We start from the raw sequence: 144179 nt of genomic DNA, 5'->3' as shown, positions 1-144179 counted from the left end.
AAGGCTTTCCTTTGGTGCCCACCCAAGAGGCATTCTTTACATTACAGGTTTAGCTTTTCTACTCTCTTTCACTTCCTCCATCTCCTTGCTAGCCTTTGAAACTAGCTGCTGGTATATAGGAAAAGGATAGCTCCTGTTTTTGAAACAGTCACTGGCAGGATGAATATTCTGTATTGTCTCTGAACATGCTTCACCCGTCTGAAGGAACAGGTTTCCTCCAGCTTTTCTTTTCAGATGTTGGTGATATTTTTTCTTGTGACTGTATGTATCATTTTTTACTGTTAATAAGTGACAAGCAAATGTCATTTAGCTGTACAGCAGCTTTACAGAATGTCATGTTTTTATACTAGATTGTCATATTTTTATTGGGGACAAGCAGGCTATTACTCTGCTAGAAATCTCAGTGATTTCATTTGGACCCCTTGCAGAGCGGCCACGCTGACAGCTCATTCTCCTCTTTGCTCCCACTAAGGCAGTTTTTGTCATGAATGAGGACCCTTTGATCTCCAGCATCTCACCCCTGGTAAAACAGCAAAGTCACCAAAACTAGCAGGATGAGGGTTTGAGCTTTTGTTGGAGCATTAAGCAGGCCATTGTTTCACATTTCCTACTTGGTTCCTTTAAAAAATGCATTTGATCTAACTCCATTGCTGGTAGTCCAGAAATAAAACAATTCCTTGGGGCATGAACGCTATTCAGACAAAATAATACCAATATTTGTCTGCTTTCCCTCCCTGGTATCCAGCATCTTTGCCAGCTCATTTTTACTCAAAGAGGAAATAACCCTTTTCTGGAATTCAGATTTTCCTGACTTCTTGGAAACAGGGAGTTGAAAGTGTTCCGAGTACTCTTTCCCTTTGAAACCTTCTTAAAATAGTCTTTTAAATATCAGCCACTTCTGAAAGGTTTAAGTTCCCTGGGGGTGTAATTCTGCTGACATTGATGGCATCTGCCAGCAGAAACTCCGGTTCTGCAGTTTCTTCAGTGAGTTGCACTGCCCTTTGCTTGGCAAGGAAAGCTCGTGACGTGGGTCCAAACCCAGCCACGAGTGTCTTCTGCTGTGTTTTTCTCAGGCTGTGCCCAGCATTCAGGCAGGTCCGATGCTGATCTAGCAGGGGCTGAGCACTCCACTTACCTGGGTCATCGCTCACACCGGAGGGCAAGGGCAGTCCTCACACACGTTCAGTAAGGACAAAGAGGAGTATTTGATCATTTACCTGTGGCACCAGCCCTTCCAAGAAAATGACTATAAATCAAAAAGCAAAGCTCCCGGATGTTACCAGCAGAGAGGTAAAAGGCTCATAATTCTTACGGAACAAATCACATGCAAGTGAGTCATTTGTAATTGCTTTATAAAAATAGTGAATAAACGCTGTCTTATTCTGTACTTGATTAAGCACGTGTATAACTTTAGTCAAAAGAACCTGTCTTGTGAGCATAAAGTTGCAGGAATAAGGCTCAGGGAGAAGAGCACCTTGCGGAAAATAAGAATCCTGGAGCCAAAAATGTCTTCGGGAGATGCAGTTCTCTTCTAAAGCACATCTGCCATGGAAAGATTTGCTTCTGTGCAGAGAGGAGCTTGTGCTTGTGATTTTCATCTGTCTTTGCGTAAATAAAACTGGCTCCCAAGTAAGGATGGTAAAAGCAGGGATTTCACCCATCTAAAATTGATTTTTTTTCATACCATATTTTTTTATCTACCTGGATACTAGATTAGAAAGATAGGTCAACTGTGTTTTCTCTTTGAATAGTTACATTTTTGCTCATAATCCAGTTTTCTCCCTGCAATGAAGGTATCAGCTAAACTGTGAATACAAAATAAAGCCAAGGCAAACACTTGGATGCAACACCCTAGAAGTGTAAAACTCATCCTATGATGACATTCCACAATCTTCTTTTTTTAAGCTAATAGTGTGCTAGCAGGGCAGTTCACCATCTCTAAAGCCCAATTCAGTCCAAAGAATGTTTTTCTTTTATACACATATGTATAAAAATAAACACGGATGTATGATTTTGTGCTGAAAAGTATTTTCTTCAAGGGGTGTTTCCTGAGAGCACCATGCAATCTGACGCCCACCCACCTGTGGCTCTCCTACTGATCAGTGAGAAAATTCAGCGCTCTCCCGATCAATACTTCAAGAGCCTGCACGGGAAAAGAAAGCCTCAGAAAGCACTTGTAAAGCAGAGCATGGTGTGTTAACGTGGTGGTTAACAGGTCCACCAACACAGCCCTGTTGGGGGCTGTCTCTCAACCCTGTTTTAGAAAGGCTTCATCTCATCCACTTCCCTGGCTCCCCCGCCAGTCCCCTATGGGCAGAGGTCTGCCTGCTGCATTTATGAACTCCAGCCCTGTTGGCTTTTAGTCCTCCCTGACCCTACGGACCTGCTGGGATCCAAACGTGGACATGTAAGTCTATGCGCACAAGGTGTCCCCTGCAAGAGTGGCAGCTCTGCTTGTTGTTAATACCTTGTTAGGACCTTATCAAGGCAGTCCAGGGACTGTCCAGTGCACCCTAAAAGAGATGTCTACATCTGCTCTTCAGACCTACATGAAAACACCTAAATTTAAGTGTCATCTGTGAGGTACGTCCCGGCTGTGGTGGCACTGGTAGAGGGACAGGCTGCTAGCACTGCTCCTCCTGCTCCCAGTCCAGGGACGCTGGGGCTGTCCCCTCCCAGCAGAGCTGGTGGACCTCCGAGTTCCCAGAGGGAAGGACACCTTCAGGGGGTCTGAGCTCCCCTGCTGCTGGCAATTGCAACATCAGAATGCCTCCGGGTACTTTTCCAACATATACATTTGGATGTCAAGTGTATGCTCGAAGCTGTTTCTGGCAAATAGGCACCCTAAATGGTACAGATGTCCTGTTGTTGTTTGAAGGATAAGAGCAAATGATAAGCTGATACTCAGTATACTAGGGGTTCATACATTTAAGAGTATTAAAGGTATTTTTTTATCAACCCTTTGCTGAAGAACATTGGGTCCAGGCCTATCTCAACTAACGGCAGGGGATATCCAAAAGGAATGAACCTCGTAGGCCAGGTCTGGTAAAACAAAGCAGTTTTGCAGGTTGGGTAAGTCCATTTGGGACTATGACAGCACTGGTACCAGACAGAAATTCAAGTTCCTCACCTGCTATCAGGTCTGTCAAAGCGTGTCTCACCAGTCTTCTGCGTGTGCTTCTGCAGCTATTGTAGGCTATGGCTTGCCCCAAAAAAGCACAGGTAATCCTCCTGTGCTCAGGGGCTCGAAGGAAATCCTGTACTGTGCTGGGTAACGAGCCCAAATGCACTAACGAGAGAAGACGCCTGACTGTTGACAACAGGGACAGCACGTGTATGCATTGCACACCTGTGAGTTTTACTAGAGTACTCCTCTATAAAATTGTCTTCTTTGCTGGTGCAGGAACAAAACAAAAAGAAATCCTCATAGCAGCTCAAACATGCCAATTTGATTAGAGGCAGAACGTGTTTTTGGCATAAACCACGGCCTTAAAATAAAAGAGCAATGTTTCACCACTGGATGGCAGAATCTTCCTCTGGTCTAACAATATAACAGCAGGACTATTTGCTAAAATTAGAGCAAAATTGGAACTGTCATACTCAATCCAGCGTCTGATCAAATTGGAAGGATCTACTGAAAATGTAATTGCAGGGGCAAAAATTATATTTTTTAGAAACTCCTTTCTGTCTATGACATCTGACCTTTTAATATCTGTCCTGAACACATGAACTTCAGGGCCTTTGTTCTTCTGCAGATTTGTCAGTGTCCCCAAACATTGTCCACTTTGTCAATGTGTCAATGCTCATGCCTGCACAGAGTATTTTTTCTCGAACCTCCTTTTGTGTCACAGAACTATAGAAATCAAAACACGCTTGGGAAATGTGTTTAGAAAGATGCCATAGTTGGCAATATGATATAATCCCTTAAAAATACAAATATAATACTAGTTACTGATGTTAAAGCTCAGGTAATATAGTGCTTGGGCCAGAAATGACAATATTTTTAAAGATGAGTATATATTAAATTTCTGTTAAGAGGATGTGGTGTTTTGAAATCGTTGTTGGAACTTTTCAGGAACTATTTTTAAATAGAGAAGAATTCAAGTTCAGAACCACTATATCTCTTTTTATATGAGGTATATACTGAGCAGCTTCGTTACTGTATCTGAGCAAAAGGAGAAGAAGGAAATGAGGTAAGCCTTCACCACTGCCAATCAGGAAGATGAACTTTGTTCTTAACCTCAGAGGGTTTGTTGTTAATTTCTATCAAGCAGACAGAGACTATTAGTTTTCATTAGCAGAGAACACTAACTAGTTCTGATCATTGTTAAGAACCCCAAACTCTGATTCTTTTCTGAGACATACATCCATGGGTTGTATATCCACATGAAACCTTGCTGAAAGTTTTCACGAAGGTTTGAGGAGCGTTCAAAATGAAGCAAATCAGCACATTTTTTTAAATGTTCAAAAGGAAAACTTTCTCCAAATGATTCACTTTCATGTGGAAAACAAGAAATTTGCAATTAGATCAGAAAGGACAAAAACTACGGTGGGACATAAAAAAGTTGTTTTAGTGCATGCAATGCCCATGTTATGTTTTTGACTTCTGCAGTATCCTGTGGCAATGAGTTCAATTAATTCATTATATACTTTGTTCAGAGTATGTCTTTAGAAGTCTTTGTTAATATTATTTTTACCCTCTTTCCAGGTCATTTCTGAATAGTCTAAGCTACACCTTTTTGTTGAAATGATTTTAGCCTGAAAGAACCAAAATAGCATTTAGACTGATAGGAATTGAAATATGCTTTGAATCTCGGCAACAAAACATACAGGCTATGATAGAAGAAGTAAAAGAGAAAGTGAACAGGGTATTATGAGGGAAAACAAACCAGACATTGTGCAGACATTTTCAGAAGGCTGGGGGATGCCACTTTGGTTGCGATGAGTTTAACATCTTCCCACTTCTCAGCAGGTGCTGTGCTGGAGCAAGGCTTGAGTAGGCAGAAGCAGCTCATGTGGGCAAACCCTAGCAAGAGGTGGGAGCTGCCTGCTCTCCTGCCTCTGGCAATTACCACCTGGGTCAGGACTACAGTTTATCTTGATTGAAATGACCCCCTGGTTGCCTAGGATGAGACCCCATCACTCCTCCATGTAAAGCAGCTCTCCTGGCATGGTCTCCAAAGAGCATCTTAACCCTGAAAACTGCGGAGCTGCATTTCCTCTGTGCAGTGCTCATCAAAGTGGGCCAGAGGGTAAGAGGGCCTTGAGAACATCTGGATTATAATTAAACAGGAATTTACAGTAACTAGACCTAAGTGGCTTGAACAACATATTTACTGTTGATAAAGCCAGACAATCCTCTGTGTTCCCTTCTGTCCCGAATAGAACACAACTGTATTTGTATTTGTATTTGTATTTGTATTTGTATCTGTATTTGTATTTGTTCTTGTACTGAGAGAGTGGTGGGAAATCTTCTTCACCAGAAGGCCAGTTTCAGGTCCGATAAAAGACCTCACTCAGTAGTGTTGTCATTTGCCTGTATGCTGGGCTCAGTGGAGAGATACAGGATTCAAGCTGCCAATTAAGAAATGCAACACTGGATTGGGGGAAAATAAACCATCAGACATGATGCTTGCAAATATCTTACTAAAGGCACAGTGAAAGTACACAAAGAGTTTGCTTCACCTCTAGTTTATTTTTATAAAGGCCTTTTCATTCAGCAGGGGCACATCAGGATAAATCCCTGTCACCTGGACTCAACACTTGCGCGCCACTGAGTGGCATAATCTGCTAGCAGGGTAGCATTTAGCTGTTACGCCTGAATTAAACATAAAATGTTCTGTGGTCTCATGCTAGCATGCCTGGAGTGACCCTAACTAGATTTTTCAACCTGTGAACCTAGAGAGGCTGCTGGAAGGTGGTTGCCCTGACCACAACCTGACAGACAAGGGTCAGAATAAGGGTCTTGGCTTCTTTCTCCTGAGACCCTGCAATGGGTAGGCCATGCCTCTTCTGTTCACTCTTTTCTCACGGAAGCAGCTGTCTGCTCAGTCCTTGGGCTTTTATTTTTCTTTCATTGGGTGCTCACCTCTCCCAGTAACCATCCATGGAGAGCGCCATCCACACACATGGGAATCCCATGAGACCTCCTCTTGTGACTTATACCCACAGTAGCACTAATGTTGGTGTCTCACATTTGACACACCTCTGTTTCCTTGTAGTTAGATAATCAACTACACGCAACATTTCTGCTCCTTTAATGCATGGGACACAGCTAACAGGGGCTCAGTGCACCTGCTAACAAAATGTGGGGCTTTGGAGGGCAGGTCAGGTGTTGGCACCATGCAGCTGCCATGCCCTCAGCCACCACATTGTGGATTTGCTTTGGAAGGAGCTGATGAACTAATGTGGCATACCAAATCTAATGTTTCAAACTCCTTGGGTATACCAATGCTTCAAAGCACCATAATAAATGTCAGCAACTTCAGGGATGGAATGAGTTACAGCAAAATTATGGCTTAACCTGTCACAGAGTAGGCTCTGAAAAAATAGTAATCCTGCCTGTGTTTTGCAATGTTTGTCTTTGTTTGGCCTTGATATAAAGCTGATGTCACACTGAAAAGTCATTGTTGAGTGTTTAACAGAAAAAATTGTGTACAACCTTGTGCCTATAAACTAATCCTTAATTTTTGCTTGTGCTTTGAACATTCATTTAATTCTTCTATTTGCTGTCTTTCCTTCTGCAAGGTTATCCTTGCTGAATTAGTTTCCCTGTGACATGTTGCTATCTTTCAGTGTTAATGTCAAAGATAAGGGGCTCTCTGCGTCTCTATCCCCATCTGTAAAACAACTCATCTAACCTCAGAAAAGCACATAAAAAGCCTTTGGTCCTCCCTTTATTAATATCACCCACTCTGTTAATGACTGGCTGTGGTGGTTTTACCCAGTCGAGCAGCTGAACTCTACCACAGCTACTCTCTCACTCCCCCTCCTCAAAGGGAAAGGGAGAGAAAATACAATGAAAAGGGCTCAAGGGTTGAGATAAGGACAGGGAGATCACTCAACAGTTATTGTCACAGGCAAAACAGACTCAGCATAAGGAGATTAATATAATTTATTACCTATTACTAAAAAGCTAGAGCAGTGAGAAACAAACAAACTAAAAACACCTTCGCCCCATCCACCCTCTTCTACCTCCTCCCCCTGAGTGACGCAGGTGAATGGGGAATGGGGGCTGCGGTCAGTCCCTATCACTTCACCTCCGCCACTCCTTCACGGTCACTCTGCCCCTGCTGCACAGGGGGTCCCTCCTACGGGATGCCGTCCTGCCCGAACTGAGCCTGCGGGGGCTGCCCACAGGCAGCAGCTCTTCAAGAACTGCTCCCACACGGCTCCGTACCACGGGGTCCATCCATCCCCCAGGAGCAAACTGCTCCAGCACGGGTCCCCCACGGGCGGCAGCTCCCCCCAGACCCCCTGCTCCTGCGTGGGCTCCTCTCCACGGGCTGCAGCTCCGGCCCGGGGCCTGCTCCTGCGGGGGCTCTCAGGGGGCCGCAGCCTCCTCCAGGCCACATCCACCTGCTCCACCGGGGGCTCCTCCACGGGCTGCAGCGTGGAGATCTGCTCCGTGTGGGACCCATGGGCTGCAGGGGGACAGCCTGCTCCACCAGGGGCCTCTCCACAGGCCGCAGGGGAACTGCTGCTGCCTGCCTGCAGCACCTCCTGCCCTCCTGCTGCACTCACCTTGGGGGCTGCAGGGCTGCTTCTCTCACATTTTCTCAGTCCTCTCTCCCAGCTGCTGTTGCACAGCAGGTTTTCCCTTTCCTAAATCTGCTCTCCCAGAGGCCCACCCAACATTGCTTATTGGCTTGGCTCTGGCCAGCGGCAGGAGCCTTTGGAGCTGACTGAAACTGGCCCTTACCTAACATGGGGCATCTTCTGTACTATTCTCACAGATGCCATGCCTGCAGCCTCCCGCTACCAAAACCTTGCAATGTAAACCCAATATATTGGCTAATTAAGAAGTTTTCACTTATGGCCTAACCCTGCTCTGTATGGTCAGGATGAAATGCAAGGGTTTTTTTAACCAGGATCCTGAGGGTTAATTCCTGTCCTCTGGCACAAGGACTCACGAGAGGAGAATCACAATCCGTGCCTCAGATGTGGGGAAAGAGTCCCAGTGCTCATCTCCAGCCCCAGAAATCGGTAAAATCCTGTGTATGCCTGGGTAGTCCATCTGCTGGAGGAGTCCATCTGCTCGTTTTACTGTAGAGCATCACTGCTCATCCTGCGCTCCCCCTGGCTTCAGGTCGCACTGCCTGCCTATATGATTTCTCTTGGGGAATAAACGTCACCTATCTAGAGGCCTGTGCCCAAGCAAGCAGTTTCACCCAACAGTTCAAGTCCTCACAACCCTTCTGCAGGCCTGAATGGCCCCCGAGTTCTTGTACTGGCCCTCTGCATGGTTGTAAACCATCACCTCAGGACACAGCTCTCTGATTTGCCAAGGTGGAAATCTGCTTCTGCTTCAGAAAATGGGGTATGATTTGCAGAGGAATTTGGGATGAGATGGGAGATGCCATCTTTGTGACTTACTCTTTTGGACAGAATGCAAAATAGGGTAAAGATTGTATGGCAGCAACAGGGAATCAGTAGGCATGTGCTTGACACAGTTATCCAGGCAGACCGGATGGAGCAAACATATTCGGTGATAAATCTCTGGTCTTTGTCTTATTGCTGGGTTTTAAAATCTTTGCTGTGTGCATATGTAAAGGTGCTGGGAGGGAATGCAGGCACCCTTGGGGCAGAATGGCTGGCTGCAGCCACCTCTGCCTTCTTGGCCAGAGGGCTTGCACTGAGGAGGTCTTTCCACAGCTGCTGTTATTCCTCCTTGGGTTTCCTCTGTGTTTCTGGGACGCCTAATTGGACTCAGCTGGCTACAGGGCTTTGTGTGGTGAAGAAGCAGGAAAATGGGAAAGGATGGGTCTCTCTCAGTGGGATGTGGCTGCAACACAGCCAGGCAGCTGGAACAATGAGCTCTCAGAAAGCCAAGTTGAAGCAGGTAGGATTTCACAGAATCATAAAATCATAGAATCATTAAGGTTGGAAAAGACCTCCAAGATCATCTGGTCCAACCATCCCCCTACCGCCAATGTCACCCACTAAACCATGTCCCTAAGCACCAGGTCCAACCTTTCCTTAAACATCTCCAAGGACGGGGACTCCACCACCTCCCTGGGCAACCCGTTCCAATGCCTGACTGCCCTTTCTGAGAAGAAATATCTCCTCATTTCCAACTTGAGGCCATTCCCTCCAGTCCTATCACTAGTTATCTGTGAGAAGAGGCTGACCCCCAGCTCCTCATAACTTCCTTTCAGGTAGCTGTAGAGAGCAAGAAGTCTCACCTGAGCCTTCTCTTCTCCAGACTAAACAAGCCCTGTTCCCTCAGCCGCTCCTCACAGGACTTGTGCTCCAGGCCCTTCACCAGCTTCGTAGCCCTTCTCTGGACACGCTCCAGGGCCTCAATGTCCTTCTTGTAGTGAGGGGCCCAAAGCTGAGCACAGTACTCGAGGTGCGGCCTCACCAGAGCAGAGTACATGGGGACGATCACCTCCCTGGTCCTGCTGGCTGCACTATTCCTGATACAAGCCAGGATGCCGTTGGCCTTCTTGGCCACCTGGGCACACTGCTGGCTCATGTGCAGGAGAGCATCAATCAGCACCCCCAGACCCTTTTCCTCTGCACAACTTTCCAGCCACCCTGCCCCAAGCCTGTAGCACTGCATGGGGTTATTGTGGCCAAAGTGCAGGACCTGGCACTTAGCTATGTTGAATCTCATCCCATTGACCTCTGCCCATCGATCCAATCTGTCCAGGTCCCTCTGCAGGGCCTTCCTACCCTCTGACAGACCGACACTACCCCCCAACTTGGTGTCGTCTGCAAACTTACTGAGGGTGCACTCAATTCCCTCATCCAAATCATCAATAAAGATATTAAAGAAGATGGGACCCAACACCGACCCCTGGGGAACACCACTGGTGACCCGTCACCAGCTGGATTTCACTGTGTTCACCACCACTCTCTGGGCCTGGCTGTCCAGCCAGGTTTTAACACAGCAAAGAGTGTACTTGTCCAAGCCATGGGCTGCCTGATTCTTCAGGAGAATACTGTGGGAGACTGTGTCAAAGGCTTTGCTGAAGTCTAGGTGGACCACATCAACAGCCTTTCCCTCAACCACCAGGCGGTTCACCCAGTCACAGAGGGAGATGAGGTTGGTCAGGCAGGACTTGCCTTTCACGAACCCATGCTGACTGGGCCTAAGCCCCCGGTTGTCCCACACATGCTGTGTGATTACATTCAAGATGACCTGTTCCATCACCTTTCCTGGCACCACGACCAGGCTGACAGGCCTGTAGTTTCCCGGCTCCTCCTTATGACCCTTCTTATAGGTGGGTGTCACATTAGCAAGTCTCCAGTCATTCAGGACCTCTCCGGATGACCATGAGTGCTGATAGATGAGGGAAAGTGGATTGGCAATCACATCTGCCACATTCCTCAGCACCCTCAGGTGGATCCCATCTGGCCCCATGGACTTGTGACAGTCCAGATGGAGCAGCAGGTCTCTAACTGTTTCCACCTGTATCATGGGGGGTTTCTTCTGCTCCCTGCCCCGGACTTCCAGGTCGGGAAGATGAGTACCCCGAGGATAAGTGGTCTGACAAGTAAAGACAGATGTAAAGAAGGCATTGAGAACCTCAGTCTTTTCCTTATCCTCAGTATTCTTGTTCCCCCCTGCATCCAGTAAAGAATGGAGATTCTCCTTGGCCCTCCTCTTACCATTAATATATTTATAAAAACATTTTTTATTATCCTTATCCATAGTGGCCACGTTGAGCTCGTGCTGGGCTTTAGCCTTCCTGATTTTTTTCTCTGCATATGCTGGCAACTTCCTTGTACTACCATGAGTTGCTTGCCCCTTCTTCCACTGGACATAAACTCTCTTTTTTTCCCAGACACTCAGCAAAAGTTCTCTCTTCAGCCACACCAGTCTTCTTCCCCACCGGCTCATCTTACAGCACACAGAGACAGCCTGCTCCTGCGCATTTGAGAGTTCCTTCTTGAGGAGTGTCCAGCCTTCCTGGACCCCTCATTTCACACAGCATGAAGTCTGCTTGTGGGCTTTGTCCGGGATAAATGAGGAGACATGTACACATGTATATGGACTGAAGTGGGTTTGTGCATCTACAGTTCTTGTGGAAAAAAACTGCAGGAATGTCTTTGCAAATTCAGCTCTTCATTTTTATTATTATTATTTTTCATAAGAAAATAGAAAAGCTTCATGGTGTGGAGGTGAAACTCCCCCAAGTCTCCCCAGAAATGGTGGCTCACATTCCTCCGGAGCCTCTTATTCCCTTGATGGTCTTTGGAGGGTAATGAAGTGATCTGTGGAGGACTCCTTCAGCTATTTGTCTTCCCGGGACTGATTGGTAGTGCAGAGAATTAAAGCTCCCAGAAGACAGCGGCCATTCCCACAGCCTCAATACATTTCATTTCTGTAAGTGGAAGAAAGGCTCCAAAAGAATTATTCATCCTCCCCCCACCCCCCATAACTTCCTCCATTGCTGCTCTGTAAATTAAATCTTGCAAGGATTTTTCTCCAGAGCAGACTCTTAGGGCAAGTGCAAAACTCATTAAACGAAATCAAATGTTCCACCCTTCCCTGTAATTTCCCTCTCCAGTTGCCCTCTTAAAAAAAAAAAAATCATAAAAATGAAACAGAAAAAGGTAGGAGTGTCCTGTTTTGCTAACTAAGCAGAAAGGCTGAGCTGAGCCCTGGTGCAAGCAGTGGGATCATCCCCCCCATCAGTGGGACTGACTGAGAATGGAGAAGCGGTCTTGAAAGCAGGTGCTGGGATGCTGAGCCCCAGGGACAGCTGGCAGATAGCAGGGCTGAGGCACAAGTCTTCTCTTAGGAGCCCAGCCCCAGGCCACGCCTGGGTGCAGGGCTGTGCGCAGGCAGCGTGTCCAGCAGCAGCTTGAGAAAGGGCTCGAACTGGCCATTTACTGGCTGCAGATGTGCTCAGGGTGGCTTCAGCAATGAAGAGAAGTGCTGTGGAAACGTGTCAGCTTCAAGGAAATGCAACAAGTGAGTTACACCTCTGGCTTTCAGATGGAGGCACGAGCAGCTAAACTGCACAAGGGAATAAAATGTCAAGGTGATGTCAAACAGTGCTCCCTGCAGGAGCTCTGCCACTTTGAAAATACAATGCCATTGAACAAGAACACAGTGGAAAACACAGCTTCCTAAAGGCTTGAGGGGGACTTCACTGGGATCTATGGGTGTCTGAAGCAGCGACACTTCTGAGCTGTACCTCCTGAAGGTGTTTGGTAGGAGCACCAGCACCCGCGTGGCAGCTGTCCTCTGCCCTGCTGTGAACTGACGTCTTCATAACTCTCTGTCAGCGAACCGTATGAGCTGCAGTTCAGAGTAATCAGTCTCTCTTGGGAAGTTACCATTTGACTTTCTCACTTGCCCTTACTAAGTAATTCCATAAATCTTTGAACCGTCTGGCTGCCTCTGATCTGGCTGCAAGGCTGTTGCGTACTTGGTGACTGGAGCAGAGGAGGAGGGAGGAAAGCAACTCTGCTCTGTGCTGAAGTCATTGAGAGCACTGAAAAAAAAGGGTGGGTATGGTTTGCAATCCTAATTAAATGAGTTTGCATCATTAAAGTTTGTGCTATCACACTGCAGAGCTGGGGAGGAATGTCTATTTCCGTAACTGCGTGCTCTTTGGGAAAGTGAAAAGCTATGTTTAGTTGAATCTTGAAATGACTCTTTATAATAGGATCCTGTCAATAGCAGAACTCACAGGTTATTTGTAAATGGCAGCTCTGTAAAGTACAAAACAAAGCATTTGGATGAGACAGACTGGGGGGAATACACCTCTTGCAGATGAAGAATGGGGCAAACCAGGTTTGACCCTGGCTTGCAGCACAAAACCCCAGCGTGACAAGTAAAGGCCATCCAGACAAAGCTTTGGGCTTCTCAAGGGTGGGATTCATCTCACCTGAGTTCAGAGCGTCCAGTCACCTCGAGTCCCTTTGGAGGCTAACAAACAGGCTCACTGCACGTCCACCAAAACGTGAAGCTGACCCAGCTCTTCGTTCCTGGTTATCTGGGTGCAGCTGCCTGCTTTGCCCCTTCACGCAGGCCAAGGGGAGCTTTCCAGTCCCCTCCGCATTCGTTATCTGTGTTGTTGTGAAGCACAAAGTGAGAGAACAGACCCATTTATAGGCTGGAGTTTAAACAGGTATTATCTAGTGGGCAGCTATCCTGTGGTGGATCAAGCATTATGAAGGGGTATTAGAGGCCAGACAGCAAGTCAAACCGTGGTAGGTGCTCCACGGAGAGACAGCCTGGTCTGCTGAAGCTACATCGGCCTCATTACATCACAGCAAGGAACTGGGATCTTCACAGAGACTGCTTTGCTCTCAATCTCTTTGCTCTGAGTTTGCAGAGAAATGAGAGTGATAGCTGTGCCAAGCAGTGCATTAAAAAAAAAAAAAAGAAAAAAAAAGAAAAAAGAGGAAATTGTACTCAATATTTGCAAATCTATCAGCCACATCCATCAACAATCGTATCTATTAACATGATTACTATTGATAATGCACCCTTCAGCTCTGAGCTTCCTTAATTTGAGCATTCATGGCAATCAGGTACTTGCTGAAAAGGTTCTGATTTTTTTCTCCTGAATATTATTAGACAAAATTATTGTCAATGATCAGAAATCTTTGAAAAATGCCTTCCTCTGGGAGTTCAATTTTGGCACCCTTTTTAATTTTTTTTTTTTTTTAAATTTTGTACTCTGTAAATGTCTGCAACAAGAGCAGAAATGGGAGAAAAACACATCCGTGAGCACATGTTCAGTGCTGAAACTCAGCTGCAGCACCAGATTTGAATGAGACAGCAAAGTAGGACAATAACCTTTTACTCCTGGATGCTCTTGAGGTCAAAAGGGAGAAAATGCACCATTCAGCTATCGAGATTTCCAGTTTCTGAGGCAATCACTTATTTTTGCTGTTATCAGCTACTCGTACTACTGTGCAGTATAAAAAAAAAATGACTCTCCCACCCTTCTATATCCTTGTATTGTGCTTGTTTATGCAATTTTGCAAGGCACTTAGGAAACAACCAGAGGAAGCTTGATGCTGAGCTTCCTGTAATATTATACATAGCCTACATGTGTGAGTGTATGTGTTTATGTAAGAATATATACATGTATTCCTCTGGAGGATGGCATAGTCAGGCTTCTCTGGATACATTTATGTACGCCCTAAGTAGACGAGTGTGTCTTATTATAAAAAAGGAAGCCTTGTGTTTATATAGATAGACACGCATATTATACACATAATTATGTTTCCACACACTCAGAAATAGAAATCATCTTGCACGAAAGGGACAAAAAGGGACAATCCTGGATCTAGAATAATAACGTATACTAAGGGCTCTGCTTCAGCCATGCGATGCATGGGTGGGATCCTACCAGAGGTGCCTGTACGTGGACCCAAGCCTTCTGCAACTCAAACCTGCTCAGAAGGAGACTGTGTGCCCTGTAGCCACAGACATGCCCACGAGGGTGTATTACACAGTGTAGCCTTCTGGCTACCTGCACACGAAATGTTTGTTGTGCATATGTCTGCAAACACCCCAGAAAGAGGGAGGGATGTGTGCCTTATGAGTAGCTCTCCAGTACTTATGGGAAACAGCATTTCCAGCCTAAAATATACTAGGGTTTACTAGCCTTGAATTTCTTTTGGAAAAGAGAAAAAAAATGATCTTCATAAAGGAAGGATGACTGTAAACCAAATTTTAAATATATATATATATTTTTTTTTTGGGGGGGGGGGGGAGGGGAGAAATTGGCATTGTTATGCACCAGAACAACATGAACTCCTTCCCATGTTTTGTGAGCATTAGGGAAAGCACTAGGGATCCCATTGAGCGGGATCAGCCAGGCAGCCAGCACCGGAGATAAAAGGCCAGGAGGAGGTGGCATGAGAAATCCTAATTCCCTCTAATGGTCGAGAGCGGAGGCATGAGCATCGGTTTGATCCGATGCGTTTTCTGTAGTAGCACAGCAGGTCAGCCTGGAGCCGCGCCAGCCAGCTTATTCTTGGCTTGTAATAGAGTGAATAAATATCACTGCCTGCCCGTAAGGCCAGGTCCAAGTAGGTGACTTTCCCCCGGGGAAGCTCTGTCAGCCCCTCTTAGCTATGCCATGTTCCTGTGATCAGGCTGAGTGCATTATACGCCAGTAACCCTCCCTGGTACTTTGAAAGCGCTGTGGGCTCAGAGACCAAGCTGCAGCCTCCAGCCAGGGAGCTGGGCTGCTCCTGGTGGTCACCACAATGGGATGGGACAGCATGGTGGTCATCTCACTGCCTCACAGTGATGCCTTCACAGGCATTTCTGACTGTCCTTCCCAAGCCTATCTCAGGTGCACGATACACACGTGTTCAGATGCTCCAGGACAGGCATGCTCACTTGGGCAATTTCCCCATGCAGCCACATTGCTTGTGGCTGTTGGCTTTAACATTATCGATTTTCCAAACTTTCTTCCTTCTAAAAGCCTGGTGGAGATGTCCTCTATAACTAGGGGACAAGTGTCTACCCCTACCAATCTCCACAGTGCCTGACAGCCACCAAAGACACCTCAGGAAGAAAGAGCCACCTACAGCAATCTCCTCATCCCTGTGTAGGCAGGAGCCAGCCCCTGCTGTACAGCGCCTTCCTCAAGATCTCCTGGAGGACTCTGCAGCCTGCTGGGGCATCTCATGGCCAGCCCACAGGATGTCCTCCAGCTTCAGAGCAAAGCCTCCAACCACCTCATCTCCCTTGCATGGAAACCCTCTTCAGGAAAGCCTTGGGTCATGGAGACCTGGTGTGGCTGGGCGCTTTCAGGAAGCTCCAGGACTGAGGAGCACCATACTGTCTACCCATACCTCTGCCACAATGTCGGGCTGCGTCCTCGTGTCTTTTTTTGTCCACCTTGAAGACGATGGCACAAGAAAAGCGGCAGTGAACTGAAATCTAACAGAGCGTGATCTGCAAACCAAGCTGGGGAGGCCTGGATGGTCCCCAGAGCATCACGTGGCATTCAGGCCCAGTTTTAATTATTTTTCAATCAGCAAGAGCGAGTGTCTTTAGCTTAACTATGTAAAAAGCCTCTGAATTACTTGTACGAACTGAATGGGCAGCAGAAGTAATTCCTGCTGGGCTTTTAAATACGCACTTTCTTCTGCTTACTGCTGAAGGCAATCATCTCTCCTGCCTTGTAGGACTTGTAGCCTCAAAGCTCCAAAAAACCTCCCAGTCACCTTTTTGTCCCTGCAAGAGCTTGTTACTGAAATCCAGTCTCCTGTTTTTTACCTTCTACCAGCAGAAGCCCGTGGTTTCAGACCGCAGCTGGTTGCCCGCGTGCTTCTCCGGGCTCAGCCCCTTTCTTCTCCTTTCTTTTGTGCACGTGTGGCTTCCAGTTTACCAGCTCCAACAGACAAATATGTGACTGTTACGATTATGCTCCATGCCGAGTTAAATGCTGCTAACTGTGTTAAAAGATTGCTATGGAACAAAATGACTCCTGGGCAAAAATACAGTAGTTAAATGTGGAATATGTGGGTCTATCCGTGCAGTCAAAACACAATTTTTCTGTTTTCAAAAAGTGCCTGTTTTTGAAAGTGCTTTAGTTGTGCAAACATAATGCATACCTTTGTTATCAAAATATACCCTAGATCAATATTGCTCTTTGAAATCACATGGGGGCTCTGCTGGAAGAGAGCTGTAATGAAAATTGCTCTGCCTGGGATTTCACGTTGGGCTTTGTTTGCTCACTGAGAGCAAGCAGGGAAATGTGGACGCGCAGGGTCCTGGGCTCCTCTGAGAGCCCCGCAGCCTCCCCTCGGTGTTTGCTGGCCCAGGAGTAGGAGGCAATGGGAGCAGGGCACAGCAATTTCTTCAGCTCCTGCTAAGCCTCAAGGCACTGGGTTATAAAGTCAAGACCTTATTGAGCCCTAAAAGCAGGTTTTTTTGAAAGCAACATTAATTATGGTCTTCTTCTCTCCTTGGTATAGTTACATTTGAATTTACGGTACCATGATACCAATTTTCTAGAAAGAAGGCAATGGAAAGAAATGTTAACACTGCTTTAAAACTGAAACTCTTGAGATTTTTTTATTTTTATTTTTTCCTGCAAAGGGTTATTCTGATAGATGTGTGGGGTTTGCAAAAACCCAGTAGGAACAAGCAGGTATTGTAAAAAACCAACAACACAACCATGCCATTTCCAACTGCTGATGTCCCAACTCCCTCCCTAAGGCTCCAGGCCCTCCGCGCTCCCTTGTCTGATCTCAGCCCTTTTATTCAGTTGTCCTTGCTGGGATGAAGTCCAGCCCCACTGCCCAACAGCTCCAGGGCCAGCCCTCCCCTCCTGCACCCCCGGCCAAGGGCCAGCTCCTGGGTTTGGGGCGATTCCCCCAGGGACCCCCATCGGTGGCTTTTCCACACACCTGCATGCACTCGGAGGCTTTACTCAGGATTTTGTCCTCGTGGTGCAAGTGCACACATTGTGAGATCGTTTGAGGAATGGGCAACGACTTCCTAACTGCGTTTTTTTAAGGAAACTGCATATGTTTCGCAGCGCCTGCTAACAGGGCGCACAGGAGTAGCATGGAAATCAGCATCCCCCGGCCTCCGCTGAGCCTTAAAAATGCTATTTGGAGCAGTTTGTTTTAATTTTAGTGGAGAGAATTGCTTTAAAAGCTTATGCTCTCTATGGTATTATGAAATGTATGCCCTGAAAGGCATGTTATTTAATCTGTTTTCATGTTTGTGTACAATCTAATGCCAAAGGAAAAAAAAAAAAAAAAAAAAGGAAAAAAGGCAATGCAGAGGTTTTCCGCTGTCCTCTCAGCTTACTGAGAATGGCTGAGATGCGAGGGCAGAGGACAAGGTATGTATGTTGATCCCACTGGCATATTAATCCCACTGGTAATCTTTACAACCAGATGAAGATGAATTAAATCTGGATGCTATACGTGGGGCGGGCGCTGCACAGCACCGCGGTCAGCTGCTCCTCTACAGCAAGCGCTCCTTCGTTTTGCAGGCAGGACAAACGAGCCCATCTGCACAGCTGCTTTGCTCCGGCCGCATCCTGCTCCCTGCAGGCATCCCGCCCCAGCACCCCGCCTCCCACACCATGTGGGTTGCTCTGCATCAACTGTTGAAAAAAATAAAGAAAAAAAGAAAAGAAAAGAATAGAAAAGATCAGCGTTTCCCACAGGTTTCCCCAGTCTCATGACGTATTTGTGATCAAAATACCCGAGGCCAGGTTTCCAGGGCTTCCTGTAAATGTGGGAACTAATTAAAGGATTTTTTTCTTGGCACAAGGGATCCTATTTTAGCTGTGGCTAGAGGAAATGGGACAAACCCAGGCAACAGGAGCTGCAGCGCTCCGGCTCGCGGCTCCCAAATCTGTTATCAGCCGTGAGTCAGCGGGTCGACCTGCCACAAGTGACCGTGCCCCGTGTGGGAGGTGGAAAGCCTTCCTGCCTGGGCATCAGGCAGCATCAGCCTCTGCCACGCGGCGAGGGCACCCCCAAATAGTGGCAGTGCCAAGGTGGGTGTGAGGTGCCTGACAGGGTAATGGCAGGATCCCAAATTTTGCTGAATATTTCGCCGGAGATGCAGAGTGCTGCACGGGGGTGGGCATTTCCCTCTGGAGCAAGGCTCAGGGGGTGCAGCTTCTGCTAAAAAAAGATAAATCAAAAAAGGAAAAAGAAGTGAGTGGCTAAGCTTAAAAGCAAGATTTAGGGCCAGCTGCCTCACAATCACACACAATACTTTGCTGCATTCTTGCTGTACATCCTATATGTGTTATGTGCACTAACTCTAGAAATACCTCATCTAGAAAATAACAAGAGCAACAAAAAAGCACAGAAATCTGCTAATGCCTTTCTAAATCAATACAGCTGACAGGAATCAACTTATGTGAGTGAGAATGTACTTGATTTTGCCTTAATTGCTTGTTTGATATTTTTTAAGGAAACTAACACTTTAAAAACTTGTTTTTTCTACTGAGAATGCAAATAAATAAAAAGGCAGCTAACTCGTTCCTAGATGGACAGGCTGTGTTCCTGAGTTAATCAATGCCCTCAAAGGCAAGCAAATTAAAGTGCCGATGGTTTAATAAACAAAGTCATACAATTTTTCAGTGATTTGTGAAAGAAAATTGCAGGGTGACCCCAGTGAACATAGCCTGTGGAGTGAGAGGAAAGCCAAAGGCTGAGCTTTCCTTGTCTCAGCATCATCATCTCAGCAGCAGCCAGGAGAGCTCTGCATGGCCCCATTTTCCTCCCTCCTGTGTCTCAATGCATCCTACCATGTCCTGCTGCATCCCACTGCCCTGTCCCTGATCGTGTACTCTTTCCAGTGGTGCTGATTCAGGGGAAAGATGCTGCTGTCCCAGCTACCCTCCCTGGCTCACATAAAGATGGCACCTAGATGTAAGCAGTGTGGTTTATTCAGTTTATGCCCATTGAATAAATTACATCACAGAGGTAGTTTAGGCTGGGAAGATGGCTCGCTCCCCAGTCCATAAATTAATATCCATGTTGGTTGCAGAGGACCAGAGTGGGGTGAGGATGCTGAATGTCAGGTTTTACAGAATCACACATTCCACCAAGGAGAGGAAAAGAAGGAAAACATGTTCCAAAAACCAAGCAGCAGCACGTCAGGCAGAGCAAGCTGCCGCTCTCGTCACCGGTGCCGTAATGTGGGCAGTAACAGGAGGTTTTTGGGGTGAAGCCCTGTAGGACTCAGCCTGGTGGGCACCACCTCCTCCGGCAGTACCCCTGGGGAAGCAGCGGCCGCCTCTCCTCGTTCTGCTTTTGCAAAACCTCTTCAGCAGTTTTGCTTTTTCTGCCGTGGCTTGCACCTTTGCATTGACTACAGAAACCAACTTAATGCCCCCACTGTTCTCCTTTCTCTGCTGGCTTCCTCGTTGTTTCTTTATTGTGCCCAAAGCCCAGCACCCCACCCCTGCACTGCATGTGTAGAGCTCTGGGAGGGGAAAGCCCTGCATGGAAAATTGTTAACCACAGGAGAGAGGGACGGGGCCGGATTTCCTAATGGGGGGAGGGCTTCTTTGCACTGGGGCGATGGAGAGACACAAGGGCTTTTGAACGTCAAGCAGCTGACTAAGAAAGAAAAGCCTACACTGTGGTAATATGGCCACTTAAATTTCCCCTTGACTTTTTCCTGCTCCCAACAAACTAGGAACAACTGAAAATGCAAATTGCTCCTCTCTTCAGTCAATGCCTCTGATAAATTACCTTTAAGAACTGTTCAAGAGCCTATTACTTAAACCTGAAGATGTCTGTGTGCTTCTTTCTGCTGGCTTTGAAAAATGAAAGCTTTCTCCTCCACCCCAGGGTGCTGTGGACAGAAAGTACTGGCAGTGCACCTGTGCCTGTGAAGTTATTCATCTGGTGGAGCATCCCCAGGTGCTCACAGCCCCAGGGGGACTTGTGTCCCAGATCTGATCCTTGTTCTCTGCCCTGCCTCTTGCAAAAATGTGATATTGTAGGTTTTGTTCTTATAATGGACCTCTGGGGCACGGAGCGAACCCTGGCTGCAGCACGTGAGATGACATTGCAAAGTCCTACGTGAACAAGCAAAACTGGAGGAAGAGGCTGCTGTTCCTGCCGATTGATTCATCACCTCTTTGCAAGGTTTGGCTTTGAAAGAGAGGGAGGTGGCCACAGGTCTCGCCCGTCACTGCCAGTGCTCACCCTCTGATGAGCGCCGTCAGTGAGGCTGCTGGTTTGTGGCACCCCATCCTAATTCATGAGGTTACACACCCCACCAGGACAACCCAATACAAGTGAGTTAATTCACTTAAGTCTCAAAATTCAGTGCAAATCTGAGAGATCTTCAGGCCAACTGCAGCTCCTGATACCTTCCTTCACCTGGGTCGTTTCCACTCGCACCCAGGGGAGAGGATCCCTTGCCTGTAATTCCTCCCACGGTGTGATCATTTGCCCTGTTTCCAGCATACAGATTCACAGATTCACAGATTTCTCTAGGTTGGAAGAGACCTCAAGATCATCGAGTCCAACCTCCGACCTAACACTAAGTACTCCACTAAACCATATCCCTAAGCTCTACATCTAAACGTCTTTTAAAGACCTCCAGGGATGGTGACTCCACCACCTCCCTGGGCAGCCCGTTCCAATGCTTAATAACCCTTTCGGTAAAGAAGTACTTCCTAACATCCAACCTAAAACTCCCCTGTCGCAACTTTAGCCCATTCCCCCTCGTCCTGTCACCAGGCACGTGGGAGAATAGACCAACCCCCACCTCTCTACAGCCTCCTTTCAGGTAACTGTAGAGAGCGATGAGGTCGCCCCTGAGCCTCCTCTTCTCCAGGCTGAACAAGCCCAGCTCCCTCAGCCGCTCCTCGTAAGACTTGTTCTCCAGACCCCTCACCAGCTTGGTCGCCCTTCTCTGGACTCGCTCGAGCACGTCCATGTCCTTCCTGTAGCGAGGGGCCCAAAACTGAACACAGTACTCGAGGTGCGGCCTCACCAGAGCCGAGTACAGGGGCACAATCACTTCCCTCGACCTGCTGGCCACACTGCTTCTTATGCAGGCCAGGATGCCGTTGGCCTTCTTGGCCACCTGGGCACACTGCTGGCTCATATTCAGCCGACTATCCACCAATACTCCCAGGTCCTTCTCGGCCAGGCAGCTTTCCAGCCACTCATCTCCCAGCCTGTAGCTCTGCTTGGGGTTGTTGCAGCCCAGGTGCAGGACCCGGCACTTGGCCTTGTTGAACTTCATGCAGTTGACCTCAGCCCATCGCTCCAGCCTATCCAGATCCTCCTGCAGAGCCTTCCTGCCCTCGAGCAGATCGACACACGCACTTAGCTTGGTGTCATCTGCAAACTTACTGAGGGTGCACTGGACGCCCTCATCCAGATCATCAATAAAGATATTAAAGAGGACCGGCCCCAGTACCGAGCCCTGGGGGACTCCACTAGTGACCGGCCTCCAACCAGATTTGACTCCATTCACCACAACTCTCTGGGCCCGGCCATCCAGCCAGTTTCTAACCCAGCGAAGCGTACGCCAGTCCAAGCCCCGAGCAGCCAGTTTCTTGAGGAGAATGTTGTGGGGAACGGTGTCAAAAGCCTTACTGAGGTCAAGGTAGACCACGTCCACAGCCTTTCCCTCATCCACCAAGCGCGTCACTTGGTCATAGAAGGAGATCAGGTTCGTCAAGCAGGACCTGCCTTCGCCAACCCAAACTTTCTATTTCTGTCAGCTTATTTGGAGCCGAACGCTGAACCTCCTCCAGCTATAACAGTGGCATTGAGCTCCTGGGGGGTTAGCAAAACAAACTAGCTACAAATTTAATTGTGTCTGCAAAATGACAGGGATCTTACAAACTGCAAACACCCAGCCCACTCGGCATAAATTTGGTTCGTGCAGCTACAGTAGTACACAGGGCTGTAGGAAGGGGGTTGTCAGAAATTTGGGCTTTAAATAAATATAAATACTGGCAGACAAGTAGCTTTAAAAAGGTTGTTTTCACTTGGAATCAACCCTCACATTTTCACCAGCAATTTGATGAAAGAAAAGTGCTTTGCATTTTCAGGTGTGTACAGTGAAAAGCCGAATATCCCTGGTTCCTCTCCCAAGTTTCTAAGAGTTTGCAGGGAAAGGCTTGGATGAGAGCAGCCTCAGCTGCTGCTGAATCTCCTTCAGTGGGCAGTTGTGGGGGGTATGGAGACCAAACTTAGAATTGGTTGAGAGGCCTCTCCACTGCTTTCATGAACAAAAGGGCCCTGGAGACTGCTCTCCTCTGTTGCTTGCGTTCACAGAGTCGCAGAGTGGCTGAGGCTGTCAGGGCCCTCTGGAGGCCGCCAGGCCCAAGCCCTGCCCCAGCAGGGCCACCCAGCGCAGGCTGCCCAGGCCCATCTCCAGGCGGCTTTTGGAGATCCCCAAGGAGGAGACCCCACAGCCTCTCTGGGCTCTGTCACTGGCAATGTCTCACTGCTGAAACCTTTCAGACCGAGCACTATTGACCGCAGTTTCAGCAGCACAGTGTTGGTGTCCAGGGCCCATGAGGGTCTGGAGATGGGTGTGAGGCGCCATCGCCTCAGCGCTGATGCTGGAGGCCGTTCCCTGCCCCGTGCATCTCGGAGCAGCGGCCTGGATACTGAGCAGGCTTTAAAGCACAGGGCCACACTTCTGCAAAATGAATTAAGCACTTGGTAACTTGTTTTCAACTAGTGCCAGCTGTTCATTGACACTTTTTCCAGTCTCCTCCAGTGCTGCGTGTTCACCGGCAAACTATATCCGTGCCTGTGCTGAACGCATCGCGGTAACACTGGGGAGACTGAGCTGAATGTTGAAGACTTTAATCTGCTTTTAACAAGGTTCGTGTTTAGTCAGACCCCTTAGCAGGCTAAATCGCCGCTGGGCATTAGGACAAGCTGATGAAGCAGGACTTGAAGAGCTGAGCTAGCTCAAGTCCTCAGAGCCGCAGAACTGGCTGCAGGAGCTGGCTGCCGGTGCCGAACCCTCCTTCTGGAAGGATTTATGTAGTGCTGCACTTTATATATCAAGGGAGACATTACTGCACAGAGCAAACAGCCATACCTAAAAGCATGTGGGAGCTGCTGCTTAAAATAGAGATAATTCCTCATACAGCTATATAGAAAAATCTTTAACCGTTCTTTTCCCATGTAAATAAAATGCAGTCTTTGTGGCACCATCACCGATTTGAACAGTGGCTTCTGATGCTGGATCTTGGGGTTGTGGGACCACCAGAGCCTCAGGAAAACCATTTTGAAGCAATCAAAGCACCAGAGATCCATCTGAAATGTGCGATGCACTCCAGCATTTCACAGCACAGGAACATACCCGTCTACTTCAGGGTGTCCCAAATTAGAGACATTTGTAAGTCTTTCCCTATGATGAACCTCCTAAGTCAGGGCAAAAGTATTTTGCTTCTTTTTTTTTTTTTCTTTTTTTTTCTTTAAACTGAAGACACACAGGCTGCCTCCAGCGCATCCCATAGCATCTTTGACTACACATGCGTCTTTTTGCATGGCCATACCAGGGGCATTCCGATGACCAGAATTAATACTGAGAGGTGTGGGAGAAAAAAATGAGATATTTATGCAATGGTGAAGGAGCTAAGTCCAGAAAAGGACCCTGTGGATAGGAATAAAACATGGGAGCAGGACAAGGCAGGTTTGCACTACTGTGCTGATCCTTCTGTACAGACATCTACAACAGGGCTGCCTCTCCTATAGGACACTGTGATGGTCCCTGAGAGGAAAAGTGCAGGAAACCACCCCTGCATGAGCTTCTGCACTTTGTTGGGAAGTTTATTGGCTTTATTGGCTTTATGGGCTGGAAGGAAAGAAATGTAGCAACTACTAGCTAATAGGGAATGAATGTTCGCACAAGCAATCACCTCCAGCCTCCAAGTAAGTCAGTACAGTTGCGTTGCTCAGTGTTGGCCAGGCGTCCAACCCCCTTAGCCGTGTTCAGCCAGAGACAAGGAGACAAATTCACCCGTGGTGTAGATCTAGTGAGGTCTAAGGTTTGTGCCGGGGAGCCTGCCAGCAGGAAGATGTGCAGCAACACTGTGTGAAAACAACACGGTTGGAAAGCTCTGAGGTTCCCCTCATCATTCTGCCTGCCTTGGGACTGCTGAACAGCATCCATCAACAGTTCTCCTTCCCCGCTACACTGCATCTGCAGAAACCGGTCTCTAGTGGCTTCTGCGGTGTCTTTGGCATGCATTGCAAGGCACGGGCTGTTGTATAGGTGCTGGTTTCCTGAACGTCCACACGCATTCATTACACAAGCACGCATCTAAATTTAATGCAAGACTGAATGAAGCCCGAGATGCTGAGCAGTTCAAATCATCAATTCAAAAACGTGAGGTTATTCCTGTTTTTAGTTCAGGTTTTGATGCAGATTTTAGGATTAGGATTTGGACAGGAAGTATTACCCTGAGATGATTCAACCACGTGCAATTCTGATGTAGTTTATTTTAAGCTTAATGCGTCCATATACTGCAACTGGTATTAGTGCAAAACCCTTTTGTGTAGCACCTTTAATAGATAAAACTCCTCAAATCCTCCATATCTGCTGCGCATGGATTCGGTGAACAGCCTACAACGTTTGGGCTGTATAAGCCTTGGATGGAGCCAAATACGAGCGTGACACCAGAAAGCAGGGCCAAGACGTGACAAAACAGCACTGATTAATTGAGTCGGTAGAGCCTGCAGAAGTACGGGGAGCAAGAACAGACTGCAGCCCTAGGCAGTACCGAGTACCAGTAAATTACAAGCCAAGGTTCAGTGCAAGGTAGATGGAAAAGTTGTATCATGGAAGAAAGAGCAGTCTCTGGTTGAATATTTTGAAAGGATCTAAGGAAATTTTGCTAGTCAAAGGATGAGATCTCCTCATGAAGAAAGCACTTAAATCACAGCAGAGCATCACTGGATTTGGCCACAGTGAGTAGTCAGCACTATCATCAGTTTTCTAGTTTATGAAAAGCATAAAAGATCATTTAACGACCATCAGGGGATATGGTCATGGTTCTACATCTGATGCCAGAGTATGGCAAACAGGTGCATGACTGTCAGCCCACGGAGCAGTGATCTATAGCTGGAGCATCTTGTAAAAAAATACCAGGCCCACAGAGCAGTGATCTATAGCTGGAGCATCTTGTAAAAAAATGCCAAAGTGTTGTTTTGTTTGTTTTGACATTTATAAGCTTAGTTCCACTGCTCTGGTGTGTGTGTGAGATCCTATTTCTGAGGTTAGAGTGCTAACCTGATAGAAGGGTTCTGGTTATTTCTCAAAGACCTTTACACATCCAAGAGAATTTTGTACATGGATAAATCACAAAGGAGTTGGTTCCAACAAATGAGAGCAAGAAAAATGGATCACGGTGATGCTTTAATTCACAACGCTCTTCTCAGTCATTAATTTCAGCTTGGACTGCTTCATCTGGCAAAGCCTTGCAGATGTAAAAGTGCTTGCAGGGTTCAGTGCAAATACTCGAGGCAGTGTTGGCCACAGACTGAAATTGAGTATTGTTTTAATGGTCTTGTGGATTTGTTTCATAAAAGCAGCTGTGTGCTTCTTGAGGATTGGCCTCATGAATCTAAAATTTCATAAAATATGACAACTGTTCAATTGCACAGACAGGAATAACTTTATAAGTTTATTTCTATTTTATTAAAATCAATGTATACAGCTTCAGAAAGCTATTGGTATTTGCTTTGTTAAAATGTTTCAAATATTAATAGCAGCTTCAGATTGTTGTCAGGCCCTAAGGCCCAGCAAATAATATGCTTTGATGTGTTTGTCTTCTGGCAGCTGAAGAGAGAACTTGATTTGAAATGAAAAGAATTAGTTTCCTTGGTATTTTCTTTCCAAATGTGATTTTTTCCCCTCCTCTCTGTGGTTAAAATTACATTTTCTTTGTACCGTTTTAGAATTTATCTCCCCAAAGAAAATGGAGACATCTTGCTTACTTTGACCTGGTTCTGTGCCCTAGGTATCTTGCTGTGCACTTTGGCCCACGGAGGCCCCAGTGTTACGGATCTTCCTATCTGTAAGCGTGCAAGCAATCCCGCTGAGGTCATTGTGTGCCGTTAAGGTCAGTGGGATTATTTGGTTTATTTCAGATTAAACTCATAGATGTTTGCAGGATTGCCGTCATAATGTTTTTTATCTTTTAGTGCAAAGGGAGCATTTACACTTCATATATTTCAAAATATATCTCTAAGTATCATCTTTTTTTCAAACAAAACACAGCAGTTATCAAGGCCTGATTCCCAGCTGGGGAAAAAACAAACAAACAAAACAAAACCAAAAAAAACTTGCAGAAACTGAAGCTGCTGCAATGATCTACGGGAACATTGAGTTTCCCTACATTTATGACACCGCTGTTTTGCTCACACGTTCATTTGTAGTGGCAACTAACACAACTATCTGCAGTGCACAAGCAGCTCTTGGCCCCAAAGCAACACTTTTATCCCTCACCTACACAAATAGACTTTGAAATTCTGAAAACCCAGCAACAAAAAGAGATCTTGTACCACAAGGCACTGCTAGCAAGGAAGGACATTTGTTTTGATGCAGGTATCTTCAATAGGGTGCTGGACCAAGGCCCCAGGGTACTCCAGCCCTTTGCTGCCAGCACCAGGCCTGCCCCATGAAGGCTCTGGAGTGGAGGGGAGAGCATTTTTTCTGTGTAAATGGATAAAACAATTCATGCCTCCATGGTCTGCCCTGGAGTGGCTTCATTTTTGTTATCTAAAGCTTTTCTCAGGTTCATGAGGTATTGCAATGTTTGGAGAGAGATTTCAAGCAGGCCCAGGGCCAGGAGCAGTAGCCGAGCCCTGAAAGCACCGCTTGTAGAAGGGGAACTTCCAACTGGCTGGGGGAGGCTGCAGGTAGCACAGCCACAGCCTGGTCAAATAATAAAACCAGGACTCAATTTCCATCTCTGTCACCTGCTAGCTGTGCTGGATCTTAAGCTGCTTTGTCTTATTTAGCTTGCAAATGCTAAAGGCAGTGTTCATCCCAGCATACCTCCACACTGCTGCATCTCATGGGGATCCAGCCTTGGTCAGTACCAACAAGCTAGCACCTTGCTTACTCTGATCCGGAGCCTCCCCAGCCTTTTGAAGAAAGGTATCTAGCACTGAGGTGCCATGACAGCTTTCACGCGCAACCAGATGGAAATGAGCCTAAACTTGGATTGCACGAGCAGGAAGGGTGTGTGTATTTTACATTCTTTTCATAGCAGCGCTACAGACCAGTGTTTGGCTGGTGTGAGCCACAAAACGTTGCTCTGAACACCACGGGACACCAAATGTGCTGTGGAAAGCTGTGGATGAGTCAAAGAGCCTGAGAGACCCTTGCCCACCTGCCTGGGCTGCTGCAGTAAGTGGGGAAGGGCACACACACCTGACGTCCATTGCACGCTCCTGCTATGACCCCAGGACATTCATGACTGAAGGGGGCATTTAACGTCTTGCAAGCCTGTGAACCTGGTATCTCACACCATGTCCTTCTGTGAGATCCTGTCTTACAAGCAAGGCAATGTTTCTAACCAGATGGCAATATTTAGTTTCCCCCTCTGACATTAAAAGATACTGCAGCACCACATAGGTGAATTATTTAGAATGGCAACTGCTGCACAGTTTGTGTAACATACAGATAACTAACCTTGCCAAAAAAGTACCTGCAATGTCATCCCAACAGAGTGACTATCAAGACCTAGGGGGCTGAGTCTTGATAGAGAGACAAGTAGAGATGTCTAAAATAGAAATCGCCTACCCAACTAGAGACAGCGGAGAAGGAGATTTTTCCACCTGAGCTGAGTCATGCAGGCTCCCTTTCCAGACAGCAAAGACAAAAAAGTGCTTTGAGGGGAGGACAACACCTCTGCCCTGCTTTCAAGGCCTACAGTAGCAAGCTTCTACATAGGCACTGATGGCGCCGATGCCTGCCTGCCTTTGCTGAACCCGAACGGGCTTGAAACTGTTCACAGAAGAGACTGGCAATCCCACAAATCCTTTAGCATCTTTGCTCTGTCCCTAATTCCAAAATGTTCCATCCCTAATTAATTCTAATTCCAAAACATAGTTTAGCTACATGTTGATGTGTCATGTTTAATCAGGGTAACGTTTACAGACTGATAGCTCTTATTTAGATTGCTTTCATCTCTTCCTTTCATTGGCATTTTCCAATTTCTTACTGCCGATTCTGTCTTGGGGAAGAGGCCAGTGTACATACCTTTAAAAAAAACAGATCCCAAGTGGATTAGAAAGTGACACATGGTAGACACCGTGGCTTAACAGGTTGAGGCAGTCCCTGTGGGAGCCAAGCTGCCTGGCACCGTGCTGCCAAAAAATGGAACATGACATGAACAATGTTTACCATTGATTGTGAACTTACACAATCAATGGTAAACAAGGCTGAGACAATCTGAAAACCTGTGCTGAAGAAACTAGGAACTAAGGCAGTTTATACATAACCGTGGTGACTAGGTATGAAAAAACCCAGCAGCCCTCCGAGGTGAAGCCCCCTGGGGTCCATCAGGTTGACACAATGCAGCAGCACACCACTACACCAGTGGCAGCTTGTGAGACACAATCCAAAACCATGTAAAGTTGGTTCTGGCACAATCTCAAAAGCAGTGATGCTCCATGCTTTTGGTACTGGGGCTAGCCTGTCTTACACCAGGCTCAGGTACCTTGCCATGACCCTTCTTGACCTCCAAGGCTTTATTTAACCTGGCTGAAACGACAGTGAAGATGTGTAAGAGAACCTTCCTCCTTGCCTGCCCGTTAGCAAGCAGGACTCACTTCTTCAGCCAAACCAGCCCCTTCATTGTAGGAATCCAGCACAAAAAATTACAGATCTCTCCAAGTCCAACTCCACAGTGGACACCAGCTGTTTGCCACACAGTAGTTCCACACAAATGAGAAACAGCTATTTTTCAAAAGTTTAATAGCCTGATACGAGGTCACGACCTGTATCATACTAGGTACTCCAGGTGAAGGGCTGAGATACTATTAATGCCAGACTGGGAAGTCACTTTGCAATATGGATGGTCATTTATTTATTGTTTTATCATGACACATAAAATGCTATGGCTGCAATATCAAAATATGGTGTCTCTTATAAAATACCAGTATTATTAATGCGGTGGTAAGATACTGTTAGCATTTACAGAGAGGTGTATAATAATTCCATCGTCTTGCCTAATGGTTTGCTCCTGCGACAAAGCACTCTGGCAAGGAGACAATGGATGGAATGCAGAGGCCTATTTATTATCATGGTTTTTCATCCTTGATTACTGAATGGCCTATAACGATACCAGTAATCGGTGCTGCATCTAATCCTTTTGGATATGGTAGACAGGTCCTTTGCTTTTACAGTATGTGTCAGAAGAAAAAAAGAGAAGCATCTGAAAATAAAGAGACGGCATTTCCTTACAAAATGAGATGAAAAAATAAAACAATATAAATGGAACATTCAAGTGTTTTCTTTTTATATTTAAAGCTCTTATTTCAATATACTGTATTTAAACATTCTTAAATAATCACTCTGTACCTTTGATTTTCTGTTTCATCTTTGGAAACAAATAGAGTAATCTCACTATAAATGTGTGCAAATAGAAAATATATAAATATATTTGAGGCCCATGTCATAAAAAGGTGGTCTCAGAATTGTCACTTTTACAATTGTCATATGGGGTCCCTTTCATTTTGTCCTGAAAGTTATTTGAGCTCTGTTCTTTTAAGCCTTTGAAGTCCTCATGCAAAGAAGAGCCAAGCACACACATACTGTCCTGTGTTTCGTTTTGTAAACTACTTGATGACACCTGTAAAACAGTTCCAAAGCGACTGAACAGCGGAGTTGATGTGATCCACTTCAACAAACTGAAGTCTGTTTGATCGACTGCTGGGCTCCATGGGAAAGTTGCTCCCACAGACAGTGAATCCATCTCTGACGTGCCATGAGTAACTTCATGAAATCCCACGGACGTTTCCTGACTACTTGCTTCTGAGGGGAGTCTGTTCTCACCGTAAAGCAGAGCACCCTGGGGAGAGGCTGCCACAATCCGATCTGTTGTATGTTCTGCCTTTGTGTGCTCATGGAAAAGCGACTCATCTTTTGGAGATGTTGGCAAAAGTGTGTTTTGGTTATAAACCTTACAACAATCACTGGCATTTGAGACAAGGTTTGGTGAGAAGCTGTTTGCAAAGGGTTGCATCTGATGTATTGACTCCTTTTTGACATTCAACTTGGTCAGAAGCTGGGTGCGAATCTCTGGGGGAAGTTTACTCAACTGGCGTCCAAGCTGAAGCTGCGTTGGGAATAGTGTTCCCTGAAGCGTTCTGTACAGAAATCTGCAAGAGGAGAACATGAACATGAAAAGAACTGAAATATGGGAAGTACCTAAGGTATTGTTAAGAGAAAATATCAAAGAAAAAAGTACAACATGGGAAAATAAGAGTTTTATGTGCCTTTCTTAAGTTCGTCACAAAAAAGATTACATATGAAGAGCTCTGAAAGCTGTGCTAATATTTGGATTAATAACAAGCAGTATATATAAAAAAAAGAGGTCTTCCATCTTTCCTAATGTGGACTCAAAGGCAACGGGGATCAGTCTGCAGGGCAGGCCTCCTACATCTGCAAGTAGGCAAATAAATCCACAACATACTATCAGGATTTCTGTATTATGCATGTTATCGGAGGACTGGAAGCATCACAAAAAACCTCGCAGGGTAGCAAATCTCTGCATGGCCAGGAGTTTCAACCAACAGCCTACAATTATCCCACTCCTGTGGTCTATAGCCAGGAGCTGTGGTCCATTCCTGTGGTCAGGAGCACAGAAGATGTTAGACAACCTGGCTTCACGTAACGACCCACTGAACAAAATTGAGTTGGCTGGTAAGACGAAAAGAAAGAAAGGAAGAGGAAAAAGAAATCTTTCTTGTCCTCCCAATCATATGTATGAAGTGCTTTCACATATGAGAGAAGACACAATACCTGGGCAGCAAGGCAACAACTGGTGATATAATGCAAGTGAAATAAAACATCGGGTCTCCCATCAGCCTTTCCATAGTCCAGTAGGGATTGGATGGAGGATGGCATACTGGGCAGGAAGCATTGTAAACCAGAGCCACAAAGAAAAATAAAAGGATGCTGAAGATGCAAGATGACCAGTGGAGAAAAGTCTAGAACAACAACAACAAACAAACAAACAAAATAAAACACAAAGGAACAATGATTCTTTATTTTCGAGAACATGATTCTCAATTAATAGTTATTAATTTCTGGAGCCAAATCCATGCATAGCAAAGAATTTAGAGCTATATATTTTCAAAAATTCTTATTATATACACAACACTACAAAGCAATTCGTAAGTCACTGTTTAAAATCTTTTTCATGTTCACTTACAGCACTTGATAAAAATAGAGTCTGCTGAGGGAACAAAATGAACATCTTGTGTTTTTGAAGAATGGCATTAAGAAAAGAATTACAATATGCTGGCAAGTTTCTGTGTGGACTGTGGGTACCTTACCCAAGTTTTGGTTTCAATAGCCAAATGTAGTATAATGGTGAAAAGAGCTATTGTGGTGATGGGAGTTCCCCAGGAGAAAATATCCACCTCAGAATCATAGTAAGTCTGCAAAGAAGGAGACAGAATTTAGCCCAAGCTATGTTTCCAGTTCTCCTCAAAATGTTAAAAATAGAGTATCTTAAACCAAACACTTACAAAATAAGGAATGAAGAAGCAAACCAGGCTTTGATACATAGCATCAATCATGTTCATCCAAAACATGTGTGGTTGATACTCCTGTGGCAACAAAAAAAAATACCAAAAAGAAAATCAGAGCCTAAGTAAGATGCTGTTTGTTGGGTTAGGTATTTTCAGGGAAACATTCCAATGGACATTTTAAGGGCTTGTGCGAATATCCTCAACACTTTGCCAATTAGTTAAGTACCTTCAGGGATGAAGTATGAGGAGCCTATCTGCAAGTCACTCCATTCAGGGAAAGAAACTTCTCCTTTATTTTGGTTCCTTATCAGAAGGTGTAATCTGACTCTGACACTCCTAACACACACTCAGATCAGCAAACGTTTATGAAGATGCCCAAGTTTATGCACAATAGTTAGACCACTGATTTCAGGAGTTCTCTGAGGTGTAAGCACATGACTGAATGGGTTTTCATATGCACATAAGCACAGAGTATATATTTGTAAGAGAGAAAACAGAATATGCACCATTACTTAGAAAGGAAGATCTACAATGATTTTTGTGATAATTCATGCAGGAATTTATGCTATGTTATAAATACAAATGTAAAAACGAATTAGATACATATATCTGTGTGCATAAAATTGCTTGCTAAAAAGCAAAATTAATACTTTGAGTTAAAGCACTATACAATTGTAGTGGTGTGGATGATCATAAAAAAAGACCCGGGTGTAAGGAAAAATAGTTTGTAAATGGCAAAATATGTATGTATTTATTTTGGGTTATAGGCCTCATCTCCAACCACTGAGCTCCTCAGGGATCTTCTCCTCTTTGAATACTATCATTGCAGCCTAAAAATGAGAATTGAAAGATGCTTAGAAAGAATTATGGTGTTCTTGGGTCCACTGAAATCACATGTGGTTAAGCACTGGAACAGGTTGCTCAGAGTGACGGTAGAATTCCATCCTTGGAGATATTTATAACCAGACTAGGTAAAGCCCTGAGCAACCTCACCTAGCATTGAAGTTAGGTTTGCATTGAGCAGCGGGCTGGACAAGATGGCCTTCAGGAGTCCTTTCCAACCTAAATTATTCTGTAATTCTGCAGGCATTGAATTGGTGATTTCTTTTTGAAAGACATCCTACCTCAAGCAGGACTTCTGTCAAGTTTTTAAATGCCTTCTTCGTAACTATTCAGAGAAAGCACTGACCAGATTTCAAATAAACTTAGAATGGTCCTCAGTTTGCCTATGAGAAATAATTGCACTCTGTACACAGGAGATTTGTCTCTTCAGTTTGCCAGCTGAAGACAGACAGACATAACTTCCCCACAAGCTTAAGCTGTGACAAGATTTCTTATAACAAGACAGTGCCTGTCATTGGATGTGTAGTGTACCAAAGGCAGGTGTACAGTGAGAGGCAAAACAGTCACTGTATCCCTTCAGAGGGCACAATGCCAGGTACTTTTAAGAAAGGCTTCTGCCTTGGAAGTGATGCCTAGATATGGATAGTTTTACCAAGCAGAAAGATTTTCCCAAAGTAAAATGCAGCTGTAATTACCAGAAGTGGTTTTGCTTCAATCCCTCCTTCAATTCCTTCTGTCTTCTTTGCACAATTTAAGTGGATGGGACAAGGTGTTTTCAACAAAAGCTTTCTGAATCTGTCATCTGCTGATGACTACTTCCCTCCGAGTCTATCAACCTGTGTGCTTACTCCTAAAGCCATCTTTGTCTTCTGCCTATTTGTAAAGGACTGGGGCCTGAAGTTTTGAGTAAGTATGGTGAGGTAGTTCTGTGAAAATCTTTATTAATCTATAAGGTACAATCTACCTTAGTAGCTATTTGTGAGTCTAGACCAGGAGGTAGGTGTTCAGCTCAGGCTGACCTGAAGTGTCCAGTTTCCCACCTGCTACGTATTTCAAAATATAGCTGGTCTTTTTGTTGTTGTTATTTCAAGTGTACTTTTGTCACCTAGATAATTTGACTAAGATGAGCAATATCCAGACATAGTGATAGTGGCTTCTCGGACCTTTTTGTCAGTCACCTGCCCTTCAGGAGCCAGGTTGGTTTCCAGTTGAAATTGAAAGGATCTAGGAAAAAAAAATTACTACAAAAAGCAGAAGTTTTTACCTCCATGTTCTGGCCGCTTTTATAAAGCTGAGGTACAGCTATTAACATTTCAGCTGGCACATCCTTATCCAGCACACCAGTAATCAGTTGTGGAAGGGAAGAGAAAAATAAATTAAAGAAGATGAGATACCACTGGTCAACCATCGATGAGCCAGAGAAACCACAGTAGAACTGGTACCAGAAGAGAAGGGCCACGAACATCTGAAAGAGAACCAGCAGTGCTGTAAATACGATAGGAGAAACAGGATCATCATCTCATTATGTGCTGACACCATTAAGCTTCTGGTTCTGCAAGGATTCATCTGTGAACTCTAAACAAATGAATTTTCTAATGAAAACTAGTCTTGAATTTGCTGTTCCTCATGCACATACCACTTAGCTAAACCACAGTTTGGCAAACCTTGAAGTCTTTCTGCTGCTGGAACCTCAGATCTCATGAGTCAGTGCTGGCTTCACACAAAATTAACTTTCTGTTCAAGTGAAACTCTGATAGAATGTAGTTAACCATAAAAAGCTCTCCCAACCAATGTTGACCTCTAGGTGAGTACTGATCCCATAGCACTTACATTACTGTTGTAATAATAAACATTTCCATAATAACACCTCCTGCTGGTTTGAGATGTTTTGGGAGGATCAGCTAGTCTTCAAAAGGTAAATGCAGCATTTTTCCAAGACCAACATGAAGCAAGACCATCCAGAAGCAAGGAATGTGAAACAATAGGGTCTAATACAGTTGTCTTAACTATTCTGATCTTTGTGCTTTGAAATTCAGAAAATGAGCAGCTCTGTGAGCTATGATGGAGTAACTGCATCAGCCAACTAGGGAAGACAGACCCTTGTCATCTATCTGGACTTCTTTAAGGCCTCTGACATGGTCCCACGTGACATCCTGATCTCTAAACTGGAGAGGGATGGAATTGAAGGGCGGACTATTCAGTTGGCAAGGACTTGACTGATGGCTGCAGACAGAGATTTCCAGTCAACGGCTTTATGTCCAGGTGGAGGCCAGTGATGAGTGGTGTCCCTCAGGGGTCTGTTTGGGACTGGTGCTGTTTAATATCATTATCAATGACACAGACAGTGCGATGTCACTAATGGAGTGCACCCTCAGCAAGTCTGCAGACAACACCAAGCTGAGTGGTGCAGTTGGTACAACAGAAGGAAGGGAAGCCATCCAAAAGGACCTGGGCAAGCTTGAATAGTAGGCCCACATGAACCTAATGAACTCATTTCTTCTACAATCTCTGCCTCATGAGAGGTTTTCAGGGCTCGGGAGAGGTGCTGATGTGTCCCCCCTGTGAGGGGGACACTTGAGGCCTAGAAAAAGATGGGCTGGGAAGGAAATAAACTCCCAGGCTTGGTCCTCCTAAAACTTCAATTTTAGTTAGTCTTTGTAAAGTGTTTAACCCTATATAGAAGGCAAGCAGAAAAACTATGGCAACTGTCCCTCAGGGGTTTTCCTCATTTTAACCACGAAGAAGGGAAATGACATGACCTCTCCTTTAATTTCCTCTTCTTTTAATATATTGTTCTCAACAACTTTCAACCATCTGGAATATGTTAACCCTTCATCATCTTCAGGCCTACAGAGGAAAATGTATATCTGTTCTATCTGAACCATAAAATTTGGGTGAAATTCAAACATGGGAGAAAAACAGGTATGGACTGCTTAGCCAGTGAAAACTGTTGTAAAGAGAATACGGATACCTTGTACAGGGAAATTGCCACAGAATAAGAGGCTTAGTCGTGCTGTACATGAATGAATATCTATGTATATGATATGAGAGAGATGTACAGTATGTGTATGTTCAGGTGATGTTTGCATACTACATTGAAGTAGCTTGTATATCAGTAGCAACACACCTTGCAATCTGTGAGCCCATATTATAGACTAGCCTATTAAAAGTTATATGGTCACATTTTCTTAAGGATCACTTCTAAAAGTGCTGCGTATATTTCAGGAAAAATACCTTCCTTTGCCCAAAACAAGTCTGAGTTACCAGAGCTTGCTGTTTTCCAAACAGTTGGCTGGAAGATGGCAATTTCATTTCACAACTGAACAGACTTTGAAATTTATTTCCTTTCCACACCCAAAGGACAATAAAACTTCCTGAGTCTTTTCACAAAATGGAATTGCAATAAATACATGGATTTAGATACCTTTCTCTTGCTCATTTGAAATAAACAAAATCCTGCTATTCATGGACCAAAGATATTTTCCTCTCTAGAGCCTTGCTAAAATTAACCTGTCTTGGAAGCAGTTTGGCTTTGACAAAAATGGGTAGTTTGATGAAAATACAGCCAGCTGAAAATTTTCATACCGTCTCTAATATGGGTTTTAGCAGTGCTGGCAAAGAAAGCTGTACAAATAACATTTAAATAACCAGGCTTAAATCAAATTTTTTTTTTGCCTGTGAAATTTTATTTTCGATTAAACAAGAGTTTAATTTGATCTCAAACGTAGCATGTCCTCATTTGTGTGCATTACCCCACTGAGAAACAGTCAAAACAAATTAAATTTAATGAAATTTTTGATATAATGATTATATTAGATTTTAGGTAAAAAAGGTTTCTTTTTTTTCCCCAAGATGAGATTCTGTTAGGGATTTGGCCCAAACTGGAATACCTCAGTGAAAAAAATATACGTCAAAAGATGTCCAGAGCTCTCTTGCAGACATAATGTATAAAGGAGAACAAGTAATACATGCTTATGTAGTAGAAGTTTGTTTATATGAAATCCCTTTGTATCAACTCAGATATTTTCAGTCAAGCTATGTTTCAGTCTATATTTTATTTGTATTTTTATTATCTCTACCAGGCCAAACACCCTGGATAAGCCATCTGAGTTTCCAAATGGCTTTTGTAGCAATTTGGAGTTTAAACTTTGAGTTAGGCTCTACTGGAGAATGGAAAATTTCATAATATGAGCTAATGGGAAAAACAACACGAGTAAGTAGAAAACTTGCAGAACATTTGCAGTGTAGCTGTCTTGATCTCTATGGAGAATCATCCAGAACTTTCTCTCTGCAGAAGGATCAGGTGCTCCCATCTTTCATTTTGGAATATTCCTTCCTTAAGGGCAGGCACTGTGTCAGGCATACTCACGTCTATATGCTGGATATCCCACTACAGTTTTAGAGTCAGTAGAAACAAGTATTGCTCAGAAAGCTCTGAGAGCTGTCAAGGCAGAGCCAACACAAAGACATATTCTGCAGTTATATTCTAGCCTTGAGGCAGCAGCTTCTGAAAATGTTGTACTAAAAATGGCATGAGAAATAATACTTGTAATCAAGGGAAGTTGTACCAAAGGAAATGGAAGATTTTACAAGGGCTGAACAAAAATGTAGGTATATAAACAACAGCTCTGGCTGCTGATTCCTGGAATGTCTTACGTGTATTACTTCATTATTATTATTTTATTTATTTTAACCTAAGATGGCTCTGAAAACACTTTTTGGAAGTTGATGAGATTCAATATTGTCAAACCAAAGGGTATCTTGGAAACATAGAGCACTGGGGGTGGGAGTACAGATGTTCAGCATCAGGCCTTAATACTCAGGCATTTGAACACCAGCATGTATTTCACTGCCGTGTTTCAATAGGTGGATCTCCACTCACTGCAACATTATTTAAATCTGCGTGCTATTCCATACTCAGGCAGAAATTCAAACTTTCCAAGTCCCTGATTTTGTGTCTGGAAGGGTGCTTGCATGCAGTTCCTGATCAGACCACAGAATGTATTTTATCATACTTCCGTTAACACAAAGCTAGTTTATTAATGCTTTATTCCTCTAGCATTTCCTATGACATTCAAAATTTGCAGCAAATAATGGTCTTTTCCTGATAAGAAACCTACCTTTAGACTGAGATCAAAAAGATTAGTCAGGCCAAGAGGAATTTATATAATAAAGTTACCATTGATTAAAAAATTGAGGACTAGATGGAATTTGGAATGCAACTTTTACAAAACTGAGAATTACATTTGTTCTTAGTAAGATTTGGATACTGAGGATGAAATCCACTCTCCCACTCATGGTTCACACATTACCCTCTGGAGCAAGCAGAGGTCTGAGAGCTCTGGCTCTCTTCTTTTTCCTGCTTCTTCATATCCCTTGCTCCCCGGGTGATTTGTAGGTGTTGAAAGTGAGCAGATCTGTGTGCCAGGCAGTGACTCCCACGCACCTGATGGAATTTTTGGGCAGTTTTCAATCAATCACGTTTATACTCCAAGATCAATGCAAAGGGACTTTGTTAGAGCCAAGGAGGTGAGCTGCCACTGGCTCAGTGCCCGGTACTGGACTAACTCCTGTTGAATACACCAGAGACGAAAGGCAGACCCATAGTCTGTTCTTTACCTCCGTGTGCTTCCTTTCTAATGAATTCTTTGGGTTAGTTGGGAATAAGATAAATCAATAAAAAACATCTTCCAAATCTTGGCATCTGAGACACACAGATGACTCAAATTATCACAAGTCACTAGGGAAAATGTACAGTGATTCATAAGCAATTACAAGATAGGGTCAGGAAGAGAAAACACACCCAACTGCTACTTTGGACCAGTGCTGGATGGCCGTGGCATTAAAGACTCCTGTGTCTAGCTAGCTAAAATCTGCAAAACTGCTCTATAAAGAAACTTTTCTTAAGCAGTGCTTGTTATTTCTGTTACCTAATTTGCACATTCAGCAGCACACTGTAGCTGTTATGGAGTGGGTCTTGTATTTTTGCAAATGGCAGCCAGCTGTCTTTCAACTCTGCAAGTTTCTTTGCAGCTTATTTATAAACTGTTTGAAGGCTGACCTAATGCTCACTTAGCACAGAATAAACCCTGGAAACATGTGGTGCCACAAAGCTGCCAAGTTAAACACTTACTGCATTTTTGTAGAAGAAATACAGCACCATGTTGGCAAGTCGGGAATAACACCAGTGGCCATGAACAAGCAAGAGCTTCTCCAAATGCCGGAACCTTGGGATTGCAAAGTCGCTTGCCATCACCGCCTTTAATGAGAGAAGAGTTGGAACCGTTATTGTAAAGCACCACTTTCAACCCCGACAGTGTATCTAGTCATCTTCTCTACTCATACAGACAATGGGAATTGTGGTGATGAGGCATCACATCCACTACAGTGCATGTGAAATGCAGCTATGGCCTTGAAATACCCATAAGCAAACCCCGTGGCTTTGCAGAACATGCCTGGAGACCTGGTCCTTGCACAGAGTAGATTATGGTGTACACTCCAGGTGGTGACAGGCAGCGTGAAAGTGAGAGGTGGGAGAATGGCTAGCAATTAGTTGCATGAACATGAAGACTCAGGGTAGTAACACGTGCGAAGATCTTGGTGTCTGTAATGTCTTTTTCTGTAAAACCAAAGGGTTACTTACAGGGCAAAATGAACTTCAAGAGAATAAAATAAGAAATAAACAGTTAAGAGCTTGCATCATAATCACTGGACTTTAAAAGACAAAACAATAAAAATACTATTTTAAAATAAAATTTGCAATCCTGGCTTATAATATTGACTCAAATGTCCTGAGATATCAGTATTTTGAGGGATTTTTTAAATTGCAGGCTAAAACCATCTATGAAAAATCATGCTAGATCAGACTCCTCTGGGGCTGTGCAGCCTGCCAAACACATTGACAAAATGAGTCACCCACTTCTCTCTACTTCTGACTGACTAAAATTCAAGGCACTGTACATCTAGATGAGACGGTCTTGTAAATAATGGTTATCACAGCTGTTTCACGGTTTTCCATATCCCTAGGATCACATTAAGATTTCATGTAATACTACTTTACATTTCAATTTTAATTTTTATATCAACACTCTTCTCAAAGTTCAGCAGAAGCATGAGGAAAGGTGAAAATCTCCAGAGGGCCAAAGTCTTCCTCATACTCTGTAGGGTATATTTTGGCAGTGGTTTTCAACAAAAGACTTCTTTCCATTTAATTCTTACTAATCCCCTTTCTTGTTAAATCATCAAAAGGGCTCAGTTTTACCAAGCAAGTGCTTCTAGAAGCTATTAAACTCTACAGTATGCAGGAGAAACAGTATGCAGGAGAAAGTATACATACAGTGTAATTTAAGCAGTAGATTTATATAAGCACTGGGACATTTTTTAATATTTTGACCCACGCTGGGATTTCTCAGGTACTGAGATACAGTTGTTATAACCTCACTGTACACAACAGTCTGATTTGTCTTGCAGAAAAGTCGCTCTTCACAGTTTGAGAGCAAAGCTGTGCCACACCTGTTTCCTTGTCCTCCACCCTATCTCAGCCTATTCCAGTGCTAACGCTTCTTTCCTGTTGTGTTTCTAGCATATTACTTCACAACGCATTGTGAGGTGTCAGTTTTTTTTTTTTTTAAATTCCATTTTGATTAGAGTGAGGAATATGGAAAGACAGTATTATCCAATTACATTTGCATGTTTATTTCACCTCAAAATATCCTCTTCATTTTCACATTTTTTCTTCCAGCTTTTTCACAGGAAAACATGATTCATACTCCACATGCTTCCATAGAATGTGGAAAGAAAATAAATCAGGCAGTATTGCTGTTTTAGACATCCAAATCCTCAACGCCTTTTGAGTATCTGCATGTGTAAGATTCTGACAGTTGTTTATAGTAAAAAGGCCTGCAAAGTTCTTAGGACCTTGGAGCAAAGGAAGGGATCTGCAAATATTTTCCACCCTATTGAACTTTCATTTTAAAAAAAAAAAGATAGTTTAATGGGTTAATGAGTGAACAGCTTTCAGATTTAAATACATGCAAAAACCAGGGGCATTTGAGGACTAGTTATTTTAAGTGCACGAGCTCTGTTGAAAGTAGCATGGGGAGAGGAGTTAAAAAAATGCCACAAGCATTACCTATGTCTGCATTAGGCAAAAAAGAGTGATCTGAATTAATATACAGGTGATAAGCGCTGGTAAGTTGATAAGAGATGCTAAGACCCAAGGAGCTAGGGGCAGACCTTTTTTAAATTGATGGCTTGGAGGAGACCCCACAGTCTCCTCCGGGTTCTGTGGATCTTAGCCATGCTTACAGAGTGATACTGCAGAAGCTATGCAAAGCTCTCGGGGCTTTGTTACATAGCAGTGAACGTACGTGGCATTAGCTTAATCCAAGACTTGCTTTTCTCCTGCCCTCTCCATCCACCAAAGTCAGAACCATAGGGCATATGGCTGGGATGCCATATGCACAATGAATGTCTGAATATTTTTGTGGTAGCTTCTTCCAGTCTAAGTTACAGCTGCTACCAAGTCTGGATAAGCATTTTTAATGGATTTTAAGCCTGAAATCTTTCTGTTTGAATAGCACTGATGGATGTCCACTTGCACCGGAGATGACTTCGACCAAACCCACTCAACAATTTAAACAGGAAGTAGAAAAAATGTAATAGCTCAACGGGGTCGGGTTGAAGCATATCTTCCCTAGTATTCATCTTCCAACAAGGGCCAAGAGATGATGCCTTTGGAAGAGCATATGAATAGGAAAAACATCTGACTTTTCTCCAGGGTACTGTCCCAGCTTCTGGTGATTTGCATGTCAGAAAATGCACAAAGTTGCCATCCAAGTTCATGGCTCAGTGAGATTGTTATTTCATGAGTCTGTGTTTTTAACCCAGTTAAGTTACAGTATTCATGAAACTCCATGGAATAAAAATCTATCACCAGCTTGTGCACAGTGTGAAGGAGGCCCTTCCTCCCTTTTGAACTAAACATCCAGCCAGCATTGCAAAAAACACAATGTGGGTCAGAGAACCGCCCACTGGTAACTAAGTTAAGGAGTATGCTCATCTGCTCAGGTTCTCAGGATGGAAACGCTTCCCATCTTGCCTGAAGAACTCTTTGTCATATACTGAGCTACTGTTTTCTCATGTAATTTGTCTGCACCCAGACTAAATACAACATAGGTTGTGGAAATGATGGATCTTCCTCATTCTCTGGGTCTTATTGCTACTTCTGGTTCTAGCACTGCAACTGAGCTGCATTAGCATTAGGAGGCATAGGCACTAGGTAATACAGTAGGTAAATATATCCTATAAATATACATACTCTCTTTTGGGGATGAGAGAAGTGCCTCTTATACAGTGGCAAATACAATAATAACAGGCTGAACACATCCAAAAAACTGCAGGGGAAGTCCCTTTACCTTGATGTTCCCTGTGGCAGGAAATGGGGCGAACACCAAAACTTGGAATGGTGCTGTTGGGAGCAGTGGTTCTGCAAAAAGCTGCAATTTTCTCTTTCTTCACTGATCTGCTGTCTGAATAGGGCTAAGTGAACAAGATGCGTGGGTGTTTGGACTAAGAGATACCACCACACCATGCAAATAAGCTGCTTCAGCTGAATGGGCTTGTGCAGCTATTCAGTGTCAGTCTACCAAGCAATGCAAGAGAGGAAGATAAAGCCAGAATAGGGTGAACCTTTTTTCCTGTCTAAATAATACATGGAAAAGCTTTTTTCCTCCTTGAAACCAGTATTTAATAAATGATTTCTCTAAATATATTGCTTAGAATGATCTGATAAGTTGAATTTTCTGAGATGGTTACATGTGTAAGCTCAGCACAGCTCTGAGAACAAATAAAAGCTCAAACTCAAGCTGAAAGCATTCTTATGGAGCAAAACTGGCACTCCTCAGTATAACTTGCAGCTGCTCATTTATTTGTGCTGGCTATCCACAGACAGCTTCATCGAGCTAGCACATGGGAAGTGCCTATTTCACCCTTTCATGGGAGTGCTTTTCAGTGAATGGGCAACGTTACCTGCATGCCTTCTTGACCAGAGATCCCCACACCAACATCCGCAACTTGGATCATACTGACATCATTAGCACCATCACCTAAAAATGAGAAGATACAGTTTTGTTTGTCATTACTGGACCAGGAAAAGTTGGAAACAGCAAAGGAAAAGAAAACTAGCTATTATTGAGTTTTGGCTGGGTATAGTAAGGGAGATGAGGTAGGAAAGGATCCATCTTTGGAACATAAGTTTCAAAGCTTGGCAAAGCTACCGATACGTTCTGATCTTTGTAGACTGTTTTATCATGGCAAGCAAAAATAAACCAAACACCTCTCCTTTTAGTAAGACCTAAAATGTCAGGCCTGAACTATATAAACACTAAAACACTCCAAGCAAGCGCTTCCTAACACTCTTGCTTCCTGACAACTATCTGCCTGCTGTCAGGTATGATTAAGAATGAAACGTGCAAGGATGCCAAAAGCCAATGAGGATGCCTACATACTCAACAATGCAATAAAGTTAAAAAGCAAAAGTGAATTCTTGACTTGGGTTGACCAGTCTGAGATCTCTAATACTTCATCACAGGTAGATTTATCTACAGTGGTTGCACGGTCACCATTTCTTGCTCTCTTTCTAGTCATGATATTGCAAGCGACAGGAGATAAAACTGATGTTTTTGTGACTGTGCAAAACAACCCAAGTTAGCTCATGTTGGTTAAAAGTGAAATGGGACTACTCAGCTTTTAAGCCAGAGCAGGAGCTTAAATTTAAACCACATGTTTGTGTTGCTCAGAATGAAAACAAAGCTGCCCAGTCTCCACTATTGTTTTTAAGTTTTCTGGATAATTCAAGTTAACCAGTTAGATATTTTGACCATGTATGCAAATGATTATTTCCATGGTCAGTCAGCCAAAGACATAAATTAAGTGCGAGGAAGGCACAGTTGAGTTGATGTAATTTAGTAGGCATGAGAATTATTAAAATCAGCACACATTTGGTGCTGTGGATGTCACAGGAGTCTCGCAATTATTATATGTACTTAGGATTTCTGATGGGTAGGTCCAACCCACATGTGTTGCTGTTATGATTGACCAAGATATCTAGGTGAAAGCTAGGGTGTTTTGTGACAATGTATGTTACAATTGTATCTTCTAGCGTAACGTGACCCTAAACTTGAGATAGGGAAAGAAAAGCTGGTTGATATGTCATATATAAATCATACGTAAAAATCATGGAAACATGAAAAATGCTCTAAGATTTAAACCAGGGAGTATGACAAAATCTGACCTCTGCCAATTACAATTAGCAGGGATGCATTGTAAGAGCTGGCATGATGCCCATCATAAATTCATTCTTTATACAGAGATGGTCAATTCATGCCTATGCTGTATGACGTACTTGTGATGAAAAATGCAGAACCTTGAGCTTAATCATGACAGGATGAAACAACAGTGAGCACACTTTTGTTCTGTGTAATACAGTACTGCAAAATGGTGTTCTGCACAGTATCAGCTAACCCAATTCTTCACAGCAGTGTTTGGACATGCTAAAACCTCATAGCATCCCTAGATCACCAGTATCTAACTTCTGTAGGAAGAAATCCCAAATACTACTCCAGAGTTTTATATTGTTTTTGAATAAATGTGTTAGAATGGCCTGACACATTTTCAGACATAACTAGAAGGTGAGTTGTACAGCAGCTGGAAGGATTGTGTTGCAAGTCAAAACCCAAGATTATCAAGGCACAATAAACACCAATGTGGGCATGTTTAAGATGAGATATTTACCTATTGCCAAGGTCATTGCTTTGAGTTTGTCTCTGACTAGTTTCACTACCATGCTCTTTTGGAGTGGGGTAGAGCGACAACACAGTACTGAACGGCATCGCTTGGCTAGTGCAAGAAATTTATCTTCTAGAGTAGGTTCCAGGGCATAAGCTAGAGTCCTTCCATCAATCACTAGGCCCAAGCTGGAAAGCACAGAGGAAGAGGGTGGATAGAGAGGGGTGAACCCAATAGTCATGTTTCCAGTAGCTTCGTCTATTGTGTTGTTTGAAAATTTAGACTCTACGCATTGCAGACACTGCTCCAGCAAGACAGCACATGTCTCCTGAAAAAAAATTCAAAATAAATATGCTTGAGAGAAAAGAACATGTATTCAAACATCTGTGTTTGCTGTATATTTAAGCATAAGGAATATGGAGAATGTGTAATATTTGCTGCACTGTGAAAGTTTTAATCTCTAATATTCTTTTTCTCTATTAGCTCTTAACACAATTTTGGCCTAAGATATGACAGCAATGAAGACAAGAAAAGCTTAAAAACTCACTCATCTTTAACATGCATTATTGTATGCTAAACTAATTTCTTTTAGCTCCTTCTCAGAATAACAGTGTCGGGGAATGATATAATCAGTATCAGTACCAAGTTAAGCATGGTGATGAGCACCATGTATACGCCTACAACTCATATCAAGTAGTTAAGCATTGTTAAAGGCCAATTAAAGGTTATTTAAGCTGAATTATCTGTCCTAGACATACTCAACTAAGAGATGTTATTGAGAATATATGAACATTTAAAATGAAATGCTACTGGTTGTACAGCAAAGTATGACAAAAAACGAAAGATCACGGAAAGTCAGTTTACCAGTTCAGTTGATACACTCAAGAACGGAAAATGCTGTTATCTTTTCTTCCTTTTCGAAAGGAATTGGAGCTGGATATTGCTGGCCTACCTCTCCTCTGCTGATCTGAAGTCCAATTTTATCACCCCATTAAAGGACTATAGCACTATCGGTCTGGTTCCTTGTATGTTAGACCGTATCAGTAAACTGTGACTGTCTGGTTGCGACAAGTTGAGCACAGGAAAGATCAGTAATTCAGAAGAATTAGAAAAGGTCCGTTAGGAAGCAAGTCATTAATGTAGATGTGGTTTTCTGACTCAGAGTGCTAGCACTGAAATTTAAGCACTGCTTCTATCTCCAGAGAATAAAACACCCAAGAAAACATGAGTGACTGAGTTATCTAAATATTACATTTCAGTGGTGTAAAATAAAGCAGAAATTTTCAATTCATTTTTTTCTTCCTCAACAAGCATTTAATAACAGGCTGCTTTTGGCGCCAATAAGCAAAACTAGGGATGTTTTCAGAATGCATAACAAAGGCAGGCATTTATGTTGTTATGGCATGTTTTCATTCATGGTGGATCCCAATACACACAGTTAAATGTCTTCAGTAAGTTTATGATACATGACACTACAACTTAGAAATAGAATTCACTGAAAAGTATTCAAAGACATGTCCTACCTGAAAATTACGGTTGAAGCAGGAAAAGAAGAAAAAAAAGAGGGAAAGGAAAAAAAGCCATCAAACTTTTAATTTTACAAGTTCAAAATAAAGCAAAGCTAGTTCACAAATAGACTTCAGTATAGTACTGGATCTGCTTACTGGTGACTCAGCATTCAGAGTGATGATTTCCTCATCATGATCTAGTAGCTTGCAGGCATACGCAATATTAACAGCTGTTTCTTGCTTGTCTCCAGTAAGAACCCAAATCTGCAACCCAGCTTTGCGCAAGTTTGCAATGGTTTCTGGAACACCATCCTGTAAATGGTCTTCAATGCCAGTTGCACCTAAACAGACAGAAAAAAACCAAATTATTCCATGTTAAATAAGCACTTAGAGTTCACCTCAAATTGTAAATTTGGATTTTTCAAAAAAAACACAACAGTCACTTATACTGGGAAACAGCTACACTAAACTAACAATGGCTGCAAGACTGCACAGGCAGCTTTTTAGAGGTATCTGGAAGGAGCAGAAAGCAGCTAGGGTAAACATTTGCATCAACAGTCAACAGCAAATCCAGAATTCAAAACTTCAAAAGCAACCTGATGCCACTTGTACCATCAGTGGTTCACAAGGCTGATGTGTCTTTACTTATTGTTTCTCTGCTCTGTATCTTTGCCATTTCTTCTGAATGGTGCTTGAAAAGATCCTGATTCTAGGAGATAGCTTTTTTCTAAAGGGTCTTGACTGCCTTTCCTCAACTAAAAGAGGCCTGGCCATTAGAGATTTCTCCCTTTCAAAGAGGAATGACAGCAGAACTGCAGCTTGGCAACTGCACATTGGGCTTTAGACATAAACCTCTTCCTGCATTGTTGCTGCTTTTTGTTCTTTCAGAAAGACACTGGTTGCCCAACAAGATGTAGTAGAGAATAAATTATAAATTTGTTGGCCATGATGTGGAAGTAAAACGGGGCTTTTTCATACTTTCAGTGTATCTTCCTACTTGCTTATAATAAACTGAGTATCTTTCCTATGCTTTCATAAATCCATTTTCAAATACTATAGCAAAAGCAGCTGAGGACAAAATTCAGTGTCATCACCGATATGTCAGTGCTCCACTGAGCTTCAGAGTGGTTTCAATGCAAGGACATGTAAGCCCTCACTACTAGAACGTGGAGATGACAAACATGCAAATTACCTTGAACAACAGGAAAAGGAAAGGAAACTTCTGTCAGCTATTTATTATTGCTGTGGCTGTTGTTTGAACAAAAGCATTGTAGCAGTAGAAATCCTCCCAAAGTCTGAGCACCAGTCATGGAGGTGAAAACACATTCTTAGTGCAATGTGATGAAAGCTTTTATTATCTAAACAGTGCACAAAGGAAAAGACATTCCTTTACCAGACTCACTTTTTTATTCCCAGAACTGAAGCTTAACTGACCACTGCAAGACCCAAACCACATTATGAGGTTCCTGGGTAACAATTCCTGGCTGAACAGGTAGTTTACTTCTGGCTAGAGCTCACTTACTAATCTCACAGTTCAATTTCAGTATTTTTTTACTGAGCCAACAGGGACAAACACGGTGGGATTTTCCCAATTAATGTGGTCAGAACTAGTCAACTCATGGATCCCTTTAAGTCAGAGAGAAGCCTTGCTTCTAATCCCAGAGCAGGTATCTAAATCAGATCAAATGAACTGCACTTTCTATTTTTTTCTCTCTCCTCTGGTTATACAGCGAGCCTGAGAGATCTAGAGTAGACACATCAGAAGTTGGTTGACGTGGATCTCGCCTCCCAGAGACAGGCATGCTGGCAAATACCGAAGGTTGTTAGTTCCATCAGTGTTATGACTGTCCCAGTGCCCTTGCCAGAAAAAGCAGTTGGATGTTTGGAGTAATAGTGGATATATATATACAATTCAGAATCTCAGTGCTTTCTACATCTCAGCTGAGCAGAGAAATGGGATGACTTTGTCCTCGGAATACATTTTACATACACTGATCTTATCTACACCATTACAAAGTACCGCAATCCCCTTCCACAGAGCACACAGGCCCCGAGAACACGTGCTAAACTTGATGTATATGAGAGTTGATGCCTCTCACAACTGCAGTTTATGAGCTTTGCTTTATGAGCATCTCTGGTGCCCCTGGAGTCATGGAACTCTCTGACATGGTAAAGTGGCACTAACCCAAAGAAATTCTGTAGACAGGTTTCGGCCAAGTCCTCCTCCTACTTAGAGCAGCAGTTCCCATTTATGATATTGTGTCAAATGCATCTCTTGTTTAACTCCGCTCATTTCACTAGTGATAAAATGATTGCAGGAGCAAGGAAAACGGGATATGTCTGCTACATTAATTATAATCCCATTCCTTTGTGGTGCTGCACATGACAGCTACAACAAAGTCCAAAAGAAGCTAATTTCTGTACTGTCACAAAGCATTTAAAGGAAAGAATGGATTTCACAGACAAGCTTTCAGAATTTTTAACACATTTTAACTTCATGTCCAGCTCTCATTTCATTACCTAGCAGATGCAGATTCTTCTCTATCTGCAGTGCTGACTGAAACAGGAGTTCTTCACGATTTTCCATAGAAGATTCTGCTTCCAAATGACTTTTTAACCAACAGGCATACTCCTCTTTGCTGAGAACCTGTTTAAAAGAGTATGTGAGGGCACAGGCAAAGTGATGCAGATGTATTCATACTTTACTGAATAAAATGAAAAAGAAAGCTATAAATCAAGAACAATAAATTCATAAATGTCTTCAGTAATCTTTGTCAAGACTCTCCTTAAAAGTGAACTAAGATCCTGCATTTACTTACTCTTTTTGCAATGCACAGGGTCCGCAGCCCATCCACAGCATACAGATTAAGGTAATTCTGGGTTTTGGTTTGGATTTTTTTTTGATGTTTACCCCGAGGGTCACCTAGATATGAATAAAAGGTGATTGAAAAATAACAGCAGTTGAATGGCCTCAGAGAATAGAAATGTGTCTACAGTACTTACTGTACCACCACTTTAAAACTGATACTTTTAAAGAGCTGTTGATATCTCCTGGAAAACTTTCAAGTCAACCATTCCATTTAGAAAAAAATCCTATCTTTTTGTTCTATCTTTTCTTTCCTCTCTCTTCAAATGTCATTGTGAATTTGTGTTAGAAAGACTGTCTTTTTCTTACTCCTTAAGTATTTGTTTGTCCTGAATACTTTGAGAAATCATGATAATCTTCACAGCAACCAATAATGTCAGAAAGAGAAGTATGATTTCAAATAGAGTATTAGCAAAGGCTTCTGTACATATCGTTATGTGCAGAAAAATGATACTTTTAAAAATAGCACTTAGTTTTCCTCATAGGTTAATATCTCAAAAGAAAGAGAAATGGTGCTCTGTTTTGTATATCTAAGGATATGAAGGTACTAGTACTACTGTTAGTACTGTATGGATACTACACTACTTACTGGTCTGAGTCAATGCAAGAAGTTCTGGGTGTGACTTTGATTTCATTCAAAACACAATTTACATTTATGCAGACCTCACAGCTAGTTCTACCTTGAGTGCATCAGCACAACTTCCACTCAGTTTTTTTCCGCCTTAAAGCCATGTGTAAGAGTTCAGAATTGGGACTGAGCCTCTGATCCTTTTCTCCCTTTAGAAGGGATTGTTTCAATGTGCTCGCACTGTGATCAAAAAAGATTAATGAATATGACGGTAACACATTTTGTTCCATCTCATTACCTGAAATGAGGTCTTCAAAAGTTAAAAACAGGTGATATGTATCTTTTTTATCATCTAGGATCAAGACAGGTTCATGTACAATGTACTGTCATAGCGACCTTCAATAATACGAAATGCAGTGTTACTGCTAAAGGAAACTGGTAAGTTTTTAGATTGAAACCATTGATGGGAATGACCGGTACCTTGAGGCAACTTTCCTATTCTCTGATGTCATCCTTTTTTTTAAAAAAAACGTCTGCATGTTTTTTGGCTTTGTAGAATCATCTCAGGATTATAATTTCGTAATTGGAGCTGTTTCTTAATGCACTAGTCGTGTCACTGGTATTTGTACTGTAGCCAGTCACTGAGTCAGGTGAGCACTACTCATCACCAAAGTCTGAGCGCTTGCAGAGACCTAATATAGATGATCTGAGCTGACCACTGGATGTGCTTATCTCTCTCAACTGACCAAACTGAGGACCTATGGTCACTATGCCTTACCATAAGCAGTTAATGTAGCTATCTAAATTAGATGATGTGAATATCCTATTGTTTATACTTTTCAGTGCCCATGTTCTCAGCGTGCAGTCATACTCAACTTGATCTTGCTATATGTGACCCTGTGTACACATATATGTCTATCTATACACATCAACACTTTCTTATTTATACAGCAGCACAGTGCCTAATTGGGCATTCGGAGGCTTCAGTACATTTAGAAGTACTGTGTTCAGAAGGACCTTGACAGGCCAGAGAGCTGGTCGGAGAGGAACCTCACGAAGTTCAACAAGGGCAAATGCAGGGTGCAGCACCTAGGGAGGAATAACCGCAAGCACCAGTACAGACTGGGGTCTGGCCTGCTGGAGAGCAGCTCTGCAGAGAGGGACCTGGGAGTCCTGGTGGACAGCAGGTGAACCATGAGCGAGCAATGGGCCCTTGTGGCCAAGAAGGGCAATGGTGTCCTGGGGTGCACTCAGAACAGTGTTGCCAGCAGGTCAAGGGAGGTGATCCTGCCCCTCTACTCAGCCCTGGTGAGGCCACACCTGGAGCATCGTGTCCAGTTCTGGGCTCCCCAGTACAACAGGCACATGGAGCTACTGGAGAGAGTCCAGAGGAGGACTGTGAAGGTGACTGGGGGACTGGAGCATCTGTCCTAGGAGGAGAAGCTGAGAGAGCTGGGACTGTTTACCTTGGAGGAGAGAAGACTGAGGGCAGACCTCACCAATGTGTATAAATGTCTGAAGGGAGGGTGTCAAGAGGATGGAGCTGGTCTCTTTTCAGTTGTGCCTGACAACATGATAAGAGACAACGGGCAGAAACTGAAGCACAGGAGGTTCCGGCTGAATATGACAGGGCACTTCTTTACTGTGAGGGTGACAGAGCACTGGGACAGGTTGCCCAGGGAGGTTGTAGGGTCTCCTTCTCCGGAGATATTTAAAAACCCTCCTGGATGTGATCCTGCACAATGTGCTCTAGGTGATTCTGCTTGGCAGGGGGGTCGAACCAGATGATCTCAAGAGGTCCCTTCCCACCTCAACCATCCTGTGATTTTTGATTCTGATATTGTAGGAAGGAAGGGGTTGGGTGTTTGGAATCCCAATATTCTTTTTTTTTTTTTTTTCCCTGTTACCTCAACCATGTGTCAGCATATTTCACTCTCTGTATAGCTATTTTGTCACCTTTAAAGACCGTTCCATCTTCTCCAGGTCTGCAAAGCTGGGAGTGCACACACCCAGCTGTTCCTAAAGGACTCCAGAAAGACTGGGGTATTCCATGCATTCCTCATCTCTAATTAAAGTCACGTGGCAAATACTGGTAGGAATATCCTGGTAGGCCTGTCTATCTATCTATTAATGCTACCTATGCTATTATACAGATTTTCTCAGATGGATAGTGCAGATGTTTTACTCTGGAAGAGCATTCCTATGAATATTACTTGAAATTGGAAAGGCCTTTCTTACACTGTAGTTTATGGCTCCAACATACACACCACAGGTTCCTGCAGAAGCTATTTAAGCAGCTCACAAACAGATTCATCTACAACATACAGCGGAAATATACAGATACTGAACTGGCAACCTAAAAGTTTCATTTAGCTTCTTTTCTATCTGTGCATAATAGTCTTTTTGGCATATGCGAGTTGGCTGTACAATAAATTATTATTTTTTTTTTTTCTGGGAGAAGTACTGCAGCACATCTTCTTGGAGGCTTCTTGTATGACTGAATCAGCCTTTTTTTCACTTTAAAAGAATAAAGTAGGCAAGCACTGTTCCTAATTTATTGTGATACATCACTATTCTAGAGACAAATGCTGTATTTCTTGCATATCCCACTCAGTCTTATGCTACCGGCTGTTTCAGTCACTCACTGATTTCAAATGGTGCAAATTTGAAAAGGTGCTTAAACACAGCAAAAGCCATTTCTACCTACTCTAAGGTTAAGTGGCGTTAATCACTTCAGATCTGTCTGAATACCATGGGCACTAACACAAGATCATAATGCTTCAATGAACAAAGACAGTAATTCTCTACAAACAGAGCTGTGCACACCACTTCCCATGTGAATTCTCAATTCCAGCAGCAATGACTGCATTTCTCTCCTCTACCAGCACACCAATGCGAGCTAAAACTCCTGCTAGCTCTCCATATGCCTTATCGGCCTTATCCAGAGATTCAGCTTGGGCTCAGAAGTTAAAAGGGGGGAAGGGATCTCTTGCAGACAAAAATCCAGTTGTGGAGATTCTTTCTAGTTGGGGTGATGCAGTTCCCATGCTTAGCAGCACGACCGCATGCACTATGGAAGTGAAAACCAGTAAATATGTCTTCTACAGAAGAATGATAGAGAGCTAGTGGCATTTTGCTTGCTTCATTTCCTTCCATAATCACAAGCTGTAAAAAGCCAGCCCAGTCATTGTTTTCTCAGTGACTTATGTTCACAGTCCCTGTGCGAGCTGGTTATTGACTCAAACAGTAACTTTCTTATTTATGAACATAGAGACTGTTGAGATAAAGTAAAAACAATATGCTTTTGGGAATCATTTCAAGGCTTTTGAAAATATCTGTGTGCTATCAGAAAATGTCAGCTTTCAGAGTCTCAGCTAGATATACAAGCAGAACGAATGGAGGGAATTCAGAAACTTTCAAGTTTTGAAGCTCACGGTGATTTTTTATTTTTTTTTTTTTAATGAGATACAACTGAAGCTACAACACAGTGCTTTTGCATCTAATTTTGGGCTGTTCCTTGTGGCATTTTAAAAGGTTCTTCCTCAGAAACAGAACCTTTGTGTTTCATAGGACCCAGTTGTGCAAGGAGATTATGGACACAGCACTGCCTCGATCTTTCAGTCTGAGAGCACAAGTATCACTAAGCCTCAAAATGCACACTTGACTTGTGTACAATTTACACATCCCTGAGGCATTAACATAGCAAAACAAGAGCACTGGGATTAGCTGTCGCATTGATTCACTTATTGGTCCATTACTTAAAATGATAAATGCCTGAATTCTTGTAATATTTACATTCCCCTTCACACATTCCATTATCAACAGAGAACACCACAGACGGATCCAGCAATATATATATAATATTCATAGCATAAATCCTTGGAGGACCCCTCTACTCTGGGGAATACCTCCCTGTAGCGTGAAAAAGAGGCATCTCCCTCAGAAATTTACAAAATGTCCTCTGACATTAGGATACAGCAGGCAGAGACTCTGAGTTCAATTCCATGAGTGAAGCTGTTCAAGAGAAATGTCAAACATTTTTCAGACAGATCCGCTGAAGCTCACAGAATTACTGAAGCCAGCAGTGGATCAGATGGCTAGAAATTAAGGGAAACTGCTTATGAAGTTCTAGTGACTGCACTTTACATTGCTTGCAAAAGCAAAATATACTAAAACACAGTTCATTTTGGGCTAAAAAGAGAAACAGAAAAGCACAAATTCAAAGCATCGTTCAATTCATTTGCCTGTGAAGGTGCTGAAATCACCGTATTTGCCCAGCTATGGAATTTCCTCGCTGCTAACAACACACAGGAAACCTGCTCCTGCATTTCTGACTCACACCAACTTTTGTAATGTTGCCGCTGGTTGGTTTCTAGCTGGTCTTGTTGCCCACCTAAATCCTAGACCCACCTGAATATTTGCTTGAAAATTCTTCCACCCATTGTATCTACCATGAATGTACACAGTAGTTTCAAACATAGTCTATACTATTTTTATTTTATGGAGGTGAAAAAATATTTGAGACTTGGCATAAAATAATCATTTCATTTTAATGCTCAGTTCTCATTCTGAGAACTCATTCCCAAACACTGTTTTCCAGGTATGTTATTAGTATTTCTTCTTAGTACTCCAAATTCTCTGTCAGTTCTTTAGAGGGAAACAAGTTTCCAAAGATGCTGTATGTACCTTCTGTGATATCAGATCTTTACCAGAAAATTACTCATGAATACTTTGTTGTTAGTTATGGACAAGTTGTTCTTAATTTTTTGGCTGTGCTTTGATTTATGTCGCTGTAAACAGAAAAGTAATGCCAACATTTTTCTGTATTTCATTAAACTAAAATTACACAGTATAAGCCTTTCACAATTGTTTACTCCAGCTAATGTCAACGTAACCACAAAGTCAATGCACTAGTGAAACACAGGAAGCACCTCTAGCACTTTCGGGTTCTGTCCATTCATACTGGGGTAACCCTTAAACACTCGATTAAATTCAGTGTTGAACATGCAGTAAATTAGATGCAAACTGATTCATGCCAACTGACGCCCCTGTGTTTCCGCTAACTTCTGAAATCTTACAGGGTTTTTCTTGAATTTAACTCACTACAATTAGCAGCTATTTAAAGTTGTCCCTGTTTCATGTGACACCTGGGTGCTGCAGACTTTAGGGAAGTAGTCCATGTTCACCTGTTTACAGCTACACGTCTGTTCTTTACCACTATCTGACGCAAAAAAATTCTCATCTGAACAGCATCTCTCCTTATTTTGTCACTATCTTTCTGTTCTGATGTCTGATTGATTCACAGTGCCCTTTAGCATCATTGTCAAATGCAACACAAAAACTTTGATTTATGCAAACATATTACAACAAAAGGAGGTGAAGATTCACAGATTAAACAAACAGGGGAGCTGGAGTAGGAGCCGCTTGAGTTTCATATAAAATACTGAAATAGCCAAGCACTGCCAGGCAAGTTTTCCTGAAGAAATTTGCTTTGGCAGAGTTTCAAGAAATAATAGTTTCAAAATAAAGTTTGCTTGTAGAAGTTCTTGTACTGTAATTAATTTAACTAATTCTTGAAGGTAAAGAACCAGTAATTTGTTACAGAAAATTTGCTATAATAACAAAGTATCATAAAAGAAGAGAGAGGGCTGCCATTCTACCATTCCCTGTATTCACAACAAAAGCAGGCAGGTCTACATGCTAGAGCAGGCAGTAAGACGTGAGTTTTCAGCAGTAAAGCAGAACCACCTCCCCCAGGCCCCAAGGGTGAGTAAGAGACATACCTGAAGAACAGGGTAGAAGAAGATCCATAATAACTGAATCTGCTCCTTTAGTGTAAACATTTATCTCATCTGTGAGAGGATGTCTGACCACTACTGACATCCTCTTCCTGATGGAATCAAAGCCCAACGTATGTAATACTTCAAAGTTTAATATTCCCAGGTGAGGTAGCTCCACTGATACCTGGTCAGACAGCCTTCCAACCAGAGAACAGTTATATGCCCTTGCTGCATAGACGAGAGCAGCTTCATCTGGACTCTCTGCTTCATAACGGAGTTCTCCTTCCTCAGGTCCACTCCCTACAGGTGTCCTGCCTTGCTGGGAGCTGTAGCCATTGTTATTCATCTGTGCAGAGTATGCCAGCTTCTCTTCCAGTTTTAATAAAGTGCTCTCAGTAGATGTAGATGAAAGAACACTTAAACCACATCTGTGCATTGATTTATTTGTAGCTAGACTAGATGAACTGCTGCTGTTAGATCCAGAGGTCAAGCGACTGGGAGTGAATCTTCGGATGAAGTCTTCTATAGTTTTTACTGGAGATTTTAGTTCAAATCGATCTCTAACCTTGAGAAGCAATGAACAAACCAATGAAAAAAAAAAATAAAGTTGCCCAAGAATTTAGACAGTGACATTCAGTCTAAGTAGCTCCAACTTAAAAAGAGAATTTCTTTGAGAGCAGAAAGTAATGGCATTTGTCATTTGAGAAGGGAAAGTAAATGGACAAAACTGACTTACTAGCAAAAAAACAACAACAACCTAAAACTTCAGAATTGTGTCTCCATGTGAAAGCATGTATGCTTGCATTTAAAACATTTTTTCTCCTTTCACCTCCTCAGATATGACTAATGGATAGACAGTCAGTGTTGGACCACCACCAGTAGTACCTACTGAAAGGCTATTTTTAGCAGGAAGCATTGGCATTCTTTGTGCATATTTGGTGAAGGTAGTAAAAAATACACTAATGCCTGAGTTTTCTTTTGAGAAGTGTGGTACCAGAAAAGTTTTATGAGAATATTCCAATGTCAGTGACGTCTTTAGTAGCAACATATTATAAATAACTTCTACTGTCTTCTCTTTTACCTTCAGTTCACTTCAGTTTATCACTTATCTTAGTTTATTTAAATCTTTTATACAATGTTATTAATTGCAATAGCATATTCAAAGTAATATATATTCAATTATTGTATAACAGTGTAGCATTCATAAAGCAGCAGAGTTTACCACTCTCCAAATGCTTCCCTGGCACAAAACCATGTGATCTTGCAGACTAGTTCAATTTTTATTCCAATTTGGAACAGAAACAGATCTCAGAATTTTCTCCAGAATGGAAATTCCAGCTGTGGGCTAGCTCTAACATTACATTCCACTATAGCTTTGTCTTACAGATCATCTTGGGATTGCATTGTTGAAGTTCTTATTCATCAGCGATACTGGTTTAGGCCAATTCAAGCATTAGTGATCATCATTTCTCACAATGAGCTAAAGATGCATCTTTTACACAGTTTGAAAGATTTAAGCAATGTTTCTCAAGCACATTCTCTTTAAAACTTTTTTTTTTTTTTTTAAAAAAAAATCTGACCCTTTTCTTAATTTAATCCATATTTACAAAACATTCACTGACAGCTTATATTCTTTTCTGGGCAGCCTTGCATATTTACAAATTTGCTTCCACACAGACTTGCATACTTACATATATACATATGTATGTGCATATACATATACACATACACATATATATATATTTATCAATTAAGTTACAGTACACGAACTCAGGAAATTTTCGGAAGTACCTTGAAATTGTAGATGAAAGCATATCTCACCCTGAAGGTAAATGAAATAGTCAACATGCTTCATATAACCAATGCTTAACTGAACCTGCTCATTCACACTGCACTTCTAAGAGTCATCTCAGAACTAGTTCTAGTTGTTTCTCACTAGAACAAGCAATTTTCATGTCTCCGTCTTAAGAGATAAATTAGTATTAATAGAAATGACCCTTAAACTCTATTTTGCTGTTTCTTTAACCTACCTTCTGGCGGGGCTGATTTGGTGCAGTAACCACAACCGTATTGCATATAGTCAAAGCAATGAAGAAGTCAAAAATGTCACATAGTTCTGGACTCAGATGGGATAATGGCTGTTCATGGCTCCTCATGATCTCCAGATGCTTCGCACATTCATTCACCTTTTCTAACAAGCGAGGATCTGGTGTGATATCCTTCTCCTAATAATAAATAGTAGTGATTAATATCAGTGATTCTGCATGTTTCCAAAGCAGCATCAAGCAATCAAAGCGTCTGAAACAGTGTCAGCACCAAGAGTTTTATCGTGGCCTCATACCACGCAGTGGAGGTGGAGAGGACTGTAACACTCCCATTCTAGACAATAAACAGTTAATAATGAGGCTACTGATAGAAATGGAAATGTGAGTAACTGTGTTGTCAGCTCTTTTCCCTACTAATTATAGGGGATAATTATACTGGCAATATTCATCTACTTTGGGGATAGTGGAAAGGGGGAGAGTTACACACTAATATTCCTCTGCTCTCCTGCCTGTTGGATTGTTTGTTAGAGATCAAATACTATCCACACATTTGAGAGCACTTTGTGTGTTTTTTATACGGAAACACAGAGCACTTTCCCCTCTATTTCATCAGCACTTTCCACTTCTTTCATCTATTTCTTGTCAGAGCCAACTCCGGTATTCTTTAAGATACCAGGATGCTAGGATACAAAAGACTAATAGATAAACCGAACTGGGGCTTTTTCTTCGGTAGAATCTTATTTTATCTGCTGATGCTCAGCAGCTGATGAATATGAGCAACCACAGAACCGTGTGTGTAAAAAGTGCAGCTTCAAATTGTACTGAAACAACTTACTCTTGACTGAAATCGGGAAGTTCCACCACTGCAAACAGCATCTTTCTTTGCCCATATTCATAGTTTGTTTTGAGGGTGGATTTGTGTCAACAGTACAACAATACAAATCCCTAGATAGACAAGACTTGGCTTCTCTGCTCTCCTATTATGATTCAGCTCAGGCAAAATTTCCATGGAATTACAATAGCATAAAATAATTAACCAAAGCAAAGTTGTACGGACACAAAATCATTTGAAACGTAAAGTTTCTTTTTTTTTAATACATGTGCAATCCACTGATATTCTTGAATCACAATAAAAATTATGCCGTTGTGTATGTCAGCAGTGTCTAAGAATGGAGCATTGCAGTCCAGCACTTGTTAGTTTTAAAATCCTCTGACAAAAAAGAAAAGGAGAGGCATAAGCAGAGCAATTAGAATCCGTTATCTCCAACCCTATGCTACTCTCAGCTTCTGTAAATAAAGGGGAGGCATACATTTTCTTTTCAAAATCAAAAACAAAGGTTTCAGATTCTCTTTGCCTTTAGATTGTTCCTACAGAGAAGGTATTTAGATAAGATCTATGGCTGCATTTGGTTGTTTTTGTATAAACTGAAAGTACAGAAGAAAAAATGCCAAGATGAAGTCTATGAGAGGTACGCAATGCACCACAGCTTTCTTTATCTTTCCCTTTTCAGGACATTGTTCTGTTAAAAGATACAGGAGGCTGCACATTTAGTTCTTATGACTTACCATTGGGCTACTGAATGCAGTGTGCTTCGAGAGTATGCTTGCTCTTTTTGCTTCAGCTCTGCTACCAGTGCGGCGGTGGGTTTTGGTACTCTGGCTTCTGTGGACTACTTTGATGCTCTGATGGCTACAGATACTGTCACGCTGGGATAAATTTCCTCCTTTGGGGGCTGCTTCTTCTTCCTCGGAATCAGGTTCTTGGTACATTGCTAACCGTTTGGCTATCAGGAAAAATACACATTGCATATGTTAAACGTAGCTGAGAAGGAGGGAAAAGGGACATGCTGACTTTGTTGAAGCGATCTGGTTTTACTCTTATACTGTGCTTTCCCAGTGAGAACGAATGATTCCATTATCAGGGGATAACAACGTCCTAATTGCCTGGTAGTATCTAAGGGAGGATGCAGATAACATAATGAGAAATGTAATGCAATGCACGGCCTCCCTCATCATCACACTCTCTGCGAGGCAGTTAGACTCTGCGGTAACTCTCTGCGCTCCCGAGGACTATTCCACTGCTGAGCTTGATGAAATCAGGCAAATAATAAGGATTTCACTGCAGTCTGAGAAGGAACTAAACAATCCAGAAAACTTTCCTGTCCTTCCCAACAGCATATGGAAATTTCACAGAGTATTTTCCAGCAAAAATGTCACATCTATCCAACTGCAGCTAGCTAACACCCGAAGTGTCCTGCATCTACCCTCCAAGCATGCCTACAGAGCACGGCTTGCTCAGACCGTGCGAAAGCCTTGCTCAAGGCCAGGTCCATCTGCTGCAGTGGGGAGATGTGAACCCAGATGCCTGATTCCCATTCTACTACAAAAAACCATCCTGGGGTCTGTCCCCTCCCCTGTGACCAGCGTGACAAGTGGAGCAATGCCATATGTGGTACCACACTTACTGTACCTTCAACTGCTGTACATACACATAATGAGCCAATTTTTCCCAATGAGGCATTTCAGAGGAGTACTTTGCTAGTCGAGACTTCAGCTACAACAATTAAAGTTAGAAACCAATCCAGGCATTTCAATACGTAGAAGATAAAAGTGAAGCAGAAAGAAAAAGTGTGAAAGTGCTGTGCAATCCAGCCCATCTAACAGCAGCTTCCATTTAGTTGTAACTGATGTATAACATATTTTTCCATTCCTAAAGATCATGGGCATTTAATAGCCTGGGTTATTCATTAGACAGGCACATGCCGTTTTAACAGGTACCTATTTATTCCTTCATTAGGTATTCATTGAAAAGCCTCTCATTATACTCTCAAAATAATCCACACTATGCAGATGTACAGTGCAAGTTACATACTTGTGGCTCTGCTCTGTTTCAGTTCCCTAGTGTAACAAATTAGATTTCCTAATGTCAAATGATAAATCGCTAGCATGTAAGTTAATTATTCAGGCTTTTAACAGAAAAAAAAATTGCACATGAAGATTTTTCTTTCAAAATATTTCCTGGGAAAAAAAAAGCTTGTATCACATATAGTGAGTTTGCCATGGGATCATTTTAATGCGGCTAGCTTTATGATCAAAGAAAACCCATCCTTGCCATCAGCTGTAATTTTCAAACATGTTTTAGCTGTCAGAAAGTGGTCAGAGGAGTTGAAGTCAGACCACACACAGTATCTAGTGATAGCTCTACCAGTACAGTATCGCACATCAGAGTGTTTTTCACATCTATTTGGAATGTGTACAGGCTCTGCCTGAAATGTGGGAGCTGGGAGAGGTTCCCAGTTCCTGGCTGTAAATACACACCCAGGCCTTGCTCTGACTGTGTGCCTAAGGCAGTCTGGAGTATGCAACATCCTTAGATTTTGCTGGAAGAAAATTCAGACCATGAAGGTAGGAAGGGCCACGATGCTTCTGGGTACATGGAGAGCAGACTTCAGGGCACACTGCAGATGAGCTTTGCCCCATAGCTCATATACAGCCCTAGAGTCTGGACCTTGAGGTTGATGTAGACTAACTGGATGATTGAGGAGGTTCCTTCATTAGCATTATTTGGTGTGATTTGTGCTCTTTTGTGTTATGTGATGGGAAAGAGGTTGAGCAACAGCACCTCTAGTGCTGTGAGGGCAGTTGCTCAGTGAGCCGCACAGCTGCAAACAGAAGAGCACAGCATCAGTGGCTTCTCCTTTCACTGCCCACCTTGTCCTTTGATGTGAATGACAAAACCTAGAAGACAGCTCAAAAAATGAGGGAGGTCACTGGTCTCCTTGACCGTTCTGTTGCATGGTAATGGGCTGCATGGAAATAAAGTTCACTTCACCCGCACAGGCTGTTCCCTGTGACTTGTTGCATGAGCTTTGGGGCAGCACATAACTGACCTTTTCCATCACTCACGCGCACTAATTCTCACCTTCTTCTGCTCTGTAAGCCTCTATGCATTTTCCCAGGGGAACTGCAGATCCCTACCTGTGAATTTAATCCAACTGATCATAGGTTTGCCTGTATCAAAAGGAGCCTGCAGTGTGCCATAAGCACTGATCCAGGCCCTCCATCAAGATACGAGCCAGGCTGCTCAATGGTTTGCCCAGCATCCCAGTTTCCTTCCACAGGAAACCCAGGCATGCAAAGAAGGAAAGAGCCATGTAGAAAGTAGATACAAGACTGGAATCTCATTTAATCAAGTAAAATCTAACTCTTTTGATACTAAAGCTGTTATTTCAATTTTATACCAAGGTAAGCTTGTTATAAAAAAAGCAAAAAAAGGCCTTAGCACCTTTCAACATCTTCTCAAGTACAGTCTTACATATTATGCAGCAAGAATTAAGAAGTTTGAAGAAATAATGAAACAGTGCAATTGTTATGTTATGGCTAAGGTTCATAATGCTTCAACAGCGCGAAGCGTGCTTCTTTGGGAACATTCTGTTCTCTCCACCCACTCAGCCCTCTCAAATTCAGAACCTTTTCGTATGAACATTACAACCTGAAAGACATTGTTGTGGGATGCTTTTCAGTTTCAGCACTGAAAATTCATGGCCTTGATCTTTTGTCTGATAGAGAGTTTTTTATTAAGGGCAGAGACACAAACAGCTCTGAGAAACACAGTAATGCAATTCATGAAAGTCAAATTTCACTGTCCTCTAGTTCACTTTATATTTACAGCACAAAGAAGAAAGGATAATTAATACTTATTCCATGAACTCTCTTCCATCTTTCAGAAGACAGCAGTACGCTATCAATAAAACTCCTGTCGTAGTTGATATGTATTTGAAAATAGTATTTATTTTTGTATTTAAAAAACCCTTTTATTTCATAATTTTTTTGTTTTTGATTATCTTCTTCAGTTGTCACATAAATACACCTTCCATGCTACCTCTATTCTACCATGAGGCATCCATTTTAGAAGCTGATGGAGGCACCACTGCCATACAAGCAGATGTCTCACTAAGTAGAAAAGCATGATCAGGAAACTATAAAATAATTTGTTCCATGCAGAACGAAACTCCAGACCCCCCTAGACCAGACTAATTCAGCTGTCAGTGCGTAAGCCCTAATTTCCCCATGGAAACAGGGAAATTTCACCCCAAACCATTTGGATAAGGCTGTTACTGAGTTACCATGAAGTAAGTCTAGATGTACAGTATGTATTTGCACCACCTTATTTCCTAATTATTTTATGAGTGCAAGCTTATTTCACTTTTAAGTGCTCTCTAGTGTCTACACAAAGAGTCACTCAAGCAGCTAGCATGCAATAAATTTGTATGAGTGTGCTAACATAAGCTTAACTTAGTTTAATTTGCAAGATCTTCCTCGTAAAGAAAGTCTTGAGATTAGAAAACACCAACTTTTCCATCTTCTCTCCTCTTGGCAACCCCAGGGGTTTGAAAAGAATAACCTTAAGTCTTTTATTAAGAACTCTTTACTCCACTTAGAAATGGAGATTATCCTTATTCCTCTAGAGATTTTCCAGAGAAATTGTTAGTGTAGATATACGCTTAGAAGAGAGTATTACCTGTCTCTAAATCTGTCCATCATGAATTATTCCGTGTTCTATAGGAGTTTAAAATACAGCACTCCCAATGTATTTAGTTCTACATCTGCTGGCCCTGATTCCCTCCACAGTCTCCAGTTACATTTTTTCAGAAAGCAATAACAAATGTAAAGAGAAACTACAGGAGAGCTACACAGAGTGTAGCTCTTCCTCCAGTGTGCCTGAAGCACCCAGTCCTGTTAATAGTTTTGATCTTTCTGGAGAAAACCTAAATGGACTATCCTGATATCTGAAGGCTATCAAGTTGAAAAAGAAAGGCAGAAGAGAAGTCCCTTTGGAAGCAACAGCCACATTTAGGGAAAAGGCTTTATTGTTTTTTATTTATTTATGTACTTAGTAAATTTAACTTTTTAGTAAATTCAATTTATTCAGTAAATTCCAGTGTGGCTAGAATGTGCAGTCTATGTCTTTTGATTACATACAAAAGGAATAAGAAAGTTCCACCACAAAACAGTCCCACAAACTAAGAAAAAGATTTTTCCATATAATGATCATTGCTATGAAAAGTAGTTGTTGAACAATCTTCAGCACGAAAAAACAGAGTACAGATAGAAACTCCTTTCTTAAATTCAGTGACTAAGAAACTTTGCTAGCCAAAGGAAAATCACCGGGGTTTTCACCATTTGCTTTCAAAAACTTATAAACTTATCTTTTTCTTACATTCTCTAGAATTTTCTCAGAGTCATTGGAAGGAAGTAGGAAGAATGCAAAGACTGAAAAAAAAATTGGTTTTTCAGAATTGTGTGGTTGCATTCATAGAGCTTCAACTTGTGTTTTGTCAAAAGTTCCATACAATGGGTGGCCAAAACTAGAAAAACAGAGATCACACCCCATAGACAAGAGGCAATTCATTTAGCATTTGGAAAACATCTAGGACAAATGTCAGGCCAAGAGCATCTGGTTATAGCTAAATCATATAACGACTTTCACAAGCACAGTCAGCTTTTGGGCACCTACTCTCCCTAAGATCAGCAGATAGATTTGGGCCATGTCCAGTTTCTGGAATTGTTAGAAGCTGGTGACTAGTCCGAAAAAAAGAGCTGTGGTATGGCAATGTAGTTTTTACATATAGGGCAACAATTCCTTGTTTTTTGGTGCTAACATTCTTTTGGGCTAGGAGGAAGCACTTGATTAGAAGAGTAAATTCTTTTTTTTTGGTGGTGTGGCACTCCTTTGCAGTATCATTTTATTGTAGAAGCAGCACACAGCAAGGTGTTAGCTTTAAGAAGTAAGAGAAAGATACCACTCCATCCACTTCTGGGATTAAGCCAGAGTATAGTGCCAATGGGTATTCCATAAATGCTGAGGACATTTATGAATTGGACAATCATTCTTCCACTCAGAAAGGTCCATGACATATCCTGCTCCTGAATTAACACACTCCAAATCAAGAAGAGCCATTGAAGGAAACAAGATTTGAGAAAACGTAACACAGATATGAGATGGGAATTCTCTTCACCTGTATTTAGAATCCTAAAGCACACAGAAAATGGCATGTAATATATAATAAATCTAAATGTCTAAAACAGGCATGATGAGCTACCTCCTACAAATGATTAATTTTCTTCATTAACTGTAAAGTCACTAGATGTCTATCTTCCACATAAATATCTAAAATTAGGTAACAAGAATCTCATCCCTTTCAATATGGTCTCCACGAGGCCCACTGATCAGTTTGATCCTGATCGGTGCATATTCTATCACCAAAATATTATAGGTGAGTTCAACAATGATGAATATTTGCTAGAGTTTGCATCATGGAACAGCTGCCAAGCACGCTCACACCTTCCCTCTCAGCTTTCAAGTGTTCTTGGATCCTCTTTGGTGCTAAGCCCTCACATAGCAGTACCCATGACTAATACTTTGTACTGTCTCCAGTTGGCTAGGAGATTCTGTCCCACGCTGGTGGAATTTACTGGCCTCTGTTATTCATGGTTTTGTCACCTCTTGTCTAGACTAAAACAATACAGTATCCTTGGGCATAGTGCCATCAGCTCCATAAGAAACGTAGAGCCAGTGCAGAATTCTGCAGGAAAATGTCTCCTCCAGCAAATTCATGAAAACTGTCCCTTGCTCCCTACACTGCCTAAAATAGTATTAAGTCTTTTTCAGTTTTTTTTTTCTTTTTGAAACATTTGAATTGCTTCAACCTTGCATGAGGTCCACATACGCCTCTGTGATGAAAACCATGATTAATATGCCCACTTTTGATGGAAAACAGAACTCTTCCCCATAATCATAAAGCTCACCTTTTACATGGTGAATTACATGACTCCGTGGAACAAATTTCCAAAGAAAATAAGGACACTCCCACCACTCAAAAAGACATATCTCCTCAAATGCCAAACCTAACACAGCACAGTTTATGCCTTTTAAGTAGCCCCTGAACCAACACAAATTGCGCACTGCACAAAGGGAGAAGAAGAAGGGGAACAAACAAGCTATGTATGCATAATGAATGTCACACATTGCTTAATACACTAGCGATAGGAACTCAGATACGGTGATGACAACTGAGGGATGGCAATGACTGTGGAACAGAAAAGAATGGGATAACTGTTCATAACAAAATAAATTTTATGGAGAAAATCTTACAATGTAGCACGCATAAAATTTGTGAAGGCTATGTACAATCTGTTGATTGAGCAACTAACAGATATATAGCAGTCAGCAGTCCTAGATTAAGCAGAAAAAATACTTCAGCAGAAAATTCAAGTTCCAATGTGAGGAAATTTCAGACCTCATCTGCCACTGTGGGCATGAGTTTCCCCCTTCCTGTGTATGCATGGCTGAGCCTCAGAATATAGGGGCTTGAGATGACTTTAGAGTAAAAATTGCCAGAATTTCTTAGCATGGGAAAAGAAACGTGTTACATCTTAGCTTTATTCTTGGATACGGCTGAATGGAACTGTTCTGACTGAAATTTCTCCCCCAGAACTCATGCCTGAGGCAGACAGCTAGCGTGGAAAACTTTAACCAAACAGTTAAAAGGTTTGTAAAACTATCCATAGCTGAAAACCGGATCTTAGCATGGGAAGGGTCAAGCAACTGAAATAACAGGCACTGCTACCCAGCCACAGCAGAATAATAAACTTAGGCCAAAGAGCTCAGAACTTTTATGGTAGAAAATGACTTGTTATCTTCAGCTTTTGGATCTTGACCTGTGTACAGCAATTTTAAATTCAGTTCTACATCTGAAAGACTACTCAGAATTTGATCCCAAGTAACAAATCACTATGCCTGAACAATTATTCAGATAAGTGAAGAAAGGCACAGATCAGCTTTGAAATGGATGAGAAAAGGTAGATGCATTTTATTTCGTTTTCTTGTGTATACGGTAGCCCCAAATCACTTGTCAAGTGAAAGATTTTAGAATTTTCTAATTCATGAAATCTTCAGTAAAGCCTCAGGAGGGGAGCTGGATGGCATCCAGCAGTTGAAACGTATGTCCCAAAACCTCAGAGGGGAATTCAGATACTCCAGTGTAAGACACAGAAAAGCTGCCGACAAATCATTTGCAATTAAGCACAGAGCAATGAAATGTTATTGATGCACTTACTAAAAAGGAATGAGCTGTGATAGACATCTCACTATATCTAAACAAAAAGATTTCAACAACAGAGAAGATAAGAGATGGTTAGAAAATCAGACTGTCGAGCAGCTCACAAAAGACTTGAATGAAGAATAATTTTTACTCCCTAATTATAGGGAACAAAAGCAGTAGAAATTATCCCAATTTAAGCATAAAATGGCAGAGACAGTTCTATTTTTTCTAGAAGTGAAAAAATAAAGTGTATAAATAAAGTACCAATTTTAAAATGATATTTATGTCTGCTATTTTATATCAACTGGAGTTACAAGTAGCCCAAACATAGAGGTAAGTGAAAGGAATGACAGAAAAAAGAATCAATTAGTTTATTCTAGGCGTTTAATTGATAATTTTGGTTGTAGTGAATTTCACTCTGCTTTCCTTAACATTTATATTATAACCTGAAATCATAAGATGAAAGCATGCACAAACTTAGATTTCTGTTAAGTGCATTACATTTGAAGAAAAAAGGATCTGAAAGTCAAGATTCAAATTCAAGAGCCTGAGTTCAGCCTCCACAATGGCTGATGCTCTTAAACTCATAAAAATACCCTTTCTGCACTGTTTTAGTTGGCAGTACCATCATCATTCCTCCAAGGAACACAGTACATTCTGAAATTAGTATAAATAAACAAACAACCAATGGCAAAGAAGAAAAAAAGAATGAATATAGAGTGTCATGAGCAGAACTCGGAGTCTAGAAACATACTCTTAATCCCAACTCTTCTTTCTTTCTTACCTACACTACAGAGGTAGGAAGTGATACCCTCTCCCTATTTCAGTTCTTATTTCTGTAACACTGGGGTAATAATACTATAATACTACCCAACCCCCCCCCCCCCCCCCCCCGTTTTTTTTTAAGAGTGCCTTAAATATAAGGTGTCAGTACTAGAAAAAAAAAAAATCAATCATTTCACAATCCAAAGCTTCAAAATATCTTTTTCTACCTTGGAATCTTCTGAACTTTTTAAAGCATGTGTTAAATTTTCCAGTCTATTTGATTATTTCTCTTATTCCATATACTTTTTGTAACCTTGACTTCTGTAATGGTCTTCAAGAAAACTTCCTTATCAGTGATTTTAAAATGTTATGTAGATTAAGAAACTTAATTTTTGCAATTAGAAATGCAATACTGTAGGTATTGATATTGCTTGGTACACAGATGGAGTTTGATTTGAAGAGTTAAGATCTGTTACATAACAAACAATAACAATAAACATTAGAGGAAAACAGGAAAACAGTTAAACAAAAAAACTAAACAAAAAAAGAAAACAAACACAGGAATTCACTTCATTATTTTAAGAGAGTGACAAGATGACATAGGGATGACCACCCTCACTTTCCCTTGTGACAAAAACCAGCTTTTTAGTGTTTCAGAGCTCTGATACCTGTGCACATTCTCTCAACTGCAATGTTCCCATAGCACTGGAGGTATTTTAACACAGACACCTGTCACACAGGCGCACTGAAAAGAATCTGATAAAGGTAACATAAAATATGCTATTAGATCAGATTATGTTTCCTGTGAACATGAAAAGCAGAAGCTTTGTTTATGATCTGTTCTCAGCACACAAGGATAACCTCATTCCAGGTATTCAATCAGACATTAATCTGGCTGTGTGCTTAAAGCTGGTATTTTACATAGTATATTCAAACAAACCGTTGTGTATCGTCAGCACTATTCAATTTGCTTAAATTAGCCATGTGCTCAAGTACTTTACTAAATCAGGAGCTAAAGCTAGAAGCCTCAACTGCCTCGATGCCTTACTGTGGATGTTACAGAACGTTTTGGTAAGATTGTCATTGCTAGCTGAACACAGCCATCAAATTATAGTAACTTGAAAACAGCTATTATGGAGTCTGCCGAGAAGATACATGCAATTTCTTTTATTTTTCTCTTTGATTTAAGATTACAGCAACTTTTTAATCTACTTCAGATTGCACCAAAGTACGGCAGTTAGATAGAAAACAAGATCGTGAGCTCACCGTTATCGTCATGGGAATACTCTATTCCAGAAACAGTGCATCTTCGGAAAACCATCTTGTTTTCAGTAAGCGTCCCAGTCTTGTCTGAAAAGATAAACTGCACCTGACCTAAGTCTTCTGTGATATTTAAAGCTCGGCACTGCAGCTGAGAGTCTGTTTCTTCATCGTATAAATCTTTATCTTGATGAATAAAGTATACTTGGCAGATTTTAACTATTTCAATGGACACATATAAAGAAATTGGAATCATAACCTAGAATACACAAAAAGAGAGCGAATTAGGAGAAAACAAGCAAGGATACTCTGAATTAATAAAATCTAACTTGGCAGTGGACAGAACACAAAGAGACTATGTACTTTAAGCATCTACTCTAAATCTATTAACATGTTTGAAAAATATCTACTTACTGAGCTAGATTAGGAAAACCTACAGTGAATTGCAGATCTGAAATACGTTATTATGTCTGGAGAGAAGCAAATATTTTTGGGGCTAATAAGGTGAGCCTGAAACTAACCAGGAAAACAAAACAAAACAAACAGCATGGTCAGACTCCTGTAAGTGTGAAATAATATTTTGTATTTAAAGAACAGAATAATTTTATTCGGCATAAATAATAGACTGTTTACAAATTCACTTTGCAGCAGTAAGAGAAACAAAATAAGAACTGTAAAGCTTTCCACAGGAACAATCACTTTGGCCACGGCTTTTGCACTGCAGGTAATCTGAATGAAGAACACATTCTTTAGTTGCTGAAGAGAGATGTGAGACATGTCTCCAGAGAAGATTTTCAACTGTTTACTAAAGATTGTCAAAGATCCATGAAATACAGAACTTGTACTTGAGTTTTCCCTCCAGACGTTTATTCAGCTGATACGGGGTTGTTAAGAAGCATGTTTTCTGAAAGTGGCTAAAGAAGTATACAACTTATGTTCACACCAGGACAGTGTACCCAAAGTGGCACCCTGAACCTCTGATGTGTTGTTTCACAGTGGGTGGATATGAAGCATAAAGCTTTTTTTCTCCCAGGAGGATCCATTGCATCCTCTCTCTTCCTACTTGTTTAAAATAAAATAGAATAAAATAGACCTGAGTCTTTTGCGGAAGGTTGGTTTTCAGATGGTTTTCTTCTCGAAGACCAGTGCAGTTCTGACAGCTTATCAGATTGTTTGACAGTGTATCAGTTTGCTTATTTTTAGAAAAGTTCTCATCTTTTTACCACGGGGTAGACCATATCTTTCTTTGATTTAGGTTTCTGGTTATATATTATCACATTCCCTGTAGATAAAATTTAAGTGACTACACGTAGTTCATTTTAGTACTTGATTAGCTTCTCACATGTCTTAGTTGTAGAAAGGGTACTACACACACTGCACATTTATACCTTTATTACAGAATGAACACAGGTGACATTATATACAACTTGTATACCTGAAAAACTATGATCGCTGTCAGAAATAAATACACGGAAGCTAAAACAGGAGACAAGTATTTGCCATCAGGCCCTGGAACATCAAAAACTGGTTTCTTCTTCTCACCGTATTGCCATACCCATAGGCCATGACCTGTAGAAGAGTTGAAAGAGAGAGAAAACCATAGTAACTCCAAGAAAAAAAGGTTCATGATACAAATTTGTCCTTAGAGATGAGTTACACAGGAAATTGATACTTGTTTTCAGCTACTCTGTCTGTCTTGAAAGTGGTCCCAAAAACGTACTTTTTTCTTACTTTTTTTTTTTTTTTTACAGGGGTTAGTCACTTCAGGTAACTTTATCCAAAAAAAGCAATCTGGCTAGTCTAAATTATTAGTTTAAGCTATGAGTAGCAGCAGAGCCAACAGCAGTGAAGCTGAGGAACTAAGAACAGAAGAGATTTAGAGTCTTGCCAAAAGCCTTTTTTTATCAATCATGCTGGTAACTACATAAAGATAAGGATATTATTATTTTGGGAAAAGCACATTCTTGTTAAAGATAGAAAGTTGCCTTTTTAAGCAGCGTGCTAGGATTTGCAGCCAGTATCTTCTGAAAGAGCCCCAAGAGACCTAAAGTGCTTTGCCTGATGTTTTAGGGTTAAAACCAAGGAATAATTCCCCCACCATAAGATGCCTTCAAATTATCTTCACAGCATGTCAAAAATCAGCAAAAGAAGACAAAGGCCTACGTTAAAAGTAATCTTTTGAAAGACACGTTTTATTAGGTTTTAAACTTTTCTTTACATCTTGATACAATAAAACAGCATTGAACTCTTGAAAAATAAAAACAATACTTAAGCCAAGTAAGAAAATTGTTTTGCCCTTGTGCTACCAATACGAGCATATCATCGGACTGATGTCTGTATTTTTATTCTTGAGAGCAAAAATTGAACTCCCACACTTAGAATGACCTACATCAAGACTTGTTTTATAAATATCCTGCTTCAGATTTCCTCCCCTTACACTGTCTTGACAGGAGGCACAAAAGTTGCCTGACTCAACACAGCTTTGCACGCCTGAAGCACCAGGCACCCCTGGTTTTGAAGCACTCGAGCAAACTTCTTCCCAGCTGTACGTGGCTGCTACCGCCTCCAGCGGTTTGCTTTGGCCCTCTGCTGGTGGTTTCTGTCCTTGGAGCAGATGATGCCACGTGTGTCACCTACCCTGTGCCACCTCCTCCCATTTGCATTCATACAGCCCAGGAGTCACAGCTGTAGTGAAGCCACGGTGGCACAGAGCCTGCTGCCACTGCTCTGGGGACATCGCCCCTGCTGCAGTGGCAGAGGGGACAGCTGCAGGCAGGGGCTCCCCGCAATTAAGCCCACTGCAGCACTTCTCCCCCATGCTGAGATGCTGCACAAGTGTCTTGAATTCAATGGAAACAAATGCACTGACTGATTCACAGCTGGAAAAAACTCATCTTTGAGCAGTATTTAACAATACCTGGAAAAAGGCACACTGAGACTTATTAAAAAGGCAAAGGATTGTTATTAAACTACACAGTGGTTGTTAGGAAACATTCTGGTGTTTCTGCAGCATGACTCACACACAAACATTAGAGAACACACAAACATGAAGGATATGGAATTCATATGCAATATATTAACAATCATTTTGGGTGCCAAATGTAAAACTCAATTCTTTCTCACAAGTGAACAGAAAAACAGCCTGCAGAGTATTAACCTGAACCTCAGCATTTCCTTAAACACTCCAGGAAGTCTAAAGGGTTTTCTAATTGGATTTATGCAGATTTAGACTTTTATGTATTTCTTCGGGTTTAAAGCTACCGCCTTAGGGACAGTGCATATATGTTGTACGCTGTGCCCTTGATTTAATAAATAGTACTGGGGAATAGCACTGTCCTAATTATGTTTATTCTCTGCTCATAAATTACTTTGTTGACTGATTAATGGCATGTTATACTCCACCACCTGTAATTTTGAGGGCACTGCCTATAAAGTGGCTTCTTTTCGACTTGACATTTTTGGAGGTGGTAAAATCTATGCATTCAGATCTCTGGTACTATTAGCATATATTTGATTGATACTAAGAAGCTATTTAAATGGGACCGTGTATCAAAACATCTTGATTTCAAGGAAACACAACCAAAATTGGATAGTATGGAGGCAGCTATACAGATTTCATGCTTTGGCATATACACAGGTTTTTGGTAAAGCTAAGTACATGAATCCCAAATGAGTCTGATACTTAAGTTTCTATTTTTAAAGAGTACTTACCAATGGCAGAAAACAGACACATGATTAAAAGTATGAGGATACACCAAAGGACATCAGCATTCATCTGTCTTTCAAGCTTACTGCGCTTGTAACGGGGTCCATTATTATTTAATAAAGCTTTGGTCTCATGCCCTGCAAAAGCAATTGCATCAAACGATGTAATAGGGATTTCTGTTAGTGTTTCAAGGAAACTATGAAAAGACAGGATGAGCAGTCAGACAGAAAAACAACTTTTACCTGCGTAGATTACAATTCCTGCAACTTCTTCTGTATTTCTAATAGTGCATCCACGTAACAAAAGATTTTCTTTGAACAGTCCGTCTTTTTTTCCATTTTTATGTATGCTGCAGAAAATTTAAAAACAGAACAAAGCACAGCATATCAAAACATTAAGCTTATTAAATCATACTACTCTGTAATATAAGCCCAGGAAACATCTTCAAATTTTAAGAAGTTTTGTCAACCTGAATGTGAAATATTTCCTTATATCTTCCTCCTGGGAAGATCCTCTGAATCCCAGACATGCAGCAGCCCAACTGGAGCAGTACCAGTTGCTCTGGCTAGGCTGCGGGATATACAAGTGGGATATACAAATGTACTGGACATACGTTCACTAGCAATACGAAGGTCAAATCTACAGCACGTGTGCAGCCAATCTAATGTTTTGAAAATGCATTGAACTTTCTGTGCTTGTACAAATTGCGCATGCACAGTTGTGCATGTCCAGTCACAGTAAAACCAATCCATCTAAGAGCAATTGTGTAGTGCATAACATTCACACGGCATTCACGTTTTTATCAAAAAAATCCTAAAACGAAATATGGGGAAACTGGGAAAAGGCAGTGCTTCAGAAGCAGTGACACTAAGGAAGATGTGCCAGGAATAATACATGTAAGTTCAGTGAAAAAGAAAGGAAAACATATCCATGTGTTCATCAGTGAGAACAAGACAGATTCTTTTCAGAAGTGTCTCACTGTCTAAGAAAGAAGAAATGGCACGTGCCCTGATGAGTCTTGTTGATTTCTTGTTGATTTGCACCAAAGCACATGTGAAAATCAGAAAGTTATATTTCCACTGCAACTTCTACTGTGTATGGATGGAGTGACTCAAATTTCAGTTGCTGGAGAACTACAGAAAACAGCCTTATGAGAATTAACTGTCACAAGTGAAATGACAACAATAGTAACAACGATTAAAACATAGCATTACAATGTTTTATTAGGTAAAAAAAAAGAAAAATCAAATAATCATTTCAGACCTTGTCTGCATGAATAAAATTTAATTTAACAGACTGCTGTACCCTAATGCCTCAGAGCACGTTAAAGCAATCTGAAATGTGTCCATGTTCTGCCTTCACTTGCAAAGCATCAAAACCATCACACTTCCAAGTTATAAAAAAACAATTGCAATAAGAAATTAGCAAAAGCTGGGAGTGTAATAGAAACCCTGCAAAACTGCAATGTGCTAAACTAAAATTTACACTGTGCTGTTATAACGTCAAACGATGGATACCTAGATTTCAGCGTTTAAAACCCTGTGTTCCCTGAAATCTATAAATTGGCTTAAAATTGTGATTTTCACACACACACAAAAAAAAAGTGGAGTTGTGGAGTTCTTTTTATTTGTTTTCTATTTTCTATTTTCTAAGCCTTCATACCTGGGTTGTATCTTCATGCTTTTCTCTGTTAGAATTTTTTATTTTTCTAAATGAAAATGAAAACTCTAACTTTAGCACATGCTTCTAGGACCTCAGGCCTGAAGACCTGTATCGAATCCCCTGAGATATGCAAGAAAAAAAAAAAAGGCTCAGAATGGTGAATCCTTTGTAGTCTTTCCCAGGCCAGTAGGACTGCTTGCAGATTAAGGAACTGGTCATGCTAAGTAGCCTCTAGTCAGTGCTCTGAATGAATGGAACATACCCATAAATAATATATATACATATACATATGTATATATATATATATAGACACATGCACAGTCCTCTTTATTTCAGTATAATATATTATACCCACTCCCTGCTTCTAAAAGCTCAACAAATTAAAAGCATGGGTGTTCCAACAGGTACGCTTAGCTTTTCTCTGCTAGGGAAATGGAGAAAAAGAGGTGGATCTGAGAGCTGAGGTAACTGCAGCCGGCCTTATTTATTTATTTATTTATTTATTTATTTATTTATTTATTTATTTATTTTCATGAGGAGAAGACTTCCCCTGCTCAGTCCATCATCCCCCTGGGCCTCATGTACGAGGGGAGAGGTTTTGCTCAGCAAACCTCTGTCACTCACTGCCTCTCCTTTTGCCAATGGAGCTTCAAAAACTGGGGGCTGCCCAACAGCAGGTGTCAATTAGTGTAAACATTGATTGCCACTGGAGAATTACCCACATTTAATTGGGCTTACACTATGGGAAATATTTTTTTAATGAATCCATACTGTAGAAATTATGCTACTTTCAGGGTTCTGCTGTTCCGCCAGCTTTTTAAGACCGAATTGTACATTAGCCTTCCTTCCTCATAAATGAATGTTAGCTTGAGTTTTCTATGACGTCTCTAAGCCACAGTTACAATTCCTGTTAAAAAATGGACTTTTTAAAGATAAACCTACTTAGAAAGTAATTACTCTGGTTTATGATCTTATAGCTTTCATCAGTTCTTTACACTTGGCAGTAATAGTGGACTGCAATAGGCATATTGTTCATGGCAACAATTACTTGTGTACTTTTCCTATACTATTAGATTTTGTTCTCATTTAGCTTATACCACATCTGATCCTGCTCCACAGCAAGGGTGCAGTTATCTGAAGATAACCTGTAGATGTCAAGACCATTGGGCTGCCCGCTGTCCCTGCCACTTCTCGCTCTTCTCATCGCACACAGGCAGTGCCTCAGTGTCCAAAACACGCCTGTACCATGCGGTATGGGAAAGGGACCGACCAGACACAGCTAGCTGACACCTTGCTACAGCACTGTGAGAGGGCTTGTGCAGAAACAAGCCTCCTGGTTTAATACAGTAACTCCAACACAAGTCCGACAAGCGTTCACTTCAGCCTTCTTTCATGCTTTTCCTTGTTCGCCAGCATTAAGTAGCAAGGTGACATATCAATGCTGAATTCAAAAGGCAGTATTTTCTTTCATTCTGGTATTTCAAATTTCTTACAAAGCAAATGGTGGAGCTGTCATTGCTTCTCAACATGTGAGAATCCCAAAGAAAATACTTAAACGTCACCATCCTCGATCAGAACCTTCCCGACTCAACACCGATGAAACGTATTCCAGTTTGATTTGGGGAAATTCTGAGTCACTACAGCATGTCAGAGAGACAACGATGCCTAACCTTTTTTCCTTAAAAAAATGCAATGTGATTTTATATTATTTTGTTTTTGTAAACTTAGGACAAGTTTGAAATAGAAATGCACACATGCATTTATATATATATATTTATTATTATTATTATTATTATTATTGTTCCTTCTTACACCCATTTTGGAATTTCCTAAACAATTTTTCTGATATCACATGATTAGATAATGTTCTTTTCTAATGACATAATTTTTACCTTTCAGAGAAAAGCCGAGAAGCTGGGAGACTACTTCTTTTTCTCCCTTGCACACATACACACAAAAAGCTAGGAACAAGATTTTAAAGCCAATTTTGTTATTTTTTGTAACCTGAAACAGGATTTTTGAATGCCTGCCATGCATACTGTACATACTCTGGCTAGATGCACACAGTCAGAGGGCACGTAAGGTTTTTCTCTATTCTTTTTACCCACAAGACTTCTTATAGAAGAAATAAGAAAGAAGAAATGTTTCTGAGGGTGCAGAAACTGCAGAACAGTATTACAGCAACCACTTAAGAGAGGCAACCTCCCTGCCTGTCTTGCACATACAGAGCATGTTCAATGCAGGTTTATGTTATCGTTGGTTTATATTATCTCATTTCATCCCGAGCTGCCTGTGCTACGTTGGTTACCTATAGTGATCACAGTTGGACTAACTGTGGAGACAAAATTGTACATGTTTATAACATGCACACACACAAATATTTCTATTCCCTTAAAGACTTATCATCATGGACCTTAGAACCAAAGGTGTTCTTCATATTTCAAACAGAAAAAGATAGACTTCTTCAAAAATGGAAACTTACTAAGTTCATAGCTTCCCTATTTAAATATCTTAGTAGCATTTCTTTGCAGTTGAGATATTATCAGTTTGGAGTTATCTGAACCTCTCTTTCAAGCACTGACTACTGGTAAGATTTTGAACAAGAGTTAAGGTCTGATTTTGACACAGTAATGACATGTTTCAATTGAGATGTGCTAATTACTATTCATCTTGCTAACATGCGATGTGAAATATACTCTTGATTTCATCATACTAATGAAGAAAATCTGAAAAGAGGGGGGAAAAAAGGCTCTCTCCCTTGACAAATCGGGAGATTGAGATTTTATTTGTTGATGGCTGCCCCCACTCTTCAAATGCCCTATGACCCTTCAGTTGTAAATCTCTTGCGGCATAGCTGAAGAGAACTAGGAAATGAGACTTGATGCTTCCTGCCAGATTCACAACTTTTGTCTTGATTTTTTGCTGGGTCAAAATAAATCCACATCATTTGTGAAACAGCCTTCCAGAACATACTACAGTACTATCTGCTACATAATTCAGTTGTGTAACTTACGTGCTATAGACATTTTTCACATGGAATACATAAATAAATACATAATGAAAGACACGTTTATACATATCTTCTACAGCATTCAACTCTGATCTAGTTTAAAATGTCCCTTCCCACGGCAGGGGAGTTGGACCAGACGATCTTTAAAGGTGCCTTCCAGCCACAACCATTCTATGATTCTATGATTCTATGCTCAATATTTTGGGGACTAAGATTCACACGCATAAAGTATGCTAGAAAAGTTGCCAAACTTTCCATTTCCATATCTGGAAATGTCATTTCTGCAGTACAGCAGGCTCTCTATTAATGTAGACAAGTTGCACACCCTCACACAGTAATATCTAATACAAAACTTTTATCTTTAAATGAACTGTAGGGTTTTGCGATGTTAAATAAAGGAACACATTTTCCCACACTACAACTTGATGTAGTTTCGAAAAAGCTATCCTGATTTACACCAGTTGACAGTACATCCTACACAATCTGTGACATCTGAGAGTAGTAACCGAGCTGGTAAATAGCATCACTATAAAAAACTCTCCAAGCCCCAGCAATTTTCAGTCTTTGTGCTATTTACGCAATTCAATACTGCTCATCACTCCTAATCCATACGGATAATAAATTATGGTATTCTAAACAGAATTAGCATCTGTTTAGCTCTTTTCATTAAAATTTAGACAAAGAAATTAAGTATCCTGGTCTTTCATGCTGCATGAGGTTACAGACTGCAGAAAAATAAGTCACGGAAGAGTGCACCTCCTAAGTCACCACTACTGTTGGCATGCCCACACACTACAATCCTGGCTACATTAGAAGCAAAGCGTTCTGTACGTACTTAAACATTTCACATTTGTTTCTGAGTAGGCCTAATTGGCCAGAGATGAGCACCCAGTTAATGCAGTTCTGTTTGTTTAGAATTAAGTCAAGCGGTCGTACGTGATTCTGCATGGTAATGAACAAGCACGCCCATTGTATGAGATAATTGTTTTATTTTGTCTGAATGAGAGTAAAGGAATACTGCTGTAGCTGGAGAAATATCAGTTTTGCCTTCTGATTTTCCTCAATGACACTTACATTAAAAGAAACATCAAACAGACACATCTTCATACAGAGTACAACAGATTGTGCTTGTTTGTTGGCTCTCTTGGACTGGTTTTCTATTTCCTCCCATTTCCAGATGGGCTTTTCTGATCCTTGGAGTGAGGGAAAGGGAGAAGAGTGTCCGTAACTGCACTGCTTCATGCATTCATTACTGGAGTTTAAACTGATCAAAGCTACCAAATACATTCGTCCTAAGGAATGGAAACGTGAGGCTCCCACCTCCATTATAGGAGAGTATCCTCTACACGAGCTTGAATATGCATCCCTAGATATTTAGCATGACGATGGCATAGCTTATATAACACAGCCCAAACAGAAACAGCATGTACTTAATTCTGTATCAGAGGAAGGGAGTGTATACTGAAGGATATTATATGAAATACTCACATGTAACCTCGAAACCTACTTAAGTCGTTGTTTGGATTCTCGCATTCAATGACACTGGTGAACTTCAACGGGTCAAATTCTGAGTCCTGGAAAAATAAAAATACTAATTACTTAGTGCAAAGACTTGCAAATTATAGTCAGAATCACTTTCTTAAATAGCTTTCATAACATATTAAAGTTCATTTTTTCAAAGGCAATCAGTTGAATGACACTGACCACTGGCACTGAAAATTAAATGGACCTGAGCACCTGATTTCTGTAGGTACCTTGTAGAATCTCCCTTACAAAGATGACTTTTTTGTTCTGCAAGTGAAAGAATACGAGTTTCTAAAGCCATTAGATACAAGAAGCCAAACCCAGAAGTCAAATGAATTTGATCTGGACTCGAAAAAGCAAATTTACCTGGGAAGGCTCAGAATACTCGAAAGTATCACTATACATCACGTTCTGTGAAGCTACTGCAAATCTAGGACAACATAAGTCAATATATTGTCCATTCTGAAAAAGCTAACATGAGGTTTTGAAATATTACCTAGATTTCTCAAATGCTTTATGACAACAAAGATAAATTATTCTACTACAGTAAATTAGAAACATATAGCAGAATAACTTTTCCTAATTAACACTTAAAAATCTTCTTGGTTCTCTACCACATTAGTCTGAAGCTAGTATTTTTGCTGACTGCAGATAGGTTTACCTGTAGGCACCACCTCCTTGTGCCTGAGCAAAAACATCCTATCAGAGCATAATTATTCGATTTTGTTAAATACAAATCAAGATTCTTCCTTCTTTGCCAGACTAAACAAACTATGCAGTGAAATGAGAAATGCCCAGTTGTGGTGCTGCTGAGATAGCTCTTTCTCCCCATCAGTGAGGACAACCATTAGAAAACTGCTTTGCACACTCTTTGAATGAAAGAACCAGTAATGAATCATCATATTATTGAACTTTCAACAGTGATCATACTGCAAATGTTATGTTTTATAATGTTTTTTTTTTCTTTTTTTTTTTTTCTGAGCAGCTGTAGACCCCAACCACTACCTTTTAGACTGCTTTATGGGAATAGCTGCCTGAGAATCAGTAACCAAAGGACAGTCCTATTGCCAGCTTCTCTGAAACACACAGGTGTCTCAATTTATTATTATTATTATTATTATTATTATTATTAACTCCACTCAGAAGATGTGCAAGAAACTACATTTTAAATAAGAGATAAAAGTGACTAGAGGATATGTCAGGATTACCATCAATGGTCCTCCTTAAAGGGGGGTGGTGGGGAATTTCTGCCAATTACGCTTGGAAGAAAGACAGCCTTATAGTATTATAGTGCACAGGAGACAATTCAAACCACCTACACCTGACACTTTTGGAAACCTTTACTGTATATTTGAGAAAGAAGAGATGTAAGAACTGTGAAGATGGGCTGTCACTTTGAGACAGCTACAGCCCACTGGAGGGAAGAATCACTTTTACATGCAGAATTCAGATTGTAAACAAGGAAAAAAATAAGCAGCAAAAACAAAGGCCAGCTTTGAGCAAAGAATAAGACTCCCATGCTGAGAATCAGACTCCCTAAATTACATCAAAGTCAGCAGTCAAGCACGTGAGCCTTAGCAAGAAGTCCAGGTGATCTTCTCCACACCAAATACTGTCAGTATTTAAGCTCATTAGGTATTTCTCTTGGTCAGCCTTAACTTTCTCTGGGTGACTGAAGCTTGATCCAGGGAATGCTCAGAAGTACCTAGTCCTGTGGAAGCAGCTAAACCTTGATTAGGCTGCAGAACGGGGCAGCTGCTGTGAAGCTGCACATCCACCCCCCTTGACCCTTATTCCTCTTCCTTATTAACACCACGCCAGCAGCCAGCAGCGCCCTGCAGCAGGCTTTAAGTCAGCTTCTTGCAGAGGGTGAAGTTCAGGCAGAAGCACGTTGTGCTGGGAATGCCTGCGCTGTCTTTGTAACGCCTGCTCTGCTGCCCCAGAAAACCATCTTCTTTTCTTTTATGCCTTGGTATACTCCTTTGCAGAAAAAAAAAACCAAACCAAAGTACGGGAAAAATAACCTACAAATAGTGCTCGAGGTGTTTAAATAATAAACTCTCTGACTGCCTAAGTATTGTGGTAAAGAAGAGTCACCACAGTAGATTAAATTGCATTTGCAAATTGGAGGGAAAAAGTTGGCTGGAAAGAGAAACATTTTTGTCTTTTGGTTACAATATACACATTGTGAAGAGTGTTATTCAGTTCAGTGCAAATTTTCATTTAGTGGTCCTAAGAAAAGAAAAGAAAGAAATCTTAGTATCTTTGATGAACGCCTCTGAGAGACTCCTGGAGACACCTAACAAAACCAGCGTAACCAAATGGTTTTCTTTGGTTGCTGAACTCAGCAAAGAGAGCATGGTTTCAGTGCCACACGGATGCATTAATTTGTACAGCAACCCGATTTCCTTGCTGCTGTGAATTCCTGACAGCAAAGCCAACAACTTTACAAAAAACAAACAAACAAAAACAACAAACAAAAAAAACCAAACCGAACCAAAAACAAACACAAAAATATATCAAGATCAGAGATTACTAAACCTACCTGACTTCCACATCACTATGACTGAACATGCTCTTTCTCCTGTTTGTTGGGTTCTTTGTATTTCTGATTCAGTTTTGGAACTAAAAGTCTTGTATCATTAAATCTAACCGTCTGTGTACTTGAGTACTGTTACAATTATCTTGAAATATGTGATTATGGTTTTTAACCAGATAATATCTGGGAGGGGAGAAAATCTAATTAGAATAGTATTTTACATAAGGGAACAAAGCTGCTAAATTCTGATTTATTGCAAAATCTCTTTGGCTTATTAATAAATCAAATAGCTGCATCTCTTTCCTATGAAATGGAAGTGCAGATACATTGTATATTACACCTAATGACACTGTTTTGAAATGAAAATGTTTCTGGTAAATGAATGAACAAATATGTTACACGCTGCCTGTGTGCAACTGCTTTCACTGGCTATAAGGAAGCACAATGTTAACATAAGATTTCACAGTGTTCAAAGTTCTGTTCCTTTTTATGCTGATACCCACACTTCAGCAACAAATAAAACATGAACTGTGATGACGTTCTACTATATTAACAGCTATGGGAAGCTGCAGCTAGAAGTAAGTTAATGCAAAAGTATTGCTTTTGAAGTGCATGAATCATGATTTGTGCTGTTTTCTAGGTCCATGAAAAAAATATTAAATTCTCCCCCACTACCTTTATTTTTTCTCTTACAGTGAATTACCGTGTCACTGTTAAGACAAAGAATGTAAGATCAATATATGGTCGAAAATGGCCCTTCCGCAGACCTTTGTGCAGCAGTTATCTCATGTACCAGGTTTTCAAGTGTTTTACTTCCCACTTAGAGAACTGCAGGGTATTAAAGCTGTACCAGCCTTGAGAGGATGCAAAGCTCCATACCTAGCCAGACTGCAAGCTGAACTGAGTTTTTTCAGTGCCTAGTTTCCTGAAAAAAATGACATTATTTGGTGTTCTCATGCTCTCCCAGTAGTCGTCAACAAGATCGGGTCACTCACAAAAAGCAGCTGAAGGTATTTTTTTTTCCTTTTGTAGCAAACATATTGCACAGTATGTACATCTATCATATGGTTCCTCTGCATGTCTTCCGAGTTTGTGTGTTGTGCACTGTTGGTTTGAACAACTGATTTTCTGATTCATATAAACCAGGGAGATACTGGCTGACTGCAAGTAAGTTTCCCAGAGTACTTCACAAAACTAAGGTCAGGGCTAAATTATGTTCATGTCAGTCAGACTGTTCTCTTAAACAACTTGTTCTCCTTTTGCTAGAATATAAATTTTAATTGCCATCACTAATTCTAAGGATGAGTCCCTGTAAGCCATGAGTAAGGCAAAATAGCTTGCTTACCCTTAAGGCACAGTTCTTACTACTAAGTAGGGCTTAATTCAGTGCACAATCTGGTTGTTGTTAAGACATCATAGAAAATTGTGCTTGAAAGGATACATGAAGGTCACTGGAGAACCAAGAAGTCTGAAAGAAGGGCCAGAAACGTTTATACTAATCTCTGTGAGTGCCAACCTTGAAAAAAGCCTATATGAGCACCATGTACGTCAAAGTCTAAGCAAAGTCAAGCGCATGCAAATACTCTAAAGAAAAAAGAAACAACAACCAGAACTCAAAAGTTTTTACTCCTGCATTAATGCTCAAAGGCTGAACGCAATTATATTCCCTCCAGTCCAATCAACCTTGAATTCTCTTAGAAACTGTGAAAGAGCTACAGTATGAGAGATGGATGGTATTTAGGAGCCAAGAAACGCAGATTTGTCTTCCATGAAACTAAAAAGGGAGCTGAACCCTTGTTTCCCTTTCTTTTCAAGAAACTGGACCAGTGTATAACTAACTCTCTACCCATCCTATTCACACTATCTGAGCACTTGCAGACTGAAAAAATGAGTAACTTCATTCTTTTCCAAATGTTAGGTATTCCTCCTGCTTTTTTGATACAACAAACACAGATGTAAGCATTATTCATATGGGCTCCAATTTTGTTTTCTGCTGGTTTTGTTTTCTGAAAAGACTGATGCTGTTCCTCCTGTTGAGTTCAAATTTCACATCACCATCATGGTATGACAGCATTGTCACCCTCCAACAGGGGTCCAAGCTTTAATACTACCTGCGTACCAAGAGTATGCAAGTTACTTGAAACAGGAAACACAAAAAATGTGTCTGTTTGCCTTTACTCTAGAGAACGTAGGGAATAGGTGGATGGTTGTTAAATGCTGTCTGAAAAACTGAATGAATACAGGCCTGGACACAGCAAATGAAGAGATGGAACTGGTGGCATGCCTCATCCAGTGATGCGTGGTCTTGAACCCAGGAAACTGTTGCTGTGACTATCACGATACAACACAATTCTTTTTATGCAGGTAAATCACAATAACTTCAATCATTTATTCCCATATGGTTTGAGAATTTCAGAAATACAGAAATCAAGAAGAAATACATTATTTTGTCAGCCACAAATGCACAGAAACATTTCTGCATATTGCCATATTATGGTCGTATATATCCCACATTCTAAAGCTTTTGGTGACTAAATACTATGCACTTCACACTAGAAGTAAGAATTATTTCTTGGCAATATCATTTTAAAAACAGAAAACCTGAAGGTTTCTGCAGAATGAAATGATAGACAAGATACATCACATGAGTGAAGACCACTTCTTGCTTAACTCTTCTGCTGTATTATGGCATATCAAAATGAAAAAAAGAAAAAAGAGAAAAAAAGAGAAAAAAAAAGAGAGAAAAAAAGGGAATTTATTTCAATAAGAAGAAACTGACTTTCCTCAAATACCTGACTTCACATTTTGACTTTGCCAAAGTAGCCTTAGTTCACTGCCTTCCTCTGAAAAAGTGCTGACATTTTAGGAACTCATAAGTATTTCTGAAAGGTTGAAACTTGTCAAAAGGACACTCAGCGATACTTATATTAGGTATTTTATGTACTCAGGGATTCCACAGAATGTATTTCATTTCTTCACAAGTCTTCTTGCTAGGAAAATGTTTAGTACCCTACCTATACGTCTTACTCCTTCCAATTTCTTAAAAATATGGGAAATTCATTCCTACTCTAAACGTAGCAATGGGAAAGCTTGTTTTCCATATGTAAGCAAACTTAGTCAAATTGCAAAAATCTGCTAAATATTGATTCCTTCAAAGCTGAATTTCAAATTAAAGTTCATTTAAATTGCAGATGTAAAGGGTTTTGTAAGTAGGCTTTAACAATGCTCTACTGAAACCTATTAAACCTGATAAGGAGTTCCGTTTAAAACAATAACATAGGTCTACAATAATAGGGCTGTGTCTCTTGGGGAAACACAGAGGTACAAAGGAGAGGAAAACATAGTGGAAAGAGCTAAAGGAAAGGTGTTTTCTTTAAAATTTTCCTTAAAACAAACCGCTCTCCCTTACGTCTCTGGCGACTGCTGATACACCACCCTATGAAAAGCTTATATTCTAACAAGGCAAAGTGTTGAGGGGAAGATGATGTCACAAGGCCTCTTCTACAGAGTGGGAAACCAATCGGTAGGCAAATCAAGTAACTATAGGGATCTGTCACAAAAAAGGCAACTGAATTTAGCTCTTTCCAACATGACTTCAGGGCTCTGAGATCATTCTGAATCTCTACAGTGAAATGCCAGCCTTTCCAGCTCTGCTGGCAACCTCACGAAACTGTCAGTTCAAGATGCAAAACATGCTGCTCTGCCAAATGAGTTAGTTCGACAATTACACAGTGTTCAAACAACATATTCCCCTTCATTAAATGTGTGTTGTATGGGTGATTTAATGGCCTGCTAGTGATATTAATAATGCATAGTTATTAAATGTTTTCCTTTATTCATCTGCCCTACTTTGCTGCTGCAGAAACCAGAGTTTGATGTTCAGTCCTTCCTTCCAGTGGGACAGCATGAGCACACCAGGATGCCCTTGCATGACAGTGACATTTAGCCGATTTATCATATTCTGTTTATTGGCTATGGTGGGGATCTTATCCAGACTTCTCCTTGCAGTACAATTGCTGGATAAGGGTTCTGGGATTTGTTTTGGCGCGTATGTCTGGAGGAAACAAAAGGGGAGAAATGGAGTCATGGGCGCAACTCAGAGGAAATATTTAATAGACAAAAATCTGCCTCAGCCAAAAAACAGCTTTCCAGTTTAAAAGCTTTTAAGTGCAATAAGACTGTATCCCCCTAATGCATTGGTCCATCCTATATTGCTTTATATAGCAGTACCCTGCATTTACCATATAAAATTAATCTGACCTTTTATGAATGTGCAACCGGAATTACATATTGATTTTATGTATCCAAAGCATGCAGACTGTTTATACACTAAAACAGTGAAACGTTTTAATGTCTAAACTGCATTAGTCTCTGGCAGAATTTATTTGTGCCACTAATTCACAAGAAAAGGAAGAAACAGTCTGATCTATGCTATTTAGGAACTAAACAGATCCAGCTGTACATCAGAATTTAATAGCTTTGTTTTCCACACTGACAACTACTACTATAATTGGATTTTTTTCAGTACTGTTTGTTTAAATGGAACAGAGATGTCCAGTATTTAGAAACAACGGAACAGCTGAACAAGCCAAATAGACGTTAGGGGGCTGATCTTCCTGCCACTGAACTAAGTAAAAGTTTTCCCTTTTGTAGAAGCCAGTATGAGGGAACAGCACAATAGTCAACCTGCAGGACGAGAAAGGTGTTGTTGGTAAGGCCTACGAGGACCTCAATAATTCTACAACAGACAGCTGAAGAAGCTGCTTTTAGGCAGTCATGAGACAACCCTACCAAAAGAAACGTTAATGCTGAAAACACAGACACGCAAGTTACGATGTCCCTTAGGATGACGGCAAGCCGTAGCAGTGCACTGAAAGTTACAGTGATGTGAATGAATCAGTTCAGTGAACACAGCAGTGCTGGGGAGAAGTAAGGAAACAGAGTACGTCGAGGCTGAAGGATGGATCCAGACCTGGACAATTAAGAAAGCGGTTTCTGGCTGTATCAAAAGCCAGCCACTAAAGTAAATGAATGGGTTCATAGTTTTGTATGTAATACCTCGGTATTAGCTCAGCCCTTAAACTCAACCACAGACCAAGCCTCTTAAGGGCTTACAAAACTCTGCACACAACCTGCATTGCTCCTCTGGAGGCTTCTTCTCTCCGTTTCCACAGACTGTGGCACACTCCCCACTCGCTGGGACTTTCCCCTTTCTGGAGATATTCCTAGCAATCTTTCTGCTGTGTTTCGTAAGTGCTGGAAGAAATTTCACTTGATTACTGGCAGAACCACTGCATGGTCATTTTCACTTGGGAACACCACACAGCTCAGGTCAGCTTCCAATTATACCTTGGCCTACTCCAGCTCTCACGCTGGGCAGTTGGCCAGTCCAGCTTCTTGTGGGATGAAGTTCTGCCAGCAGAAACGGGAGTAGGAAGGACTAAGACCCTTAAACAAGAAGAAGGAAGTGCCAAGCATCTCTCTTACATCACTTCACAAACAAAAAAAGATCACCAGAGTCCCAGTAGGAGACCGAGCATGGCTGGTAATGAAGGCTTTTCCTTATGAGCAGGAAAACCTAACAGGAGAGGCTGCAGTGTCCGGATGCTGTCCCATGCACCAAAGCCTGATGTATCTGTCTCACCCTCAAGAGAGAAAATCTTGACAAAAGGAGCTATACACATTATGTTTAAGAAAGATTTGATAGGAATCTGTAGCATACAGCAACCTCCCAAGTACCAGAGAGATTCCGGTCCTTACCAGTCAGATGAGAACATGGAGGCAAAAAAGCAATCCTAATGAAAACAGACGTTTCATTCCAAATATTACAGAGCAGCATTCATATTGGCACTGCTACAGTTTTGTCAGCCTTTCCCTTAGTGTCTCCAGCATGAGGTTATACACCCAAGTAACATATCTCCAGGCTGGACACTGGCATACAGTCTGTGCTTGGAATTCTGTCTTGTAACCACAGCCATCATCCCTCGCCTGCTCTCATAATGCTCCCAATGCAAACGCCGCATTGAGAGCACTGTGGGCAAGAGCTTTGCTGCCTGGTCCATCTGTTCTCATCTATTATCCATGCCATTGATCAAATTCCTTTTCAATCGATACACTAAAGACTCCAGAAGCGAAGGTCAAACTCAAAGAATTCAAGGTGTGATTTTTTTTTAGATACAAACTAGGCTTTATGAAAAGAAATTCATGATGGCCTTGACAGCTACAAAACAGGACAGCAGAGCTGGGAAACGATCTGAGGGGGACAAACATTTGTCACATGGGTAGGGATTAAGGTTCAGTTCCTCAAGCTTTGGCATGCGCAAACTAACTCCACTAACTCCATATGCCTTTTGGTTGCTTAATAGCTGACACGACCCACCTCTGTGTAGTTAATAGCAGGACGAAGCCATTTTTATCCCTTCCTGTTGCACTTCAACAGCCTGCAGGTCAGATCCCTGTGATCTTTGCCATACAGGCCACACTGCTATACAGGTGCATGAGTATGCTTAGCCATTTGAGACACGTTTTTGAATCTGCTACTTAATTGAGTCAGGCCAAAAATATAAGACGCAAACAAGTTTGTTAAAGTTCAGTAGAGGCTGGTAAATGCTCATGACAACTTATATTTGCTTTCTAGCCACATTGTATGGTAAACACCAAAATCTCTTCCTCCTAGAAGCCAAAAGGGTAAGTGTTCCCTGCTTTGATATAAACCAGTCTGTTACTGTGCCATTAAGAACACTGAATTAGGCTACTGTCCATAAATCTCCATGCACTACTGATGTTTTTAATTCTAAACCAAATGGAAGTATAAGCACTATAGTTCTTCATAGAGAACAGTATCATCTCAAGTCATGAGCCTACAAGACAATCATAGCTTTCTCACACACATATACCCATATAAAAAAGTGACTGACCATCACAGAATCATAACAGAGCCTGAAAATATGAGCCTGAGTATAACCAATGAATGGAAATTGTCTTGAATTTCTTGAAATAACAGTTCTGAGACATACGGCCAGCCACTTCCCATGTAAATAATATTTTAATGCAAATTTCTACAGCTCTCTGTGGCTTTATCAGTACTAAAACTGAAGGTAGATTGGAGGGTAGCAGGTGGAGAAAAGAGAAGTGGGATTAGGCTTATATCCTAGATGCTGAGATAAGTGCAGGACTTCCTCATTATGTTCCTCTGCCTTTTCTGGAAGAAAAGCAGACCCTTTCCCCACCTCAGTGCTTCCAAAGGAACGTGACACCATACCATCATTGCTGCAGGTACACATGGCATAATACCGTGAACCGTCCTGCTTTTGATACCACAGCTGGGATTGTGAGAGAGGAGTGTATTATGATGTGCTTCCATTTCAAAGATCCTGGCCCTAAAATCAGAAGTTCTCAGCATTATATTACAAAACCTAATTGCTGAGAACAGTTTCCAGGTATATCCCATTCCCAGTTGAGAGGCCAATGTATGGTGAAGGAATAAACAGTTTGAGTTTTTTCTTAGTAAAACTGAATTAGGCCAGGAGATCAGAAAAGTCATGACAAAGCAATACAAAAAGATGACTTTAATGGGAAAACCTCTTCTTAAATTGCTTCACGTGTAAATGTTTACTTCTCTTTAGAAAGGAAGCAGCATTTTGTTCTCTACAGACCTGGAATATTCCTTTGTTTTTTAATACTTTTTCAGAGAAACAGCAGAATGAGGAGATGTCGGACTAGCCATACAGTGAATGAAATCTCCTGCCTCTCTCGAGGTCAGCTGCGGCACAAGCACTGGCATAACACATTTCCTTACATGGCTTCACCACTGTTCCACCGGTGCAGGAAGTCTTACCCTGGGGATGGGAGGTCCCTCGCAGCCAGGGCATTCAAACTTAGATTCATCACTTCAGCCCCTTTAACCCATATTTAAACACAAAAGCATAAACAGCTAACATCAGTGGTAAAAATCAGCTACTCAGCACCCTTCCGAATCGGGATCTTTACCCTACCTTTCACCCCCAATGCTTAGATCGAGAATCCAAGATTTTGTCTCACATTTACTCAAATTGCTTGTCCCTCTCATTAATCTTTCTTGACAATCAAACTTGTGGCCTGGACACCTGCACGATGGAAACCAGAAAGAGATGGCAACCTTGATCGAAACTGGCTGAGCAGGAAGTGAACCATCGTTCTTTAGTTTTTTATTTGCATCCTTTGCCCTCACCTCCCAGTGTGAGCCTGCTGACTAAATGCCATGGCCAAGAGTAGAGTGAAAAACTGTACTCAGCAGTCCTCTAGGACTCTTGGAGAGCACAAGAGTTTGCCAAAGCACTGACTTGGATCCTGCTCTGCAACAGGACGTTCTGCACACAGCTGCTATATGCTCGTTTTCTTCGTTAGAGAGATGGTAGTCGCTTCCTCTTTAACTAGTGATGTTCATGGTTTCCACATAAGTCATCTCTGAACATGGTGCTATCCAAAAAAAGATACAACAGTATAGATGTAGAGTCTTTCATAGTGATTCAACTTCCATCAAAGAAATGTACTGAACATTCAAGGTGTGACCTCTAACAAAGGTCTTCACAGGGTTTGACATGCAAGTGTTTTTCACTGACAAACCCAAGTCTTCTTACAAGGTTAGTTTCACTAAAATCCACAGCTAAAACACAAGCAAATAGCTTTTAATTTAATATACTGGTAGTGCATAGGAAAGAACATTATTTTGTTTGCTTGGTTATTTTTTAAAAAAAAACTCTTTTTTCCCTCAGGGAAATCTAATTTTGGCAATGTGTGTGGGATGGAGCACTAATCTTCTGTTTTAACATGTGTATATCTGGAATTTTCAAGTCACTTTTCCTAAACTTGTAAACCTTTTCAAAATACTGCAGAAAAAGCAAGGCATAAGGGATAACCCCCAAAAGATGCTAGAAATACATTCACTGTTCTTGTGGCCCGATTCTACCCTTTAAAAGTGCTTACAGTCTAAATATGACTGAGTATGCTGATTAGTCCTCATTTACGTGATTATAACAGAGTACTATTCCCACTTACCTAAGTGGGACCACTCAGTGGATAAGGAATTAGCTGGATGGTTACATTCACAGAGTTGTGGTCAATGGCTCGATCTCCAGGTGGAGACCAGTGATGAGTTGTGTCCTCCAAGGGTCTGTATTGGGACTGGTGTTATTTAACAACTTTATCAGTGACAATGCACAGTAGGATTGAGTGCACCGTCAGGAAGTTTGCCAATGACACCAAGCTGCCTGGTGTGGTTGACACAGTGGAGGGAAGGGCTGCCATCCAGAGAGACCTGAACAGGCTTGAGAGGGGGGCCTGTGAGAACCTCCTGAGGTTCAACAAGACCAAGTGCAAGGTCCTGCACCTGGGCTGGGAAAATACCAAACACAAATACAGGCTGGGTGACAACTGGATGGAGACTGCAAAGTGGAGACTGCAGAGAAGGACTTGGGAGTTCTGGTGGACAAAAGGCTGCATATGAGCCAGCAATTTGTGCTTGCAGCCCAGAAAGCCAACCGTATCCTGGGCTGCATCAAAAGAAGCGTGGCCAGCAGGGTGAGGGAGGGGATTGCACTTCTCTACTTTGTTCCAGTACCTAAAGTGAGCCTATAGGAAAGCTGGGGAGGGACTCTTTGACAAAGAGTATAGTGATAGGACAAGAGGTAATGGTTTTAAACTAAAAAAAAAGTATGTTTAGATTAGACATTGGGAAGAAATTCTTTACTCACAGAGTGGTAAGGTGCTGAAACAGGTTGCCCAGGGAAGTTGTGGATGCCCCATCCCTGAAAGTGTTCAAGGCCAGGCTGGATGGGGCTTTGAGCAACCTGGTCTGGTGGGAAATGTCTGCTCATGGCAGGATGTTGAAAATAGATGATCTTTAAGGTCCCTTCCAACCAAAACCACTCTGTGATTCTATGATGACAGCGTGAGTTTATTACTGGGACAAGTCGTGACAAGGAGGTTATAACTATGCCCATTCTTGTGTTGATTTAGAAGATTCAGTCAGAATCTTTGAGGCAATAAGCTTGTATCAGCAAGTTGAAAACTAGTCTGTCTGGGAAGGCTGCTGTTTCAACTTCACCTGTTCTTGCACACTGCCTTAGCTTAACTAACAAAGATGGCTACACAAGAAACCTTAACTTCCTTTAGTCTAAATCAAAACTCAGAAATTCCTTTCCTTTCCTTTCCTTTCCTTTCCTTTCCTTTCCTTTCCTTTCCTTTCCTTTCCTTTCCTTTCCTTTCCTTTCCTTTCCTTTCCTTTCCTTTCCTTTCCTTTCCTTTCCTTTCCTTTCCTTTCCTTTCCTTTCCTTTCCTTTCCTTTCCTTTCCTTTCCTTCCCTTCCTTTCCTTTCCTTTCCCTTCCCTTCCCTTCCTTTCCTTTCCCTTCCCTTCCTTTCCCTTCCCTTCCCTTCCCTTCCCTTCCCTTCCCTTCCCTTCCCTTCCCTTCCCTTCCCTTCCCCCTTCCCTTCCCTTCCCTTCCCTTCCCTTCCCTTCCCTTCCCTTCCCTTCCCTTCCCTTCCCTTCCCTTCCCTTCCCTTCCCTTCCCTTCCCTTCCCTTCCCTTCCCTTCCCTTCCCTTCCCTTCCCTTCCCTTCCCTTCCCTTCCCTTCCCTTCCCTTCCCTTCCCTTCCCTTCCCTTCCCTTCCCTTCCCTTCCCTTCCCTTCCCTTCCCTTCCCTTCCCTTCCCCCTTCCCTTTTTTTCCCTTCCCTTCCCTTTTTTCTTTTCTTTTCTAGGAGAAAGTTTGAAAGAAAGAGAGCTTGAATGCAAAAACATCCACACTGAGGCACTGGGCTGTTTTTGTGCCAGAAGCATGAGCTGCCCTTCCCAAAGTATCTCATAGATAGTGCAGCCTACAGACATCAACACAGCCAGGCTTAGAGTGCAGCCCTTCTAGAAAGCAGTCTCGTCTTCTCTTCTGGACCAGTTTCTGCCTAGGGCTTACAGGGAAAGAAAGAGGCATATAAATGACCTAATGCTTGGAACAGGGAGCTGTGGGACTGCTTCTCTAAGTCCAGCTGTATCCTGGATGCTTCCTCCACTGTGCAGCAACAGGTAGGGCTGGATGAAAGCTAGAGCTGTAAATGCAGCCCAGCTTCCAGGCTGGGATAAAAGAGCAAATGTGCTTGCAGTAAGCATAGGCTCTGAGTTTATACATATTCCAGAAGGGTTCACATACTGACTTGCAAGTAAATCAGCCTGATGAGTTATTTTGGTGCTAGTCTGCATGCAAATGAACCCTCCAAACAGGCAGACACCATAATCAAATGTGCTTTTTAGACAAAATAAATAAGCAGCCACAAAGTCATTTGCGAGGCCTATCTAAACCTGTTTAATCATGCTAGTACAAGTCTGTTTTGAACAAAGGTCTACTCTTACGAGAAAAAGAGAGAAAACAAATCTATCACCTACTCCCACCAGCTCTCAGGGGGGATACATGTGCCTTCTCAAATGGGATGGCAGCTGCTAGATTTAACTTAGCTTTCAGCTGACCTGAAGCTTTCCACATAAACATCCAGGACATGGCCAGTGGTTAATAAACCATAAGCTGCTCCAGGATCCACAGTGAGTCTTTGTGGACTTTGTTGAAAGGCATACTGAGTAAAAACAGTGGAGTATTTTGTTTGTTTCGTACTACAAGGCAGCGAGAAAATGTAAATGTTTTTCATGAGTCTAGATTCATACTATCAAAATATCCTAAATCAAGTTTATGAGACCTGAAAGGGAGTTTTGAGCTTTTGCAGTCAAAGCTGTATCTGCTTATCCACTCCATGAAGAGCGGCTGAGAAAATGTTTCACATGCATGTAAAACATTCCACACGCAATTATGCAGGGTGTGGTGGCAAAGCAACCCAGAGAGTCATACAGAAAACACATTGATTCTTCTTTCATAATGTGTCTCCTATTAGATCCAGCGCGCCAGAAATGGCTGCTGTGACTAGACAGCAGCGAGGGTGGGTTAGAAATTAGATGGAAACTGGTGCAATACCAAGAAACACTTGTTTTTTTCCAAGAGATGCTTACTGGTCATGGCTAACACCATTAGATCAGCCACAGGGGGATTCAGTGAAGTACTTTCTCCTAGCTGTGCTCTCCAGAGTGTCACGCTGCACAGACAGAGCTGATCTGTGTTTGGATGTGACGACAGTCTACTATCCTTCTGCCTTGAAAGGCAGAGCATGCAGAAATCCATTTCTGACTATTTTAAACATTTCTAACACACCCTGTCACTATAGTATCTGGATAACAAGACCGAAGTATTTTAAATCTTGGAGGAAAAAATGAAAAATCTCCTATTTCTAACCTACTTGCTGCATAATTTTGTTACTTGCAAGACTGACTGTCTTGAGTGTCCAACGACGTACACACTCTAACTGGAATTGTCAGATGTACAAGCCACTGAGGAATGAACGTATCGACGGCTCTTCACAGCTTGCCTATTGATAGGATGTAGAATCGTGTACAGAAAGCAGAGTGTTGTGTCAGACAGATCACATTCGTTAACAAACACAAAGCTAACAAGCAATATGTTCCCGGTGTACTATAAATTACTCAGACGAATCAAAGCAGCACTAAAATAAGCAGTATTTCTGGTCACTTGCACTGTAAAGGAAAACAGTTTCTTGGAATTCACAAGTGGAGAGGTCCGATCCAAGCCCACAAATGCTGATCTTGGATCTTCTGAGCATATGTTTAGAGCATAATAACGTCTGCAAAACACTGGAGACAAGGATACACAACTGCTTCTGTAATTGCTTATTGCTGCATCAAGGGTCAGGCCAAAGAGAGATCAGAACGGTACTTTTTTGAACAAAGGTTTGGAAGACGGAAACAGTAAGACCTGTTGTTACACCCACTGTGACTATAGATCTTATATGTTGTTGATGCTGAAAAGAGACACAAAGCGACACTTCAGACTATGCTGGCTGAACAGTGGTTGCTCTAGAGGACATTTCTGCCCAATATGACAGCTCTGGGCTTTCTCTCTTGTCAAAGGGGGAACTGGAGAGCGTGCTGTGGCTGCAGGAGGACTGCTCGGAGCACACTGCACTTCAGCGATTCCAAACGGATAATGAAGCTTGCTGGAAAACAGCCTGCAGTAGACCTGTGGGACTGTAAATTGCATGGGTGGGCACAGGGCAGCGGCAGAAGTAGGAAGCAATAAAAGTGGCTTAAAACAACTATTCCTGCCTCTGCCCCCACTCCTTTCCCATGCCCAGTAGAGCTGTGGGTATAGAAATAGCTATCCTTTATTGACCTACTTCACAGGCACGTGCTCAGAAGCAATCAGTTAGTTCATATAAGAAACGCAGAAATGCCAAGCTTTGTAACACAGCTTCTTTTAAAGGTTTGAGATACTGCTACAGAGACATCATTCAAAGACTGCTATGGGCAGCTGATACTTTAAGAAGAAGCTTCCAAAAAATCTTTGTTTCTTGTCCCATGATAAGCCACATGACCAGGCAAGTCTTTCTGTAAGGAGGGTGGGGGACGACTTCAGCAGTGTGGGAAAGAGAGGGTCAGGACTACATAATCTATTTGTTTGTCTTCCTGCTTGAACAACAAGGCTGTAGAGTGAGACAGAACCAAAGAGCTACAAGCATAACCAAGTTATTCTGTCGTGTAAAATGTTAATAAAAAATAAAGAAGCATTCTTGTCCAATGCATGAGCAGCTTGGGATGCAGGTCCTAGAAAAGATTTCGGAAGGAGCTTTGCTGAGGTTTGGTAAAAGGCTGGTCAGCGTGTGGTACAAGAAAATGTCGGTCTTCCAAAGTACTTTATGAGATCTAACAATAAGCCCTCTCCAGTTGTGGTGACTTAGACATACCCAGATGGGAACTGAACTTCACAACCTAAGTATCACCTTGCTATTCCACGCCATGTGGCTGTGGGCCTCATACTCATCCAACATTTCCCAAGCAGCGTCCTGTATCCCACTGCATAACTCTCAGGAGGGTAACACCTTCAAGAAATAGTAAGAACCCACCATTACTAATATCGGGTGAGGAATGTAACACTGGTGCATGAATTAACAGTGTGCTCAGACAGGTTTTGGCCATGACTTTAATGAGGATGGCAAGTATTCTTCTGGATGACTTACATGGCACTGTTACAGAGAGGCTCTGTGATGCTGCAGCCACTGAGGACTTGGAACTTGCAGGTGTGCACTTTGCCTACAAGTTAATTGACACAGGAACCTGGGCTTGGATATTTCCTGCTTGCTCAGCTATTTTAGGAGAGGGGTGTTAGTCACGTGTGGTTTTCTTACAAGCTCTCTTTCAATACTTGAGATACTTGAATACTTTTTCCAGTCCTGCTTTCATTGAAATGAATGAGCTTTCTGTCACTGATGCTAGTTTAACCCCTGACAAATTACTACGGACCCTACTGCTACCATAGGTAGGCATCCTGTGATCTAGAATTTATTTTAAGAAATAACTTATCCACATATTTGGGAACATACTTCTGGGATGGAAAAGTTCCATGATCATCTTATGATACAGGGAACTAAAATATATGAGGATGGGCTGGAAAGAGAGTGTTAGGTGTCTACAAAGCTGACTACAAGTACCTACAAGTTAACTGATTTCCTCAGAATGCCTGCTCAGGTGCCATTGAATAAAGTATGGCTGAGTAAGCCATGCCACGTATACATTGACTCTGCTGCTTGGCACATAAACCTAGCTGCGTGGCTGGTGGGCACTCTCAGCCTTCTTCCCCAGTGAGGCTCAATTCAGTCTCTGATTACCTTTAACCTGTCTGAGGAGGAAACGACACTGCCACTCACACATACAGTCTAAAGGTTAGAAGTCTTGCCAAACTGTACAAAATCCAGATTTCAGCTGCCTGGTTTAGATCAGCAACTTAAACCTCCGCAAGTGTGACAAACACGAGATTGCAGGGATAGTCCCTTCCCACTTCTCCCGCTAAAGCTGTACTACAGAATCACCAAACCACAGAGTGGCTGAGGTTGGAAGGGAATTCTGGTTGCCATCTGGTCCAACCCCCTGCTCAAGCAGGGCCACCCAGAGCAGATGTCCAAGCAGGCAGACCCCCTCTCTGGGCAGCCTGTGCCAGGGCTCCTCACCCGCACAGCACAGAAGTGCTGCCTGGTGCTCACAGGGAGCCTCCTGTGGGCCTGTTTGTGCCCAGGGCCTCTGGTCCTGGCACTTGGCACAACTGAAATGAGCCTGGCTCACTTTATACCCTCCCTTCAGGTATTTACAGATGAGATCCCCCCTGAGACTCCTCTTCTCCAGCCTGAACAGTCCCAGCTCTCCTGAGCCCTTCCCTTTATGAGAGATGCTCCACTCTATCTTAATCACCTGGACTTGGTCCAGGATGTCTGCATCTGTTGTACAGAACCCAGAGCTGGCCCACCACAGCAGAGTACGGAGATCATCTCCTTCTACCTGTGGGTGCTAACTCTTCCTCATGCAGCCCAGGAGGCTGCAGGCCACCTTTGCTGTGAGGGAGCATCGCTGCTCGTGTTTAGCTTGGGCACTTGGACCCCCAGGGCTCTGCTCTGCAGAGCTGCTTTCCAGCTGGGTGGCCCCGTCTGTAACGGTGGTGGGGGTGTTCCTCCTGGGTGTCAGACTTTGCACTTCCCTTTGCTGACCTTCGTGAGGTTCCTGTCAGCCCATTTCTCCAGTCTGTTGAGATCTCCTTGGATGGTGGCATGGCACTCCAGTGAATCCACCACTGCCCCCCGTTTTGTGTTATCTGCTAATTTACTGAGGGTGCACTCGACTCCACCATTCAGATCATTAATGAAGATGTACTAATGCATGTATGTGTTTGTTGGATAGTGACAGAAGAGTGGCTCCACAGCTCGTGGCTCAGGCACACATTTAGGGGTCAGAGCTTCCAGCGCAGGGGTTTGTAAGGTTGACAGGTACCCCCAGGAATCACACTCCAAGTGCTGAACCCTGCCTACTGTCAGGGAAGCCATGGATCCTAATGAAGTAAAAGGGATTCCTCCAGGCATCCTCTTGTGATGCTCTGTACTTGTATACATCATTTTCTTTCACTGTATTTACCAACACCTTCTGCTGTGTGTCAGAAGGTCTTGGATCATGAAAATCCAGCCATCTGCTGTGGATGAATGGGGCAGTTGGTACCTTCCTTGGTTTTCTTTTGAGAGAGAGCTGGGCCATGCCCTTAACTTCCAACTGTACATAAGATAATGAAAGCATCCCTGTATTCAGTAGCCTATATGCCATCTACAGCTTTTGTCCTACATAATGTGCCTGAGGTCATGCAGGATGTCTGTGTTAGCAGAGAACTGGGACACATCATCTGAGTACCTCCCTGGAGCTCTACCCACTGGGAGAAATTTCCTCTCGGTGGGAACAGGATAGGACTTTTAAGAAGCAATTTAATTAGCTTCTTTGGAACAATCAGAGTTTTTGAAACATTTGGCCTGTAGCTCATTAAGCTTCTCGTCATGGTGGTAGCTTACATGTGATGTTGAAATTCTATGTGGAATTCACTTACAATTAAACAAGTCTTTATCTAACATTTTTACAAGCTATTCACAGAAAGGCTCTGTCTATCATAAACCGTTATTTGGAAGGCACATTGATTTTTATCCTATTGATTGGGCTACAATTTCATTAATACTGATACATATCAGGACAGCCATAGGCTTCTGTAGTTAACCTTTGATGACAGGGGTAAGAGCAGAAGCTCCCATTGTTTGCAAAATCTCTCAAATGAGAATTATGAGGGAAAAAGATGTAGCTGAATTCTATAAAATATTTTTTTTTTTTTCACAGCAAAATACAGGAAACTGGGGTTACTTTGCAGGAGAGGTGGGAAAGGAGGGCATACAAATAAATACTATTTCAGTAAGATTGTTAAATCAAGTAATTTCCTTCAGGTAATTTCCGCTAATTCTGCTGACAGCAACTGAACTGCTGGATTTTGTTTTGTTTTAAAACAGTGCTGCTGGGCAGAGATAAGTACAGTGAGAGAGCAATAAAACAGATTTTCAGCACACACACCTCCAGAAGGCATGCATCCTGCCCCTTTAAATCTTACAAGCTTTAAGTGCTGGAAAGAGATTCTGCAGCACAGAGTTTTAGGCAAAATTCTCAACTGAAACTGATCTGGTCTGCAGGCAGGAAAAGTAGTTTGTTTATATTTGAGTATCTTCTCATTGGGCGGTTAAAATGTTTTCGAAAATCAAGCTACAATAGAAGCCAGCAAAACCCCCCAACATTTTCCAACCGCACACAATTGCCCCAGATAATTCCTATTCAAATTCAGGGAACAAAAATTATGGTAAAACTTCTGATACTATTATGAGGTCAGCTGCTGGCAAGTGCCGGTGTTTAATGACAACCATAACAGTAACTCATTAGCACTCCTAGAAAAAGCAGATTTAGCTGGTGTGAAGTGGATTGGTGAACAGTTAACTCACCTGAAACAAATTCTTATCTTAAGTGAGAGCCAAGAAGGGTGACTTACCAGCTCTAAGAACCTCCTCACCACCTGTCTCTGTTTTAAGTTAGTTTCACCATCCAGGTTAGCTGTTTCTATATGGCACAGCCCATCGGGATCACTTGAAGAGAGCAGCAAGATATCAGCAGGTATAATTTCATTACAGCGAAGCTGAACAAAGTCTCCAACTTGCACTTCTTTCCAGTATCTGCTTATATATTTCTTCTCATTCCTGGAAAAAAGACATTTATAGAACAGACATTAAAAAAATATACATAGACTAGAATGCCTCACATACTATACAATTTAATTTGTAACAGGAATACGGTGCCTTTGGAAGGTCCTCAGGTACTCTCAAGTTATGCCAGCAAAAGGTTATGAAGGCTGCCAGGAGGTGTCTTGTCACCAATTCAGCCCCAGGTCAGAGTTCCCAAGTCCTCTAAGAAAACCAGATGCTCTTTAAGGCCCAAAGTACCATGTGATATTTAGATGAAAGAGATGAAAGTCTGTTAATGAAAGAAAATTCCAGTATTTGTCACTAGACCTAGGATTACAAGGACATGTCATGGAAAAAACACAGTCCTACCTGCTCTACAGGGAAAGGACACAGTCCTTTTAAAGGACTCTTCTTTTTAAATATTTGTGCAGTATCTTCATATTAGCCATAGTGTCATCTGTTACATAGGCAATTTCTGCTTAGTTCCTCTGAAACTTTCGTTTGGGTTGTAATTTCTTTGTCATTTCAAAAACTTACCCACCTGAAACACTGATCCATGCGTTGTCTGTTTAGACACAGCCACTAAACCTGTCTAGTTTTATAGGTCATACTAGTTTGCTTTTTTTCATTTTTTAACTTTTTCTTGAGAGCATGAGGAAAAGGACACAGCTGATTGCTTAGTTAATTCCACCTAAAACTCAGGTTTTTAGTTTTATAATGGCCAGGCTCAAGTGCTTTCTTGGCATTTGTGTAAATTGCTTTCTTCTGCTGTGTTTTTGAAAGAAATGCACCTCAAAACAGCTACAATACTAGCCTGGTACAATACCTCCTGAGAACAGGAAGCCGCTGTTCTGACACTTTCCCAAGCTGTCACAGCACACCGCCTTGCACGGTGCAAGCGGTGGCACTGCTGTCAGCGCTGGCCCCCTCTCGCTGACGCTGGAGCCAGGCTCCCTTGCCAGCACTTTAACTGGCAGGATGGGATCCTGATGGGGGGTTGTCGTTTTACGTTCTATAAAATATATCATTTAAAAATACATTACTTACAGTAGTAATGTGAATTGACTCGTAAATAGGAGGAAATATGGAACTCCTGCTAACGATGTTGCTTTGGAGTTACTGCTAGTGATGCTATGCCTAACTCATCCTTGTCATGCCTTTGTTGGTGTTGCAGGAATTAGAAACCTAGTTTGCTTTTATTCATTTATTTAGCCTAAAGCCTGAATGATATCACAAAAGGTAGCACAATGAAGTGTGAGTCAGATCAGGTTTTATTTCCCAGAATTTCACTGCCTTTTCCTAACATCCAGTTTACAGAGAGGAATGAAAACATCGGCTGTGCTTTCTATTTTGATAAAGCCTGAAAATGATTACTAAGAGCAAAGTGTAAAACAAGATAGTCTCACAAGGGCAGGTAAGCTGCAGGTATCACCCATTCCCTTCACACTCAGGGTGAAGGCAACATTTAACTTTTCCTGCTAAGGAGTGTACAAATTGCTTTGAAACCCAGCATGCCATAACGCAGTACAAGTCATCACGTCACAGATCTGAAAGGCTTGTTAGCTCTGCAACCTGTAACTCCAAATCACTTCACACGTGGCCCTGATCCTTTTCAATTTAACTGTGTGACTGGGTAGTGTTCAGAGGCATGTACAGAGTAGCAGTGCAGACATATGATCAGGCTACAAATAGCAAGGAGTCCCATACTATGCTATAAGGACTACATTTTTTTATTTAACTTGCTTGAAAAGCATTGCTATTTTAGCATTTCTTCATTCCCATCTGTGTGGCATCAATAAATGAATATGAGACTTCCTGCACATGCACTGGGACTGTGGGGTAGAGCCCCCTTCACCAGTGGCACTAGAATAATTTGTCCCATTACTGGACTTGATGAAGCTCTCAGCTAACAGGGGCCAGCAGCCGATGAACTGCCAGCCCACAAGGAAAATGACTTTCTAATCCTCCTCAGCCACGGCTGCTTTAACCCAGTCCCTAACTATAATTGTCCCGTTGCAGCACATGAATCGTCACTGAAAGTATTTAGTACAGAGTACGGCACAACACCACCTTCAGACCTGGAGGTTTGGACACTAGGTGCACGAGATAGAGTTCAGGCCTTTTGGAGCACTCCTTTAATGTGCTTGTCCTGTTCTTCTGAGCAGATGCTCTAGCACGCTTAAAACCAGCTTTCATACCTCTGTGCAGTTCAAACACACCAAGTGACCCTGTTAATACAGTTGCAGTTTTGCCATTGACTCTAGTAGAGACAGGACTTTATCACTCAAGTGTTATATCACCTGCTAAATGTTTATTCTTGCTGTCATATTCTATCAGTAAGCTCCAAAAGTTACATGAAAAAGAGTTAGAAATGCCACACGTCTTTTAAGAGAAAGTCTGTCTTTAAAATTTACACCCTTCTTTGTGTTCATAAGGTGTGGCATACAAGAATGTTTGATGTAAATTTTATTTGAAGTTCAGAGATTTGAGCAGTTTTGCCTCAGCGTATCCTCCAGACATTATTCTGAAGGGACCCTTTCCATGTCTCTAACGATTTACATAGCATCAGCCTGTTGTGATAAAAAACCTGAACTAAACACACTCTCCATGAGTAGGCATACGTGCATTGTTACATCTTCAGTGTTGTTTTCAAATGGTTTGCTATACTTCTCACCTTCAGAGCAAGCATACCAGCTAGGCAGATGCTTCAGCTGAGCTCTTCACAGCCACGGCCAGGCTTGGAGGACACCAGCAGTTTACAGCACGGGGCTGTAATGGGATAGCAGATCACCGAGACCCGCTCCTTGTGCCTGCAGGCACTTATGTCACCAAGACCAAGCCCAGAAGAGAAACCAGAACAGACACTATGCACTCGTACAGCAGAACATCAGCGAAACGCAATAATGTGGGTACTTGTTACTCATCCAGCAGTGAGCACGATTTTTCCTGGCAAAGTCCTGTCTGTCCATTTACCTGGTAGTTGCTTCTGAAAGGCCTTCCTGTTTCTCTGGTCTTTAACGTGCTAAACCAGCAAACTTTGCTGTCTTTCCATTTATAGTTACACAGGTGATAAATTAGTGTTTGAAGCACAGACACCTGGGTCTGTTTCTCCAGGACCCTGCTATTTCCTCTGGCTTGGTCCTGATTCTTTAGCTGTGGCGTGGTCAGCACCCATCCTCCAAAGTCCCAGCACCTCACGCACTGTTCGCAAGGAATTCTTCCACAAAAGCTTTTGGCTTTGTGAATGCCATCTCCTGATATACGTTGTGGAAGTGCTCAAGGGGCTCTAGCAGAACAGGGCTGGAAGGCAGCACCCGAGGTAGTGAGGCCAGCCCCGCGCACCCCACAGGAAGGCCTGCCGTGCGTGTCCAGGCCAGAAGCCAGCAGCCACAGCTCGAGTGCTACCACCTGCCCCCACGTCTAACAAGCCTGAAGGTATGTTGCAGTGCCTGTGACAAACTTCAGGGTGATGCTGCAGGAAACCAAAGCTGCAAGCCATGATGAACAACTGGAAGAGGTCAGATATACTGATCTTATCTTTCAAACCTGGAGAAGTAGATAAAAGTCTTCCGCATCAATACTTTGCCATGAACTAATACCATTCTGCAAAAGCAACAGATACTGCTTTTACTCTCCAGTTAAATCACTGTGATGAACTATTAATTTCAGACAGCTCTGCCCAATTTCAGACAGCTAGGTAAGGTACTGTGTGGGGCTCACACACTAGAGATGTCCAGCCTCTTGAACACTACCTAATCTTGATCAACACATCTGCAGGCAAAGAACAGATCTGTAAGTTGTGGTTGCACACTCTTAGTCACGTAAACCTTCCTTCTCCTCTCTGCCACAATCCAAAACAGAACTTGCCAGGGCTTTCACTTTTCTAAGCACGTCTTTGCAGGTAGACATGGACTGAAAACTGAAGATGGATGGCTAACAGGTCAGCTGGCTCAGCTGCGTGGACATCAACGCTGTTAGCCAACAGCAAACGTGGCCCTGGCTGGAGGCAACTCCTCCAGAGGTTAATGCTCTTTGCAACAACGGCGTGCAATTACTCTAGCACACTCACCTTCAAGCACACAGGGAAGTTTGAAACTTCCTTTTAAGTGTGTAAACACAGGGAAAATAATTCTAGCTGCTATCTAAAAACTTGCATTAGTCTACCTATTGCGTATGTTCGGCCAACACTATGCTTTGAAGCAGAATCTTCTGCAGGTTTGTGCCAAACTTGAGAATGGCTTTGGTTAATAGCAAAACCAAAACAAAACCAAAAATATTAACTTTTTGTCTCTAAAATTTAAATTCAAATAAATATATAAATAAAAACAGAAACTCAGAAATTACTTTTTGTTTTCCTGTTAACCATACCCTTCCCTCTTTTCTTGTTCACAGCACATGCTGATAAAGACCATGCCACTAATTTTATGTTTCTGGCCATATAAATATCAGTTTATACCTACAAAAGGCTGAAGATTGTAAATTGTCTCTGCTTGAACATTACAAAATAACCGTTTCCCTTTTCTGAACAAGTTTTATCTGTTTCAGTGTGATAAGGCATTATTCAAATTGAGCATACTTAAAGGGAGATAACAAAACTCCACATGCATAAAATTTAGGAGGAATCTTCCCTGTTCTCTTTCTCTCTCTCAAGCCCTTTTCAAACAAAGTCTGATGAAAATATCACAAGCAAGACTTGTTATGAAATGTGAAAGCCATGCAGCTACAATCTGTTCTTTTAGTACACGGCCTCCTCTATACTAGAAATTTTACACCTTAAATGAAGAAGACAGAACTACAGGGGAATTGTTTCTTGCTTCCTACACTTCTCCACTGACAAAAGTTACAGTTAATGAGTGGGAATGGCCGATGTACATTTGCTTCAAGTGAGTGGTTAGGGAATCTGAAGCACTGCCCTATCGTAGTCCCAACATAAGCTCCTCTAATAACCTCAGCAGAGCTTGGAAAAGACATTGAGCAGAAGACAGGGGATGTGCTTTTTTATCCTTTGGGGTGTTCCATCTGTGTACACCCAGTGTACTGCTTCTCCTTACACAGGTTGAGACTGCAGCCTACAAGTTTTTAAGCCTTTCAAAGCATCCAAATGAAATGTTGTTTCCTGGCCCAAGCCCATCCGCTGACCTGCTTTTGAAGTAACTATTGTCTGCACTTCAAAAGAAATCTGGCTCCTTTGCCTTCCCTGCCAGCTGAGGCTGGCCATTGAACCAGTAGGCTTTAAAAGAAACACAGCAATAAATTAATTCTGTGGAAGATCCCTCCACAAAAGGCAGGTCAAAGGGCTGTGTACAAGGCATACTTTGGAGCTGTTCTTGATGCCAGCCAAGTCCTCCCCTTCCATCTTTGGAAGCAGAAAAGAGAGTGGGGGAGAACTAAAGAAAGCATCTGGTACATCTCTGTCATCAGTGACATAAAACCTACTCGTGTCAGTTGGCTATCAGTGCTGTGACAAGTCTCCTGGTCAGGGACAAGCTAACTAAAAAACTTGAAGACAACTGGCAGGAGACAAGCACTGCAGCATCCTAGTCTTCAAAAGCAGAGTTGGTGGACAACACTGAAATACACACAAAAAAACCTGCTGTTATAACCAGCACCAATTACAATTTGAAAACTACAGGTATTGCAGAGCTTGGAGTTTAAAAAACAAGAGCTACCTACGAGACCGAGGCATACATTATACAAAGTCTGAACATGCTAAGTATCTATGGAAACACGTAGAGAACCATTTGGGTACAATTACAATGTTGTGGCAGAATTAAGGAAAAACATGTAGCATAAGTTAATGCCAAAGCAGGTTACATAATGCCCAGAATATGTCTTCATTCCACCACAAACGATAACATCTGTTTCTATGAAAATAAATCATGAAGAGGCTCCGAATCTGATATTAATCAGACAAGACATTAACAGAGAGTGTTCTTGAGAAATGTTGGAGAGAAAAAAATTTCTCCACGACTGATGTTTCTATATAGATCCCTTAATATTCACATTGTTTTAAGAGCACCAAAAAGTTTTCTTGTTTTCATGGACTTCAAATATCCATTTTTTTTTGGATTATCAAGTTCAAATGCATCTTAGAGCTGCTAGAAGCAAACGTGCTTGCAGAGCGATAACTAGGCATAAAGGTGCCTTTTAATATATTCACATTCTGAAAACAGGTAACTTTTCTGTTACAAGCCAAACTTGTTATGAAAAAAATGTACCCATGAAACTTCAGTGTTTCAGGTTTATAACGTGGAAGTAATCACTGAACTTCTCTTGGCAGTGTTATCTCCATTATACCTCTTGTTGAAATAAACCTCACTATTGTTAACTATAATGAAACATTTGCTAACCGGAATAACTAATTTTTCAGCCAAGAAACTTGTTGTTTCGATAACAACATCAAACATAAAGGCAGACCATGTAATGAAACTGAAGAAAGAAGAAGCTGTCTCCCAGAACTTGATTTTAAAATTCTCAAGACTATTTTGGAGAAACGTCTAGTATCCTATTTTTAATAAGTGGCATAACTTCCAACACTCCTATGTTTCCTGCCAAAAATGCTAACAAACTTGTATCATTGTTCCGATTAGCAGATATACTGGGAGAGAAGACTGCTAACTGCCTATCACAGATATTAAGATTGAATATTTACACTACAGTAGGGCTCCAAGTAACTGCAAAAAGATTCAACTGAGCCTGGTGCTGTGCAAACATGAAAGGAGAAACAATCCCCTGCCGGAAGGGGAGCCATTCAAATTATAGATACCTCATGATGCCTACCTCCATCTGTGCTTGCTTCCTAAACAATTAAAATGGGAACTCTTCCAAGGGAGATCTTGGGTGCCAACTTTTTGCAATTTTGCAATTTTGTCCTCTAAACTGATAATTAATAGCAAAAGGACACTTAGGAGAACTGTTTGAGTGCCGAAAATTCAGGTGCATGCTAGATACATAAATCTGTTGGACTAAATCCTATGTTTGGGTGTTCTCCCACTGAATTTAGGCCACGGTAATTGGTTGGCCATTCCAAGGGATAGCTTCATGCCTTAATGATACATCTTAAAAGGCAAATTTAGTATGGCTCTGCAGTTAATGAGGGAAATCGATTCTTTAACAGATTCAGGCACTTCAGTGGAATTTTTTTCCCTTCTCATTCCCCTGGTTCCACACACCTGCCTGACTTGATCTCAGGACTACATGACCCAGTTCACAAAAATGCATTAGTATGTTCACTACATATACACACAAAGTCATCTGTAAAGAACTGCTAAAGAAAGGTGCTTCCTAACCGCAAGAGTTTTCATTTGAAAAATCATTCCAGTTCTTTCAGCTAAACTGTTCATGTAAGAGCTGAAAGAATTTTTATTGGGAAAGGCATTTCCTGTTAATTACGTGCACAGACCTGATGGAGTTGTTGATATTCAGTTTGGGAGACTATTTTTCTCCACATAACTATGACATACAAACACACCTCCTTTAAAGCTCATGTTATCTAATCACTGCACAAAAACACTCTACAAGTTAACATAATTCAGATACTATTTTATGTTAGCAAGAGAATTGTTGAAAAGAATGTTGATATTCACCATTTCTGTATTTCACAGGCAAAATCAATATCTCAGGCTGAAGCGTAAGTCTTTGTTCTTCTCCAGTTCTTCCTGAAAATTAGGAAGTTTTACATTTTCCTTCCCTTTCTTTTCTCATCTGGCTGACATATATCCATGACATTCATCTCATCTGGATGTTCTCATCTGTTCTCATTTGGACAATCGAAATTTCAGGTTGAGGATAGGAAAAGCATTTAATTATCTGTAAAATATTTACTATCTGAAAAATATTTATAATATTAAAAATATTTATTTCAGAAAAACTGAGATGATGCTCTTCATGTTGCTGCCTCTAAATTTCTTCTGGCTGCAGTTTCCACAAACTAGATTTAGTCCATACACAAGACTATTCTACTTCAAGTGCCACACAGAAGTTAACTGTTCAAAGAACTGGTAATTATAAAAAGTGGAAAAACATGTTGGCTGTAATATTATTGGAAGAATCTTGAAGAAGAAAATAAAGTTGGCTGCTATATCTTTGCGTAACATGTTAACAGTTCTTTCTACTCTGAAACTGAGATGTGAAACTATGTAATATGTGGGTTTGCAAGGACATTTGAAGTATGTTTCATTGTACTCACTTCTCAATTCTTATGAACTTTATACCTTCCCCTCTGTCAGAGGAGGTGTATTCAAGGGAGTATGCAGAAACTGAAGCCTCAAACTCAGACGTGCCTCTGTTGACATAGATGGGTACAAAGGGAGATTTAATGCGCTGGATAAACCGTGGTCTATCTCCATGTCTAATCAACCAGATGCCCACACAGAACACTCCCAGGCAGGTAAAGGGGACAGCTTTACTTGATGGTCATGGATGCTTACCAGCTAGCAGGCAAAGCAAACTGGATACGTCTATGGGCTTTCGTGACGGTGACGGAAGAAACGTTTGACAGGATTTGTGTGCAGACATTGACCTTGCCTTGAATGCCTGCTTGTGTATAAAAGAGGCCCTAGGATGCTAAAATGTCTATCACTGTAGCACCTGGAAAATTTTTGTTGATCTGATGCTATGTACCACATTTAGAGCCTTGTCACTGGTATGATGACTGCCTGTCTTGTGCCCCCGATACAAACTCCTGGTGGGGTGAGCCATACTTCACTTCTAAGCTACTGTTCATGCTCCATCACACTTATGTCTTCCTAACTGGATACGACTCAGCGGAAACAAGGTCAACAATTTTGGAATAAATATGTTCTCGGAAGTTTTTTCCTGATCTGGAGGAACAGAAGGGTCAGCTAAGGACCTGAAATATGAACATAAAGATCTTTATTCAAGGCCTTGTTTAGTACTTACTATTATTAACTCTTCTTTGTTGATATTTCTCCATGTAGTTTCTTAAACACGAGAGCAATGAGACTTCTCAGGAGAGATGTCACTATGACAGTAACTAAACCAGATGCTGAAGAGCTCGAGGTTGCTGTCTTGCTCTCAACAGCGCGTAGCCAAAGTGGAAGAAATGTCTGATAACTTAAATTTACACCTATGATGTTGCTTTGTGAGAAGCAATATCAGTGTAAATCCTTGGGGAGCCCCAGATCTGAAGCACAAAGAGCTATTTCCAGCATCACCACATCCCCAAGAGTGAAGGAGCAGTAGAAAGAATTACAGCTCAAAGGAATCCTCATTCTTCTGTGTAGCTGGCAGGAGCATAGGCCTTAACTAAAACTAGTACTTCAGGCTGATCTGAAAAGCACAGTTGAAGTTCTAAACTTAATGACTTATCCTACATTACATGTACCAGTTTCTCTATATTTAGCTGCTCTCACAGGTTATGTGGTCTCTGCCTTTCTGGATGACCACTTGCCCCAACAGGACAAGAATACTAACACAAGGAAAAGCAAACAGCCTCAAGTCATACTTCAGTACTGAGATGTTTAAATTACCATATTGCTCTCCTAACAAAATAGAAGTCTGAAAATCTCTAAAATTCTGGTATAACATAGTCACAAGGTGTTTCCCAAGAATGCTTTCTAAATGAAGATCAACAAGGCTACATCCAAACTGGGACCTGGGAGGACTTCTCAATGTTACATGACTGGATTACATACACTGGGTTGAATCCTGCATCAGCCTGAAAGCAGGGAGTGCAAAAGCCTCAAATTGTGATGCTTTAGGTTCTGACGCAGTTTGAATTCAGGCCTATCAATCTTTTTACAGTACTGTTTTGCTTCTACAGACATTCACAGAGTATAAAAATGTTCCTCACTCTCATCAGAGAAGAACTAGAAGACCGAGCTCTATGCAAATTATATGTGGAGATACGAATCTTTGAAGGTTTGAGTCAAAACAAGTATGTCTATGGATGCAAATTTTAAATTCAAAATTCTCGGTGAAAATAAGTAATAGAGATCCACACTGAAGAAGTGAAAACCCCAAAATGCAAAAGTCTGCTAACTGAGGAAATGTAAGATGCCTTTAATAACATTCAAATAGTTCTGATACAACGTGAGTACTGTTGGTACCTACACAAAAAAAATTAGGATGAGAATTCATTTAGTGTTTTCAATGTCAGTGTGGCTATACTGAGAGCCCATGTTTTCACACAATCTGTTGCTTCCCTAAGTTAAAGATATTGGTCACCATTTCATCAATATTCAAAACTTACTAAAGCGAGTCACTGAATACATTTGAATATGAAATTCTAAGCTAGAGTAATACTTTTATTTTCACAGAGACAAATGAATTCTCTTTCTGTCCCATTGATTTGCTATAAATTATAGTCAGTACAATGGAATTATGAGGTACAGCCCCCTAACGCACACAGTACATCTCAACCTGTTAACGTGGATATTCAAAGACCTTGTAATTCCACAGCTCTGCAGGGAAGCAAGTCATCTTTGCCACTTCTCCACAACTACTGAACTACCATCAGCATAAAGGGCAATTTATAAAGAATGACTTGCTATCAATATAAATTTTGATAGCCTGTTTCCAACAGTTTACTAGACAACGTGTTTTCACAACAAAGTATATCATTCCATTACAATCATCCACACTTTTAAAAAACCATTGAGGCAGTTATAGACTGGATATTTTCAAGAGAATTTTGGTACATATTTGTACGTGTTTGAACAAATACACGTACTTACAAATATAAAATAAACCTTTCTTCACTATTGCACTATTACAAAGAAATAGGATCATTCATGAACACTGATTCATGGAAATTCCTTTTAAATTCATTTTGAAGCCTTGTATTTTATTTCTTTCAAATGTAAGCAGGCCACCTAGTAGTAATGAATAGTGTGTTTTGGTTCTTTTTACATGAAAGGGATACTTCTTCAAGTGCAATCTTTCTTGTTAATTACTAAAAATTTGCTTGAAAATATTATTCTCAGAATTAGAAAAAATATTCATGCATGATTTCCACTTACTACCCACTGAATTCCACAAAAGAGGCTACAAATCTTGGCCCCAATTTAGCAAGGTACCTACACATATGTCTAAATTCAGTTGGAAAAGCATTTTTTCTGGCCAAAATCCAGAAAGCAAATTTTTCTGTAGTTCACATTCATAACTTCCTTCGAGGGGAAAGATAAAACATTGAAATTCAATACCATGGAAAAAATAAATTTCAAGGTCTTTGCAGCCAAAAGAAGAAAGCAACTGGCTGCAAGCAGCTCCGCTTTTGACAATCCCAGGAACTGAGCTTAGAGAAGGCAATTACAAAGGGACTCTTTATTGGAAGAGTTTGAATCACAGAGGGAGAACAAATTGCCTAAAGAACCTGTGAGATCTGAAACACCTTAGCAGGTGGCAGACCACCCTGGTTGTCTGCAGAAGAAAACAGCACTCTGCAGCCTAGTGTGTAGTAAGACCAAAAAGTGTGTGTTACAACCTCTAGGCAGAAGCTAAATTAGAAAAATCATGGAAATCAGTTTTAAACTCAAATTTCATTCTGATCTCTCAATGTACTATTCCAAACTAAACCCATATACTCCCGCAGGTAAAACTTGCAGACCTGAGAAGAGAATTTTTTACCCCAAATCCTTTCTCAACAAGTTTGTAAGAAATTTTAAAAGGTTTAAAAAATGTGAATCAGTTTTTTACAGAGTACATAGGTCTTCAAATTAGCTGAATGTTGACACATTCATAGCCTAATTCTTAAAGTTCCTTTGTAAACTTTTCTCTCTCCTTTGCACAACACCCTTTTCATCTCTTGTACTCAAACTCGTAATTGAGGGTTATTTTTCACACTCTCTCTCCATCATAAAAACCACACCACATCTGAAGTGTGTGCCTTTCTTTCTCTTTCTAATGCCAAGCTCTTACCAAGATGCTCATTTCAATCTTGCCCCTGTCCTTTCCACACCTGTACTGCTACCATCACTTTCCTCCTCTATCCTCAGCAATTAGTGGCTTTGAACCCAATGGCTCCTCTTTGCTCCAACCAGTTGAAAGCTAAATTGACTCCAAAGCAACTTCCTCCTCCTTTTCTAGGTTTTGCAACACCCCTGTAAATGGTGGTCTTTCTTGTTGGCACCTCATGAGTTATTTTACGTCTTCTTTTATGACTTGTACGGATAAAACACTTTTCCAGCCATTGAGTGGATTGCATTTACTTCCATACCTATGAAGTTACCTAAAGGGAATTCTCCATAAGAAAGACATCTGAGCTTGTAGAATTTGTAAAACTGATACTTATGGTTGCTATTTCCCTTCAAAAGAGGCTTGTCTGATTCATCTACGGAAAATCCTGTTTCACCTGCAGGCACGAGTTTTGACCAAGCTGCTTTGTAAAGGTATACTACCAATTCTGAAAATGCTTTTCTGACTCTTCATAACAGTCCATTTCTTCCATAAAAATGTCAAGAGTTGCTCGTGTCATCAGGTGACAGGAAGGCCTAGAGGCCTTCCAACACACAGCAGGTCACTCAGTGTGATGGTGGCTTTCAGCTTTGTCTGTCTACGGAGACAAAAGCCTTACCACTGCAACCTCTAGAAAGCCCTTGACCTACTCTGCTGTTTGAAACTTGGTATTACTGCAAGAGAGTGGTGTCAGAAGGATGTATAAATTCTTCACGGTTAAACAAAAGATTGTTAAAAATGTTTTTGAATGTAATCCAAACAAATACGTTTCCTTAACATTTTTAAATTCATATCCATTTATTCTGCATAAAAATAAGCAGAATGTTTTATGGAGCACAGGAAAGCATCTTCAATCATTTTTTGTTTAAGATGAAAAAAAATATTGCTACTGGCCCCAAACTTTGTTTGAAAACTTTATGTACAAAGCATCATTTTCCTTCATCTTTTTAAAAACCAGGAAAAAGCAGAAACAGTAACCTGATCTTGGCAGCTGCAAATTCTTCCTCTGACTACAGAGCATGCCTTCAAAAAATTCAAACTGATAAATTCTCAAAATAAATGGAAACCACTGTGTTCTGCAATGGATAAAGTGTCTGTCACATACACATTCATTTCTAACATACAGTTCACTATGGCCTATTAATAATGTGAGTATTTAGTCTCTGGAGACTGTCAGATGAACCAGGGGAAAGAGTGGCATACTCAGAGAAGCCTCTAGTGAACAGGTTTCCAAAACCTATGCTACTGTCCATGCACTACTCCATCACAGCTGGCAACCTGCTGGAGAAGACCAGGCCCTGGTTTGTAACATGGTTTATTTGCCACAGCCTGAGGCAGCACCCGATGAGACTCCTGCAGTAAACACTGCTTGGTGCTGTGCAGTGGGACTACTTTAAGGAAAGGCACTCATGGAATCAAACCACAGCTTAGTTATAACGCAATTAATTTTGAGTTCAGACTAAAAAATGGCTTCTAACCTTAAGCACTTACCAGTCAGGATGTTCATTTTTGACAAGTAACAACAAACAACTATCTCCTTTCTTACTGTCTTGATATCAGTAAGATTTCCTTCGGGCTGGACTTACATTCTTTTAGAAGAATCCTGATTTTGCAAGTATGTCTTAGACACTGATGAAGACAGACAGCAGGAGAGTATGCTGGATGGGGACAGACTGATGAGAAGATGTATGCAAGAGGCATGCAAACAAAGAGGAATGTGTGCGGAATACATGGAAAAAAAAGCCTGTAAAGAAGCCAAAAAGCAGACAGAGAAAAGGAGCTCATGGCAATTTCAAAACATAGAACAAGGGTTGTCAGGGAAAACTTTCTTTAACTTACGTAAGAGAGCAAAAGTTATGTTTTTTGGAGAGACAGTCAGCAATTTGAAAATGGGGAGAAACAAAGCCTGGCTAGCAATAAAAGGCTACTCTCTCCATGACTGTACCTTTGCTGTGCACTCCTAAGCTTTTTTGTTAGAGTTGCAAAACAGGGCAACACTGTGCAGCTCTGTCTTCCGGCTCGGTCACACTAGTTTTGGGACCCAACCAGTTTGCAGGCCACAATGGTCTTTGAAGACCGGGGCTGGGAAATAAATGTACGTTTAATATACACCGAGGGCTAGATTGCAGTTTAACATGCACAGAAGTATCAAATGACATTTAGGTTTGGGAGATTAATATTTATTATTTGTTTCAGGATAGTTTTTCTGACTCGGTTACTGAAAGAATGGAAGAAGACAACTCCTTGTCCTGAATGTTTTCAGTTTCTCTGGTTTTCTTTTAGATGGCCTAGAACACTATTTCTTGCACTGGGAGAAATTAAATGAAGGTCCAGGACAGTTGCCAAACACAACAAAATGCAGAAAAAGTGCTGAGCGTGTTGTTTTCAGCATTAGTGATTCACACACCTATGAGGAGAGAGAAAAACAGGCCTCAAAATTTGAAAGCAGGGTTAGGAACAGAACCCGGGTCTCCCCTCCAGTAAACACGCCTATAAAGGAAATAACTACAGGCGGAGAGACGCTTGTTCCCGTTCTGACTGGAGTCAGGCTCCATCCTTTCGTGGGCCTCTCTTTAGTTACCAAGCTCTTGGAGGCCTAGCTGCTTCAGAAAATGACTTTGCAAATCCTAGGAATAATATATTGGCATTATACAAAGCCATTTTTCCAGTATTTCATAAGATCTGAATCTCAGTATTAATTCAAACGGTTTTATGGCAGTTCACCTAATAGAAATGACAATACGTGAAGTGAAGTCACCTAATAGAAATGACAATACATGAAGTGAAGTCAGAGTCACATCGAAGAAATCACTGTCTTATCTACCTTTATGGTAACCTGAAATATGGAAGCACCTGCATGAACAATGCACAGAGCCAATTCTATACTGACTGATATTAAAATCAGCAATAACCTCACATATCCTCCCACACTGATGACCACAAAACTCAGAAACTTAACATAAATAGGAATAAACTTTCATAAGGTAAACTGCAATACTTTTTTTTAATCTGTTTTGTGATGCTATTAATTTTCCTGTCGCCTCAAAACCAAAATGATGTTTACTAACAGGATTTCAGAAAACACTGAATAAATTACTAAGTATGAAGGTAAACTGATACGTGAGGGAAATAAGGTACCTAGAAGGTACATGACTTTTTAAGGAAAACAAAGGGGCTACTTCAGCCAAACTGGGTAACTTCTAACAACCAAACCTATCAGTGAATGAGAGGAACAGACTTAAGTGAAATAACTATTACTGGAATTAAGTTATCAAATGGGAAGATGTTCCCTGCCCTCAGAACAAAACATTTCTCACCTCTTCTCTTCTCTGTAAAATACCTAAATGTTGCAGTTGAAATACATAGCAGGCATACTTGAGGCTTTCACAGCCAACCTTACTTTACTTGGTACAGCATTAAGAGATTTATAATTCTTGATTTCTGCACATTTAATGAAATGTAAAACTAAAGGAACCAGTGATATTTTTGCATGTATGATATACCCTATTGTACTTTCTTATCAGTGACACTTTGTTTCCACATCTTCGTTTTGGAAGCATTATACTTATGTTCCTGCACAGAAACTCTATAGCCCTATTTTTCCTGCCTTGGTTTATAATGAATTTGAACTTTTTAAAAATCAAACTAGAAACTGAGGATGGAGAGACTGAAAAGTCTTCCTGACAGATAAAGAAAGAATGATATAATCCATGCCATAAAAGTTTAACATCCATAGATTGGGATATCACGATTACTATCAACAGACTTCTTATTTCTTAATAGAGTGAATTTTATGCAAAGAAATCCATCAGTTGAAAACTAGACAGTAGGCTACATCTTTCCAGCACGTCAACCCAGATCTAGTAGTCTTTTCATCTCCTTCAACCCTTAGTGCACAGAGATAGGTGAAACATGGCAGCAGATGGGCAAGCAGGAACCCAGCAGGTCCCCAATTATTTCAGTGAGAATACTTTCTGTTTTCACATGCATCTCCTGATAGGTATCTTTAAATCAGAAATTTGAAAGATTTACGACTAGGATGAAATACCCCACCCTTTTTTTTTTTTTTTTTTCCTGAAATGATTTAATCCTGAAGCAAACTGAGTATTCTACACGCTCTTTAACAACCTTAAACTTCAACGCTGAGGTCAGTGGAGCCCCATCTGCTGACAGCTACCACTGAAGCTCTCCAGTATCAAACTGGATTCAGATGCTCAGGACTCAGGCTGGACTCAGCATTTCCCCAGCAGAACATTGCATGACATTTCAAGGTGGGGAAATTGAGGTTAGACTTCAAAACCCATCTGTAACAAGGCATTATTTATTTGAGCTAGCGCACACGGTACAGCGTCAGAATGAAAGACAGGTTTTAGATATGGGTGTGGTTGTCAAGCAATCCTGGTACTGAAACTTCAATAGGTTTAGCAGTCCAGCAGTCCTCCAGCTACAACTTGACACAGATGCCAAGTGTCAGGGTAGTGATGGGCTACTAGTTAGAGCTGACCAGTCAGTCTAAGCCAAAGTAAGTTGTGTTTGGCACAGGTTCAGTGGCACCTTCCTTTGAAACCCAGAGAAAAAGAACAAAGAGGACTCTTTGTTTTCTAACAGGAAAAAAAAAAAGATATATTAAGAAAACAATAAAAATCACCAGGTCATAAAACACTGAAATAAAGCATTTTAAAAGTACAATTGTACTTTTAAGAACTATGCAGAAATAGGTAGTTGTTTTTTCATATTCTCCCCAAGTTTCCCTGTCTCAAAAAACTTGGGACATTTTAATAATGTTGCTGTCATCCTGCTTTCAGTTAAAACTTCTCGAGGGCTCTGGGTGGACAGGATGCCAGTACTTCAGCAGAAGTCACAATACCATCTGTAGATATCACTAAATTATTCTAGGTTTAGCTGTTGGAGGCATAATATAGATCAGAAAGTAGAGAAAGGTGTTTCTCCGGCATTAATCAATGACTAAGCAAACCTAAGAAATCAGTCAAATCTAAAGTCCAGTAATAAAGCCTACAACCTATGGAGGTGAATTTTCTGTTCCTTTAGTTCTAACCTATGGTTCCTTTTTATAAAAAGACATGCACTCCTTTCTTCAAGTAGAATCATATGCTTTTATACTTTTCTAAAATAGCTTAGTGGAAAAATGTGCAAAGACATAGCTCTCTGGGGACCAGCACTATTTTAACTGCTAATGTGCCTCATTCAACTCTACGCCTAAAGTAAACCACTTACTAAGGCCACTGTATATGTCTTTGCAGGGAGGAATAGCTCTGTAAATAAAAGTACTGATCTTATTATGTTATTATTGGAAAGTATTTAGTCAATTTTGTATCAAAAATATTCTAAAAAATAGTTTATGAGAAACTCTGGAGTTTATGGAAAGATGTGGACTATTACAGTGGTTTCTTAACTGAAGCGACAATGACGAGATGTGAGCCTGAATTTTGTCCCCACTGTAACAGGGGGCTACACAGATATACTTGAAACTCTCACACTTTTTTTTTTTCCCATAAGTTTAAAAAAGAATTGGGTAATACTAGCTTCAAAATCTGCATTTTCATATTAAGTACTAGAATGAACAACAATGACAACGAATCACACACCTCTCAAAGAGCTACGTGCCAAAATTCCCACCGATCACAACTGCAGGTTTTTGGCCAGCCTGTCAGAATATAAACAGTCACAGAAAAACACCTACAAGGACATAATTCTAAATGTGATTACCTTTCCAAAACCTTGTAAGTATGAGAAAAAAGAGAGTATGCAAAAGTCTGACCATGAGTGCAGTCATCAATAGAGCATTCCATGAAAGCTTTTTGGAAATGTTACTTTTAAAGGTATCAGGTGCAAAAAGCTGTGTAATATGGCTTATAAATTATTTGAAGGGCTGTTGACTTAAGTTAATAATAAAATGACAGCATAAGGAGCAGCGAGAGGTAGTCACAGAGGAGCGCTTGATTAACTCCAGTTTCAGTCACCATCAAAGCTAATGATCTGTAGGCAGTTGGATGCTCGATGGCAAACCAGACACACCAGGTACATACAGAACAGGACCTACCGAGGTAAGTTATTTCACACCTGCTTTATTACAAAGGCACAGCTATACTAGAAAAAAAAATGATGTTTTTTATTAGCAGTAGTCTGTATTCAGTCAGTTTGTAAGACAGCTCTTAATTTCAGAGAGAGGTTCTTACTTTGGTGCTTGTGGAAGAGAGACGAGGTATTTAGGTTAAGTACAAGACTTCTTATCACTGTAAGCAGCACTGCGGAGCCCCCCTTCTGAGCACCCAATGGAAATTATGCGTTACAAAAAGAAATGAAGCGAGCTACTGAACACAACGCTTAAGCACGGGTTTGCAGAGTGTGGGTGAAAGAAGGCTGTGATATCCTCTGGTCAAGACACAGGCCTAGATGTCACAGAGATTAGGACCTGAGAACACACCGAAGCACGTGCCCTGCTCATACTAGTAGCGGGTTTAGATGGTAACGCTATCTTGAAAGGCAACAGTTGAGGGTCAGCACAACTTGTAGACCAACACAGAGATGATCCCATCATCTATCAGGGATCCTCTTCTACTCCTCTTACCGCTCTGCAGCTTGAAATATTGCCAGGGACCTCAGCAGTGGAACGAAAGAGATGAGAATCTGGGCAGAGTTCAGAGAACAAAAACATGGAAAGGGCTTTATGAGGAAATACAAAAATAACTAGGTTGTACAGTGCATTCAAATCTGCAGAGACGCGATAAACTTACAAATACTGCAAGCAGTTACGTGAAAGAGGGAAAACATATTTACTGTGGCACAAAGGGGCACAGACAGAAGCAGAGGAATGAAAGCCCACCAAGTGTTCTACATCTGGGCAGCATTTACACCAACACAGACTACGGGACTCCTGGAAATCCAAGCAGCACTACATCCATCCACGTTAACAGAACGTTGTACCTGTATTTTATTCCCACTCTGGTAAGGGAAAGGCTTGATAGCCTCCTGGCTCACCCCAAGCAGTGACCCAGCAGAGGCGGTGGTACTTTGTGATTTCCTGGCTGTGTTCTAGGAAGATATTGCAACAGCTTCTCCTGTTCTGAGTACTGCTGGGCCAAGGGGAATGGTTACTGTCTCTAGCTCACCACAGACTACTCACCAGTGCTTTCCTGTAATAGGTGACTGATCACTCCGATTGCTGGCACAACTGCTGGTGTGGCTGCTTTTAAGTCAGGTCAGTTAAAACAAAACAAAACCCACTACCACGAAAAAAAAACCAACAGCCCTGAATCCCCGTCTTACAAGCGTTGAAGCTAATCTGGATCATTTTGACTGAACTGAGCTAGGAAGTGAGGCAGCAGTTAAGCTGAGCAACTGAGGAGGTGGAAGAGGGTCCTGGGGGTAACCGCATCTGCAGTGCTCAGCTGCAGCTAGCACAGGATGTGTAACCACACTGCTTGCTGTCCCCTGCTCTATTTCAGAGAGGATGCTTCTGCAGGAGCGAAGCAGCTCTTTCTCTAAGCCTCTTCAGGTCCTCTCGGCTGAGTAAGCACCACAGCCGACAATAATTGTGGTGGCCTGTCCGCTGCCCACTAAGCTAGGACCGTAACTACCTGACACTATCAGCAAACACGAAATGTCCTTACCACTATCAGTCTGGACAGGACACACACAAAAAGATCACCCTCACATAAGAAACTCTGTTATGTTTCTAATCTCCTGCCTCATCCAATATTTTCCCTGAATCAAGGATGAAATGGGGAAAACAAAAACAACCTCCCTGACCCCTTCACACTTTCCAAGACTTGTTTTTCTGGAGGCATACTTGGCAAGTAGCTTAAAAACAAGGTACTGAATGGAACTGCTGAGTGAAGGTGTCTGTCGCGGACAAGCATCCTGTGAAATTGCTGGTATAAACCCAAACCTGAGTGGGGTGCCTCCCGCTAGAGCTGCCGTCTCTGAGAGCCGTGACCTTTCAGCCATCCAGCTTTGTTCCTAATGCACTGCAATACCTTCACAATGATCTGTTAGGAGGATAAATGAGTTTAATGAGTAGTTCCATTCTGGGAGGCAGCCCCTGCCAGTATATTCTGGGTTGTGTGGTTCATTTCTTAAACTATAATAATCCCCAGGAAAAAGAAGGACAATTCTTGGCTGCAGGGTGGATACAGAAAGGTGGTTTTCCTAAATAATAAATTAGGTCAGTCTTTAAATAAGTCATCTCCTTCTCCCTGGATAAATATTTACTCCTTCCAAACTAATATTAGGTTTATGTGTCTCCCAACAACTTTGTTCTGTTCTGTTTTTCATTAGAAGCTCTGGAGTCAGCCATGACAGAAATCTACCAGATAGCTTCAGGGGATTAAAAAAAAGAAAAACTAAAAGAACAAAAAAAAACCCCTACCCTTGGGCTTCCAGTTTTCAACAGAACCACCCGTTGTTAACTTAACAGCTAGGCACAGCACACACTTACTCAAAGAAATTTCCCCAACAAAAATAACCACTGGAACAAACTATAAACAAGAGCAAGTGTATCCATACGGAACTTACCACTGGAAACAAGGGGTTGGCATCTTCAAAAAAGACCAGATAATTTATAAGAAATTGAAAATAAGAGAGGGTTTTTCCTTCTAGAGCCCAGGGCTCCAAACGGCCGGTGTGTCAAGGGCAGCGAAAGCATTTTCAGAAGCTTGATATTTTGCTGTTTTAAAACAACTTTGTTTCAAACTGCTATTCCCTAATGATTTTAGAACTTAAAAAAGTGTTTTCATCCAGAATGAAGAATACCTTCAAGGTTTTCAGAGATCAAATTTTGGCAATAAAAGAACATTTTGTGTCCATTAAAAAGCTTTTGTTTCCACTTCCAGCTTTTAAAATGATCTCAAGGTAAATCAAAGAAAAATTCCTTTCCATCTAGCTCTGCTTGGTTTTCTTGGCCTCCAAAACAAAGCCCAGAGAGTGGCTTGAATGCTTCCATGCGAGCAAACATGATGGGGAGAGAATGGTAATAAAATCATGAGGGAAACCCTTGGATAAGATCAGGTAGGTATAAAACTGGCCATGAAAAACTAAGGCTGGAAAGAATGTGGCTTCTAAGGATCACAGAAAACTAAACTCGGGCATCCTCCTCGTAGCAGCGGCTGGGGCAACAGCGCAGGTACCTTCAGGCAGGGCCGTGAGGTGAGCTGGCAGGAGCTGGGGCAGGGCATCCGAACCAGATCCACGTCAGCCACTCAGTAAGAGAAAGAGCTGTTGAAAACAAAGACCCTGGCACCCCGGTGAACTCTATGTAGCCCTGTGCACTGACACAGTGAGCCCTGACAGCTTTGTCATTCCCAAGCAAGCGCCCTCACTTTGAACATGTTGAGCAGTAGCAAGCTGAAAGCACGCTGCCATACGGTCGGCTAAGAGAGGCCACAGGAGCCTCGCACTGGGCATCGCCGTAACTCACAGCTCCCCATCTAAAGAAGGGTCTAACAACCACCAGAGGAATGGAGAGTTGATGTCTCACCCTTGCACTTTATGACACAGAAGAGAATATTCTGATCTCTATATATTCCTTCCTAACGTTGGCAGACGGAAGGGCGAACAGGCCTAGGAGCCCTAAGCCTCACACGCAGCAAAAGCCAAGCAACAGAAACCTACGTCAGGTTAAGCTCTCAGCCGGGTTTGTGACAAGGATTTCAAACACAGGGTCTCTTGGTCTGGACCAAGTACAAAGCTCCACTTGTTTATCCTTTCTGCCACAGAGTGTATGCTTAAACTGAAGCAGAACAATCAGCTGGAGGAAACATTCCTGAAAAAAAAAAGGGTTTTATTTTTTTTATTATTCAAAAAAAGGGGAGAAAAACAAACACCAAATTTCAGTATACGCCCGAGAGGTTTTTTTCCAAGAACACTTGCATTTGTTATTAGATTAGTAAGTAAGATTTTCTGGCCACATCAAAGCTCTTTAATTTATCTGTGATCAATCTGGGGTAAGCTTGTAAGAAAATATCTTTTTTTTTTTCTTCTCATCGTCTAAAAAGAATAAGCAGGAAAAAATATCCTAGGCATCAAACTAATCAAGTTACACATGTTTTTTAGTCTCTAGCAGCTCCTTAAAAGCGATTTTTGAGAACAAAGCAGTCTGCTTTAAAGAGACTTACAATGAGAAATATTTGCCATTTTTTCCTTTCAGGAAAGTCCCAGTGCTTTCTCCCAAAACTCACTGAAGTCGCTGAGCTTTTTTGCAGTTATTTCCGTGTGCTCTGGAACAGGTCTCTGATACGATCAGATTTCTGCCAGCAAAAGGCTCTGAAGTAACCCCTAGGCTCCTCTGCTGGGATCGATAGGAGCGGGTTTGATTCTCACAGTGTGCATAATATCTCACACAATGTCTGACACCGTGGATTTCTCCCCATATCAATAGCTGACTTGCAGGAAAACTGAAGGCGAAACGTAGTCCCTAGTGAGCAGTGAAAAACAGAACACCGGGCTAAAGTAATACAGCAACATGTAATCTGTGCTCTGAAAATATGACATTGATTAGTTTTATTTTCTTCAACAGGCCACACTACCTCTGATTCTTCCACTTTTACCGTGCAAAAAGAAGAGACTAACTTTGCATCCATTAAAAGTAATGGGACTTGTGCTGTTGATTCAAAGTGGGAGAAGACCCCAGATCCTTTCAGTGCCATTCATAATTTGGGTTGTCAAGGATTAACATTTAACTAAAGGTCTTTGCTTGGCAAGCTGAATAGATAATGTAAAACTATGTAGGAGGAAAATCTAACCGAACCTTGAGTTTGTGGTGTATCCTGAAAAATAAGGATATTACTGGGTTTTTGTACCATGGGTCAATTTAATTTAGCAAAGAGAAGGCTGGGAAGTTCCTTGATCAAAACTTGTTCACAGCCACTCAGGGAACAGCTTTCTGAGAAAGGTGATTAGGTGAGGAAAGACAAGTTTCAGTGGCTCAGAACTGGATCTAAGCAAAGATCAGATGGAAAATAACGTGCAAATTCTCCACTGTAGCACAAGGATGATGTCCAAAGGGATGTGAGGGATGCGGTGGTTTGCATTCAAATTCAATTCAATCTATCAGACAAGACTTTCTGCATCAAACACCAACTTGATGCACAAAGAAATTGCTTAAAGTGTTTGTTTCCTGTGCCATAAAGACAACATAATTATCAGACAACAATTATTTTCGTATCATTAACTCTAATCTATTTTCCATGGTTCAACACCTTTAACGTTTCTAGTCTTTGACCAAAGCACAAGTTATTGTACCTGGAGTGCCCATCAATGCTAGCAGCATTGTGCCCAGGCACAGATGTCCTGAAACTCCATGTGAATGCCCTTCCTCTTCCTAGTGACAAATCAGAAAGGGGAGGCTGTTAATTTGCAGAACGTCTTTTAAAAATCTGCTTCCTTGCACCTTTATTTGCCCTCTTAATTAGGAATGCAGAAGTGAAATTAGGCATTTGTAGATTGTGATTCTTAAAATTACTGGGATGCCTTTGTAGTCTGAAAGGTTCGAGAAGCCTTCTTTCAAAACACCTGCCGTGTTATTACTGGAAATAGTGCTTTTTCTACAGCGATTCACACCCTAATCACTTCCCATCTGAGGAATGACTGCCTATCACTGTTATTCCTCAAAAGCTATAATGAGATTGAAGCACAGTGTGAAAACAAAACTTTTACAGATAGCTGGAACACTTCCATTTTCTGTTTGTTTGGCACCTTTTTATTTTTGATTTTTCCCAAGAGAAAGAAGCTAAATATTCTTTGGGGGAAAGAAGCTTTTCTGCTCCATTCAGAAAAGATAAGCAAGGACCCCTCTATCTGAGGCATTACCTACCTACTGTACAGCCTTCCTTAAAGAACACATGCAACTCAGCCCTTCCTACAAATCTACTCAGTTTGTATTTATAGAATAAATTTGTCTTCTCTCCCTGAAGAAATACCCAAAATTGCTTTTGTTCATCATTGCATGGCCTAGAAGTAAACAATTGGGTGACAGCAGAAAGTGTGATAACAGAATGATTGAGCACATTTTTAAAGTAAAGTGCACTGAATTACATTTTGTCCACTTGGTATGTTTGTAACCTTCCAAAATAGCGCAAAACGGTGCTGAGGCAGCAACTTAGCTGAGATGGATCAGAAGAGCTCAACTGGATGGGTTCAAATAAGGAGATGTCTCAGAGCATTCAGAGTGTGAAGCTTCAGTCCCAAACACTTCACTAAATTCACCATTTCACTTCGCATAATTGACAGCAGAGATCTTGGAGGTTCAGCTTATTTTTTACATGCAAGCACTTTCTAGGGAGGTACAGATGCAGCGTTTTTAAGCCTACTCACAATAATCTTGTTTTTACCTTTCACAGAACCTACAGGTACACCCACCCGCATCTCCTGGGATTTGTAGATGCAGGTGGAAAACTACCGCTGCGGGCATTTCAGGAGAAAATGTCCACACAGGCAGACTGTCAAGAGTCATGGAAGGTAACACTCCAACATTCCTATGTCCTAGCATTTGCCCCCATACCTGAACTGCTACAGCCCAAAGCTATTCTATATGCCTGGCAGGAAAGATCTCCATCATTTCCTCACCTTTAAAAAAAATAAAAAAAAAAAATCAACAGAACTTGACAAAGTTTAAATCTTGTATATCTGTCTCATTTTTCTGGGTCCATGAATAACGTGCATATTCCGTTCTGAAAAATAAAACTGCTCCCTTTTTTCTCATATTTTATGTAAACTTGCCTTCCTTTTTTTTCCTTCCACGTAGGAAAGAACAAAACAGATGGAAAAAAAAATGCAAGCTTGGATAGGTTCAAGAAGGTGTGTCACTACCACCAGCAGGATCTAGAGAAATTCATACTGGATGTAAAATTTCCATTTCCGTATTTCTTCACAAAACAACATACTCCTATCAGCTCTAACCCTTAGCAATATCTCTTTCCCCTCCTTATATAGGGGAAATCCCCTCCATACATAGAAGGGAAAAGCAGAACATCTGTATTGCTCAGAACAGCCTAGTGTTTACAAAACAATTGTAGAGGTACAGAAGACAGGATAAACAATGGGCAGACACTTAAAAATAGCTAACATTTTCAGATATTCCCCCATTTCATGGAGGATTCCATTTTGTAGAGATCTCAATGGGGCTGAAAATGAAAGAGTGTTTAAAATGCCTATATGTTTGATAGGGGAATGCTTCCTGCAGCAGCATCAAAGTCTTTCCCAGAAAGATGTCAGAGCTCTTTATAAATTTCAATTTCTTAATTATGGATGTCCGTAAGTAGCATTTTGGTACCCCACTTTATTTAAGAATAACCAAGTACCACGCAGAGAACATGTAAGAAGGTCTCCCAAGCTCTTTTTGTGAAGGATGATGTCTTTGTTCTGGCAGTGGATCCAAGAGGGCTCGGTATGCCCCCAGCCCTGTGTCATGTTGGTTGGAGAGGCGGCAGGTGACGGAGGTAGGAGGGCTCCACGGGCTGGAAACACAGTGGTGACATTAGAGGGCTCCTGTGGCATCGAGCTCGCAGGGACTGGGAAGGCCTAGTTCTGGGCTTCTGGCTTGCTGCAAGGTTTCCTAACTTCAGTCGCACTTGTCAGAAAAAAAAAATCCCTCCGGTGACAAATGAAGCATGACAATTTTTAGAAAAACAGCGCATGCACTGACAAAATTATGGGAGCTTTGATAAAATGGGCCTACAGTGGAGCACGGGATTTGGTGCTGATGAGCACCTTAGCGATGCTCTTGGCGCTGTGCGAGCTGCTTCGGAGGCAGCATGTCCCTGGCTTGTGAGAAGCAACAGAAGAGCAGTAACTAAAACAGGCTCAACAGCTCTGGTGTCCTCTAAAACTCTGTAACATTTAACCTAAAAGTCTTAACAAAGTCTGCCTTTACACACATCCACCCATACCCTCCTGATGAGACATTTTCATTTCACCTGATGTCAGCCACCCAGAAGTGAGGGACCTCGTCTGGGCTCCTTGCCTTCTGCAAATGGGAAAGGGGACTTCTGCTGGGTGGTTCTTCAGAGAGAACATCCTTCACGGAGGATATTTGGGACAAACAGCTCGCTGGAGATGGCAGTCCTTCCACCCAGGCTCTGCAGGGCGAGGTGGGACCACACGCCCAACATCCGAAATGCTGAAGCAAAGCAGGACAAACCTCATGCTGCTCTAGATGGCTTCAGAGAAAACCAAGCAACTTCAGCAGCTTAAATGAAGTTTGGCAAGTGGATATTGAATATAATTATTACCTTGCTCTTCCCCCTTCTGGGAATCCCAGTTTTCCCTCTGATGGGGTGTTCATGTTGAAGTCCTTTACCCTGGTGCACAGTCCAGTCCTACGGAAGCTCAGGGAACACAGAACTGGGCCTAATGCTTCCCTCACTCAGCAGCACCTCCTCCAAACAAGTTTTCCAAGGACACACACCTCTGTTTTACTGCGATGGCAGATGAGATCCTAACGTCTCAATGTTTGCGGAGCTCATTACCTACAGTAAAACCCCACGAGACTGTTGTCTGAGTGAGGTTTCTCACACTGAAATATTTTCAGAATAAACCTGCTAGAGACAGTTTCATTATTAGTTTTTTTTTTCTGCTTTGAAGCCTTTTTTAATTTGACCTTTGGAACAAATATTTCACAGGATTATTTTATTATTTGTAGCTAAGGAACACAATGGAGAAGTTGGAATATGCTCTCTTTCTACCTGCAGTTTGTTACGGTACATACATGTTTGTTCTGCGTTGTTTCTTTCCTTCCCAGTTCTTCCACGTCTACCAGCTGGCAATGGTCATTATGCAGGAACATTTTTTCAGAAGAGGCATTTCTGAAAGTGGTTATTTCTGCACATGGCACCTCCAAACACCCCCATCTCTTTTGGGGGCATCCGACAATGTTTATTTAAAATCTTTTTTTAAGTTCAGAGTTTCCCTGAGAATGTTGGGACAAGTAATTCTAATCCATTTACCACTGTAGTGTTGGGACTGATCGAGTCCTTATGGATAGCAGATACAGATTTCTTTATCGCTGGGACCGCAGATTTTTTCCTAACTTGTCTTTCACTCCATTTAAACCGATTTTGAAATCAGTTTAACCCAAAAACCCAAAAAAACAAAACCAAAAACCACCAAGCTTTTCCACATAAACTAGCTCCTTTGAAAATCCCTGACATAAGAAAATCAAGACGCTGTACTCCAATTGTTTCAGGGGAAATTGAATCATAACAAAGACCTCTTTGAAAAGTCCCAGTTCAAACCTCAAAACCCTGTGAAATAAATCATGCCCTTCCTATTTGATAGGCTGTGACTTTGTAGCACAAAAGGATAACGCAACTTGCTCAAGACCCTGTCCAAGACCCCAGTGGAGATCTCCCAAGTCCCTGTAACTGTAGTTAAAACTCAGTGCCATCCTCTTTCCCCAAATGCCTGAAGGCCTTTCAGTAATGCAGTAAGACACTAGACCAAACAGGAAAATAAATAAATAAAAAAAAATGGGGGAGGAGGAAGGCACAGGTCAAGCATAGGGGTATTTAGCAGTGCTCTGGATGAACAGGATGGATACCGAAGCCATCTTCAGTCCCTGATGCCCCAAGAGCCCTGGGTTGTGAAGAAAATGGCTTGCCTTGGGACAAGTGGCTTTCCTTCACAGGTGATCTTGCTGCAGGGAGAGCTCATGTACTAGTGAAGCAAGATTATAGCCTGTCACAATACAGAAAACTGTCCATCATAAAAAGAAACTGATGGCTGGATGTAAATCAAAACCATCACAGAGCCCCGGTCTCCTCCTGGGGGTAATTTCAAGGCCCAGGCTCTAAGCACTAACAGTTTGTTTTTCTAGCATTAGAGGTCAGAACCACATTTGTCTTTTGTCCTACTTTTTAATTTATCTTAACATTGGTCTTATCCGAGAAGTCCTTCAAATAATCAAAATTTCCCCATTTTTCTCTAAATGCCTCCCCCATAACTGACTAGCACTAACTAAAACACCATCATTTTGTAGATCTTGCAGAAACAATGTTTTGTTCACAGCAGCTGGTAAGAAGCACTCTTTTCTAAAAACATGCGAGCAGAAAAAAAAAGCCTCAAGAATGCCGATGCAAAAATAACTTGTTTTGGCAAGTTCAAGTATTTTATGCATGTATATCTGCAAGGTGTTGGTAGCAAAACTAATTTCTACTTCAACCTAAACACTGTAGAAAAATAACCAAAACAAAACATAAAACCCCCAAACACCAGTACGTGCCAAGTGGGAAAAAAAACACATTGGTAGAACAAAAATATTTACTTCCCAGCATCTAAAATTATTATGGGCATCAGAGAACATTTAGGAAAATGTCTTTTAAAAAACCACTGAAGTGTTATTTTAATATCTTCAAACAGAAGGAGACAAAGCCAGTGCTACTGATCCATGAAGCCTGGCTCTGTTCTTACCTCTCCTAGCAGGCTGGGCTAAGGATGACTGCTTCGTCAGCCACCAGCCATCTCTGTGCCTGCAGAGTTCACAGCACAGCTTCAGAAGTAAAGCACTTCTCTTGGGAATGTAAAAACTAGCACCAACAGTTGGAGCTGGCCAGAGCATGACTCCAGGTCATTCCAAGTAAAACGACTGGATTTCAACTTTCTCGGCTACCGTGCGTTGCCCGCTTTCAGTGCCATGGAAATACTGTGATTATTTTGGCCATCGGCTTCTGGAGTCTTCAGAGACCTGTGGAAAAAGACCCACCCCTGCTTTTGTAGTGATTACCCACTAGGTGGTCAAGTTTTTGGAGGTTTCTTGGTACGTGGCACAGCTACACAGAACAGACAACGGTCCCAGCATACAAGCTGCTAACTTGGTAGTTGTGAAATCGCACCTTCTCTTGACAAGTCAGCAAAACTGTCACCTTGGCTCTGAAAGGAAAATAATTACGTTTGGATTATTTCCTCGTATTTTCTAGTAGTTTCCTGAGTGACCTTAGACAGATGCCTTAATCCTTCTCGTCTCCAATTTTCTTTCTCCTTGTATTTCTAACCCATTGTAAAGCAGATCGACTGATGTTTACAAAAAAACCCTCTGATTCCTTACAGAGAAACAAGGCTGAGTCCACTCATATAGGTTTTAAGACCTATTAAACTCCCAGTCATCTTTTTCATACTTTCCCAGTTCAAAGACTGAATGTTATGGTGCTACCTACAACTGTGGACAATTTAATCTCACTCTTTTTTCTTGATTAGAACATGTATGTAAACCAGGTTCGCAGAGACCTCTAAGGTGCAAAACAACCCTGAAACTGAACTTGGAGATGCCTGAACCAAGTCCCGCAGAGCCATCCGGATGAAAGTCCTATATTCTCATCTGGGAGCACCACGTGCCTCAAACAGACTAGCAAGCCCTGCTGAGTGGCTCTGAGAGATGTGGATAACGCTGTGCTCTGCCCACAGACACACAGCGGCCTGCTTCAGTGCCAACACACGCCTCATAAATGAGATCCATAAATGGCGGCGTAAACGTCCTGAGTTCTCCACACCAACTGCCATGGATAGAGCTCGCTACAGGGACAGACAGGGGCAGACATCGAGTACGAAAGTCAGAGAAGTTTAAGCAGGGAGTCCCAGTACCTCACACTGTGGACATCAGATCCAGCAGTAGGCAGGCCTCTTCACTGTGAGGAGGTATGTGCCACGTGAGAAGATAGTGGAGCTTTTTGGAGGTATTTTAATTTTCACTTTTCAGGCCTCTAAAGCAATAACACGGCCTGCCTCTTTGCTAGTTAACTGAATTTTCTTCCTGTTCCCTTCCAGAAGATCCCTCCCCATCCTACTGCTAGACGCTTACAGCCCAACTTTTGCTAGGAACATTAAAACCACAAGTTTGGGTCTGAAAAGTATTTTAAAAACAATTCAGTATTATTTAGTATTTATAATATTATACTACATAATTCTACAAAAATTATTTATGACTATTTAAAAATATTTTAATAACCGCTTACGGTCATTAGCAGTTTTTATTTACACTTGCTTTCTGTTAGCACTTAGCCTTTTTTTGGAAAATTGGATTTAAATGTTCTTGTAAAATTCGGATTCTGCTGTGTCTGACTTGCCATAATGATCTTATTTTAGAAAGCCAGGGGAAAAATCATGGCTCAAAGAGAGTTCTCCTGCTGACTTCAAGCAGGGTAAACATTACTCTGGAACATGAGCTGCCTAAGCTGCTGCAGCACAGGTTATTTTCTTGAAGCTCTGGAAATCTTGTTGTGCTTCCTTCATAAGCATTCAAAAGCAGCTTTTTGAGTTCATTGAAGTTCTCCGTAAAAATGGATTCAGGTGGCAGAAATAATTGTACTTGTTAACATCTGCTGAATCTCTTAAGCTTAAATCCGGCTTGTTTAGTTTGCTTTTCAACTGTGGATCGTGAATCTTCTGCTAATCTTATCTGTGCTGATGTGGTAAATCACATCTATGTCATTATAGACATGTTTTTCAAAAAACCAGCAACAACAACGTTTCACCAGGATTCTATTTTTTACAAATTAATAAATTATTTCCTCAGCCAAAATCACTCAGGAAACAGTGCTGTGTTAACTGCCAGTAACAGGAATCAGGGTTTACCAGCCACTTGGTCACACTTACACTGAAATGACCCCTGAAAATAAAGCTATGCAGTTTGTACCTGCATTTATTGCAATTGAGCATGGGCTTGTTTCAGTCTAAGTATTTTGTACACTTGCAAAGTGTACAAAATGGAGCAGGGTGCAGGGCCCTATAGCCTACCAGCTATGCCCCATCCCCAAACAGAAAACTGTGTCGTGAACTTGCTGTGCTCGAGCAGATAAGCGCTGCTAAGAGGCAGCACAGCAGCAGTGGCCCACCTTGCTTCCAGAGCAAGGAGCACCCACCTCTGCACAGTGCTCTGGAGATATTTGGACATACCTGCTGGGACAGCCCTGCTTCATTCTTACACACTTTTACACGCCTTTTATAGCTGTGAGTTTTAAGGCCTGGCACTCAGGTAAGCAGTTGCCTAGGAAATCAACCTGAAAACAAAACAAAACCTCTTTTTTTCTGAGCTTTGCATATTATTTGATTTGTACATGGGCAAAAAGATGAACAGATTAAGTTTTCTAAATACCTGGCTCATATTTTCCCACTGTGAATTGTATACCTTAGAGTTCCCATTAAATACGTACTGGTGTGTGGCACCTGAAGAGAAGTTAGAGGGAACACTGACTGGGGACCCTGCCTCGTGCTGGTGGAATTTCCACACTGTGTGCGACCTCAAGGAAACCAATTGCTGTGGCATCGAGCTGGAACTGGTCAGTTAACAAAAACAGGTCAGAAAAGAGCAAGACGCATAGGAGGAGACATCTCACAGAAGTGCTGGACATCTGGTTGTGTATCTAGTAACTGGAGAGTAAGAACACTGCTCTCAAATGACCAGCAGTAGGATCTGAATTTAGTCTGAATACTGCTCGACTACCTGGACAATTCACCGTTGGCTTTAGCCACTTGTGTAGATGGGGTTGTAGATCTAAACCTTCCTTTAGGGGTGAAAAATAAAGAATACAGATCGCATTTTTTCTTAAGACTTTTAGGCAGGGTGCAGCACTACCTACGCAGGCATACTTTCTGTAAAAGTGGACAGTGGGTAAAAAAAATAATAAAAAAATAAAAACAAAACAAAACAAAAATATTTCCCAGAAGCTGCTAGATAGGACAGCTTAAGGGAATGTTATTATGACTAAAAGGCTGGATTGGCTGCACAGAACAGCTACTGCCAGTGATAAAGCATAAAGGTTAAACAACTGGGGACAAGCCTGCCAGATGTAAAATGGAAAGTTTCCAACTTAGGAGCAGCAGAGGAAGGACATGGATTAATATGCCATGACAAAATAAGCATTATAAAAATCCTCCAAGCCAAACCAAATGCCACTGAAAATAAACTCAGAAACTCTCCTCCTTCTCTTTTGCTCCCTGCATTCCAAGGAGGATTGAATTTAGAATAACCATGGGGAATTTGAGAGAAATCTTACACTGAAATGCTGAACATAAGCTTTAAAAGGTAGAGATGCTGCATGAGCTTAGGAGACACTATTGCTGTCTTTATCATGATGGATTATTCACTCTTATCTTCCACACTTATGTATGAAAAGGAATAACCTTTTTGGACTTAAGTTTTTTCACGAGTTTTATCTTCAGTGAGACTGGTAGTGATCAGACAGATTCTTAGCCAGTTTTTTAAAATAACTGATAGCGTGAAAATAACTGATAGCTTCTACTTGGCTTATTAACTGGAGAAAAATAAAAACCAAATCAATGACTGGACACTTGAAAAATACACAAAACCCACTGGTTGTTGACTTTTCATCCTGGCTACCTTTCAGCGCTAGGTTTGTGAGCTCTATGCATAGTGACACCCCGTCAGGCTGAAGATCCTACACTGCAACGCTCTTTGGCAGATGGCCTTACAGGTACACACATATTTTTCCGGCAGCTATTTTGCTGTTAATACATCAAACTTATTACACAGTGCGGTAGGACTTAAAAAATGGAGTCTATTTTGTCAGTCCTCAAATTAAGGGAGTATCATGGATTGTTCAGTCCATGGCAAGTGCTGTTACAGACTTTAAATTGGGCTCCTGGAAAACGGGTGCAGCAAATTAGACAGCAGCACCACTAGACTGAGAGTCAGCTCAGCCCTGGCGCAGATTTCTGATGAACATGCATTTTGGAAAGTTCCCACAGGGTTTGACAGAAATAGGAGCTCCCACACATAACCCTGATGCTGTCACCAAAAGCAGAGAGGGGGATGAAACTGCACTGGAAATGAATGAGGGACATATGTAAGAAAAACCTGATAGGAGACAGTACATTTAAGCCTGAATGAACGGGAAGAGCAGATGTCAAATACTGCAATCAAGTGAACAGAACTTAGGACTTTCAATATAGCAAACAGTGGCACGACTTCTTATGGTGCTGCACCTTTTGTATGGCTATATGGTGTGTCTGCATGTGCTTCGGGACAGGCACTGCAATTGCAGCACAGAAACTGACAACCAAGGGTAAGTCAGTGATACTCAGAATTAGCAGGGAACTTTCGCCATTGAGCCCCCTGATTCTGTCCCTCACCACTCAGCATTATCCCTAGCAGGTTTTAACAGCTGATCCTACCAGACATCAAGCATAAGCCAAATAACAGCCATATGTGGTATTTGCAAGATACCTGACAGTGATGCCTCTTGTAACAGCCATATGTACGTCAAATACACATCCTCTGCATTTTTAAGAGAATCAGCTTGCAAAGACGTTTTAGTTGACTTTGCATTTAGGCACATCCAGACAAACAGCAGAAAGCATAAGCAGGAACCTCCCACCTTCTGTTTCAACACTCCTCCCCAAAAGGTTCATCTGAGGTTAAAAGAGCAAATAGCATCCCAAAATACCAAGATTCCTCATGTTACGTGGGCTGCCTGAAAAACTCCTCAGAAATGCAAATGCCTTCAGTTATTCAAATGGGAAAATTATTTATTGGTCGTGACTCATCTCTTACATTGTTTCTCAGCATTGAGATAAACTACACAAACACAATTCTCAAGTATGAACAACATGTTAACGGTTAATGCTGAAGGCAAAATGCGTCAGGAGATAAAGAGTAGATCCTGAGTTATTGCCTTCACCTGACAGGTGAACATACTCGTGTCTACAACTCTCAGTACGGAAGTCTTAAATGAATTATGAAATATAAGCAGCAGGACAGGCTTTTCTTCTACAGCCCCCAAATCGTATGGAGTATTGACAGGAATTAAAATCTATTCTCTCTTAGTTTACTAACGGGATTTACCTTGTCCAAATTTAGCAGGCCATCTAGTCAGGCTTCACCTGTGTCATCACCAGAGAGAGGTCCGGACCTCCTGATTCAAACTCTCCTAAGGTAAGTGTCTCCAACAAGCTGGAAGGACTTCCTCACTCTGCCCTGAAGTGCTTAATGCTCTCCGCTGGTTGCGGCACAAGTTTAGATGACTTGGTCAGATGGGACACCTAACTCTAAGCTGAAATAAACCTCAGGATACCTAACTCTAAGCTGAAATAAACCTCTCCTCTTTCCCAGCAAGAACCTGACAGACTGCTTCAGGAAATGCCCGTGCCAGGTCAGAGAGCGCCTAATTAGCACGTGAGAAGATTTCCTGACAGCTACAATCAGTGGAAGCCAACTACGGGCATATGCAGAAGAGGTAAGACAGGAATCAACCTGTCTATCAGGAGGACAGGGATTCCAAGCACTTCTGATAAAATCTGAACATAGGACAGCCAAATAGGGAAGATCCAAATGCTCTCAATAAAAACAATAAATCTATTTGTTCAGTAAGCTGTGTAAGACCACACTTCTGCTTCACTGCTTTGCAGGTGTACAACAAAGGGGGAAGTACAGCAAGGGGAAGCTGACAATGGGAATACAGGAATTTGAAAAGGGAAGAAAAAGAAAATACAGAAAGCATCTAAACCCCCAAATATAAATGCGGTGCCCCCCCCCCCCAAAAAAAAAAAAAGTTCTACACTTGCAACATCAGATTTAAGGGTATTATATCTGATTTCTTATAATTTACTTTTGCCCCAAACAGGTATCTCTTTCTAATGCATTTATTGAATCTCCTGCATTTTTAAGGGTTTGGCTGCTAAATCTGTCTGCTGAAATTTGTCCACTGGCATCTCCTCTGAGTTACCTTACTCGGTGTCTGCACTTTGAGAGATCCTGAGCGTGCTCACTGCTGCATTTAGGTGCCTACTGTTCAGCACTTTGCACGTTGGCCTCAGTATTTCGGGAGATTTCACAACTTGTCCAACAACTTGTTGGTGAACGAACAAAATCAGCTAACATAGCCAAAATAGGCACATTCAGGTTGTTACTCACGGGAACCTGCCAAGGGGAAGCAGAAAGGTGAATGCACGGAGGGCAAGCATGTAGGTATATGGCTGCATGGCCCAGGAGAAGTCTAGCAAGCACAAGGCAATGTACAAAGATAAAGAACTGTGGTTACAAATGCTGTTACTTAGTGATGGACTGTCTCTTCTAAAAAACACAACCAAAGCCAGCATCAAAACTACAGAAATACCAAATATTCTGCAATAGCATTTACACTTTCTGGTTAATATAATGGCAGCAGAGACATATCAAAACTGGAGTGCAGCTGTCAGTCAAACGTTTAAACTCTTCCTTGAAGTAGGTCAGTATTTCCAGACAACCAGAACATAAAAACAAAACAAGTGACCTCCATGCCTATTATAACAAATCTCCAACAGAGTCTGGGCTTATAAAATAACTGGGCATGATGCAAATGTTGGCTTCTGCATGGGAGAGACTGGCCTACTTGCCACACCACTCCAGAGAAACTGTGGTCAGAAATGAACAAAATTGTAATAAAATAGAGATGGCAGATGTTTTCTACCCCTAAAATCATGGAATCATAGAATGGCTTGGGTTGGAAGGGACCTTAAAGATCATCCAGTTCCACCCCCCTGCCATGGGCAGGGATGCCACCCACTAGATCAGGTTTGCCAGGTCCCCATCCAGCCTGGCCTTGAACACCCTCAGGGATGGGGCATCCACAGCTTCTCTGGGCAACCTGTGCCAGTGCCTCACCACCCTTTGAGTGAAGAAAATGCACGCCTTGCTTGTGCAAGACTGTCCTCTGACCATACACCATGGCTTTAAGGACGTAGGCTGACCACAGCTGAGATTTTCACCTTTAATACTCTGGAGAGAATAAAACATTGCCCCTGTTGAAGCACAGAACTAGACAGTGTGCCAGCTCGTAAGCCTCTGCAGTCCCCAGGGCAGAACACACCACTCGCCGGGTAGCTCGCAGTTTGCTGTGTAGCTGTATCCTAGAAACGGTGAAAGAGAGCAAGTTGTTCCTCTCAGCTGACATCCTGCACGCTCTGAAAACTCTTAGTTTGAAACCCCCTCATTCCCACTTCCTGGACATGCAGCAAAGATTAAACCAGCTCATTCAGAAATGTGCAGGTCCTCTTCCTCTAACTAAATCTGAGGCTTGCTTTATCAAATCTTTCAGTTCAAAGATGTATGTTGTGTCTGTATGCAGCCTTGGCTGAGCTCCTTATTAAGCCTACTCAAGCTCCCGGTACAGGATGTCACTCTCACGCTCTTTCTGCCTCCTCTCTCCTCCACGACACCACAAGCAGTACCTCAGGAAGAGCTACAAGCCGTGTCTTTCACACCTCTGTGTTGCGGCTGCCTTTTGGGTGTGGGTCAGTATCTGTGCTTGACATACGCCAGAGGAAGCGACTGCCTGGATCTATACGAAGTACCAGTAAGAGGTCAGTGTCTTTTAGCTCCAGGTTGGCTCCTCGCTTTGCAACCATGCCACTCACTGAAATGCTCTCTCCCTCGCCCGGTGCGTGGACTCTGGCTGCTGTCCTTCCCCTCCCCGTGTCCCTGAGGGCCAGGGTCAGGCAGGGCGTACTGCAGGCTAGCAGCAGGGCTCACCTCGTGTTTCTGCTGCGGATCTCTTCTGCGTAGAGGCACGACCGGCCGCGAGCATAGTTGTGCCGGTGCCAGCTCCCAAGCACAATTGCCGAGGCCGAGGGTAAGCTGTGGAAACGGGTTCGCCTCTGCAGCTATGTGAAGTGAAACAAAGTGTTCTGCTTTTCGTGGGCTTTATTGCTCTCAATGTATGTGGTTCCTAAAACCGCACCTGCACAGTGTAAAGCCTGAAAACTGGGCACAACCCCGAGGCCGTGCGTTTGGCCGGCCAGCTGCAGTGCCGTCACTCTGCATATACACGACAGCTCCACCAAAAGGAGCGTGGCGGGGGGAGAGGAAAGGGCACCTGCCAGGCTGCTCTCGGGCAGAGCAATGACGCTGCAAGTGAGCAGAGTGCTGGGCTATGAGGCATGGCACCCAGATGGCACCTGCTGCTGTGTCAAGGCCGGCAGCCTGCCCATCCACCTGACAGGGCTGTGCAAGCCTGGACGGGGCCGCCCAGTGGCAGGGGGCCTCGTCCTTCTTCTCTTTTCATCTTCCCTATCAGCCAACGTCAGTCAGTCCCCTGACGCTCCCATGGTAGAATCACAGAATCACAGAATATCCCGAGCTGGAAGGGACCCACAAGGGTCACTGAGCCCAACTCCTTGCTCCACACAGCACCACCCAAAATCAGACCATGTGTCTGAGCGGTGTCCAAATGCTTCTGGAACTCTGGCAGGCTCAGTGCTGTGACCACTGCCGTGGGGAGCCTGTCCCAGTGCCCGACCACCCTCTGGGTGCAGAACCTTTCCCTAACCCCCAGCCTGACCCTCCCCTGTCCCAGCCCCATGCCGTTCCCTCGGGTCCTGTCGCTGTCCCCAGAGAGCAGAGCTCAGCGCCTGCCCCTCCGCTCCCCTCGTGAGGGAGCTGCAGGCCGCCATGAGGCCTCCCCTCAGCCTGCTCTGCTCTGGGCTGAACAAACCAAAGGGCCTCAGCTGCTCCTCATACGTCTTCCCCTCCAGACCCTTCACCACAGTACAACTAAGGCCTCCCAGGCACAGTATGAGGGCTGCTCTCATCTGGAGGAGTGCTCTGCTGGGGGAAAGAGTGCCCTGGCTAAACTGCGCCATGCTAGCTCATGAGCAGTCCAATTGACCTGTGGCATGGTGGTCACAGTACCAACATACACATCGTCCGTTCTGCTGACCAGGTGACACATGCAAGGTGGGATCTGGAATCACGGTTTCTGGCAGAGCCAAACAATACAGGGTATTCTTTTGCCTCGTACAGTCTCTTTGGAAATACACTTTGACAGAATCTTCTGCCAGCCACCTCTAGCAGTAGGCACGATCTCAAGATGACACGACACGTGAGAGCAAGCAGATCTGCACACAAGGTGGCCACCTGTACGTGTGGGCTGCAGCCTGCTTCACATGAGCTATAGAGTGCCTACAGAGCGCAGCACGTATCCGCACAAATTAATCTGGAGGTATCGCTGGGTCTTTCAGTCGAGATTAGCAGTGTCTTCTCTGGCAGTTAGCCAGAAGCGTGCGAAACAGCCTGCAACTGCTCTCATGACATCCTATGCAAACTAAAGAGCTTACCAATAAGAAGCAAGCATTTGCCTTTTCAAGTAGTGAAACTCAGGCATCTGGAAAATGTGCCCTCCGCTGAACGGCAAATAAACCGCACGCATAGAGTGAGATGGACACAGGGGTTCTCCTGTGCATCACGGCTGGCTGCATCTTGGCAAACTGGCACAGGCTTCCCTTGCTAATGTAAGAAACTCCACTGCAGAATGAAAGTACTCCATTAGTCTGACAGAAAAGCCTCTACTACATCTCTCAGGGAGCTTACTCACTGCCAGCCTGGACCAAACTGAGGACAAAGACACAGTAACATGAACAGAGCAGCACCTCTCCAAAACTGGAGGAGGGAACACTGGCTTCTCTGACACAGATTCAGACCACTACTTTCTGCTTTCAGCTTCCTGTGCATGAAGCTCACTCACAGAGGAAACTGAGTAATCCCAGGTAGTTTCCTTCTGAATCACATCTAGTGACATTTGCTTTCTGGAAGGGATGAGACAAGTGTATTTCTTCTGGTGAGAAATGTCATACCCTGCCTGCAGTACCCGGGACCAGAAGCTACTCTGGTCTATTCGGGTAGTGTGGGAGATGATCACAACCCACCTCCCCAGAGGCTGGCGTTGCCAGGAAAATGTGTGAGACCCAAGAACTGGAGCGGCTGCACATCGAGTCCTCGTGTGGTTACTTCAGAGGCCATGAGTGGCAACAGCAGTGCCCTTGTGAGGATTCGGTGACACGGCTCTGTCTTTTTTCTCTCGGGCTGGAATTGCTTTCACTGGCGGGCTGACAGAGGGGAAGAAGAAGGAAGCAAATTTTGGAAATTGTGTGAAACAAGTTGCCCACATCAAGCCCTCTTTTCTCCTCCTCTTGAGTTCTGCAGAAGGAAATTAACATTTAATGTAAACCAGCTTGCTTTGATAGCTGCCTCAGTGCCCCATTAAACATTTTCCACACCTCGGGGGAGACAAATGCCAGGTCATAAATTCCAATTTGTCATGGATTTTCTAAGTCACAGGTTGACAGAAGAAGCGGTTATCACTCTCTGATCAGTATGCAGACACCATTACAGTCTTTCACAATACTCTTCAATGGACACAGCAAGAATTAGAGAGTAGATTTAAAAAGCAAAGCCCTTCGGTTTTAAACATAAGGCTCCCAGAAAAACGTTAGAAGAGATTATTTCACCAACACAGCACTTAGTCAGTAACAAAATGTAATTCCCTGCTGGATGAGTGCCATTATTTGTTGTGATTGTAGTTATCACTATTCATCTCCTATTCACATACCATGCAAATATATACCATACTTTGTAACAGCACACCAAAAACAAAGCCCCTGCTTAGAAGAGTTTTAACACTTTGCATCCAATGACAAATTTAGTTCTACCAAATATTTAAGAGCAGCAGTAATGTGTGCATCCCGGAACTATCTGGAGCAAACATTTACATGTAACTGCAAAGAAAAAAACATGCTTTCGTCCTCCAGGCCCAAGATAATAACCCAGAAAAGTAACAAACCAAACAAGATTTCACCGCGAGGTTGCAAATTTGTGATCTCCAGTCATCAACATCCATCCCTGGGTCATGGAAATGAGGAAGAGGAACAAAGAGATGAGACTAAGGTGATCACCGAATTGCAAAGGTTATGCACGCAAAACAATATTCTGGTCTGTGCTCTAATGCCTTTGTAACTTCCCTCCAAACCAACTAAGCAAGAGTTTGTGTGCTCTTCTGGGATCCAGCCTTTCTAACGAGCACCTGCACTGAACCTAAATTCTAGGTGACCTGTGCAAATGTCCTCCTAAAGAGTGCCTAGTGTCCTCTGTCGTCTAAACAGGACAGGTGCCTTGAAAGGCTTCCAGGGAGAGGCCCTATTGACTCCTCTTGGCTAAGAAACCTTCCCTCTTTGCCTATCAAACGTGCACGCTCTTACAGGCGCACCCGCAAAATCCATCAAGCAGCAACACAAGCGTGCAGTTCTCCAGCGTTTCATTCCACGACATATGCTGCCAATTCAAAATCAACAGCTTCTTTCGATTTATTTGAAGAACTGGGTCTTTTCCCTGTCCACCCGCCGACTCTAGAAAGCAATAGCTTTTGAGGGACTCTCCAAAACATCCAGAATTTCTACACGAAAGCTGTCTCCTCCTCCGAAAGCAAGCTGCATCTCCTAGCTTTTTACTTGAGGTTGCATCATCCTTTTCTGTTCTATCGTCTGATAAGTCTTGCCAGCTCTGAGCCACTGACTCATTGATTCGGCAGCGGTTGTATGCGAACGGGTCATCTGAGTCCACGCCGCTGGGACGGCGGGAGGAAGGAGGCCTCGCCTGCACACCAGCTGTTAAGCAGCCAGCACAGCAGGAGAGCAGCATTTCAAGCCCCGGGTTCAGATTACTGACACCACCAGGCCGTGTAGGCTGTGCCGGGGAACCTGGCCGTGGGCGCTGCCCTCGCGCTGCTGGAGCCTCTTCCTAGCGAGCCGGCATAGAGGACGCATGGCAGAACATATGCGATCTGACACGAAACTTCACTTAGCTGCTAAACATTACCTAAGACAGAGGGCTTTTCTCTGCAAAAGGTCCTGTCTCAAGCTGATTGCAGCTTGTCACTTGCTGTTGCCTGTGTTTGAGCGCTGCTGCTGGTGTTTGTAGTGGTTCTTTCAGCGGGGTGGGTGGGTGGCTGGAATGGGGGGCCCATGACAGCGCGGAGGACCAACCTGGCACTCACACACATCCCGTCTTACAGATCTACGGCCAGCAAGAGAAGGGTCTCTGCTCCCTGGTAGCTGCACGGGACTGCAGCTGTGTCCATCCACCTGCCCTACCTATGGAAGCAACTGTACTGAGGGCAGCATCGGCATCAAAGTTGGCTCCACTGTCACCACAAGGAAGAGACAGTCAGTCTGGCTTGGTCAAAAGGTAGAAGAACTGATAAAGTGATCAGCACGAAACGGATGTGGAGAGAAAAGCTGTCACTTATTGCTTCTTTACGTGACACCTACACTTCAGCATTTTTCCAGAAACAGAGTCTGAGGAAACAGAGTAAAAGTCACATCCAATTCCTTGTGCTTCTCCTAGCACGACACCTTTTGGAGAAAACTGCTTTTCTGAACTCACGCCCAGCGACTTCCATGACCTTGATACCTTGATACCGCTCAACCTTGGTTCCTGCTTCCCGCTTCAGCTCCAGAAGTCATGCACGTTACCGAGAATCTTTGTCTGTATCTGCAAAACCAGCAAGTTCTCGTCCCATCTCACCCACTGGGGCTGGAGGACATTTAAAAAAGTGATTTTGTGATGTTGAAATTAAGGATAGAAAAAGAAGAAGTATGTAGATAAAGCCATATAAAAAATCATTTTAGCTACCTGTTTTGTTTTTCCTTTTCAATTGCAGGAGTGGAGCTTTTCCGAAGGACTGCCTAAGGGTGGAAATAGTCAAACTGCTATCAGGAACTAGGTTTCTGCAGACAGCTGTAAGGAAGCATCACCCATCCCTGCTCCTAGCCAGAAACTCTATTTGAACAGCTGTCAGAGTTCCTCAGCTTCCACAGTCATTGCCCTGCAGGGATTAGGCCCAAATGCACCTTCCTTGCAAACGCAGAGACTACTCAAACTATTCCCAAATTAATCCATACAAGTGCCACTCAAAAGTAATCCAACTTCTGCAGCAAAAGGAATAACTCTCAATTTTACTCTGGCACAGTATAAGCACTACAAAGGGCAACGCACTTAGCTGTGACACCCAAAATGGTACAAGCGATACCAAGACCAAAGGTACACCTTTTCTCATCATCACATCCACCTTTTCAGCAGCAGACAGGGATATGGAAAATTGCAGGGGTAGAAACTTTCCAGAATTAACATTCCAGTGCTGGTACTCATTAGTATCTTGAACAGTTTCTGCAACAGGTACTTTTTGCTTTTCAACCTAGGAGACACGGCAGCTTATTTCTAACCTGGTTTTATTTGGTAGGGGCCATCCACATTAATACTATTTTATTTTTGTGCAAGCGTAGTCCCTTACTAGCCCTCCTGCCACTCATTTCCTTCAACTCCAGAAGCGTTCACAGAGTTAAGGGTGGCTACAAGCACGCAAGGCACTGGGCAGTGCCCTGGGTTAGTAATGCCCATGTACGTGATGTGGCTGGGTTATATTCATTTTAGTTTACAGAAAGAAGCCTATTTTATTTGTGTTCCCAGGCATGCATGTCTAGGGGCAGGGGAATATCCCAGGGTGAGATTTCTTGTGTGATATGAGTTTGTAAAATAACAAACTGAGCCTGCTGCATGTTGAAACTGCAGACTATTCTGAGTTCTTTTTAGCATTTTATTTTTTTCACACGCCTTTCTTGAAATAGGAGAGCTGCTCCCTGCCTTCATGCTTACGTCAGCCCAGAGGACCCCTCCCAGACAGCTTGTGGAATCGGAGCTTAAGCTTCTTGGCACGTGTTTCTATTCTGTTAGATCTACACATCAGAATGAGAAACGAAACCTACTCTCTTGGAAACTATGTTCTTCTCTCAATCCCCCAAAAAAATCTTAGCCTGAGCTGCTATGAGGTGACTACCTAGCATGGAGAGGAAAACAAAACAAAAGTTCTCTAAAGGTGGATTTTTTGCACATAAATGTTAATGCAAAAGACATTTCAGTCTTACTTATGGATAACAAGGACGTGGTCTAAACCTGGAGCTCAGATCATTAAAAACAGCAACAAAATATCTGAAGGGGATAAATGACATAGTGCTCCAACCACAAGCTTTGGGAGATGGCAAAGTCACAGGGAATGATGACACTTGGGACGATTCACTTAGGAGTACACGTTCAGTGAAGGGACTGCCTCACATTCTCCAGAAATGCGGACACAGGTCAGGCTCACCAATTCCTGCCACGAAACCTCACACTCTTAACTCAAATGCAGACGCCTTCGGCCTCTACCCCTGGCACAGCAAAGATTTATTAGTAGATTACTTCAGTGATGTCTCACAGTACTTAAACCAAATGAATGCCTGAAACTACCGCTCTCACTGGGAAGTATTTGCACAAGGGCTTGTGAATCAAGCAATGCTTGCGATGCTGCTGTCACTGTGATGCACGGTCCCTCCTTTAAAACATAAAACACCCCTTAGACGTAGACCTACACTTAACTGTCGCTTACTCATAAATCTATAACGTGCTGTGGAAGTCCCACTGATCGGAGTGAATCCGCTCTCATCCAAAGGTACCGGGCTTTAGGAACACCTGCAGCTCCGAGGAAAGACACGGGAGATGCCAACTCCAAGGATAACCGAGAGCTTCTTCACACTTGACGTGGACACGAAACCCCTCAGGAGCAGATGTGCTCGCTACCATGTGTCCACACGTCCCCTAGCCCACGTCCCATGCACCCAGCAGCCCCGTCACGGCGCTCCCCATCCCTAGCGCCCAGCCTGACCTGCTGTACACCAGGCACTCCATGTGGTTGATCTCCTTGTCGGAGAGGTAGCGGCTGTAGTCCTCCCACAGGTCCTTGATGGCCGTGACCGCCAGGATGAAGAGCACGGGGGCCAGGGCCAGCTCCGGCTGGAAGGCGTTGACGGCCGGCGCGAAGTTGAGCAGCGCGATGAAGACGAAGTAGACGTTGGCCAGGCGGTGGAACTGCTCGAAGAGGTTCTTGGGCAGGAAGGAGAGGGCCGTGTACTTGGTGGTCTTGAGGCGGTTGCTGGCCAGCGAGGTCCTCTTGGACTTCTCCGCCTCGGCCTCGGGCAGCAGCAGCAAGTTGGAGCGCACCAGCCGCGTCTTGCTCTCCTTCCTCCTCCGCCGCCTCCTCTTCCTCTGCCTCTCCTTCCCCTCCGGCCGCACCTGGGGCGCTCCCTCGCCTCCTGCAGCGCCCTGGGACATCTCTGCCTCCCTCCGGGCTCGCTCCGAGCCGGGACGGGGCGAGAAAGACCGGGGGCAGCGCGGGCAGCTCCCCCCCTGAGGCACGGCCGCCCGCCCCGCCGCCCTAAGTTATCATCCTCAGCCGCTCGCCACGGCTCTCGCTTTCCTCTTCCCCTCCGGGGGGAGGGAGGAGGGCTCTTTCAAACCCTCTCCCAACTGCTCCGCTTGGCCCTCGCTCGCTTTCTCCTCCTCCTCCTCCTCCTCGGCCGGGGAGGGGACGTGGGCAGGCGGCGAGCCGAGCCCTCCTCCCGCGGGCCTCGCCCCGGCCCGCCGCCGGAGCCGGCCCGGGGCGCTGGGGGGGGGGGAAACCCTTCGCCATGGCGGGGCCGCTTCTGTGCGCCCCTGGGCAGCGGGAGGCCGGGCAGGGAGCCGGAGAAGGAACCGGGGGCGCTGGTGCTGGTGGCGGTGGGGAGGACCCGGGCGCCCCCGCCACGGGGGAACTCGGAGCGAGAGCGGCGCTTCCGCGGCCACACGGCCCCGGGGGACCCGCCGCCACGCCGCCTCGCCTCGCCTCGCCTCGCCCCGGGGCTGTCGCTTGCCCGGGGAAGCGGATCCCCCCAGCACACACACACACAGACACACACGGCCCTGGGTGCAAGGCGGCGGATGCCACGTTATCTGCCGCCTTTGACTTTCCATTACACGGCGGGGAGGTGGCGGAGGAGGTGTGGGTTGAGAGAGAAAAAAAATTTCCGCTGAAGTGCTCGCCCGGGCTGTGCCGGCATTCATCCCGGGCCCCGAGCACAGCGGGCAATCGCCATCAGTGACTGAGCCCACAGCTCCCCGCTGTAACGCCCCGATTTCTCCCTGAAGACACGTGGCAGGGCTGAGGCACACGGCCCCCAAAATACTGTGGGAATAATGAACTGGGGTTGTTTAGTCTGGAGAAGAGAAGGCTCAGGGGAGACCTTACTGCTCTCTACACCTACCTGAAAAGAAGGTGTGGGGAGCTGGGGGTCGGCCTCTTCTCACAGGTAACTAGTGATAGGACTAGAGGGAATGGCCTCAAGTTGTGCCAGGGGAGGTTCAGGCTGGAAATGAGGAGACATTTCTTCTCAGAAAGAGCAGTCAGGCACTGGGACGGGTTGCCCAGGGAGGTGGTGGAGTCACCGCCCCTGGGGGTGTTCAAGGAAAGGCTGGATGGTGCTTAGGGACATGGTTTAGTGGTGACATTGGTGGTAGGGGGATGGTTGGACCAGGTGGTCTTGGAGGGCTTTTCCAACCTTAATGATTCTATGGTTCTATGATTATCTCCACTGGACGTGACGTGAGGCTTCGCAGCA

The 144179-nt window shown here is 42.4% G+C and overlaps 1 protein-coding gene across 2 annotated transcripts; it reads right to left on the bottom strand.

Annotated features, from left to right (window-relative positions):
* Positions 1–29700: 29700 nt before the first annotated feature.
* ATP10A (ATPase phospholipid transporting 10A (putative)) lies at positions 29701–143134 on the bottom strand. Of its 2 annotated transcripts, XM_013180709.3 has the most exons (21): positions 142412–143134; positions 98837–99041; positions 78790–78875; positions 72872–72978; positions 72635–72766; positions 70359–70492; positions 68930–69182; positions 59361–59578; positions 57780–57974; positions 55753–56314; positions 49355–49458; positions 49056–49182; positions 46692–46876; positions 45034–45355; positions 43270–43346; positions 39374–39499; positions 34505–34705; positions 32395–32475; positions 32200–32304; positions 31664–31851; positions 29701–31020 (listed from the first exon to the last, which is right to left on the bottom strand). In XM_013180709.3, the coding sequence occupies exons 1-21, from the start codon at positions 142855–142857 to the stop codon at positions 30315–30317; spliced, it is 4560 nt and encodes a 1519-aa protein (XP_013036163.1). In that variant the 5' UTR covers positions 142858–143134; the 3' UTR covers positions 29701–30314. The 2 variants fall into 2 exon arrangements, with proteins under 2 accessions (XP_013036163.1, XP_013036164.1); XM_013180710.3 differs by lacking the exon at positions 142412–143134 and having other exon boundaries at positions 78809–78875; positions 98837–99037.
* Between the last annotated feature and the right edge of the window lie 1045 nt (positions 143135–144179).

This window comes from Anser cygnoides, chromosome 1 (genome assembly GCF_040182565.1).
Source record: "Anser cygnoides isolate HZ-2024a breed goose chromosome 1, Taihu_goose_T2T_genome, whole genome shotgun sequence".
Lineage (NCBI taxonomy): Eukaryota > Metazoa > Chordata > Aves > Anseriformes > Anatidae > Anser > Anser cygnoides.
The sequence above is the reverse complement of the archived record's forward strand: the minus strand, read 5'-3'. Positions and strand labels throughout refer to the sequence as shown.

Bases quoted from the DNA above. Each gene is read 5' to 3' on its own strand.
- ATP10A (XM_013180709.3), bottom strand. From the start codon at position 142,857: ATGTCCCAGGGCGCTGCAGGAGGCGAGGGAGCGCCCCAGGTGCGGCCG. The intron at 46,877-49,055 runs GTAATGAAATGA...CTGTCTGTTTAG, and splicing joins GAAGAATCTGCATCTGCTAG to GTGCAACTGGCATTGAAGAC. The intron at 45,356-46,691 runs GTAAGCAGATCC...ATTTTTTTTCAG, and splicing joins CTCTGAATGCTGAGTCACCA to GAGACATGTGCTGTCTTGCT.